Source organism: Aotus nancymaae, unplaced genomic scaffold, assembly GCF_030222135.1.
Source record: "Aotus nancymaae isolate 86718 unplaced genomic scaffold, 86718_ANA_hifiasm-v0.15.2.pri h1tg000059l, whole genome shotgun sequence".
Lineage (NCBI taxonomy): Eukaryota > Metazoa > Chordata > Mammalia > Primates > Aotidae > Aotus > Aotus nancymaae.
Window position 1 is genome coordinate 55,142,041 of NW_026988473.1, and position 121,896 is coordinate 55,263,936.

The 121,896-nt window shown below is 41.5% G+C and overlaps 5 protein-coding genes and 5 pseudogenes across 5 annotated transcripts; 1 reads left to right on the forward strand and 9 right to left on the reverse strand.

The window, feature by feature from the left end:
- Positions 1-152: 152 nt before the first annotated feature.
- Positions 153-802, reverse strand: LOC105720063 (methylcytosine dioxygenase TET1-like; annotated as a pseudogene).
- A 9,504-nt stretch (positions 803-10,306) lies between these two features.
- Positions 10,307-12,834, reverse strand: LOC135268128 (methylcytosine dioxygenase TET1-like; annotated as a pseudogene).
- Positions 12,835-14,674: 1,840 nt separating this feature from the next.
- LOC105720064 (methylcytosine dioxygenase TET1-like) lies at positions 14,675-16,265 on the reverse strand (annotated as a pseudogene).
- A 10,920-nt stretch (positions 16,266-27,185) lies between these two features.
- On the reverse strand, positions 27,186-31,645 carry LOC105720159 (methylcytosine dioxygenase TET1-like; annotated as a pseudogene).
- A 57-nt stretch (positions 31,646-31,702) lies between these two features.
- Positions 31,703-33,264, reverse strand: LOC105721735 (methylcytosine dioxygenase TET1-like; annotated as a pseudogene).
- Positions 33,265-43,334: 10,070 nt separating this feature from the next.
- On the reverse strand, positions 43,335-44,288 carry LOC105720160 (olfactory receptor 52M1). Its single transcript, XM_012456463.2, is given in 1 exon segment — positions 43,335-44,288. A coding segment is annotated over 1 exon segment (954 nt).
- A 22,887-nt stretch (positions 44,289-67,175) lies between these two features.
- Positions 67,176-68,126, forward strand: LOC105720066 (olfactory receptor 52M1-like). Its single transcript, XM_012456369.2, has one exon. It carries the CDS (start codon positions 67,176-67,178, stop codon positions 68,124-68,126), a length of 951 nt encoding a protein of 316 aa, XP_012311792.2.
- Positions 68,127-76,850: 8,724 nt separating this feature from the next.
- On the reverse strand, positions 76,851-85,412 carry LOC105720161 (olfactory receptor 52K1). Its single transcript, XM_012456464.2, has 2 exons — positions 85,400-85,412; positions 76,851-77,743 (listed from the first exon to the last, which is right to left on the reverse strand). The coding sequence occupies exons 1-2, from the start codon at positions 85,410-85,412 to the stop codon at positions 76,851-76,853; spliced, it is 906 nt and encodes a 301-aa protein (XP_012311887.2).
- Positions 85,413-92,005: 6,593 nt separating this feature from the next.
- On the reverse strand, positions 92,006-100,553 carry LOC105720357 (olfactory receptor 52K2-like). Its single transcript, XM_012456825.3, has 2 exons — positions 100,300-100,553; positions 92,006-95,346 (listed from the first exon to the last, which is right to left on the reverse strand). Exons 1-2 carry the CDS (start codon positions 100,318-100,320, stop codon positions 94,333-94,335), a joined length of 1,035 nt encoding a protein of 344 aa, XP_012312248.1. The 5' UTR covers positions 100,321-100,553; the 3' UTR covers positions 92,006-94,332.
- An 8,032-nt stretch (positions 100,554-108,585) lies between these two features.
- LOC105720162 (olfactory receptor 52K2) lies at positions 108,586-109,538 on the reverse strand. The gene is given in 1 exon segment (XM_012456466.3): positions 108,586-109,538. A coding segment is annotated over 1 exon segment (945 nt). The 5' UTR covers positions 109,531-109,538.
- Positions 109,539-121,896: the final 12,358 nt, after the last annotated feature.

Consider the following 121,896-nt stretch of genomic DNA (forward strand, 5'->3'; position numbering starts at 1 on the left):
TTTGAAGGAACAGGAAGGAAGACAGGCAAGTCTGGGACAACACCCCCACTAATACTAAGAGTTTCTTGTTGCTCTAAAGAGTACCGAAGACCCCTCCTCAGACTGAAACAGCACCAGGAATCTTGGGTGGATCTGGAGTCTCACCCAGGGCCTCAACGGGACCTGGGTCGCCCAGGAAGTTCCCTTTGAAGTGGGATGATAGCATCAAAGGCCTGTCCTAGGACAGAGGTGATACCAGAAACTTCCTGTTGATTAGCAGTAACCTCTTGGCTCTTACCTTTAATGAAAGAGGGATTTTTGTACACCACTTAGTCTCTAGATCAGGAAGAACGTGAGTGTCTTGTATTGGAACCGAATCATTTTCTGAGTGCTTTACTTCCAAATCAGGATCTTACAAACACAATCATGTTGCTTTTCTAAACCCTTAGAGAGTGGAACATTTTGGATTTGGCTATGACCAGTGGGGGTTGGGAGAGCTGTCTGCAAGAGGGACTTCATAGCGCCATTGTAAGCCCATTGCAGGTTAAGGACTCTGGGTTCTGACATCCTCAGTCCTATGAAAATTCATAAGTGCTGCTCCAGCTCTTGTCAGAAGGCTTCTGACTGGCATGGTTGGTTTGGATTCTGGTTTTTTTCTTAACATCTCTTCAATTATCTGCTTTAATTTTCCAGGACTTAAAATCTTGACCAATGCCACATTTTTGTTGGCTGCCTTGGTTGTCTTTCATAGTTGACTGTTCTGCTTTTTTGTTTACATCTTCCTGACTAATCTGGAATGACTTGCCTGGTGGGATCGAGACATAGGTATGGAGCAGGAAAAAATGAAAGGGCATAGAAAAGTCATTGGTCTTTGGAAAGTTTCACTTCTGAGGAGAATCTGGATGCACCGCTTTTGAGCCCAGTCACACAAGGTTTTCGTCGCTGGCCAGGTGACACTCCCAGGGCAGTGCATGGCTTCCAGCTCCAAGCCTGCACCAGCTCTCAGGCAAACTTTCCAACTCTCACTCATGCCAACAACTTTGGAGCCCAGGGCCCCACAGGGCTTGAGGGGCACAGGCAGATCATGAGGAAGCCTACTGGTTCCCAGCACAGTCAAGACCCAAGCCCCCAAACAGGCAGCTGCTTCGCAAAGGTCCAGAGTGGAGAGATGCAGAGAGGGCTGCATGTCTTGGGTGGGGCAAGAGGGTACTCCAGGGAGCAGACCTGGGAGTAGAGGAGCCAGTGGCTGCCTGCACAAAGTTGCACAGGAGCAGCCTGCAGGGTCATTCCCCTCCAAGCCACCAGAGCAGCAGTGTGTCCCCAGAACAGATCTCAGGGAGTCTCTTTATTCCTTAGCTTCTGTGACAGAAGTCTTTGAAAGGAGCTCTTAAAGGACACGACTCATAACAGGTATTAGTTCTTCCCAAAGACCAACTGCTGTGGGCATAAAGTTGAAGATTTCTCTGGGACTTAACAGAATTGTGTTAGAATGGGTTATCCAGGACAAATAAAGATGGAATTGGATATTTGAGGCTTATTGAAGGGGGCTGGAAGGGAAATGGCCATAAAGGAAGAGGGAGAGGAATCTCACGGAGGCTAGGAGCCATGAGTTCACAATACAAGTCCCATCTTTGGGAGGCTGGAAAATTAAAACAATTTCAAGGAGATGTTAAGGAAAAAAAAAGATGTCTGTGCATTTCCTAGAATGTTTTTGGAAAGGTTAATGGAGACCTTGAACAAGGGCACCTATGAGAAGTTCAGTATCTGACAAGACTAGGCTTATCTTAATGGCTCTGTACTCATTCATTGGTCAGAAACAAAGGAAGTGGAGGCTAGACAATGCCATGTATTTGCCGAGCACAGTGACTGAGACCATCAAATATGCTGTCTGCTTTCAAATCTGAAAGGCATCTTTTCGTGGCCACCACAGTCCATTCTTGCACCGCATGGAACTCCTAACAGATGATGGGAGCATCTCCTTCATAGCTTCAGTGGGCCCACTTTGCTGAAGGGGGAAACACAGAGGAAGCTCAGAACAAACTAATGTTCTTTTTTCTGAAGTTTTAGGCCACAGCTCTTCCCCTCATTCCTTGGCTACTCAATTCTCACCCTCAACGATCACCATTGCAAATCTTGGTGGCTTCCCTAGTAGGGTGACACCAATCCTTTATTCCTGAGGGACTCACACTTTAATCATAAGCCTATCTGGGGAATAATCCCACATGTATGCCCATAGTCACAATGGGCAAGGAAGCACCAGGAAATGTCCAAGTGGATCACCTGGCTTCACATATTTTACCCATCTCTTCCTTCATACATTGGATAAAGGCAAGATTCTCTTCCTGCTAATCACAATCAATTACTTTTGACAGTACGGCAACTCCTCATCACCTGATGATCCCTGGGTGTAGTAGACCAAGGTATCTGAATGACAGCCGTTAGTTGTAGTTTAATGGAACCTTGAGTCTTTTACCCAGAGTAAACCTGCTTTGGGACCAGAATCTCCAACCCTGAATAGCTAAGACTTCCAGAAAAGGGAAGTCTGTCTCCTAGTGGACTACTGGGAATATCTTATGTATAGTCATTTCTGTTTTTACCCCTTGGCTTCTGGTATATGATACTTCTCCTATTGGAGACCCAGCTCAATAGAGATCTCTAATTATTCTGAAGGCTGACACTCTGCTTCTGTGAAGTGTTTCTGAGATGCTGCTTTAGTTGTGTTCTTAGAGGTATTCTCAATATCCTAAGGAGAGCTGCTTCTGGTAGTTGAGATAATGTTATACTACTAATGAATCCCATGGCCATCAGCCCTATTCTATCCTGCACATGCTTTGCTGTGTAACATGCCTTCTCCATTGATCCTGTGCTGTGTCAGGTCTCTTGCCTGTAGATAAGGAATTTTGGAAGCCAACAAAATAGTCCTAATGGCCAAGGCTCTGTGGTCAGGACAGGCAAACCCATGCCCAAAATGAAAACATAACTGGAAGTAGAAACCACTGGCCCTCCCAGAATAAAGAGGCTTAATGTAGTTCTGAACTGCCACTAAGTTCTGAATTGCTCCTTGAGCAATACATCAGGGCTTCAGGAACCATACATAGGATCTTCCGTTGCCACTGATACCATTCTATAACCCCTCATTCTAGTTCTGAGCTGAACAATGAAAGCTAACTTCAACTGGCAGAATCACTTCATCTAATTGAATGTTCAGTACCTCTTTTGGTAGATGTCGTTTAACAATACAAGCATCTTCACAATTTGGGTATGACTCCCATATGCTCATATTTATACCACTCTCCCAGTCCCTCTTGCTTCTAATCATCTAGTCCCTTTCTAAGCCCCAGATCACACACAAGGCCATTGGCTACTGCCCAGGGATTTAGAGAAATTCTCACCTTGGGCTACTTTTTCTTCCATACAAAGTAGATAACCAGGTATAACAAGTTCACTAATTAAAGACTCCTTCTACACTCTTGAAACTGCCCCGGATATGGCTATAATGCACATGTCATGCATCTTAATTCATAGCTTGCCAACCCATCTGTAAACAGGCTCTAGCTTCAGTCATATGAACCTACTCCATAAGTCCACTGTTGGATGTGAGGAAGGAGGACGGGTGCAAATATTGTGGGTGCTCTGAGTCTGAGCTACCAGCACATGCAACTTATGCTCTCTGGTTCTTATGCTTGGTCCCAGAATAACCACTTCCACCTTATAAACCTGGACAGGTCCAGTGGGAAGGCTGTGGTATTGTAGGTCAGACAAACCCATTTCAAAATAGGCTATTTTGAATGCATGATCATTTTGTACCCCATGAACACAACCCAGTAAAATGCCAGGAGCTATTTCTCAAAAGATCTACAATTGCTTTGCTGTAGATGTGACTAATTTCAAAACACCAGGGATCTCTATAGTGATAATTCCATAAGCTTTATTCTGCATCTCTTCCTACCACTGGTAACTCCAACACTCGTCTGTCAGTTCCTAAGGCTTGAGTGGCAGTGATGCTTGGACCAAAGCCTAGACCTGCTGTAGCACTCATTCCTGCTCTGGGTCCTCTTAAAGTTGGAAGCCTTCTACTCTTCATATTGGCCAAGGCAGGATTCCTAGGTGACAAATGTTATCTCAAGAATTCAAAGAGGCCTACTATTCCTTGTGCCCTCCTCTTTGAGATAGAAGACACAAGATGAAGGCTTTTTCTTTATTCTGGAAATGTTCAATGTAACCTTGGACCTAATTAAATCTGACATGATGGGTCCTAAAATTCTTTGGATTTGTCTCTACCCTCTGGAGCACGTGTCTTACTAAGGCCTTTACAAAGTACCTCATGTTCTTTTGGCACAATCAACATGATATCATAGGATCACTGATTTTCTCTGGGATGTTCAGGCAGTCCTAGTTTGTAGGACTATAGTCAGTTGGCAGTTAATGTGCCTGAGGCAAACTGAGTCTTATTTTCTATCCCATATGAATATGAACTTTCTGATCATCTTATAACTGAAATAGAAAACAAGAAAACTGCCAAGTTCTCTATCATGCATTCAAAAAGCTTTCTATTTGGGTGGAGAGGGCAGGTTCAGAACAAAGTCCCCATATGATAGTTTTAAACAACCTGAAATAGTAATTTAAATGATGAGGAAAATAACCAGTGTGGGTCTCTGCATCCAGGATACATGGAGACTGTTTAAAGCAGGGACTCTATTCTAGATATTAGTCTTTGTAGTAAATAGAGGAACCATGACTATACTTCCAATTTCTGAATATCCATGATGACTCAAACTGTTCAGTAATCCTCAAAGTCTAGTTACTCCTTCCCCAACATACAGTTGCCTGAGTAAATTATCACAGGTGACTTGAGGAGGAACTGAGATAATCATGGTATATGATGGGGGCTTTTTCAGGGCTTTTCTACTTAAGGATTCAGGAACCTCTTCAAGGAGTTCTAGATACAGAAACTGACACGAGTTTGGGAATTGAACCTGACATTGACTTCACTAGTGATTATCTCAGCCTCCTGATCCTCCATTTTTGTCTTGCTCATAAGTGGTGAGCAGAGCCTTGCTGGCTGCAAATCTAATTTGGTCCTTGGGGGACAATACTTAACAATCTCCCCAACTCTCTGGGCAAGCCCCCTTAGTGTCCCCTCTGACCTTTCTGGCTCTTACAGAACTGCAGCCTTCTGACTTCTTGATGTTAAATGTTACCACCTGGCCTATAGCTTTTTATCCCCATAGGTATTGATCAGCCTATGTCTGTGACTACCTCTGCTGCCATGTGTTCTGGCCTGAAGAAAACCATCACTGCACTACTTAGTAGTGTTGGTGTTCATGTCATCAGATCATTTGATGGCCTTGGTGAATGTCTTCTGGCTTCTCCCATTGGACATAATCTTGATTTTCTCCCCTTCTGTCCATTATAATATGTTCCCTTCCCTCTTTTTCTGTCTTCCAGGGAAATCTAAGTTTTTTGCTTGCTGAGCAGTGGCCATCGCTATTTCTCAGGCTTACAAGAGCCACCCTAGTGAGAGTTCCCCTGCCCTCACCACAGGGCATGTGATAGGTGTGGCTCATCTGTTCAACTGTCATGCACACTTAAACACCTTACAGAAGGAGGGGAGCATGCAGATGGGTAGGGCGAGATCCTGTGCTCCAGCCCCACAGCGGCATGCAGGGCAGAAACCTGACTCCCGAAGCTCAAGTGGACTTGCTACAATGCATTATTTTACTCTTGCCATCTGCAGACATCTTAAGCATTAAACCGTTCAGTGGACCCTCTGCCTTTCTTGCAAGGGTAGAGGGCCAGCGTGACAGCTTGCCATATCCTGAACTCTTGTCCAGCATCCAGAAAATAGTTGCACACAAACTTGAAGGACGAATGGGAGGTTTGAGTGGTGGATGTGGCTCCCAGTGGTATGGCTAGGGAGCTGGAAAGGGGATGCATTGAGAAAATCTTCCCCTGGAATTTGGCCATCCAGTGGCCAATCTCTTCTGACTACCCCCACCAAAATCCTGAGTTCATATGCTCCTTTTCTCTTTGCTGCTGTTCTCGTCATCTCCATGTCTGCTCATCTGTTCATCTGCTCATCTTTTGTGGAGCCTGGTGTCTGGGGTTTATGTGAGTACAGGATAGGGAATTATGGCAGGCCAAAAGGCAACTTTGAGGCATGAAAATGGGAATACCTGTTCCCATTTAGGGACACTGACTTTCGGGCTGAAGAGAGTGGGGCCTTTGCTCAGGAATAGCCCTCTTATAGCCAGTATTTCCCTGTCTTTTGTCTGTATTCCCCTCTGAAGCACACGTAGCTGCTGTTAGAATATGGATAACAACCAATCTTAGCTACTTCCTGCTTGACAGGTGGTGGAATTTAAGGGAAAACAGTCACATTCCTCCCAGAGGTTTATTTAAGGGTCCTTGGCAATAGAAAGCCATTGTCTGAGATTCCAGTTGCCTAACCATCTGGAGTTTGGCCGCAAGGCAAGAGAAATTGTTTTATAAGGTTAAGTATGCAGGGGTTATACATGAGCATTATACAAGGAAAGAATCTAGTGCCAAAGATATGACAATAAGTGAAATATACTAACATTGTACCCTGAGCCATTCACCCTGATGAAAGAAATTAAACCTCAGACAGGAGTGGTTAAACTTTAGAAGAGGTAACTGTTCTTGCCTCATCTGCAGCAATTAATAAATACACCTTGAGAATTCTGGAGTTTGTGGGGTGGCATGGTGGTCATAAAAGCTGCTTCTGCTTTTTTGTGTCTCCCTATCTTTATTGTGAAAGACTGAGGTAGCCACTTTCCAGAGGTTCTTTAAAGTACTGTCTGGTCCCAGGGCCCATTTCTGCAATGTCTTCCTGATATCAGGGGCTGCCTGAGTAATAAATGTATCCTTCCTAATTCCTCAACTGAATCAGGAGATAGCTGTGCTTTCAAGGGCCCTTCTAGCCTTTCCAAAAAAAACAGATTTTTGTTAAATTCCTGGTCTATCATTGTCTATTTCATCAAATTCCTGGTCTATCTATAATTGAGGCTTGGTCCTAGTTCTACATAATGGAGAGCTTATGCACACCTGAAAAGGTCTCCTCTTCCAGTCTCCTCTAGTCATTGGAATCCCATACAGGGTTATTTGCTGTTGCCATTTTTCTTCCAGTTGGATAAAGTTTGCCCTCGTCCCTGATGCTATATATATGATACAAAGCTCATCCCCAAATTTTTCTCCCACTGGCAGAGCAGCTCGCTTCTCAGTGTCCATCAGGGTTTGATTTCAGAGTAGCATTTTTAAGAGGGCTTAAATATTTGGGTTACATTCTAAAAACCCTCTCTCTCTCTCTCTCTCTCTCCATATATAACAATCTATATAAAGACTCTCAGCGATATCTGAAAACTTGCTGAGATTCCCTTAATTTGCTTCAATTTCTGTGGAGAGAATAGGACCTGGACCTTACTGGAGCCAAATTCACCAGGCATCTGTTGGAGGGGCAAGAGTGATACTGGGGCTTGTCTATTGTGAGGATTTCTAGGAGGGGGGCAGAAGAGAGACTGAAGCTGGATAGGGAGGTTGACATGGACTTGGGGAAGCAGGGCTGGAGGGAGCTGGCTGCTCTGCTGGGGTGCCTCTGGAATTCATTTCTTTAGTTTTTTTGGGATTGCCCCTTGTGACCTTTCCTTAGATGGCAAATGGGAGGGCTGCATTAGCCCTACAATGCTCTAAATTGCCCTGCAAGGTATAGAAAGGCTGTACATATGGAGCCTCAGACAATCTGTCTTCATGCCTATATAAAAAAGTCCAACTGCCTAATAGTATTGAAATAAATGACTCCTGAGGCCCAGCCAATCCTTTTAATTTGGCCAAACCTTTGTGCAGAGGGCTATGAGGCATTTTGTTCTCCAGGTATTGAGGGTTAAAGCAGTCTCCATGGCTCAGGATACACTCCAGAGGAGTAAAAACTGGGGGTGGTAAAGAGAGCTGGTTGCCCATTCTGAAAGTAAAGGAAATAGAGGCATTCCTCATTTCCCTTTCACCAAAAGCTTGGGGTATAAGAAGGCATTCCTTCTTTTGTCCCCAAGTCCCAGTGACCCTAGACAGATGCCACCCATGCGTACCACTGCAACCTGCAACTGTGAAGCAGGGAGCACCTAGAGAATAGGAATTATCCACTGTTACCTGTGTCTGTATTTTCCCTACTGTCAGCAACCTTTGAGTTTCCTGGCCCTTATCTATGCCATGGAGCATGGCCTCCTTCCCTGAAGCAGGCGTTTAGTCAGCAGGCATTTGTTCTGCCTATTTACATGGTGCCTGTCACCTGGCTTTGAATTCCTCAGATCTGGTTTCCTTTCTAGGGCCTCAGCCTAAAGCCTGGAATTGAGTTTCAGACAAAATATTTCAGAGGCCTGCATGTATCTAAGTCTCAAATGAGGCCAGCCATATTTACAATTATTAGCCAGCAGGGGGCACTTCATTATTTCTATCATAAGCAGAGTGCTAGAACCTTCTCACCTAAGGAGTAGGAAAAAAAATTGGAAGGGAAAAAAACACAGCATAAGTGGTAAAAGAGGGGAGGTCTAGGGGAGGAACCTCCATGCAGGGCCCCAAGGCAGCTGCAGTTTTCTCCTGCCCTTTGTGGGCATTGTGCATGGCTTCTGCTTGCTGCTGGACACACAGGCACCTGAGCTGGGAGGGAAGGCATCATGTACCACGTGCACCTGCGACTGTTGTGATGGGGCTGGGGACTGCACCTCTAAGAGACCACATGGTTCTGAACTGTACCTTTTGGCCGAGTCAAATGCCATCATTTAATATCATTGCTGCAGTCTGTAGTAAAGCCATTAACATTATAAAAGAAATAGGAGCCATTTCAAACCCTGAAAGAAGAGATACCATAACAAAGTCTAGGGGTCTTGGCCAATGGGGTTCAGTCTTGGAGTCTTCCAGCAAAAGATGCCTTTGGCTGCCCCAGGGCTTTACTACAGTCCCATGTGACAGCTAGACCTCTGAAGGGAAATAAAGCCAACATTCCTTTAACTTACAAGAAAGAGTTGGCAGGGTATGGAAAAGAGACAGATCTGACAGTTCTGTGTTTTAACTTGCTAATTTTTGTGTAGCAGACAAGCTCTCAGAGGAAACAGTTCCCTGACCCTCATTGCGGGACATGTGACAAGGGTGTGGCTCTGTTTGGATGCTGTGTGTGCTCAAACCCGTTATGGGAGTGGAAGCACCCCTGGGCTCCAGCCCCATAGCAGTGTCCGAGGTGGGAGCCTACAAATCCCAAAGCCCAAGTGAGCATGCGTTAGTGTGCTCAGTAGGTTGGGTGGGAAGCTGGAAAGAGGACGGATCAGAATTGACTACTGGATGAGCTGAAGTTCTAATTTGCAGGCCAAAGTCACCAGGGAGTGACTTGCTGTGGTAAAGATGGAACCTTCAGAGGGTGAATGGTACCTTCCAGATGGCAGAAAGTGATTTTTGAAAAATAAAAGCTCACTAAATCTCAGTTTATGTGTATGTGGTGCCCAAAGGCAAAGACAGGAGCTGTTTCTATTCGGCCATCTTGGCCCCTCCCTCCTTTATTTCTTTTTTTAGAACACACATTCCAGTTATTAAGATGGAACTCTATACAAAAGGATAAATCATTTCTCCTTACGCAAATATGCACAAACCATAGACAATAGGATTCTTGTACTACATTCAAGTTGCCTTTAAAAACAGGAAGTGTTTTTAAAATGTTTACAATGATTTACACAGAAGAAATATTTTAAGAGGAAACATTTCATAAGTATTTCAAAAGAATATGCCAGTTTTCTAGCAGTGATTGGAAGATGTTGGAGCAATGGCAACATTAAATAATTCAGCTTATTTTTAACAGGTTGCATGTGTTTAAACATCAGAAGCTGTATAGTTAACAGTGTCTTGATTTTATATCATAGAAGATGAACCTGATCAAATCCTCTAAAAATGACTCTTGTTTCTTAGTAAACAGACTTAAAGCACCAGTGATCCTATCAAGGTTAATTTCTAACTGAAACACTTAATACTATAAAACTCTTATGTTTGCTTAAAATATGTATTGTCTAATCCTGAAAAGTTAGGAATACCCACCCTGTTTATGTATCAGACTTGAAATGGGTGAGATGAAGATATAGTAAACAACAACATGACTTTCTTTTAACAGCACCTTGGAAAAAAATGCACTGAACTTTAGGAATACCCACCCTGTTTATGTATCAGACTTGAAATGGGTGAGATGAAGATATAGTAAACAACAACATGACTTTCTTTTAACAGCACCTTGAAAAAAATGCACTGAACTAACAGGCATTAAGAGGGAGAAAGTCCTTCAGACCCAATAGTTACAGGGCCCCACAGCATGTGAGACCAGAAGGGGACATGGTGACAACACTGTCATGGGTTAATGTTAATGCTTTATGAGAAGAAATTTGGTTCAATTCATTCACTTCAGAGGGCAGTTCTGGACCTTCATTAGCTGCCTGGTGTTTCTGTTCTGAGACCTTCATTTTCTTATTCTTAGCTTCTTTAGCCTCAACCTTAATCTTATTTAGTTCCAAACAGTATTGGGGATTACTCAGGTTTTTGTGCCGGTAACAAGACAGGGGAGAGGCAGGTTGGATTACTATGGTTGAGATGCTCAATGGGAGTGGTAGAGTGCAGCTCTCCCCAGGCACATACAATCAAAACCAAGCCCTGAGCAAGTGCAATGGCCAATCCACCAGTATTTGCATCGAAAAAGATGTGCTCATTGTCTGAACAATACTAATCAATGTGGGGCAATTTCTCCTCAGCAGGTGACGGGGGGTCATCAGGAGCTCCCCTGATAGAGGCTCATCTGCTTCAGAATGCTGCTCATCTTCCACTGGGGAAGAGGCAAGGTCTTTAGCAGAGGTGAGGAAGAATGGCTGCTGGTTTGGCTGATGAGACATTAGTGGCTCAGTCACACCAGTGGGAGGCTCAGAATTAAGGGGCTCCACAGGAGCAGACAGGGCAGGGAGAGGAGCCACTTCCTCAAGCTGTGAAATGCCAGGGCCTTCTGCAGCAGCTGCATTGGCACCAGAGTCTTCCTGAAGGCATTGTGCAGTGGGGAGTGCTGCTTAAAACCCACACGAGGCTGTTGGATTATTCTTCAGTGGAGTTAGTGTGACTGAAGCAGTCTTCAGGGACCAGGAGAAGCCTGGAGATGGCTCTTTTATTGGGCAGGAAGAAGATGGCATCAGTGAATAGGTTTAGTGTTGACTGAACTTTTTCAGGTAAAATGGGGATCGGTTTTACTGCAGGTTGCATGGTCTGTTTTACTCCCTAAGGTTGGCAGTGGTAAAGCCTTACTGTTTGTTGAATTATTCTTCTGCTTGATTTGGGGAATAGCTTTCTTCTCCACTGCCCTTATGTTATGTGCAAAAACCTCCATTATTGTGGGCCTCTTCCCAAAACTGGTAACAGGCTGAGTGAAAGACGTTTTTTTTGTTTTTTTTTGTTTGTTTTGTTTTTTGCCATGGAGTGCCAGGACCTCGATGGCCCCAGATTTGCTCTTGGCTTCCATTCCTTCCTTGGAGCCAAACTCATCTGTGTCTGAAAGTTTATAAAGAGAGGTAGCACATGGAGCTGTTCATCTTGAAGAATAACATCCAAAGAGTGGTTATCTCCTTGAATGGAAACACTGTGGTTTGTACTTTAACTCGTGTTGTGACTGTCCCTGTGAGGGTGGGCACAGAAGTTCATGCAAGCGGTGACCCCAGAGAAGGGATAACCATTTTTGCCACCAAGCCAACATTCTTGGGCAACGTTTTCATACTCCACCTGGTTCTGGTAAGCTACTGGAGCATACTGCTTATAAATTGGAGCTAATCGTGTGGCCAAACTGTTATCTTCTAGGTTTTTTTCATGTAAGGAAGAGCTTGGATCAATTCTAAATCTTCTGGGGCTTGGGCTTCTACCAAACTTACAGCCATTAAAGTACATATTCCATGAACAGCCAAAAGAGAATGAAGCTCCACAAGTATCTGGATCAATTCCTTGACATGTACAGGTACAATTTTCATTGAGGGGTGCATCTTCCATCGGTAGGATGCCCCTTGTGTGATCATAGATTTTCTGTGAGCACTGTGTATAGCTGATCAGCTTTTGAAAGAGGGATGCCATCCCATGCCATGAGTACCACCATCACAGCAGTTGGACAGTGATGGCCTGTACACTGCTGGACAAAACAAAGAACTATTCATCACTTCGGCTTTTTAAAACCCACTTAGCAATTGACACCATAAGAGCTTGTCCCTTGTTTACCGATGTACATTACTATTTCTATCCTTACTGCATTTCCTTTTAGAGCAAATCCTATTCTCCATGATTTCCCTGAGAGCAGCAACACTTGGTCCTGCCCTAAAGCGTGTATAATATGGGCCTGTGTCTTTTTGTATAACTCAATCAAGACAGTTGCAGGTGGTCAGTTCAGAATCTTTATAGACATTAGGCTTTTTTATGATCAGTAAAGAAGCTCATGGCATAATCATTGAATTTTTTCTGTGTACTGTCCACTGTGGACAACTCTGATGTTCTAACACTGGATGAGCAGACTTCCTCTTCACTTCTGGTAGAAACCAATGTAATTCCACCCAAACACACTATGTTTACACTCCTGAGAGTTAGTGCCAACTCCAGTAAGAGTGTTTTATGAGAGATACCAGGCAATGTTGGCAGTCTGATGCATGAGTTGCTCCTTAACCTGCTGAAACTGTATCTGGTCACTGCCAGCTATCATGAGAGCTGGGTCAAAGGATGGGCTTTCTGATGGGCATTCACCGTTAAAGCTTATAATTCTCACGTATTATCAGTGAACATCTTCCCACTGGATTCCATTTTGAGATGAAATAAGCTGAGTGAAAGGTTAACCCCTCATCTTTTCCTCTGCTGACTCAGGGTATCTCTAATTTTATGAGTGGAGGAAATAGTTTGGGTTATACAGACCTCATTTGAGTCAGTGGTTTCCATAATTTGGTTGAGGAAGAAATTTTCTCAAATACAGTAGGAACATCATGTGGACAAAATTTTGAAATTTCAATGCGATCCAAATGTCACATTGTGCTGTACATATGTGACAGTGTTTCCCACTTCTGATCATTTTCTTAACTTACAACTGTGGGCTCCGTTTTCCACCTGATGTCTTGATGGGTTGGATTTTTATCTTTTTCAGGGATGTATTCTTTGCTTTGTTAATGATGAACCATGATACTACACTTGAAGGTAGTTTCTGCTATATTGAACAGCAAAAATACAGTTGGGAGTAGGGCACATTACATGCCACAAGGCTTGTGGGTGTACTTGCAACTTTTTGTCCTGTAGTTTCACATAACTGAACTTAGGCAAGCTGTCCCGACTGTGCTGCAACATCTTCAATTTGAGTATGGGCTGCATCCTGATATGAGAGATCAGCTAAGTCCAAAATGCTGCTGCTGTACAGTAACTAGTTACAATACCCTACTTCATTATTTCTTGGTGGCAACTGATAAAATTATTGGAACAACTGTCAAGAGTAATTATCCCTGGAGCAATACTTGGTTTGTCTTGGATGAGTTTGAGGTTGGTATAAAAATGAACTTGACTTTTGAATATTCACGTGACTTTGTGGATGCTTGGTTAGCTGAGCTGATATGTGAGTTGGAAAGCATAGTAGTTTGCCCATTGGAAAAAAGTTCATTTAACACGGTGCTTTCCTAAGATGGACACTGATGAAAATTTGGTGACTCTCCTTGTAAGATTGGGTCTTGCGGTCTTTTCTTACGCTACAGAGAATAGCTTTGCAGCTATTAAGCAAACTGGCTATTCTCTGCTGATTCTTCATCCTTCTCTGACTTTGAAGGGGAGGAATTCTCTGATGGGGCTTCTGAGAGTTGAGTCAGGGCCTCTATGGCTCCCACTTGCTCCAATGTTAATCTCCTATGTTTCATTAACGATAAGACGGTTGAACTGGAGATCAATCTTTTGGTTCTTTGTGTATTCTCAGGAGTTATAGGTTGGTCACCTTCGTTGTGTATACTAGCATGACAACTTACGATGGAGTGTGAAGAATGTGGGATGGATTTGCAGTTAAAGCCAGGCTAGTGGAACACTAAAACATGATTTCTGCCCTTTGAGATGATCACAACTCATATCAGTAGCAACGGAGCTCATAGCATTGTTACGGTTTTCAGCGTCTTTTAGGAGTTTATAAGAATTGTTCTTAATGTCTTGCCAAATCTTCAATATTGAATTTTTTTAATGACACATTTGTTTCAGTTGGTAAATAGTGTACACTTAATGCCATTTCTTACAGTTTGAACAATTTTGGAGGTTTGGTTCATTGCCAACTTCAGAGTTTTTCAATTTTTCAGCTTCTAGGACATTAGCACTGAAGTGTCCTTTGATGTGTAAGTTGAATGTGATTTCTTGTTTTATGTCCACTTCTCCATCTCGATGCCTGTCATGCTTTCTTCATTCTTAACATTATCAACAGGATGTGGGTTCAATTTCAATTTTTGGTCTTCCCCATGAGCACATCTGTAGTCCATGGATTCTGACTTGGGGCCATTTAAAGGCAATTTTGACAACAAACCATTAAACCTTTGGGCTGCTTTTCCTTCTGGGGCCTCTTAGTTTTCTTTATAGCCTCCAGATGCCTCTTGGCAGGCTCAAAACAACTGACCCTTGGTGCTAAACCAGATCAAGAGACCCTTGAAATCTGCAAGTCAACAGGAAGTTGGGCAACACCCAGTGAAGCATGGAAGAGTCCTCTCTCAGAACCTAATGGGAACCCTTGAGTATTAGGTGACAGGAAACTTATATGAACCTGCTTCTCATTTTCTGCATTGCTTATAGTCATTACTGGAAATAGTGAATTTTTCTGAGTTTGACTGAGAAGTGTGTCATGAGCCAAAAGGCTAGATACGTATACCACCTTGGACTGCAAGTTCATATGGGACAGTGCTTTGGGGCTTATTTGGAAGGAGCATTAAAGGTAGCAATTGGATTTGAAGGAACAGAAAGGAAGACAGGCAAGTCTGGGACAACACCCCCACTAATACCAGGAGTTTCTTGTTGGTCTAAGAGTACCAACGACCTCTCCTTGGACTGGAATAGCACCAGGAGTCTCGAGTGGGTCTGGGGCCTCACCCAGGACCTCACCATGACCTGGGCCATCCCCAGGAAGTTCCCATTGGAGTGGGATAGCACCAAAGGCCTGTCTTAGAATAGAGGTGGTAACAAACTTCCTGTTGACTTGCAGTAGTTTTGAAAGTCTCTTGGTCTGGTTTTAGCACCAAGGGTCACTAATTTTGAGCCTGCAAAAAAAAAAATTATGGTAGGAGGTGTAGACTCACCAAGAGCCAAGCAGTTTCTAAAGTTCCTTTCAGGTATAACCTTAAGACTGAAATGATTGCTACTCCACATCTATTTTTAACAGGATCTAGGTAAGAATCAGATAACTAAAGAGATTCTACTCGTGAACCCAACTCTTCTAACTGAATGCTGGGGTTTCCTTAAGAGGTAACTTTGGGGCTTGCTCTTTGAGACAAAGGACCACACACTGTCCTGAGCAAACATCTTGGGGAACCACTGGTATCATTCAATGTCTGTTCAGAGAATAGTTCTTCACCACTGCATGTCCCTTTCAGTGGCACAAGGATCCCATCTGCAGGGCCACTGTGATTAGGGATACTGATTTTTGGAATCTTCAACTCTTTGGGACCAAGACTGAGTTTTCTCTTGGCTCTTAGCTTTAAAGAGGGATTTTGTACACCAGTTCGTCTCTGGATCAGGAAGGACTTGGGTGTCTTTCACTGAACCGAGTCATTTTGAGTGCTTTACTCCCAAATCAGAGTATCTTATAATCGCAATCATGTTGCTTTTCTAAACTCTTCAAAAGTGGAAACTTTTGGTCTCCAATGTCTTGCAAAAGTCTAAGAATTTGGCTATTACCAATGGGGGTTGGGAGAGTAACCTGCTAAGAGGTGCTTCATAGCACCATTGTAAATCCATTGCAGTTTAAGGATTCCAGTTCTGAAAAAGAACCTCAGTCCTCTCCAAATTCATATGTGCTGCTCCAGCTCTTGTCAGAAGGCTTCTGACTGGCATGGGTGGTTTAGGTTTTTTTTAATGTCTTTCTTAAATTAATTGCTTTAATTTTCCAGGGCTTAGTCTTGACTGATGCCACGTTTTGGCTGTCTTGTTGGTCTTTAGCAGTTGGCCATTTTTCTTTGATTTACATCTTTATTCCTGACTAATTTGGAAGGTCTTGCATGGCGGGATCAGGACATAGTTACAGAGTAGGAAAAAATGAAAGGGCACAAGAAAGAGTCATTGGTCTTTTGGAAAGTCTCACTTCTGAAAAGAATCTGAGCTCTTGAGCTCAGTCACACAAGGTTTCATTCACTGGCCTGGACACACTCCCAGGGCAGTGCACTGCCCCCAGCTCCAAGCCTGCACGAGCCCTCAGGTGAATTTTCCAACTCATGCTCCTCCCCACAACTTTGGAGGCAGGGCCCCTTGAACACAAGGAAGCAAAGAACGTGGACAGGTGTGGGAGGATGCCTACCTGCTCCCAGCACAGTCAAGGACCGAGCCCCATACGTGGGGAGCCACTTCCCAAGGGTACACAGTGGAGGGAGGCAGATAAAGCTGTATGACTTAGTGAGAAGTGGGTGTGCCGAAGGGGCGGACCCAGGAGTAGGATTAGGGGCTGCTCATGCAAAACAGCACAGGAGCAGACTCTGTGGCCACTCCCCACCAGGTCAGCCCCGCAGAGCAGCACTGTCTTCCCCAGGACAGACCTCAGGAAGTCCCTTTGTTCTTTCTTAAATGTCTTTGACAGAAGTCTTTAAAAAGAGATCTCAATGAACTCTACTCATAAAAGGTATAAGTTCTTCTCGGGGACCAACTGTTGTGGGAATAAAGTTGAAGACTTTCCTGTGGGACTTGCCGTAATTGTGTTAGCATGGGTCTTCCCAAGAACAAAGATGGAACTAGATATCTCAGAGGCTTTATTGAAGGGGGATAGAGGGAAAATGGCCATAAAGATGGAGAGAGAGAGGGATCTCAAGATGCTAGGAGCCATGGGGTCACAATGCAAGCCTCATCTTTGGGAGGGTGGAAGGAAAATAAAGGTTTTATATTATGTCCGTGCATCTCTAAGAAAGTTTTGGAAAGGTTAATGGAGACCTCGAACAAGGGTGCCTACGAAGAGTCCAGTATCTCACAAGATTAGGCCTGTCTTAATAGTAATGTGCTGATTCATTGGTTAGAAACAACCAAAGGGAAATGGAGCCCAGACAAAGCCATGTATTTGTAGAGCACAGAGCACAGTGACTGAGGCCATTCAATATGCTGTCTGCATTGAAATCTGAAAAGCATATTTTCACGGCCACCACAGTCCATTCTTGCACTGCATGGATCTCCTTGAAACAGATGTGGGGAGCATCTCCTTCATAGCTCCAGTGGGCCTAAGGTTAGTAGAAAAAGCTACAGGCCATTTTATCTGAAGTTTTACGCCACAACTCTTCCCCTCATTCCTTTGCTACTCAATTCTTCTCACCTTCAACTATCACCATGGCAAATCTTGGTGGCTTCCCTAGTGGGGTGACCCCAATCCTTTATTCCTGAGGGGACCGACACTTTAATCAAGGAAGCACCAGAAAATGCCCAAGTGGATCACCTGGCTTCACATATTTTACATATCTCTTCTCTCATACATTGCAACCCTCTCTTCCTGCTGATCAAGCTCAATTCCTTTTTCTGATATGGAAACTTGTCCACAAGTGTTGACCCCTGGGCATAGTAATCCAAGGTATCCTGATAGCAGCTGTTAGTTATAGCTCAAGGGGACCTTGAGTCCCTTGCCCAGAATGAATCTGCTTTGGGAACCAGAATTTCTAACCCTGAAGAGCCAAGACTTCTTCCAGAGATGGGAAGTCAGCCTCCTAGCAGACTATTAGAAATAACTATATGTAAGATAGTGCTATTTTTACCCAGTGGCTTCTGGTATATGGTACTTCTATTGGAGACCCAGCACCATAATGATCTCTAAACACACATGTATTCCAAAGGCTGACATTCTGTTTCTGTTAAGTGTTTTCTAAGATGCTGCTTTAGTTGTATTCTTAGATGGTATCCTCAATATCCTGAGGAAAACTGCTTCTGGTAGTTGAGATGTCACACTACTAGTGAATCCCATGGTCATCAGCCCTATTCTGTCCCGCATATCCTTTGCTGTGAAACATGTCTACTCCTTTGATCATGTACCATGTTGGTTCTCTTACCTGTAGATAAGCAATTTTGGAAGCCATCAAAGTAGTACTAATGGCCAAGGCTCTGTAGATAAGAAAGGTTAAACCCATGGCCAAAACAAACATAATTATAAAAAGAAACTACTGGCCATCCCAGAATAAAGAGACTCAGTGTTGTTCTGAACTGCCACTAAGTGGCCTCCTTGAGGAGCAATACATCTGGGCTTTAGGAATCGTACATAAGATCATCTGTTGCCACTGATGTCATTCTATTACCCACTGTAACCCATAATTCCAGTTGTGAGCTGAACAATGAAGGCTAGCTAACTTCAGCTGGAAGAATCACTTCATCTATTTGATGGTTCAGTGCCTCTTCTGGTAGATATCTCTTAAAGATACAAGAATCTTCACAATTTTGGTCTGACTCCCATATACTCATATTTATGCCCCTCTCCCAGTCTTCTAATCATCTGGTCTTATCCCCTGACCACATGAAGGCCATTGGCCACTGCCCAGGGATTTAGAGAAATTGTCATCTTGGGCCACTTTTTCTTCCACAGAAACTAGATAACCAGGTATAAAAAGTCTCACTAATTGAAGACTACTTCTCCGTTCTCTTGAAATTGCTCCTGTATATGGCTATAATGCATGTGCCATGCATCTTAGACTGTAGCTTGCCAGTGCATCTGGAAACAGGCTGTGGCTTCAGTTGGTCATATGGCACTACTCCACAGAGCCATGACCGGTTGTGAGGAAGGAGGACTGGTGCAAATGTTGTGGGTTCCCTGAATCTGTACTACCTGTTCATGCAACTTATGCTCTCTGGTTCTGTCGGGATTGGTTCCAGATTAACCACTTCCACCTTATAGACCTGAACAGGTCCAGTGGTGGTCTATGGTGTGGTAGGTCAGACAAACCATTTCATGATAGGCTGTTTAGAATGGATGATCACTTCGTACCTCATGACCAGAGCCCAGTAAAATACCAGGAGCTACTTCTCAAAATACAATTGTTTTGCTGTAGACAAGACTAATTTCAAAATACAAGAGAGCTATAAGTCCATAAGCTGCGTCCTGCATCTCTTCCTACCATTGGCACCTGCAACACTTGTCTGTCAGTTCCTAAGGCTTACGTAGCAGTGACGCTTGCACCAAAGCCTGGACCTGCTGTAGTGTTCATTCCTGCTCTGGGCCCTCTTAAATTTGGAAGCCTTTTATGACTTTTCACACATGGACCAGGGCAGAATTCCTAGGTGACAAATGTTCTTTCCAGAATCCAAAGAGGCCTATTATTCATTGTGCCCTCCTCTTTGGGATAGCGGATACAAAATGAAGGCTGCTGCTTTACTCTGGAGATGTTCAGTGCAACCCTGGACCTAATTAAATACTTCTGACATGTTGCATCCTGAAAGTTTTTTGGATTTGTCTCTAACCTCTGGAACATGTGTCTCACTAAGGCCTTTAGAAAGCCCCTTGTGTTCTTTTGGCAAAATCCACATGATATACCATTGGATCACTGATGTTCTCTGGAATGTTCAGGCAGTCCGTGTCTTTTAGGACTATACTATGGCACATGACAGTGTTAATGTGCCAGAGGCAAACTGAGTCATTTTGTATCCCATATGAATATGAACTTTCTGATGATGTTATAACTGGAATAGAAAGCAGTATAACTGCAAAGTTCTCTATCATGCATTCAAAAAGCTTTCTATTTTGGTGGAGAGGGCAGTTTCAGAACAAAGGGTGTATAGTAGTTAAACAATGTAGAACAGTAACTTCAAAATAGTAACTTTAAGTGACTAGAAAAATAACCAGTGAGTGGGTCGGTCTGTGGATCCCAGATACATGGAGACTGTTTAAAGTGGGGGCTCTATACTAGATACTAGTCTATGTAGTAAATAGAGGAGCCATGACTATATTTCCAATTTCTGGATATCAGGGTTGACTCAAACTGTTCAGTAATCCTTAGTGTCCAGTTATTTCTCCAAAGTACAGTTGCCTGAATAATTATCACAGGTACCTGTGAGGAGGAACTAGGAGAATCATATATAATGGCATTTTCAGGGCCTTTCTACTTCAGGATTCAGGTACCTCTTCAATGAGTTACTGATCTAGAAACTGAGACAAGTTTGGGAATTGGACCTGACATTGGCTTCACTAGTGATTATCTTAGCCTTCTGATCCTCCATTTTTGACTTGTTCATAAGTGCTGGGTAGAGCCTTGCTGGCTGCAAATCTAATTTGGTCCTTGGGGGAAATATTTAATCTCCATACCTCTCTGGGTCAAGCCCCCTTAGCGTACCCTTGTGACCTTGCCAGCTCTTACTGAACTGTGGCCTTCTGACTTCCCAGGGTTAAATGTTACCACCTGGCCTCACTATCACCCTCTTATCACCATAGGTATTGATAAGCCTATCTGATTGCTGCCATGTGTTCTGATCTGAAGAAAGCCATCACTGCACTATTTAATAGTGTTAGTGTCCATGTCATCAGATCATTTGTGATGGCCTTGGTGAATACTGTCCTTGGGTTCTTCCATTGGACATAATCCTCTGGATCCTCTGCCCTTACATGTCTATTATATATTATGTTCCCGTGTCTCCTCTTTTTTCAGGGCAATCTACGTATTTTGCTTTGCTGAGCACTGGCCATCACCACTTCTCAGGCTTACAAGAGCCACCCTAGTGAAACAGTTCACCAGCCCCCATCACAGCACATGTGATAGGGGTGTGGCTCATCTTTTCAACTGTCATGCACACTTAAACACCTTACAGGAGGGAGGCATGCAGACGGGCAGGTGCAGGACCCAGCACTCCAGCCACACAGCAGCATGCAGGGCAGGAACCAGTGACTCCTGCAGCCCAAGTGGATGTGCTGAAAGTGGATGCAGTGAGAAGATAGTCTTCCCCTGGAGTTTGACCACCCAGTGGCCAATCTTCTATCTGACCACCCCCAGCAAAAGTCCTCAGTTCATATGCTCCTTTTCTCTTTGCCGTGCTGTTCTGTTCTTTTCTGTTCATCTTATCTGCTCATCTGCTAATTTGTTCATCTGCTTGTGGAGCCTGGGGTCTGGGGCTTATATGGGTACAGGATAGGGGGCCATAGCAGGCCAAAGGGCAACTTTGGGGCATGAAGATAGGAATGTCTGTTCCCATTATGGGGCCACAGGATTCCAGGCTTAAGAGTGGGGCCTTTGCTGAGGAATTGCCTCTTGTACCCATTATTTCCCTGTCTCTTGTCTCTCATTTCCCCTTCTGAAGAGGCACATCTGACATTAGAATATGGATAAAGACCAGTCTTAGCTACATCCTGCTGAGAAGTGATGTTAAAGGGAAAACAGTAGATTCCTCCCAGAGGTTTATTAAAGGGTTGCCAGCAAAAGGGAGTCATCGTCTGAGCCTCCAGTTACCTGACCATTTGGAGATTGGCCACCAGGCAAGAGAAATAGTTTTATAAGGTTAAATATGCATGGAATAAACATGCATATTATACAAGGAAAGAATCTAGTGCCCAAGATTATGGAAACAAAAAGTGAAATATACAAACAACATTGTACCCTGAGCTGTTTCACCCTGGTGAAAGAAATTAAACCTCACACAGCAGTGGTGAACTTTAGAAGAGGTAACTGTTCCCATGTCTGTAGCCATTAATAGGTGCACCTTAGCAATTCTGGGGTGTGTGGGCTTGCATGGTGGCCATAAAAGCCGCTTCTGTTTTTTTGTCTATCTTTATTGTAAAAGACTGAATGTAGCCACTGTCCAGAGGTTTTCTAAAGTACTGTCTGGTGTCAGAGCCCATTTCTGCAGTGTTCTCCTGATATTGGGGGCTGCTTGGATAATAAATTTTTCCTTCATAATTGTTTATCAACTGAATTAGGAGATAGAGGGGTGTGCTTTACCAAGAGCCCTTTAAGCCTTTTCTAGAGGGCAGTGATATTTTTATGAAATTCCTGGTCTATCTATAATTGAGGTGTGGTTCTAGCTCTACATAAGCCCTCCATTATGTACACCTGATAATGTCTCCTCTTCCAGTCTCCGATCTTGTCGTTGGGATCCCATCCAGGGTCATTTGCTGCTACCACTTTTCTTCCAGTTGGATAAAGTTGTGTCCCTCCCTGATGCTATATGTGATACAAAACTCATCCCCAAATTTTTCTGCCACTTGCAGAACAGCTTGCTTCTCAGTGTTCATCAGGGTTTGATTTCAAAGTGACATTTTTTTTCAGGAGTGCTTAAATACTTGGGTTAACTGCCAAAAAGCCTCTATATATGTCAGGGTTATCCAAAAATTTGCCAAGATCCCCTTAATTTGCTTTAATTTCTATAGAGAGAAGAGGACCTGGACCTTACTGGAGCCAAATTCACCAGGCATTTGTGGAGGGGCGAGAGTGAGACTGGGGCTTGTCTAATGTAAGGATTTGTAGGAGAGGACAGGAGAGAGACTGAAGCTGGATACACAGAGGTTGGCATGGACTCGGGGGAAAAGGGCTGGAGGGAGCTAGCTTCTCTGTTGGGGATGCCTCTGGAATTCATTTTAGTTTTTTGGGATTGCGTCTTGTGACCTTTCCTTAGATGACCGTATATATGGAGCCTCAGACCATCTGTCCTCATGCCTATATAAAAAGGTCCAACTGCGCATAGTATGGAAATGACTCCTGAGGCCAAGTCAGTCCTTTATAATTTGGCCAAACCTTTGTGCAGAGGGCTATGAGGCATTTTGTTCTCCAGATACTGAGGATTAAAGCAGTCTCCATGGTTCAGGATACACACCAGAGGGGAGTATAAGCTGGGGTGGTAAAGACAGCTGGTTGCTCATTCTGAAAGTAAGGGAAATAGAGGCATTCCTCATTTCCCTTCTTTCAGCAAAAAACTGGGGTGTGAGGAAGAAAGGCATTCTTCTTTGTCCCCAAGTCCCAGCAACCCTAGACAGATGCCACCCACAGGTGCCATTGCAACGGGCAGTCCTGAAGCAGGGAGCACCTAGAGAATAGGAATTCTCCACCCTTACCTGTGCATTTATTTTCCCTGCAGTCAGCAACCTATGAGTTTCCTGGGCCTTATCTATGCCATGGAGCACGGCCTTCTCCATGAAGCAGGGGTTTAGTCAGCAGGAATTTGTTCTGCTTATTTACATTGTGCCTGTCACCTGGCTTTGGATTCCTCAGATCTGATTTTCCTTTCTAGAGCCTCAGCCTGAAGCCTGGAATTGAGTTTCAGACAAAATATTTCAGGGGTCTGCGTGTCTGTCTCAAGCCCTGCCGCCTTTGCAATTAGCCAGCAGGGGTCACTCCATTTTTTTTTTTTTTTTTTAACCATGAGCAGAGCATTGGGGAAAGGAACCCTCTCTTAGAGAAGTGGGGGGAAGAAAATAGGGAAGGGAAATAGCTTAAGGGGCAAAAGCGGGGGAGGTCTAGGGGAAGAACCTCCATGCAGGGCCCCAGTGGCAGCTGCAGTTTTCTCCTGCCCTTTGTGGGCATTGGGCGTGGCTTGAGTGTGCTGCTGGACACAGAGGCACCTGAGCTGGGAGGGAAGGCACCGTGCACCACATGCACCTGTGACTATTAGGATGGCACCTGGTGTGGCACCTCTAAGAGACCACAGGGTTCTGGACTGCACCTTTCGACTGAGTCAAATGCCATCATTTAATATCATTGCTGTAGTCTGTAGCAAAACCATTAACATTATAATAGAAGAAATAGGAGCCATTTCAAATTGTGAAAGAAGTGATACAATAACGAAGTCTAGGGGTCTTGGCCAATGGAGTTCAGTCTTGGAGTCTTCCAGCAAAAGATGCCTTTGGTTGCCACAGGGCTTTACTCCAGTCCCACGTGACAGACCTCTGAAAAGAAACGAAGCGAATATTCCTTTTACTTACAGGAAAGAATTAGCAGGGTGATGGCAAACAGATCTGACACTTCTGTTCAACTTGCTCTTTTTTGTATAGCAGACATGCCCCCAGATAAAACACTTCCCTGACCCCCATATCGGGACATGTGACAAGGGTGTGGCTCTGTTTGGATGCTGTGTGTGCTCAAACCCCTTATGGGAGAGGGAGCACCCCTGGGCTCCAGCCCCACAGCAGTGTCCGAGGTGAGAGCCTGCAACTCCCGAAGCCCAAGTGAGCACGTGTTACAGTGTGCTCTGTGGGATAGGTAGGAAGTTGGAAATGGGACCAGAGTTGACTACTGGATGAGCTGAAGTGTCTAATTTGCAGGCCAAAGTCACAAGGCAGAGGCCTGGGGTGGAAAAAAATGGGACATCCAGAAGGTGGAAACAGTGATTTTTGAAAAATGAAAGCTGAATAAAGCTCAGTTTATGTGTATGAGATAAAGGCAAAGACTGGAGCTATTTCTGTTCAGCCGTCTTGGCCCCTCCCTCCTTTATTTTTCATTCAATTATTTCCTTGCTTTGTGAGAAAGAGTATTCCAAAAGCAGTGTCGCCAGCATACAATCACAATACTGCAGAACATTGAATAAGCTTTCGAAAAATCACAGGGCAAAGAATGAGAATGGAGTCTTTGCTAATTTTAACAATTTACCAATAAAGCAGGAATCCAATTTGGTTCCACAGTGGCATAATCGGTTTAAGTCCATGATAATTACAACAATGGAATGAAAATATTTCAGTTGATACTAGATACTTTCACATACTCGGTAAACTGCAACAAGCATCAGAAATCCCAATAGTCCCCAAAATTAAATGTACCAAGTTTAGATTAAGAAACCTATTGAGACAGGTCAATTTGAATTACTGTGTATGTTACCATGGATTATTCTGAAGATAATTTGCTATTTTGAAATATTTGAGTGTAGTTTTTATTCAAGTTTACTATGTCATAAGTGGTGATTCAAAGAACAAAAGTGACAGATTTTTCAGGCATTCAATAAGTGTAGCCTGGAAGAATGAATAGATGAGCAAATGCGTAAAGAGCCATAGAACTTTATCCATTAAATCTGGTGAAGCAATAATTTCTAGTGGGAGCTAAGGCCTAAAATCTAAAACATAATCTCGCAAGGGTATATTCCTGATAGTCGATAGTCAAATACTAGTAAATATCTTACTGAAGCAGCTGAAGCAGTAAAAAATAATTTACATACTTAAATGTGTAAGAAACCTTAGGCCCACAAAAATACACATGTTTTAAAACAGAAATCTAAGGCACACAAAATACTAAAGTCAATGAACTACCCTATTACACATTTTACAAGCAGTAATCTACTCGTACATGATGCTCTATCAATGGACATTTTATTTACAATCCCTTCATATTCCTTTACTTGGATGAGTCAAAAGCTCAAAACAGATACTTTGTACCATATATTAATAAGTTACAATGAGTGTTACTTTAGAGAGCCTGCTGGAACTGTTTGCTTTTGCACCAACATTTTAAGTGTTAGCAGTTGTGGGCTTTCTATGGCATTTCCAAGGGAGAAGCACCAGTAGGTTCTCCGTACTCCCCAGGAATCTGACACTTTGAATGTTACAGCACCTCTGCACCTTAACAGAATCAAGTATTTTACTCAAAGTTCTCCTTGTTCTAAACATGTTTGGGTAATCCTTTTTGTTTTGCAATACAATTAGTCAAAGTAATGGGGGAAACAATGGAATGACTAAAATAAACTTGACTTTTTTTCTGTTACTTAGAACATCGGCAATGATCGGAAGTTATTTTCCCAACTCTAATATGCTAAGATAAACAAATCAGTTAGCTCTTAAAGGACAAAGCCATGTTTATAGTACCATTCCTCTTGTTTGACTTGGGGTTGGGGAGGCATTTGATAGTAGGGAATTTGTTTTCAAAATATCTCGACAAAAACTTTCTAATTCTATATTAGAATTAGAAATGAATATGAATATCTACTTAATTTTTGTATTTTATCACCATGAGGCATTAGAAACATTGGACTCTTGTGAAACCTATCCTGTCCCATCATCTCCTTTTGAAAACACCTCATGGATTATACCGAGAAATGTGGGATGACACTAAATTAAGGTTGTTCAATAAGTCAGAAAAGACCACTCTTACCTAGTTCCAAAGAAAATGTTAATGTTGGTGATAGGCTTCCTAATTCCATAATTAACAACTTCTCATTAACTATATACTGCAAGTCGCTAATAGTTGAATGTGAAAGGACACAGTGAAAATACAAACCATACACATGATTAGAATATATACTGCACTTAAGATGGAACTCTGCAGAGCAAGGATAAATGATTTCTCTTGTATGCAAATAAGCACAAACAAGACAATAGGATTCTTACATTATTTCAAGATACTTGTAAAAATTGCTTATAAAATACATTTACAATTTATGAACAGCCTCCAACCATTACTAACAACGATTTATTTTACACAGGAGAAATATTTTAAGAGAAAACATTTCATAAGCTTATTTCAAAAGAATATGCCAATTTTCTAGCAATGATTGGAAGATGTTGAAACAACGGCACCATGAAATAATGATTCAGCTTATTTTTTAACTGTGGATGTGGTTAAGCACCAGAAGCTGTGTAGAGTTGACAGTGTCTTGATTTTACATCATAGAACATGAGCCTGTTAAATTCCCCTAAAAATTACTCTTGTTTCATAGTAAACAGAGCTGCACACCACCACTCTTGCTGAGCATCTCAGCCATCTCTCCCTTGTCTTGTTACCAGCACAAAAATCTGAATGAACCCCAACATAGTCGTGGTAACATAGTCTACCAAGGTTAATGCCTAAAGGAAACATTTATGTATTTAAAACTGTAAAACTTTTATTTTTGCTTAAAATGTGCATCTTCTACCAATTGTCAAAATAGTTAACACCCACCCCACTTGTTACTATTTTTTTTTTAACCTCAGACTTGAAATTGGTGAGATGAAGACATATTAAATGACAACATGACTTTCTTTTAACAGCACCTTGAGAAAATGCACTGCACTAGCAAAGGGATTAAGAGGGGGAGAAATGCATTCAGACCCAATGGTTATGGGGTCCTGCAATGTGTGTAAGAGCATAAGGGGAAATGGTGACAACATTGTCATGAGTTAATGTTAATTCTTTGAAGTGAATGAATTGAACCAAATTCTTTCTCATAGAAGACAGCTCTGGACCTTCATTATCTGCCTGGTCTTTCTGCTCTGAGGCCTTTATTTTCTTACTATTAGCTTCTTTAGCCTCAAACTTAATCTCGTTTAGTTAAAAAACGTGTTGGGGTTCAGGTTTTTGTGCTGATAACAAGACAAGGGAGATGGTTGGGATGCTCAACAAGAGTGGTAGAGCGCAGCTCTCACCGGTCACACTCAAAACCAAGCTGTGAGCAGGTGCGATGGCCACTCCACCAATATTTGCATCCAAAAAGATGTGTGCTCATTGTCTGACCAATACTTATCAGTGTGAAGCAATTTCTCCTCAGCAGGTGACAAGGGGTCATCAGATAGGGGCTCCTCTGATAGAGGTTCTTCTGTTTCAGAATGTTACTCATCGTGTTCCATCGGAGAAGAGGCAAGGTCTTGAGGGGAGGTGAGGAATGAGGGTTGCTGGTTTGGCTGATGAGACATTAGCAGCTCAGTTAGTCACACCAGGAGAAGGCTCAGAATAATGAAGGGCTCTGTCACAGGAGCAGACAGAGAAGAAGAGCAACTTCACCAAGCTGTGAAATGCCGGGGTCTTCAGCAGCTGCATTGGCACCACTGAGTCTTTCCAAATGCATCATGCAGTGGGGAGTGCTGCTGCTTTCCAAAAACCCACAAGAGACTGTTTAATCATTCTTCAATGGAGTTGGCGTGGCTGAAGCAGTCTTTGGGGACCAGGAGAAGCCTGGAGATGCCTCTATCACTGGGTGAGAAGCAGATGGCATCAGCGAATAGGTTTTAGTGTTGTCTGAACCTTTTAAGATAAAGTGGGGATCGGTTTCACTGTGTACTCCAGATTGCATGATCTGTTTGACTCCCTAAGGTAGCAGTGATAAAGCCTTACTGTTTGTTGTTATTCTTCTGCTTGATTCTGGGAATAGGTTTCTTCTCCACTGCCCTTATGTGCAACAACCTCTGTCATCTTTGCAGCCCTCTTCTTCCCAGAATGGGGAATAGGCTGAGTGAAACACATTCTTTTTTCTGGAGGGTATCAGGACCTCAATGGCCCCAGATTTAATCTTGGTTTCTATTCCTTCCTTGGAGCCAAACTCATCTGTGTCTGAAAGTTTATAAAGATGTAGCACATGGAGCTGCTCATCTTGAATAACACCCAAAGAGCAGTTATCTCCTCGAGTTAAAGTACAAACCACAGTGCTTCCATTATTCATGTTGTGAATGTCCCTGTGGAGGTGGGCACAGAAGTCCAGGCAAGCAGTGACCCCAGGGGAGGGACAACCTTCCTTGCTGCCAAGCTGACATTCTCAGGCAACATTTTTATATTCCACCTGATTTTAGTAAGCTACTGGAGCATACTGCTTATGAATTAGAGCTAATAGTGTATCAAAACTGTTACCTTCAAAGTTTTTTCTTTTGTTTAAGGGAGAGCTTAGATCAATTCTAAATCTTCTGGGGCTTGGGCTTCTACCAAACTTAGTCATTAAAGTACATACTCAACAAACAGCCCAAAGAGAAAGAAGCTCCACAAGTTACCTGTACATGTCAAGGAATCCGGAGACAATTTTCATTGAGGGTGCATCTTCCGTCAGTAGGATGACCATTGTATGACTTTAGATTCTCTGAGATCTGTATGGTTGGTCGGGATGCCATCCCATACCATGAGCACCATCATTAACAGTAGTTGGACAGTCATTACCTGTATGCTGCTGGACCAAAGAACTTTTTCTTCAACTGCTAAGTGAGTTTTAAGAAAAAGCAGTGATGGACACCCATAAGAGCTTTTCCCTTCTTTACTGATGTACACTATTTCTATCCTTACTGCATTTCCTTTTTGACCATACCTATTCTCCATGATTTCCCTGAGAGCAGCAACACTCAGTCCTGCCCCAAGGTGTGTATAATATGGGCCTGTGTCTTTTTGTATAACTCGATCAAGACAGTTGCAGGTGGGCAGTTCAGAATCTTTATGGACACTAAGTTTTTTTGTAGGGTTAGTAAAGAAGTTTATGGCATAATCATGGACATTTTTCTGTGCACTGTCTACTGTGAAAAATGCTGATGTTCCCACACTGGATAAACAGACTTCCTCTTCACTTTTGGTAGAAACCAATGTAATTCCACCTGAACATACTACATTTACATTCCAGAGTTAGTGCTGACTCAACTAAGGGTGTTTCATGAGAGATACCGGGCAATGTTGGCAGCCTCTGATGCATGAGTTGCTCCTCAACCTGCTGAAACCATATTTGGTCATTGCCAGCCGTCATGTTAGCACATTGATGAGGTGGAGAGGAGGGCTGGGTCAAAGGATGTGCTTTCTGATTGGCATTCACCTCTAATTGTACCTGAGAAGTATAAGCTTTATCGGTGAATGCTTTCCCATTGGATTCCATTTTAAGATGAAATAAGCTGAGTGAATCCAATGGTTTAACCTTCATCTTTTCCTCTCTTGATTCAGGATATCTCTAATTTTATCTGAGTGAGTGTAGGAAATACTGTTTTGGGTTGTATAATGGACCTCATTTGAGCCAGTGGTTTCCATAATTTGGTTGAGGAAGAAATTTTCCCAAATACATGAGGAAAATCATGTGGACAAAATATTGAAATTTCAATGCTATCCAAATGTCAAATTGTGCTGTATGTAAAGGACAACGTTTCCCACTTCTGATCTTTTTCTTGTTAACTTACAACTGTGGGCTGCTTTTTCTGCCAATCTCTTGATGGGGTGGATTTTCTTTTTCTGGGATGTGTTCTTTTGCTTTGTTAATGATGAAGCGTGATTATTTTGTAATTTGAAGGTGGTTTCTGTTGTACAGCAAGAACACAATTAATTTTGGATAAATGTGCCCTTGATGCATGTAATGCGCCTATTTTAGCCTTTGGGCTCATGATACACTCCTCAGTCATCAAACTCAGAAAAATTCATTACCTCCAATAATGGCTATAAGAAATATAGAAAGTGGGAAGGGCACATTACATGTGACAAGGCTTGTGGGTGTACTTCCAACTTTCTTCTCCTGTGGATTTATATAATTGAACTTAATTATTGAAGCAAGTTGTCCCAACCATGTTACAAGGTCGTCTTCAATTTGAGTATGAGCTGCATCCTGACATAGATCAGCTGAGTCCAAATTTTTGCTGCTGTCTAGTAATGGGTTGCAATACCATACTTCATTATTTCTTGGTGGCAACTGATGCAAATTCTTGAAACAACTGTCAAGAGTAATTATCCCTGGAGAAATACTTGTATTGGTGTCGGTCCTGCATGTGTTTGATTTTGGTATAAAAAGAAAATTCGTGATTTTTGAATATTCATGTGACTTTGTGGATGCTTGGTTAGTAGCTGAGCTGTTATGTGAGTTGGAAAGCATAGTTTGTCCATTGAAAACCACCGTGTTGCATGAACTTTGCTTTTCCAAAGATGGACAGTGATGGTTTGGTGACTCTCCTTGGAAGTTTGGGTCTTGGAGGTCTTTTTTTACAGTGTAGATGATAGCTTTGCAGCTATTAAGCAAACTTGCTGTTCTCTGCTGACTTTTCTTCCTTCTCTGACTTTGATAGAGAGGAATTCTCTGAGAGTTGAGTCAGGGCCTCAATGACTCCCACTTGCTCCAATGTTAATCTCCTATCTTTTATTAATAAGAGACTTAGTTAAGCTGGAGATTCATCTTTTGGTTCTTTACTTAGTATATTCTCCGGAGTTATTGGTTGATCACCTTCATTGTGTATACTAGCATGAGAACTTCCTTTGGAGTGTAAAGAACGAGGGATGGAATTTCAGTTAAAGCCAGGCTAGTGGAACACTAAAACACTACTTATCCCCTTGAGATGATCACAACTCATATCAGTAGCAAAGGAGCTCACAGCATTGTTACAGTTTGCAGTGTCTTTTAGGAATTTGTAGGAATTGTTTTCCAATGTTTTGCTGAATTCAATATTGAATTTTTTAAATGACACATTTGTTTCAGTGGGTGTAAATAGTGTACATGTTTAATGCCATTTCTTACAGTTTGTACAAACAATTTTGCAGATTTGGTTTATCTCACTTGAGTTTTTCAATTTTTCAGCTTCTGGGACATTAACACTGAAATTTCCTTTGACGTGATCAGTTAAATGTGATTTCTTTTGTGTTCATTTCTCCACCTTGATGCCTGTCATGCTTTCTTCATTCTTAGTTACATTTTTAACAGGACGTGGGTTCAATTCCAATTTTTCTTCCCCATAAACACATCTACTGTAGTCCATGGATTCTGACTTGGGGCTACTTACTGGCTTGTTAAAATCTACCTTTAAAACTTTGGGCTTCTTTTCCCTCTGGGACCTCTTGTTTTCCTTTATAACCTCCAGATTCCTCTTGGCAGGCTGAAAACAAGTAACCCTTGGTGCTAAACCAGATCATCAAGAGACCTTCAAAGCTTCTGCATCAACAGGAAGTTGGGCAACAGCCAGTGAAGCATGGAAGAGTCCTCTCTCGGGCTAATGGGAACCACTGAGTGTTAGCTGTCAGGAAGCTTATATGAATCTACTTCTCATTTTCTACATTGCTTGTAACTGAGGAGTGTGTCATGAGCCTAAAGGCAAAAATCTGTATAGCACCCTGGATTACAAATCCATATGAGACAGTGCTTTGGGGCTCGGGCCATTTGGAAGGAGCATTAAAGGTAGCAATTGGATTTAAAGGAACAGAAAGGAAGACAGGCAAGTCTGGGACAACACCCCCACTAATACCAAGAGTTTCTTTGTTGGTCTAAAAGAGTACCAAAGACCCATCCTTGGACTGAAATAGCACCAGGAATCTCGGGTGGATCTGGGATCTAACCCAGGGCCTCACCATGACCTGGGTCATCCCCAGGAAGTTCCCATTGAAGTGGGATAGCACCAAAGGCCTGTCTTAGAAGAGAGGTGGTATCAGAAATATCCTGTTGATTTGCAGTAGCTTTGAAGGTATCTTGATTTGGTTTAGCACCAACGGTCACTTGTTTTGAGCCTGCCAAGTGGAATTTTATTAGAGGTAGGAGACGTACACCCACCAAGAGCCAAGGAGTTAATAAGGTTATACCTGAATTGCACCTTTGGAGGTGAGGTAGCAATCATGTTCACTTTTAATGGGATCCAGGTAAGAATCGGGTAAGCTCAGGAGTAGAATCTCTTAAGTTAACTCTTCTAACTGAATGCAGGGGTTTCCTTGAGGTAACTTTGGGGGTTGCTCCTTGGGGCAAAGGGGAGCACACAGTGTGTCCTGAGCAAACAATTTTGGGGAACTACTGGTATTCCATGTCTCTTCAGAGAATAGTTCTTCACAGCATGTCCCTTCCAGTGGAGCAGGAAGGGTCTCAGCTGCAGGGCCCCTTTGGGTAGGGATACTGATTTTTGGAATCCTCACCTCTTTGTAACCAAGACTGCATTGTCTCTTGGCTCTTAACTTTTTATTAAAGAGGAATTTTGCCCACCAATTAGTCTATATCAGAAAGAACTTGGGTGTCTTGCATTGGAACCAAATCATTTTCTGAGTGCTTTACTCCCAAATCAGGGAGTATCTTATAATCGCAATCATGTTGCTTTTCTAAACCCTTAGAAAGTGGAACCTTTTTGGATTTGGCTATGACCAGTGGGGGTTGGGAGAGTCACCTGCTAAGAGGTGCTTCATAGCACCATTGTAAACCCATTGCAGGTTAAGGACACTCTGGGTTCTGACAAAGAACCTCAGTCCTATCCAAACTCATGCATGCTACTCCAGCTTTTGTTAGAAGGCTTCTGACTGGCATAGATGGTTTAGGTTCTGTTTTTTTAACATCTTTCTTGAATTAATTGCTTTAATTTTCCAGGGCTTACATTCTTGACCGATGCCACGTTTTTGTTGGCTGCCTTGGTCGTCTTTTGTAGTTGGCTGTTTTTCTTTTTCTTGTTTACATCTTTTTCCTGACTAATCTGTAAGGCCTTGCATGGCAGGATCGAGACATAGCTACAGAGTAAAAAACTGAAAGGGCACAGGAAACAGTCATTGGTCCTTTGGAAAGTCTCACCTCTGAGGAGAATCTGCATGCACTGCTCTTGGGCACAGTCACATAAGGTTTTGGTTGCTGGCCGGGTCACACTCCCAGGGCAGCGCAGGGCCCCCAGCTCCAAGCCTGCACCGGCCCTCAGGCAAACCTTCCAACTCACACTAGTTCCCACAACTTTGGAGCCCAGGGGCATGGGCAGGTCAAGGAGGATGACTTCTGACTCCCAGCTCAGTCAAGTCCTGAGCCCCTGAGGTGGGGAGCTGCTTCCCAAAAGTCCACAATGGAGAGAGGCAGGTAGAACTGCATATGTTGGGTGAGGCAGAGGGGTGTCCCAGGAGGCAGACCCGGGAGTAGAGGGGCCAGAGGCTGCCTGCACAAATCTGCACCAGAGCAGACTGCGCAGCCACTCCCTGCCAGGTCAGCCCCCAGGGCAGCACTGTCTCCCCAGGACAGACCTCAGGGAGTCCCTTTATTCCTCCTTAATTGGCTTTGAGAGAAGTCTTTGAAGAGAGATCTCAAAGGACTCTACTCATAAAAGGTATTCATTCTTCCCAAGGACCCACTGCTATGGAGGAAAAAAGACTTCTCTGTGGGACTTGCTGTAATTGTGTTAGCATGGGTCTTCCCAAGAACAAAGATGGAACTAGATATCTCAGAGGCTTATTGAAGGGGGCTGGAGGAAAATGGCCATAAAGGAAGATGGAGAGAGAGGGATCTAAAGAGAGGCTAGGAGCCACAAGGTCACAGTGCAAGTCTCCTTTTTGGGAGGGTGGAAGGAAAATAAGGAGGGTCTTAAATGTCTGTGCATCTCTAAGAATGTTTTGGAAAGGTTAATGGAGACCTTGAACAAGGGCACCTATGAGGAGTCCAGTATCTCATAAGATTAGGCCTGTTTTAATAGTTCTGTGCCCATTGATTGGTCAGAAACAACCAAAGGGAAGTGAAGCCTAGAAAATGCCATGTATTACTATAGCACAGTGACTAAGGCCATCCAATATGCTGTCTGCATTCAATCTTAAAAGCATGTTTTCATGGCCATCACAGTCCTTTCTTGCACTGCATGGATCTCCTTCAAACAGATGTGAGGAACATCTCCTTCATAGCTCCAGTGGGTCTTCCTTGCTGAAGGGGATACTCAGCGGAAGGTTAATAGAACAAACTACACCCCTTTTCTCTGAAGTAGTTTTAGGACACGACTCTTCCTCTCATTCCTTTGTTACTCAATTCTTCTCACCCTCAACTATTGCCATGGCAAATCTTGGTGGCTTACCTAGTGGGGTGACCCCAATCGTTTATTCCTGAGAGGACTGACTATTTAATCATACCTTCATCTGGGGAATGATCCACACGTATGCCCATAGTCACAATGGGTCAAGGAAGCACCAGAAAATGCAAGTGGATCACCTGACTTCACACATTTTATGTATCTATCTTCATATACATTGTATAAAGGCAACACTCTCTTCCTGCTAATCAAGATCAATTACTTTCGCCAGTATGGCAACTCCTCACCTTTTGGTCCCTGGGCATAGTAGTGCAAGGTATCCTGATGGCAGCTGTGAGTTGTAGTTCAATGGGACCTTGAGTCCCTTGCACACAGTGAACCTGCTTTGGGAACCAGAATCTCCAACACTGCAGAGCCAAGATTTCCAGAAATGGGAAGCCAATCTCCTAGTAGACTATCAGAAATGACTAAGATATTCCTGTGTTTACCCCTTGGGTTCTGGTTTATGGTACTTCTCCTATTGGAGATGCAGCACCATATAGATCTCTAATTAAGCACACATAATGTATTCTGAAGGCTGACATTCTGCTTCAGTGAGATGCTGCTTTAGTGTGTTCTTAGCGCAGGTATCCTTAATATCCTGAGGCCAGCTGCTTCTGTTAATGTTATACTACCAGTGAATCCCATGGTCATCAGCCCTATTCTATCTTGCATATCTTTGCTGTGAATCATGTCTATTCCTTTGATCCTGTGCCATGTGGGGTCTCTTGCCTGTACATAAGGGATTTGGAAGTCATCAAAGTAGTACTAATGGCCAAGGATCTGTGGACAAGACAGGCAAACCCACGCCCAAAACAAATACATAACTGAAAGTAGAAACCACTGGCACTCCCAGAATATAGAGGCTCAATGTAGATCTGAACTGCCACTAAGTGGCCTCCTTGAGGAGCAACACATCTGGGCTTCAGGAACCATAAATAGGATCTTCTGCTGCCACTGATGCCATTCTATAACCCGTCATTCCAGTTCTGAACTGAACAATGAAGGCTAGCTAACTTCAACTAGCAGAATCACTTCATCTACTTGAATGTTCAGTGCCTCATGGGGTAGATGTCTTTTAAAGATACAAGAATCTTCACAGTTTGGGCCTGATTCACACATACTCAAATTTATGCCTCTCTCCCAATCTTTCTTTTAATCATCTGGTCTCTTTCTAAGCCCCTGACCAGATAGAAGGCCGTTGACCACTACACAGAAATTTAAAGAGATTCTCATCCTGGGCCACTTTTTCTTCAATAAGTGATAATACTACTTGATACCTGGTTATCCACTTCCCGTGGAAGAAACTGATAATTGATAAGTTTATCAATTAGTGATAGCAAGTTTCACTAGTTGAAGACTGCTTCTCCACTCTCTTGTAACCGCCCCTGGGTATGGCTGTAATGCACATGCCGTGCACCTTACACCGTGGCTTGCCAACCCATCTGGAATCGGGCTCGAGCTTTTTTTGTCTAAAGCCTTTACAAAGCACCTCGTGTTCATTTGGCACAATCAACATGATTCCATCTGGAATCGGGCTCCAGCTTTTTTTGTCTAAGGCCTTTACTGTACGAAGCACCTCGTGTTCATTTGGCACAATCAACATACCGTTGGATCACTGAGATGTGCTCTGGGATGTCCAGGCAGTCCATGTCTTTTAGGACTATACTACGGCACATGACAGTAGAGTTAATGTGCCCAAGGCAAACTGAGTCCTATTTTCTATCCTGTATGAATATGAACTTTGATCATCATATAACTGGAATAGAAAGCAATAAACTACCAAGTTCTCTATCATGCATTCAAAAAGCTTTCTATTTTGGTGGGGACGGCAGTTTCAGAACAAAGTCTTGTATGGTTGTTATTTAAACAACTTGGTATAGTAATTTAAGTTTCAGTGTCTTAAAAACATAATCAGTGAATGGATCTGTGGAAGCAGGCTATATGGAGACTGTTTAAAGTAGGGGCTCTATTCTAGATATTAGTCTATGTAGTAAATAGAGTAACCATGACTGTACTTCCAATTTCTGGATATCAATGTCGACTCAAACTGTTCAATAATCATCAATGTCTAGTTCTTTCTCCAAAGTACAGTTGCCTGAGTAAATTATCACAGGTGCCTTTGAGGAAGAACTGAGATAATCATGGTACATAATGGGGGCTTTTTCAGGGCTTTTCTACTTAAGGATTCAGATACCTCTTCAATGAGTTCTGGATCTAGAAACTGACAAAAGCTTGCGAATTGGGCCTGACATTGACTTCACTAGTGATTATCTCAGCCTTCTGATCCTCCATTTTTGCAGTGTTCATAAGTTGTGAGAAAAGCCTGCTGACTGCATATCTATCTTGGTCCTTAGGGGAAAATACTTAATCTCCACTACTCTGTCTGGGTCAAGCCACATCTGTAGCAATTAATAGGTATGCCTTGGGAATTCCGGGGTTTGTGGGCTTGCATGTGGCCATAAAAGCTGCTGCTGCTTTTTTTGTCGCTCTATCTTTATTGTAAAAGACTGAGGTGTAGACACTTTGAAGAGGTCCTCTAAAGTACTATCTGGTTCCAGGGCCCATTGCTGCAATGTCCTCCTGATTTCAGGGGCTGCCTGAGTACTTTATCCTTCATAATTAGTTGTTCCTCCACTGAATCAGGAGATAGAGAGCTGTGCTTTACCAAGAACTTTCTAGCCTTTCCAAGAAGGCAGTGAGATTTTTATTAAACTCCTGGTCTGTCATGGTGTATCTACTTCATTAAATTCCTGGTCTATCTAAAATCAAGGCTTGGTCCTAATTCTACATAAGCCCACTGGTATGCACACTTGAAAATGTCTCCTCTTCCAGTCTCCCATCTCATCATTGGTATCCCATCCAGGGTCATTTGCTGGTACTTTTCTTCCAGTTGGATAAAGTTTGCCCCCCCGCCACACTCCCTGATGCTATATGATACAAAGCTCATCCCCAGTTTTTTCTGCCACTTGCAGAGCAGCTTGTTTCTCAGTGCCCACCACGGTTTGATTTCAAATTAACATTTTTTTCCAGGAGAGCTTAAATATTTGGGTTAAATTCTAAAAAGACTCTTTCATATATAATATGCATATATATAATATCAGGGTTATCTGAAAACTTGCCAAGATACCCTTAATTTGCTTTAAGTTCTATAGAGAGAAGAGAACCTGGACCTTACTGGGGCCAAATTCACCAGGCATCTGTTGGAGGGGCAAGAGTGAGACTGGGGCTTGTCTAATCTGATGATTTCTAGGAGGCGGCAGGAGAAACTAAAGCTGGATAGGGAGGTTGGCGTGAACCTGGAGAAGCAGGGCTGGAGGGAGCTGGCTTCTCTGCTAGGAGTGCCTCTGGAATTCATTTTTTCAGTTGCCTGGGATTGCCCCTTGCATCCTTTCCTGATACAGCAAACAGGAGGGCTGCATTAACCCTGCACTGTTAGCAAAGCTCTGGATTGCTCTGAAATGTATAGAAAGGATGCACATATGGGGCCTCAGACCACCTGTCCTCATGCCTATACAAAAAGGTCCAGGCCAGGCGCGGTGGCTCAAGCCTGTAATCCCAGCACTTTGGGAGGCCGAGGTGGGTGGATCACGAAGTCAAGAGATCGACTATCCTGGTCAACATGGTGAAACCCCGTCTCTACTAAAAATACAAAAAATTAGCTGGGCATAGTGGCACGTGCCTGTAATCCCAGCTACTCGGGAGGCTGAGGCAGAATTGCCTGAACCCAGGAGGCGGAGGTTGCGGTGAGCCAAGATCGCGCCATTGCACACCAGCCTGGGTAACAAGAGCGAAACTCTGTCTCAAAAAAAAAAAAAAAAAAAAAAAATAGTCCAACTGCCCTATAGTATTGAAATAAATGACTCCTGAGCCCAAGCCAGTCCTTTATAATTTGGCCAAACCTATGTGCAGAGGGCTATGAGGCATTTTTCCTTCAGATATTGAGGATTAAAGCAGTCCCAATGGTTCAGGATACACTCTAGAGGAGTATAAGCTAGGGGTGGTGAAGAGCTGGTTGCCCATTCAGAGAGAAAGGAAAATAGAGGCATTGCTCATTTCCCTCTTTCACCAAAAAATTGTGGTGTGAGGATGAAAGAAAGGCATTCCCTTTAATTTTTTTGTTGTTCCTGAGTCCCAGTGACCCTAGACGGATAGCTGCCATTGCAATTTCCACCCATGAAGCAGGGGCACCTGGAGAGTAGGAATTAGCCACCTTTACCTGTGCCTTTATTTTCCCTACTGTCGGCAACCTTTGAGTTTCCTGGGCCTTTATGCCATGGAGCACGGCCTCCTTCCCTGAAGCAGGGGTTTAGTCGGCAGGCATTTGTTCTGCCTATTTACATGGTGCCTGTCGCCTGGCTTTGGATTCCTCAGATCTGGTTTCCTTTCTAGGGTCTCAGCCTGAAGCCTGGAATTGAGTTTGGGACAAAAAAATTTCAGGATCTGCATTTATCTGTTGAAGTCTCAAATGGGCCTTGCGAAATTTGCAATTACTAGCCAGCAGGGGTCACTCCATTTTTTCTAGCATAAGCAGAGTGCTGGGGAAAGGAGCCCTCTCACTTAGAGAAGGGGGAAAAAAAGAAAATGGGGAAGGGAAAAAAACACAGCTTAGGGGCAAAAGGGGGAGGTCTGTGGGAAGAACCTCCACGCAGGGCCCCAGCAGCAGCTGCAGTTTTCTCCCACCCTTTGTGGGCATTGGACGTGGCTTGTGCATGCTGCAGGACACACGAAGGCACCTGAGCTGGGAGGGAAGGCACCTTGCACCACCTGCACCTGTGGCTGTTGGGATGGGGCTGGGGATGGCACTTCTAAGAATAGACCACGTAGTTCTGAACAACACCTTTGGCTGAGCCAAATGCCATCATTGCCGCAGTTGTAGCAAAACTGTTAACGTTATAAAAGAAGAAATCGGAGCCATTTCAAACTGAAAGAAGAGATATAACAAAGTCTTGGGGTCCTGGCCAATGGAGTTCAGTCTTGGAGTCTTCCAGCAAAAGATGTCTTTGGTTGCCCCAAGGGTTTACTCCAGTCCCATGTGACAGCTAGACCTCTGTGAAGGAAAACGGAGCCAGTATTCCTGTTGATTACAGGAAAGAGTTGGCAGGGTTATGGAAAAGACAGATCCGACAGTTCTGTGTTTTAACTTTTTTTTTTTTAATCCCAGACAAGCCTCCAGATGACAGTTCCCTGACCCCCATTTCAGGACATGTGACAAGGCTGTTGCTCATCTGTTTGGATGCTATGTGTGTTCAAACCCCTTATGGGAGAGAAAGCACACAGATGGACAGGAGTCGGGCAAGCACCTCTTGGCTCCAGCCCCACAGCAGTGTCCGAGGTGGGAGCCTGCGACTCCTGAAGCCCAAGTGAGCATGTGTTACAGTGTGCTCAGTGGGATGGGTGGGGAGCTAGAAAGGGGATGGAATGGAAACACGATCTTCCCCTGGAGTCTGGCCACCTAGTGACTGATCTCCTCTCTGACCACCTCCAGCCAAACTCCTCTTGGTGTTCAGATGTTTCTTTTCTCACTGCTGTGCTATTGTGCCATTCTTCTGCTCTTCTGTTCATCTCCTCACCTGCTTGTGGGGTCTGGGGTTTATAAGGGTACAGGATAGAGGGGGTACGGCAGGCCAAAAGGCAACTTTTGAGGCAAAAATAGGAACGCCTGTTCCTGCTTAGGGCTGTGGGTTTCCAGGCTTGAGGATGGGGCCTTTGCTAAGGAAGATTTGTTAGTTAACTCTAAAAACAATTCTATTGTACAGCTACTTCCTTCTTTATCCAGCCCTGCCTGTTCTCAGCAAGAATATGCTGTCTTTAACCCTATGTATTACCCTGGCAGTCAGAAGAGGTGAGAGCAGCTCCTGAGGGAATACCTGTTGCTGCACCAAAGTGTTACGTTTTACTAGAGAAAAGTGGGTCACCTCTGAAAGCCCAAAGCATTTAGGATATCTACAGTTTCAACATCTTCAAGGGCATCCCTTCCCACGCCGTGTTTCAGTGACTCAGGTTTTGCTAAATATGGCCCTGACTTTAGAATAACACTTTCCTGAGCTCTCAAACATTTCTGTGTGCTTGTAACAATTGTCTTCAGTCTGCTTCTCAGCTGTACATCATTGCAGGGGACTTTCTCTGGTTGCTTAGAAGGAGACCTTTAAGTTCTCACGCCTTATCCATTAATTGTTTAATAGCTCTCCACTTCATTATTCTGCAAGGGCACCAGTGTAACTTAGAAGAAACCAATAAACTCTACGATCTTAGGCCTAATCTCATCTTAGTATTTTTCTGAAGAATATGCTTGTGAAGGAGAATCGGGGAGGGAGCCGGAGGAGGTTGGGAGAACTAATGGTAAATGCCAGCCTGACTTCTGTAAAGGATTGAGGGAGGCTAAGGAATTATCGCTTAACTTGGCCTTGCTGAAACTTTTAGAAGTTCCATGTGAGAGTCTTGGAGTCATAGTTCCCTGTCAGAAGTGTGCAGTCCCAGGTGGGCCTATTCTAGGTCCCTATCATGCTGGATCACTGGGAACAGCTTCTGGGAAATGTGGCCTCTGTAGAAGCATGGCGATAGTTTAGATGGCAGCGGTTAAAGCTGTCAGTCAACTGCATTCACTGTAGAAGATATGGAAGATACACTTAAAGGTTGCCACAATAATTTTCATGGCTTCTTGTATGTTTCATAAGTTATTTCACTTTGTTTAGGTGACAAACAATGTCCTTTGGCTACATTTTAGATTTCACAACTTCTATATAACAATATACGAAAGCTAGAATTACAGGAACATGGTATTCTATAATCTGACACAGACTGCACAACTTTTGGAGAATGAAGACATGATTCATTCACATGATAGGCTGAAGTTCCTGAAGTTCCACAAATTGGGTTCCAACTTATGTCTACTTTCTTCCCATATACTTTCCTCCAGGAAAAAAAAAAAATGTGCTGTGGGAAAACAGCGAGTTTTCTATCTTAGTTTAACCTTACTAGATGACATTTTTAAATCGCATCAGAGGTCATTCTGGGTCACTGTGCTTTGCCCTTTCACCCCTGCTCCGTAGACAGCTTGTGAGCACATACTTTGCACTGATTCCAAAGTCTTCCTCTGGTTTCCAACCATGGTGGGATAGGTAAAGCAGAAGACGCATCTTATGATTGTTTCCCCAATCATAGGGAGAACACTCACTCTCTAAACTTGGATGAAAGTTTAGGGAAAGCTATTCATTATAGTCTGAGAGGATGGAAGTTAGAGACGCATGTAATTGGATCCCTAAATGATCACGCATTCCAGATACCTCAATAGTGGAGTGGTTTCCATTCTTTGGACTAGCCAAAGAGAAACTAGAAAGCAGTTTCTATGGTTTCATGCGGAACTCCTTCCTTTGCGCCTGATACTCCTTTCTGTCATGCCCAATTACATGATTTGGTGTATACCTAAAGCCTAGTGTATTCAAAATTTTCCTGACTGTATGGAGTTGTAAATCTAGGTCTGTTCACTAATTTTACATTTTGTTCTTCCTTTGGAAACAGCACCGTAAAGGAGACTTCTTTTGGATCTGGCTTTAGAAATGAGTGTAGCTAATGTCTGCTGTGTTGGGAACTTTAAGAGCATGACAACTCGGACCTCCAGGAAATTTTCAGTGTCTTTCCTCAGATAAGGAAAATGTAGATCAGAGGCTGGAAGCTTTTGAGCTTTAAAAACAAACTCGGCTGAATCCCTGGTTTCATTGTTGTTCACTGAGTGACCTTGGGCAATTATATCACTTCTGGGAACTCAATTGCTTCATTTGCAAAATGGAGTAATTCTTACCTTACAGTGTGGAAGTGAGGACTATGTCAATTCCGTCAATAGTAACTAAATACTTTATTCACATTAACTACATTCTAGTTATTGTGCTAACATTTAATCTGGAGGATGAAGTCAGTGTCTTCATAAATTGTATAACTCACAATTTATGCCGATTCATTTTAAGGATGTAGCACTGTCGGCAGGAATCCTACAGATGGATCAGGGTTTGGGGAGTGTTTCTGTGGGAAACGGAAGGCTTATTTCCACAGAGCCCTCATATGTCTCAAGCCTGCAGAGAATACAACAAAGGCAATGTTGAGACATGGTAATCTTGTCTCATTTTCCTTCATTGACCTGACAAATTTTGGGGGGCCACATTATCTTTCATAAGTATCCCCAAATCTTCTGGGCATACAAGTAAGTCTTCTAGAGCACATTATTACCAGCAGTTTAAACAGCATCTCAATCACTAGAGGCTAAACTTGGGAAGTATCTTGTATCTAAGGAAATGTCAATTAAATGATTTAGTTTTTAGAATTTACCTCTTAAAAGATATACAGGAAACCAAGAGTAGAAAGTATTAATACATAACAATGTTACAAACTCCAAAACATGGAGCAAGGCAGCTCAAGTAACTATGCAGTTCATAGAGTGAGGGTGTTCTGTCCTATTTCCTCATAAAATATAAACAATAATACTTCAGGATATTTCCAAGAGTTACATGACACAATGCTAAATGTTAGCAGTTTGTCGCTGTTACTGTTGGTTTACCTTCTTTGCAGCTCAAGTATCTTTTAGTCATAAGTTTTATATTTTCCACCTTTAGGACTTAGAGTTGTATACTTTCTTAGTATTCCTTTGAAACTACAAAAGTTGGAGACCACAGGGCCTAATATCTCAAACTGCTTGTAAAGTTCCCAACAGGACGCAGCCTACCATATTTAAACACCTCCTCCATGAGCTTAGTTGAGAAGAAAATAGCAATCAGCTAATCTTCTTTTCTATCCTCAGGATTTGGAGAAGCCTCTCTCGGATCTGCTTGGTGCGAACAGCATAGACAATGGGATTGAGGATTGGAGGAATGAGGAGATAGAAGTTGGCCAGCAGTGTGTGAACTGGTGGAGGCACACAGCGACCAAATCAATGAATCAGGGAAGAAACGGCAATGGGAACATAAAAGATCAGGATGGCACAGATGTGTGAACTGCACGTCCCCAGGGTTTTAAGCCTGGCCTCAGGAGTGGTTAGCCCCATCACGGCCCTGAAAATCATCACGTAGGAGGCAGCAATAGCCACTGAGTCCAGGATCAACACCAGAAAGCCAATGCTCAGCCCATAGATATTATTGACCCTGCTGTCGCCACACGTCAAGGCAACTACAGCCATGTGCTCACAGTAGGAGTGGGAGATAACGTGGGCTTTATAAAGGGGCAGCCGCAGGCGGATCATCAGAGGCAGAGGTCCAATGTAGAGAACCCCCCGGAGGACGGAAACCAACCCCAAACGACTCACCACTGCATGAGTGAGCACCATGCTATGACGTAGTGGGTTGCAGATGGCCACATAGCGATCAAAAGCCATGGCAAGGAAGATGCCCGACTCAGCAGTGGCAAAGCAGTGGATAAGGAACATTTGGCCCAAGCAGGCATCCAGGCCGATGTTACCAGCACCAAACCAGAAGATTCCCAGAAGTTTGGGCATAGTGGAAGTAGACAGAACCAGGTCAATGGCAGCCAACATGCACAGGAAAAAGTACATGGGCTGGTGCAGGCTACGCTCTACCCTTACCACAGCCAGGATGGTCACATTCGCCACCACAGCCACCAGGTACATGGAGCCAAAGGGGATGGAGAGCCAGATGTGCAGGGACTCCAGCTCTGGGATGCCAGTGAGCCGGAAGGAGCTGGGTACCGAGCACACATTATGAAAATTGAGCATGGCTATTTATATGTGAACCTTCTCACTTGTACCACTAAATGCAGCAGCGTGTTTTTCCTGGAAACAAAAGAAAATATTTTGCTCTAAGGCCTTACAATAAGGAATAGGATCACTGACTAGATGTTAAATAATAAGTCATCCTTAGAAGAAATTGTAGAATGTCAGTGTCACATCATACTAAAATATTCAGTCTTACCAAGCACAAGCCAAAACACTCATTTGAATGAAATATATCTCTTTGCAGTATGACCTTCAAGGTGTTGATATTCTTGCATCACTGAATGAATTGACCTAAAGCAAATATCTATTTGGTCATTTGCCACTGCATGTAGGCTGAGATGACTCTTGAGATAATATTGGAAGGCTTTAGAGTATAGAGTTCCTTGAAAAAGGAGATGCATTGAAGTGTCAGAGGGTCAAAGACTCCTGGAACTATCTAGGCTGTATGGTAAATGAAAGCTTAAGCCCGGGAACAGAATTGACTACTGGATGAGCTGAAGTGTCTAATTTGTAGGCCAGAATCACAAAGCAGCGACTTGGGATGGTAAAAATGGGACCTCCAGAGGGTGGAAGGGACCTTCCAGAGGGTGGAAACAAAGTGATTTCTGAAAGATAAAAGCTTATCAAAGCTCACTTTATGCATATTTGATGTCCAGAGGCAAAGCCTGGCAAGAGTCTCCTCCCTTTCTGAAGGCTGAATATGAAGATAAGACTCCAGAAACAGGGTTATCAGCAGGGAGGAAGAAGATACTCAGTGCAGAGTGGCATGAAGCCTGGGATACAAACATTTGGTAATGAAATGTCTTTACTTGGAATCCAGAGCAACTCACTAAAAAGATACCAATTTAAAGAAAATACATGAAAACAATTTATGTTATCTCTGATTTGGTTTTTTCCTTCTTTGTCTAAAAGATCATAACAGAATGAGTTCCTTATAGATCGGAGGAATGTGAAAGGAAGTGAGGAGCTTGTGAGAAGTTTAATACTCTACATCTTGAGCCTAGTTATGTTGACTACAGTAGAATAGTCAGTTGTCTGGGCTTAGGACCTTTCTAGATCTGTCTTCAAATCTTGGCATTGGGAGCTTAGGCGAACTGCTTTATCCCATTACTGAAATACGACTAACCTCAATTTGCAACAGACTTAAGGCTGTGGCCTAGAGAAGTCATCATGTCTAAATGAAAATGCAGGGTCTGACAGTAACACTAAGCATTAGCTCTTTATTCTGTTGAGACTAACATGCAAAGCCAAAAATGTTCAAACCTCAAAGGACTCTAGAATGTCTATCTCCAGGAAGCTGTAGTGCTCTGGAGGATGACTGCTCTAAGCCTGTTGATGTTATTCCATAAAACTTCTCTCCTTTAAGCTGGGCTTACCTTAAGATTCTCAAAGATTACAAGTGGACATAGTGTTTGCAGTAACTGTGAAGAGGGAAGATAAAAAAGCTGAGTCATTGGAGCTGGGAAGAAGAGTACACAGGAACTGGCCTGTGAGGCCATCAGCTAGAATAGGGTGATGGGTTTAGTTGGAAGGTGGCTGGCTTGGCTTCCTTAACCTATGTGCTGGTTGTTCACCATTTGCATAGATCCCTGTTCTATGCCCCAGAAATATACTCACGAGCTGTATCACCCAGATTCCCTTATCCTCTAGATTCCAGCGGGGCTCAGTCAATGTGAGGCACTAACGTTAGAAAAGAGGGTAAAACCAATGATCAGAGACCTACTGTCTAGTTCCCTTCCTGCCTGCCACTTCACTTTTGGCAGTGTCTTGGTCTTATGTCTCTGCATATAGTCCCTTCAAATGCCCTTTGACTATGCCACTTGTTCTTTTGTGAATATATCAGACCAGATCCGAACAGTATATAATCTTTACCCAGTATCGTCTCTTGATAAGAAGACCGCTTCCTCAGTAGGACACAGAATCTGAAAGTTGACAAGTCACAAAAATAATTCTAAAGGCGAAGGAGCTATAAACTCACGGGAATTGGGCTAGATACTCTTTCCTCTGATACTAAGATTTACAATAAAGGGGGACTTTTCTATTTTACTTCTATGTCGAATCAAATGGCTTTTATAGCTTGCATGTGTCCTAAGCAAAGCTGTAATATGAAAAAGTTTTGTTCTACTCCAGAAATGGAGAGTTCTTGAATGGTAAAATTACCAGGACTCTACCAAGTGGATTTTTCTTTTGCCATGATTCCTAAGTACAGCTATTACTCCTCCTATGTTGGTGAGAAAGCTGTTGCAGGGTTCATCTTTCCTCCTAATGCAATTTGAACCCCTTCGCTATTTCCCTGGTGAGTGGCTCCCTTCTAGGTTTGTGCAGAGATCATGTTGTAGGAGAATCTTAAAGGCGCAAATCACAGATGAGACCAAGTGTGTACCTGGTGAATTGTGGACATGAGAGGAAGTGACTTCTCATGAAATCCAATAGGCCTCTGGTGTCACAGACCTTGTTACAGCCATATCAGATGTCCTCTGGACTGACCTGAAACTCCGGAGAAGGTCAAACTTATCTTCTCTCACTTTCCTTTCTCATACCTGACAATATACAGGGCTGTTTTCTGATGGACACCTCCATTTCATCGCTTCCTATTCATTTCTGGGAGCACATCATGAAACTGAAGAGCATATCCTTGACTGGAGAGATGCACTTCAGCTGCTTACATGGGGAGGACCCACTCTTGGGATAGACTTTTGACCCCTGTCTTTTCCTCTAAGACCCTAACACTGAGACCTTTAATTCATACCTCCTTTGTCAGGAGCAGTTCTCATACCTTAAATACAGTAGTCTACTGCAGCTTCTGTGCAGGGATGGTGTGAGCATAATGATGTGTCCACACACATCCACTACACCTGTCATGGCTTTTACCATTCCTCAGCCTTCTTACTACCTCCTAATGAGAATGCATTTTTGTTTCCCAGCTGCAACATGTCCTTTTGCCTCTAAGAATAATTCATATTCTTTCCTGATACTGAAATGACGTTCTTCTTTCCTCCCTCACCTAGTGAATCCTTACATGTTCACCTTGCCATAGCTTAGATACACACTTCTTAGTGAACCTTGCCTTGATTCTGGGTTTGGCGCCCAATTTCTGTACTGCCTGAATAGTTCTCCGAATTGTCTTCTGATGTGTGTTTCCCCAAACAGAGTAGGTTTTAAAAGGCTGGTGATCTTGTCTGTCTTTTACTAGAAGTCATGTACTAGCACAGTACATGGCTCTGCTGAATAAGAAATTATTGCACCTATTTAAAGAACATGGCCATGTATTAAAGGGTCTTGTATTGGTATTAGTGAACTAGAGGCTTCATCAGACTCCTTGTATGTGGCTCTGTGTGGACTCCACCTTTTCTAAATCCCCTTCCCAGAGAATCCCTTTCCTGAGTCTTGCCTTAAACTTATAGGAACATGAGCTAAGTTGGCTCCCCAAGGTCTGTACATCCTTATAAGCTGGGGACTCTTCCCTATGACCCCTATTCTTTTTCTATATCATTCTTCATAAGATCCTCTTACCTGGGCTGTGTCATGTCAGTAAGAGCCTGGAGCTCTACAAATGCCTCAGAGACCTTGCACTTATGAGCACTCTGCTCAGGTGTCTAGGGAATTCCATCTGGGATCTGAGCCTCCCCACTTTCCTCAATATAGAAAGCTAATAGCAGGCTTTGTCCCAGAAGGATGAGCACAGAATCCAAACTTAAGCACAGCTGTTCCTGGCATGCCAGAGTTGGTCCAGAGGGAAGGAACAGACCCATTAACTGAGTCCTAATCCCTTGTGTCCAAGTCCTCTTGTTTCTTGCATCTAGCCTTCCTGGTATCTGAAGCTATTCTAAGATCACCAAGTAGAAATCAAAGACGTTCCTGGGGTAGGGATGCGTCCTCTAGGGCTCGGATGGAAATTGGAGTTCAGCCCACTTGTCTAAAGTCTAATCTCTTTACAGTCCTAGGAGGTGATGGTAGGGTCCTAAATTTTATTTAAGACAACTCAATAGCAACTCTTTAAAATTAGATACTGAACACATTTTCCCCCACTCTGGTTTATATTGTGGAAAGGACCCTAAACTTGTAGGTGGAATGGTAGATCTCCTTTATCTTTTTGAATCTAACCTTCTCTAACATCACTTTTCTCAAAGTGAAAAACTGAAGCAGTTTTTTCTTCAACTGTTCTAATAGGATGTTCACGGGTTGGAGCATCACACTTGAGGATGTGTGACAAGGCATGGCCTCTGAAGCTTCAAGGTTTGAGTTTGCATAGCCAGCTTGGTTACATAGTCACTATATGACCTGAAGCAAGTTACATCATTGCCAGTTCTTCAAGCGTAAATTGAATAATCTCTTTGGGTAGAAGTTATAACTTGGATACTGTATATAAAGAGCCTAGTAAGACAAACATGACAGATGCTTAAACAGCATTATCACCATTACTGCTGTCTGTGTCTTCAAAAAGGGGTTAGCTCTAAGCCTTAGAGACAAAACCTGACCTTCTCCTTCTAGCTAGGATCTAATATGGTCAGTGAAGGGGCCAATGCAGTAGAATTATGGAAAGGATTTCATTTTCACTTCCACTCCCTTTCAGATAATTCTACCTCTGTAGAACCTCAGGAGAAGCTGGGAACTTCTAGAAGCTTGCAACCTGCTCCCCAAACTTACATTTCACATTCTGTGCAAAATTGCTGGTAGTGGCCAAAATGTACAGGATTCTTCTATCCTGCATGTATGCTGTACCCTTAGCCAAGTAAAAAAGTAGGACTATCAGTCCATACAAATTCATATCCAGATTTTGAAATTCATATTGAGATTCATATCCGGTATTCACCACCTCCAATGGATAAACTCTGCTCTGATAAACTTCATTTAGGATCTTAGTCTGTTCTGTATCTGGATGCCTTGTATAATTAAAAACAAAATATTCAATAAACCAAAGTACTTGTTGAATTATCCTTGAGGTTATATCCCTTAATTAAGGAATTATCCCTTAATTTCATTCACAAACTTTCAAAACCTCATTCTTCCAACTTATGGGGGGATATGCATCAGATGTGCAGAAAAGTATCACCTTTTGCTATAGGAAAATATCAAGCCAATCAGATAAGAGATGTATTCTGCGTTGGAAACGGATCTCAAACAGAAGCAAACATTGTGAAGTTCTAACACTGTCCCCATTCTAACACTGTCCAGGAGAGGGCACTCTGGCCCAAAAATGACATTATGCCACTGGGCTCCACAACACACAAGCATCAAGCTTGGTATTGTTAAGTATCTTAGCCCTTCATTTGAATACAGCTACCCAGTTTTTTTCCATTCAGTCAATCTTATCTTACAGCTAGGCGTTACATGTGTAAGTCCATCAAAGATGAAAAGTGAGACCAACACAATACCAACAACCAAAGCAATTCTATTTCTATTTATAAATTGAATATTGGACCCTCAGCTTCTAACTTCATCAGTTCATTATTTCTCTGATGTAAGCATTGTTCACGTTCAATTCTAGAATAAAACTTTAGACTTGTTGGCCCAGATGCTTAATTGGCGTAGATCGAGATAAATACCAATTGAGGGACTTACGTACATCTCTGAAGTCTGAGAATTACCTCAAATGGGAATACTGATGCTATAATAGGGAAAGCATTTTTCTAAAAGCCACCTTCCTAACCTCACAAGGGGTACATCCAGGAATCAGGCTCCAAGATCAAACTTGAGCTCATTCTTGTCCATGACAGAAGTGGAATACCCCCATGTTTAAGAGTATAGACCACAGCCCAAGTGCCAATTCTGACACGAGATTTGTCCTTGACCCAAGTTATGCCTTAATCTTTAGACTTCCTTATTTCATCCTTGAACACATTCCTAAGTCTCATTTCTTTTTTTATTTCAATAGTTTTTGGGTAATAGGTAGGTTTTGGTTACATGGGTAAGTTTAGTTGTGATTTCTGAGACTTGGTGCACCTGTCACCTGAGCAGTATACGCTGGACCTCCTGGGCTCAAGCCAATCCTCCCAAGCAGCTGGGACCACAGGAATATGCCACCACACCCAGCTAATTTTTTAGTGAGATGTGAACTTCTTTAATCTCCGCTTTTCATATCAGAGACATGAAGTACAGACCGTCCAAGCAATTTGCCTAAGATTTCCACAGTGGCTAAAAGCAAAAGTTTTGGCTTCTTGCACCCTAGGTTCAAATTCTACATGTTCCTTGCACTGAGTGTACTGTGTTCTCAACTTTCTGGAACTCTTTCATAAATACTCTAAGTGTCAAATATTCAAAAGCTACAACCATGGGAGAAGAGGGAACTTTTTAATCAAGCATACTACTTACCCTTAGCCCTCAATGGTGGCCAATCACTTTGTCACACACACCTCAACACAAAACAAAGAAGTTTAGGGTTACTTATTACTGTTTCCAGAAGTTTTGTTCCATCTTTTGTCAAAAGCTCATGATCATATGGCATAAGCTGCAAATATGTCACCCTTTTATTGTTCCTCCTTACTTAAGGACATGTTAAACTTAAGAAAATAAGAGGATTTTTTTTTTTTTTTTTACCTGGATAAGTTATCTACTTCATCCCAGTTTATGGCATCCATGGAGGAGGATCTGACTCTGCAGACAAGCCATTCAACTCCATAGCTGTCTGAATTCTGAACCTCCTCAGTCCCACTTTCATTTTCATTCTGGTTTAGTGACCCCGACCATATTTAGAGTAAATACAAAATTTCACCATCTGAACATGAATTTTTTACCCGTATTTTAAGTTATAAATCATGTTTTGATATACATAATGAAAGTATTGCAGCCAAATCAACAATATATCATCTCACAGAATTACCTGTCCTTATGGCAAGGAAGCCGGAAATCTGCTCTTAGAAAATTTATACTTCATTATGCAGATACAGTCCTCATGTTATACACAAACTCTCTAGGCTTATTCACCCTTTACAGTTGCAAGTTTGTACCCTTGACCTACATCTCCCCATTTCCTCTCCTTTGCTGCCCTGGGTAACCAGTTACACACTTCATTTCCGTCTTTTGACATTTTCTGAATTTCATATATCTTTGTGTCTGACTTATCTAACTTAGATGAACTTGAGAACATCATGCAATCGTCACAAATGGCAGTATTCAATAATGCCACAACTTCTCTACCCATTCATCTGTCAATTGACACATAAGCTGATTCCATATCTTGGCTATTACGAATAGTTTAATGAACATGTAAGTGTGCTTATCTCTGCAAGGTGCTGATTTCATGCCCTATGAGTAAATACCAAGTAGAAAGATTCCTGGGTCTTAGGTTCTGTTAGCCATATGGAGGTTCCTCAAGAGGTTTTCTATTATGGCTTATATGGTTTGGATTTGCTCAAATCTCATGTCAAATTGGAGGAGGGGCCTGCTGAGAGGTGACTGCATCATAGGGGCAGATTTCCCTCTCTGTTCTTATGATAGTTCTCATGGGATTTGATGGTTTAAAGGTGTGTGGCACTTTTCCCTTCAGTCTCTCCTGCTGCCGTGTGAAGAAAGTCCTTGTTTTCCCTTTGCCTTCCGCCATGATTGTAACTTTCCTAAGGCCTCCCAGTCAGGTTTCCTTTTAAGCCTGAGGGACTGTGAGTCAAACCTCTTCTTCATAAATTACCCAATCTCAGATAGCACTTCATAGCGGTGTAAGAACAGACTAATACAATGGTCATACCACTTTGCATTTCACCAATACCATGCAAGTGTTTTCTTCTTTTCTTGGCCTGCATAAAGACTTAGACAACTTTTGTTGTCTTAGAGAGGCTGTGAATGGGATAGGTTAAGAGTCAGGGAAAGCTTGTGTGTGGTATAAGTGAGTGAGGGATAAAGATCAATCTAATGCTACTGGTGGGGTGTTGAAATATCCCACATATGAAACAGATCATCGAGGCAGAGACTAACAAACTCTGGACTTAACACTCAGTCAACTGGACCTGATAGACATCTACAGAATATCCCATAACCATGGAATATGTTCGTATCTGCACACAGACCATATTCTGAGATTAGCCACATGCTTGATCATGAAGCAAGTCTCAAATTTAAAAAAAAAAAAAAAATACCAAGCCCACCCTTAGATCACAGGTCAATAAAAATGGAAATCAATATCAAGAATATCTCTCAACTACACAAAACAAGGAAACTAAACAGCTTACTCCTGAATGACTCCTCAGCAAACATCTAAATTAAGGCAGAAACTTAAAATTCTTTGAAGTTAACGGAGACAAGGATAGAACTTACCAAAATCTCTAAGATGCAGCCAAAGCAGTGTTAAAAGTTTATAGCCCTAAATAACTTCATCAAGAAGTTGCAAAGGGCTCAAATTAACAATCTAACTTTGTACTTGAAAGGAACTAGAAAAAAAAGTCCCAGTGCTAGCAGAAGAAAAACATTAGAGAAGAACCTAATGAAATTAAGATACAAAAAATCCAAACAAAAGATCAATAAACCCAATAATTCTTTGGAGGTTAAAAAAAAAAAAACTGATGGACCCTTAGCTAGATTAAGAGATCCAAATAAGCATAATCAAATAAAAAAGATAATATTACAACTGATCCCACAGAAATACAGAAGATCCCCAGAGACTACTGTGAATGTCTTTAGGCACACAAATTAGAAAATTCATAGTGAATCAAGAGATTGAAACCCTGAATAGACCAGTATCAAACTTCAGAAATTGAATCAGTAGTGATTAAGTTGTTAATGTCCATGGTATGATTTATGGCCTAAAGTGTGGTCTACTTGGTGAATATTCTATTTGAGCTTGAAAAATGAGTATTCTACTGTTTAAATATATTGTGTGCATTTCAATTGAATACAGTTGGTTAAAACATGTTCAGTATTAACTATGGCTTTTCTATTTTTTCCCCACCCTCCTTATCCGCTGGATTCATTACTGATGGAGAAGGGTGTATTAATCTCAACCTATAATAATGGATTTACCTGTTTCTTTTGATTCAGTTTTTTGCCTCACATATCTTGATCTGTTGTGGGTACATACACATTAAAAATGTCTTCATAGAACTCATTATCATACATTCCTTTTTATGCCTGATAATATTTCTTCTGGAATTTGCTTTTGTAGGGAGCCAGCCCTACATCACCCATGGGTACCCCAAGTTTGGTGGGACAAAGGAATGAGAAAAAGACAGATTAAGAGAGGAAGTGGGAGCAGGGGGCCATCACTTATTACTTTGGAGGAGACAGTGAAAGCCCTGAGCTCTGGTCATCCACACTATTTGATTACAATCACTTGATCTATAGGGTAGGGATGGAGTAATTGTGGGGAGAGGGTGATGTGATGGTGGAGTGAATCACTGAGCAGGAACTGGTGTGTCATTCCAAGGATTGATAAGAGTGGTGGTTTGGGAGTTTTACAAAAACAAGAACATGTGGTTATCTTTAGCCTATTATCTATGTGCAGCTGATGGAACACAGGCCTTACAAGGAGCCCACAAGTCTGGCTACGTTATAGTGCTACAAAGGGGTTTTATATTCTTGAGCACAATGTTTATGGTAACAGAGCTTAGGTCACCCTGCACCAGAACATGAGATATGGAGCGGCCTTCCTCCCTGAGGCCTTCTGTGGCCTTCCACAGTTTGTTCCTGATTTCTTTTATACATATAACAAGTTTATGTAGGTACACTGTAAGTCCTTTCTCCTTTGCTGCTTCCCTCAACAGCTTTGACTGGAGTTAATATAGCTATTCCAGGTTGATTCTTTTAATTTTTTAATTTTTAATTTTTGTGGGTACACAGAAGGTACAGATTTTAATGAGGTAAATAAGATATTTTGATACAGACATGCAAAACATAATACATCATGGAGAATGGGGTAGCCAATCCCTCAAGCATTTACCCTTTGTGTTAATCCAATTACACTTACTTTAAAATGTACTATTAAGTTATTGTTGACTACTCACTCTGTTGTGTTATTAAATAGATTTTACTCATTCTATTTTTTTGCCCATTAACCATCCCCACCTTCATCCCACCCCTCCTGTAACCTTCCCAATCCCACAAATAGTTAAGAACATGCAATATTTGTCTTTCTGTGTCTGGCCTATTTCACTTAACATAATTTTCATTTCCAGCTATGCTGTTGCAACTGACAGGATCTCATTCCTTATACACAATGGAGCACTATTTATTTACATGTACATTTTCTTTATCCGTTCACCTGTTGATGGACAGTTAGGTTGCTTCCAAATCTTAGTTATTGTAAACAGTGCTTCAAGTAATATGGGAACAAAAGGATTTCTTCAATATGCTGATGTGCTTTCTTTTGGGTATTGTATTAGTCTGTTTTCACGCTGCTATAAAGAATACCCAAGACTGGGTAATTTACAAAGGAAAGAGGTTTATTGATTTCAAAGTTCTGCATGGCTGGGGAGGTCTCAGGAAAATTATGGCAGAAAGCAAAGGGGAAGCAGGCACTTTTCTCACAAGGCAGCAGAAGATAGAGCAAGCGGGGGGAACTGCCAAACACTTTTAAACCATCAGATTTTATGAGAACTCCCTCACTATCATGAGAACAGCATGTGGGAAACTCGCCCTTATGATCCAGTTGCCTCCCACTAGCTCCCTTCCTCGACATGTGGGGATTACAATTCAAGATGAGATTTTGGTGGGGACACAGCAAAATTACATCAGCTATATACCCAGCAGTGGATTGCTGAACCATAAGGTAGCTCTATTTTTAGTTTTTTGAAGAAAAACTGTTGTCTAGAGTGGTTGTACTAATTTGCATTCCCACCAACACTGAATGAGCATTCCCTATTCTCCACATCCTTGCCGGTATTTATTGCCTGTCTTTTTTATATAAGACATTTTAACTGGAGTGAGATGACATCTCATTATAGTTTTGATTTTTGTTTCTCTGATCAATGTTTAGTACCTTTTCAGGCCTGTTTGTCATTTGTATGTCATCTTTTGAGAAATGGCTATTCAAATCTTTTGCTCTTTTTCGGTTCAGATTATTAGATATTTTTCTCCTATAGAATTTGAGCTGCTTATCTATTCTGGCTGTTAATCAGATGCGTCATTAGATTTTTAAAGTTTTTCCTCTTTTTTGATGTATGCAGTTACAGCTATAAACTTCCCTCCTAGAACTGCTTTCACTGTATCCTGTGAATTGTGCTATGATTCTATTTGTTTCAAGAAATATTTCAATTTAATTTTTTCATTGACTCTGATCATTGAGGAGCATATTGTTTAATTCCCATGTAGCTGTAGTTTCCAAAATTCCTCTTATTAACTTCTAGTTTTAGTTCACTGTGGTCAGAGAAGATTCTTGACATTTCTATTAGTCAGGGTTCTCTAGAGAGACAGAACTAATAAGATAAATGTCTGTATAAAGGGGAGATTATTAAGGAGTATTGACTCGCATCATCACAAGGTGAATTCCCACAGTAGACTGCAAACTGAGGAGCAAGGTAAACAGTCCAAGCCCCAAAACCTCAAAAGCAGGAAAGCTGACAGTGCAGCTTTCAGTCTGCGGCTGACGGTCCCTGGTAAATCACTCGTGTAAGTCCAAGATTCCAAAAGCTGAAGAACTGGAAGTCTCTTTGAGGGCAGGAAGCATCCAGCACAGGAGAAAGATGATGGCTGGAAGACTTAGCAAGTCTGTTTTATTCTAGCCACACTGGCAGTTGATTAGATGGTGCCCACTCACATTGAGAGAGTCTGCCTCTCCAAGTCCACGGAATTAAATGTTAATCTCCTTTAGCAACACCCTCACAGACACACTCAGGAATGATACTTTACATCCTTCAATCCAGTCAAGTTGATATTAACTATGGCAACATTATTTCAACTTTTTTGAATATCTCAGCACCTATTTTGTAACCTACCATATGGTCTATCCTTGAGAATCCATGTGCTGAGGAAAAGAATGTGTATTTTGTAGCCATGTCACAAAATGTTATCTAAATGTTCTCTGTTAGGTCCATTTGGTCTACAGTGCAGATCTGAGTTGCGTTTCTTTTTCTGTCTGGAGGATCTGTCCAATGCTGAAAGTGGGATGTTGAAGTCTCCAGTTATGGTACTGGGGCCTATCTCTTTAGCTGTAATATTTGCTTTGGGTACCTGGGTCCTCCAGTGTTGGGAGCATATATATTTAAAATTGTTATAACCTCTTGCACAACTGACCTCTTTATCATTATATAGCAACCTTTGCCTCTTAGAGTTTGTGTCTTAATCTACTTTGTCTGATATAACTATTCCTATTCTTTTTGGTATCATCGGCATGGAGTATTTCTCATCTCTTTATTTTCAGTCTATGTCTTTATAAATGAAGTGTTTCTTCTAGGCAAAAGATCAATGGGTCTTTTTTTTTCATCCATTCAGCCACACTTTCGATCGGACAGTTTAGTTCATTTATGTTTAATGCTCTTAATAAGTAAGGACTTACTCCTACCATTTTGCTGTTTTCTTCTTGTACAATCTTCTTTTCCTCCTTTCCTTCCTGTCTCCCTTTACTGAAGGTAACATTTTTTTTTAGGTGGAGTCTCACTCTACTGCCCAGGCTGGAGTGCAGTGGTGTGATCTCAGCTCACTGCAACCTCTGCCTCCCAGGTTTAAGTGATTCTCCCACCTCAGCCTCCCAAGTAGCTGGGATTACAGGTGCCTACCCTGACACCTGGCTAATTTTTGTATTTTCAGTAGAGACGGGATTTCATCATGTTAGCCAAACTGGTCTTGAACTCCTGACCTCAAGTGATCTGCCCTCCTTGGCCTCCCAAAGTGCTGGGGTTAGAGGCATGAGCTACCATTCCCTGCTGGTAATTTTTTTCTCTGCTAATATGATTCAGTTTATTGCTTTTTGTGTATCTATTGTAGGATTTTTGGTTTGAGGTTACCATGAGGGTTGCAGATACTATCTTTACAACCCATTTTTTATGCCAGTGATAACTTAATCCTGTTCATATAAATAAGCAAAACAAAATAAAAACCTCAAACTCTATGCCTTAACATTGTCCCTGTATTAGTCTGTTCTCACACTGTTAATAATCACATAGCTGAGACTGGGTAACTTATAAAGAAAAAAGATTTAATGGACTGACAGTTCCACATGGTTGTGCAAGTCTTACAGTCACGGCAGAAGGCAAAGAAAGAGCAAAGGCATATCTTACATGGCAGCAGGCAAGAGAGCATGTGCAAGAGAACTGCCCTTTATAAAACCATCAGATTTCATGGGGCATGCACTGTCACAAGAACAGCACGGGAAACCCCACCCCATGATTCAATTACCTCCCACAACACATGGGGATTATGGGAGCTACAATTCAAGATGAGATTTGGGTGGGGGCACAGACCATATCATTTCTTCTTAATTTTTTATTTCTATCTTATTGTACTATCCATGTCTTAAAGTTGTAAGTTATTTTTTATCTTTTAGTCCTCCTACTTAGGATAAGAGTAGTCTCCACACCAGTTAGTGTTACAATATTCTGTGTTTTTCCGTGTACTTTTACCAAAGAGTTTTGTACCTTCAGATGATTTCTTCTTGCTCATTAACATCCTTTCCTTTCTGAGTGAAGTACTCTTCTAGAACTTCTTGTAAGACAAGTCTGATGTTGATTAAATCCCTCAGCTTTTGTTTGGGAAAGTTATCTCTTCTTAACATTTGAAGGATACTTTTGCCAGATATATTATGCTGGAATAAGTCTCTTTTCCTTCTGCACTTTAAATATGTCATGCCACTCTCTTAGCATATATGGTTTCCACTGAGAATCTGCTTCCAGGTGTATGAAAGCTTTGTTGTATACTTTCTCTTCTGCTTTCAGAATCCTTGTTCTATCCCTGATGTTTATCAAGGATAACAAACTTCCAATAGTGGGATTTTGATCATTAAATGCCTGAGGGAAGTTTTCTTTGGGTTAAATCTGCTTGGTGTTCTTTAACCTTGTACTTGGATGTTGATATCTTACTCTAGATTTGAATAGTTATGTTTCTGTTTTTTGAGGCTATTTTTTAGATCCTGTAGGCATGTTTTGTTTTGTATTTTTTTCTGACTGTATGTCAAACAGCCTTTTTTCAAGCTCACTAATTCTTCTGCTTGATCCATTCTGCTATTAAGACGGCATTCAGTAGGCCAATTGCATTTTTCATCTCTAGAATTTATGCTTGATTCTTCAATCTTTTTAATTTATCGAATTCTGAATTTTTTGGTGTCACTTTGAGTTTCTTCACAGCTATTTTGAATTGTCTGAAAGGTCACATGTGTTTCTCCAGGCTTTGTCTCTGGTGCCTTATGTAGTTCATTTGGTGAAGTCAAGTTTTCCTGGATATTTGTGCTAGTATCTATTATTTGATGTGTGGGCATTGAAGAGTTAGGTATTTATTGTAGTCTTCACTGTCTGGGCTTGTTTGTGCCCATACTTCTTGGGAAGATTTTCTAGATATTCAGGGGTCATTCCAAGCCCAGTATGGCTGTGGTTCTTAAAACTAATAGAGGTAACACCTTGATGGCTTTGGAAAAGATCCAGGAGAATTCTCTGGATTACCAGGTAGACTGTCATTCTCTTCTTTCTCTAAAATAGTCTGTTGTTGTTGTTTTTTTAGACAGTCTCGCTCTGTCACCCAGGCTGGAGTGAAGTGATATGATCTCGGCTCACTGCAACCTCTGCCTTTTTTGAGCCACATAAGGCTTGGGGTTGAGTGACACAAGCACTCCTGTGTCTACCACAACTATGATGAGACCTGAAGCTAGCACAGCACTGGGTCTTGCCCAAGGCCTGCTATAACTACTCCCTGGCTACTGCCTATGTTTATTCAAGTTCCTGGCCCTCTACAGTCAGTTGGTAAAACAAGACAGACTTGTGTCCTTCCCTTCTGGGAGGCAAGACACCCCAGGTGGGTCCACAGGTGCCATCCAAGAGTAAGGGACTAGAGTCAAAAACCCTAGTCTAACCAGTATTCTAATTGTACTGCAACTGAGCTGGCACCTGAAACAGAAGATGCAGTCCTTCCCACCTTTCCCTCCCCTTTCCAAAGGCAAATGAGCCTCACCTCATGGCTACCACCACCTTAGGCCCATGGAAAGTGCTGTCAGACTACTAACAATGTTCCCTTTAGGACCCAAGGCTGTTAAGTTAGCTTGTGGTGAAAGCTGCCTGGCCTGGGCCTTGCCCTTCAGGGAGCTGGGATCCCCTCTGTCCCAGGACAGGTCCAGAAATGTCATCTCAGAGACAAGTCCTGAAACTGGGGACCCCAAAAGCCTACTTGGTACTCTACTAAATCCCACCATGGCTGAGCTGGCACCTGTGTAAGTTCCAAGACAGTCTACTTTACCTCTGCTTTTCTCAAGCAGGAGTTTTGCCCCATAGCTACCACAGCTGGTAATGGGCTGAGTCTTACCTGAAGCCAGCATGTCTCGGAGGCTCAAAGTCCTTTGACACAGTACCTCGGTATTGTTGTTTATTCAGGGACCAAGGGCTTTTCAGTTCACAGGTAATAAATGCTATCAGTACTGGTTCCTTTCCTTTAAGGTAGCAAGTTCCCAGGGTGTATTTAAAAATGTCCTCCAGGAGCTAAGGCCCTACGACTCTGACCAGTACCCTATTATATGGCTGAGCCTGGTATCCAAAATGCAAAACAGTCCCCCCTCTTTTTTTTTTCTTTCCTCTCCAAGCAGAAGAGTCTCTTGTCGCTGTGAGCTGTGCAGCCTGGGAGAGAAGAGTGAGGCAAGCACTATTAACAACGCTGGCTTGTGTCTCAGTAGATCATGGGCTTCCCCATCTGCTGTCTCTAGGCCCAGTTCCACACTAGGACTCGGCTAACAGTTGCAGTTCTCATGGCCTCAACTGCCTTTCAAGTTTAGAGCCCCAGAGCACTTTAGCTCTTAGTAGCGAGGTTTGCATGAACTCATGTTCTGACTGCTGGGATTGCTGATTCCCCTCTGTCTAGGGATGGTTTAAATGTTTCCTCCGTAGAGTCTGGGCTGATTGTCCTGTTTGCTCTAATGGGACACCACTGAGTTCATTGCCTTACAATTGCTGTGTTCTCCCTCCCCCAGCACCTAGAGATGCCCACCACACTGCCACTGCCAGGCGACGTGGAGATGGCATCAGCACTTCAATACTTTTTTTCTACCTTTTCAGTCCCTCTTTCAGTGATACAAAGTTAAAACCAGGAACTATGAGTGCTCACCTGATTTTCTGGTTATTATGAAGGTGCTTTATCTGTGTAGATGTTAAACTGGTTTCCTGTGGTGGGGACTATCGGTCATGCCTTCTATTCCATTTTGCTCTGCCTCCTGGAAAGAACTCCCAGTTTGCTTTTCATTATTGGTAAAAGGATGAAAAAGAGATACTATGACTTTAATCTGTGTCTTTATATTTAAAGTAGACTTCTTGTAGAAAACATGCTTGGGTCTTATTTTTTGTTCTTTAATCTGTTCCAAACTTATTTTTTAAAAATCAAAACTTGAATACAAACGACATGGCTACAGATCACATGCCCTTAAAGATAGGGACAAGACTGGTTAAACATTATCTTTATCCTAGCCTGACTCAGCTGACCTATTACTGCCCAGGTCCTAAGGCTGGAGAGGTATCCTGGAATGTCTAATTCCTCTGAATTCTGAAACTTCTTTCCCATTTATATTGATTTAGTCATCTTTGTACCCATCTTGCATTGGAAAATTGGAATACATTAGAATTCTGGGGATTACTCTGCAAACACAGGGATAAGTGACAACAGGAAAGCACAGTTTCCAAGTTTGGGCTCAGGAATTCAGTATCACACAGAAAAGCAACCTATAAAGTGTCAGTAACCCTGACCCCAGTGAACCTCGAAGCAGGCATTGTGACTAAAAACATCTCTCAATACCCTTGCATCCCCTAAAATTCCAGATTGCAAGTAAATCTTGGGGGTGCTCTTTCATCCTTGCTCCATAACTCAACTGTTGGCTTCACCCCAAGGCTCACATTGTAGCGTGAACATAGTGTATTGGGGAAAGAGAACAACTTTTCCACACACAGGGTACCTAATGCCATTTGTTCTCTCATATTACAACTTGAGGCAAATGTTAATTTCAGAGAAGATAAGATGATGCCAGCTATCTCAATTGGGTCAAATCTTAACTTTGGAATTCTCAATTGATGTAACTTCTCTAGGATATTTAACATGGAAGTACAAAAGCAATTAATGACAAATCATACTACTTAAAAAGTCTGACATAGCTATTTAAACCTCACAAAAGTTAGTGAAATTGATTCTATCAGCAATGTTAAATAACTGAAGTTCATCGTACTAGTCAGGGTTCTGCAAAGAAACAGAACCAACAGGATGAGTATATATAAAAAGATGTATTATGAAGAACTGGCTCACATAATTATGGAGGCTGACAAATCCTAAGTTCCACAGGATGAGTTGCCAAACTCAAGACCTAAGACGGTCAATGACTTAGATCTAGTCTGAAGACCAACAGGCCTGAGACCCAGGAATAGTCAGTATTTCAGTCTGAGTCCCAAGGAAGGAAAGAAACTGGTGTTCCAGTTCAAAGGATGCCAGTAATAAGGGTTCTCTGAACAGGGAGGGTCAGCCCTTTTGTGTAGTTGGGCCTTCAGCTTATTGGATGAGGTCTACCCACATTAGAGAGCAATCTGCTTTAGTCTTTTTGCCAACACAAATGTTAGTTTATTTTTAAAACATGCCACAGAAACACAAAAAAAGATAGTCTATATAAAGAAAATGTGGTACATGTACACCATGGAATACTATGCAGCCATAAAAGGAATGAGATCATGTCCTTGCAGGGACATGGATGAAGCTAGAAGCCATCATCCTCAGCAAACTAACATAAGAACAGAAAAACAAGCACCACATGTTCTCATAAGTGGGAGTTGAACAGTGAGAACACAGACAGGACCAGGAGGGGAACAACATACACTGGGTCAGTTGGAGGGTGGGAGGGGCAGAGGGGGAGGGGAGAGAGAGCATTAGGACAAACAGCTAATGCATGCAGGGCTTAAAACCTAGATGACAGGTGGATAGGGTGCAGCAAACCACCATGGCACATATATACCTATGTAACAATCCTACACATTTTACACTTGTATCCTGAAACTTAAAATTTTTAAAAGCAGTCAAAGACATGAATAAACAGTTTTAAAGTCAAACAATAAATGCCGGCCAGGCTGTGGAGGAATAGGAATGCTTTTACATTGTTAGTGGGAATGTAAATTAGTTCAACCATTGTGGAAGGCAGTGTGTCAATTCCTCAAGGTTCTAGAACCAGAAATACCATTTGACCCAGCAATCCTATTACTGAGTATATACCCAAAGGAATGTAAATAATTCTATCTGCAGCACTATTTAAAATAGCAAAGACATGGAACCAACCCAAATGCCCATCAATGATAGACTAGGAAGTATAGGTTAAATAATCACAGGAATGGACATCAACTATTTCAACTTGTGATTACAAATGTTTTTAAGAAAAAACAACTTGGAAAAAAGTAGAATGCAAATTGACAATGTTAATATTTTTATTTCAGTAAATTTCTTCTTTGTATAGCCTAGATTTTTGTATTAAGATTTCTTGATAATAGTTATGATTAACCAAAGAAAAATGTTCATATTGGTTATGCCAATACCGAAGGGTTTTTCCCACCTTTTTTTTTTTTTGTGAATTCTCTCAATATCCCTCTTGGCATCCTTGAGTGCTTTTGGCCCAGGAGAGGATCGTCAGAGACCTGGGGCCAGCTGAGAGCCCAGAAGTGGGGAAGTGGGAATAAAAGTCTGTGTTCCAGTCCTTGGAGGTAGAATGTGATGTGGGGAGTGGAGACTGCTCCCAAGGGGGTAACTAAATGTCCATATGGAAGTATGCAGGCTTTTCTGTGCAACTCTTGGGAAGTAACTATTTTCAGAACCTAAAAAGCACAGAAGAAATAGAAGAGATCAGTGGCATGGCCTCCCATTGACAGTCAAATTTGTTCCAGCATTCAGATGACCACTTTAACAAACAGCCCAGAGCTCTATGGATAGTACCCCAGTGGGTAAGTACATTCCAGAGAAGGGGCCAAAGTTACTGGAAGCAATCTCGAAGTTTCAGAAACTATTTGCTTTTTGGTCCATCTATGTCCTTCCTCACAGATCTAATCAAAAGTAGAGAAAATACGTTGAGTATAACCTGTCTAAGATTGAATCAAAGAAGAGAAACCCCAGGGTGGAAGGCTTGTACTTCTTTAGGAGAGAAAAGTACTTCTTTAGGAGAGAAAAGATTGGACTATTCCAGCCTCAACAGTCAACTGGTCTTCTGCTCCACAGTCAGGCAACCTTCTCTCCTGATCTCATTCTTGCACCATTGCCAGGTCTCTTCAATTGATTGTATCCACAGTAAAGAGGCTAATTGTACCATAGGAAAAATAGTCAAAAGTCATATGAAATAGCACTCTGTGTCCTGTGGAAGGAGTCAAAGAACAGGGAGGAAGAGCAGGTAAAGAGAACACAGTGCCTATTCAGAGGTCAGGCATCCTAACCCTTGACCTTCGGTGTATATATATACATACACACACATCTACAAACAACTCATTTAATACGTGAAGCAACTCCAAGCTAGCTATTGCTCCCCTGCATTATACAGACCAGAAAACAAACACTTTGTTGCTTAAAGTCAGAGTTTAGCATTTGAACTTAATCTAATCTGTGCTTGTCACCATAACAATCTTCCAAAACCCTTGGACTCATGGTCAAAATGCCTCTCCCAGGGTCTAAGGGCATATCACCAATGTCCAGATAAGGATGCCTTCAAGTAGGCTGACATAGAAAATATTTCTCTGGAATGCTCTAGGTTCCACAACCTAGTTAAGACCACCATTTAAGATGCCAATAGTCAACATACATATTTGTGTGTGTGTGTGTGTGTGTGTGTGTACATACACTCACACACATACACACAATAGCAATATGTTCAATTTTCGCTTGTCCCAGCTTCCTCTGGACACTTTTTGTGATGAGCAACCACTGTGTTGACTTACCCTCACATTGAATAATTGGGTTTCTTTCTGCTTTAACATGATGGTCCATCACAATTTTAGACATAAATGTTAGGTATTCTCCTTTTGTATATAAAATTGTACATTGACTAATGTTCATCTTGGATCCCTGTTCCAGCCATATAATTCCTAAATATTTGCAACATCTTCTAAATCTAAGATGTCCGATGTAACAAACACAAAGAAATCACTTCAATATGTAAAAGATAAATTGTGGTCCAATCCCATATTAAACAGCAAGAATTCAGAGAAGGGCAGCTGCTGTCATATGCCAAGAGCTTCACACCCATCTCATTTGTTCTATATGCTTATCCTTTGCAATATTCTCCCCATTTCACATATAAATAAAAGGGAGGCTTCAAGAGGTTAAGCAATTTGCCCAGAGTAAGATGAAGGTCTGGAAGGAAAATGTGGCTTGTTAGTGACAAGTTGGTCCCCTGAACAGCTGTGTGGGGCTGCCCTCCAAGACCTCCTTTTCTTTTCCCATCTTATCCAATGAATCCAGAGCAATCTTACTTTTGAACCCAGAGGAAATGACTTTATATGCATTATATAACTGATACGCATATTGAAGAATTACAAATCACTAAAACAGTTAACATGGAAAACTCATAAACCATTGTTAAGTTCACAAAATTTTCATATTTCTATTTAGCACTCAGTCAATGCCTGACCAAAAAGTAAACTCATAAAAACATAAACTGAATGTTGGAGCCTGAATTAAGGAGCCATGAGTTACCACAGGAACGTTTCTTGTGCTCATCTGCTTCAGAAGTGTAATTGCTATTTAACATTGTAGATAAATTGAAATGTGCATGGGCTTGTTTGAGAAAATTTAGGGGAATGTAGCGACTATGGTGTCTCTTTTCCCTTACCCACCCACTCTGGTATAGACTAGAGATACCAAAGAAGGGTTATCTGCCATGAGGACTTTGAAGGATATAAAATCTCCCTAGGTAAAAACCAAGGAGGTAGTAAAACTTAACAAAAGTGTGTGGTGTCATGAGACTTGCTAACTAATGGTAAGAATGGTCAGGAGGGCAGACCTGAGGCAGAGGGCATGTCAGACCCCCTGCCCGCTGATTCTGAACCTGAGGATGTGAACAACAGGATTCCTTGCTAGATTTTTAGAAGCATGTGAAGGACAGATGGCAAAAAGTAGACAATGGTTTTTATAAATTGATCTTCCTGCCACCTCACAAGGAGGCCAAGAAGGATGTGATTGGGCAGAAGGGTCTTGCTGGCTGTTTTATCAGTCTACTCTTTTTTAATTCCTATTAGATGGACAAAATAGTAAAATTTGCTCAAAGATGTATTCTATTATCTCAAATTATAGGTGATATCCAGATTCTTGCCAGGAAAAATTAGTAGACCCTGTCCTTAGAGTAAACATTTCTTTACAAATCATATCTGTTTTTATTTTGTTTAACCATCAAGTCTGGTCAACTTTTAAATGAAAGCTTTTTCTTTGGAAAAGTGGGTCCTGTGCTAAATATCTTTGATCAACTAGATTTGACAGTCTGAACAAACCAATATTAAACCCATTCAGAGAAAAGGTAATGTGCTTCCTTAATACATTTACCATGGCAAATTTTCTCCTTACATTTTTAGCAGGATTTGATATTTTATAACCTTATTTATAAAGCTCTTGATCATATTTAAAGGCATAATATAAAACACAAATCTCATCCACCCAAAATCAACAGAGAAAAGCTAGGTACAAATCTTCCTAGACCCTTTTCTATTGAAGGGTGTGTATTTCTCTCTCCCCATCTCCCTCTCTTTAATACAATTATAGATTAATCTGCCTCCTGCTCTTCCCTGACTTATACTATGATGTGAACCTTATACCAGGAAATATTTATCTCTAAAAATATCAACATAATCTAATTCATTGAGTAGATGAATTTAATGCTTTGTGAACCCATTAGTCCAACTTTTTGTTAGTAAAAAATTAGTTGCAAACATCTAATCTATGTTATTGGTTAGTGTTGCTATTGTCAGAAGACTTCCACAAATCCCAAATCACCTGTTAGTCTTTACACTCCAACATTCTTTAACATTTCCCAGAGGCAACTCAAGCCATGATAAACCTTGCATTTTAGCAATTCAACCTGATGCATTTCCTTTTTGTTTTCCTTTGCAAGAGGTCCAACATTTTTACTCCCGTGCTTTTCATATCTGTTAGTGTCAATATTGTTTGCCAGACACAAAGTAAATGGCAGAAAGAGTGGCCAAAGCTGAATGAACAACACTTGTTGCAGAATATACTCAACACTGGATAAAATGGAAGAGCAATCTGGCTGAGGCATTTAGAGCTTTGGCTGAGATTTTCAATAGAATGTGCTTTGCCAAGTTCTCATTGGCTGGAAACTCAAGGCATAGAGAAAATACAAATGCATGTTTTTTGACATAGACATACTGTCTGTTGTAAAGGATTGTGATACACACACATCATGTTGCTATTGATCAGTGATAAGAGAAGCATATGCAGGCACTGGCTAAATACATTGGCTTACATTTAACTATTACATGCAGAACTCTTTTGTATTTGTTTCCTTCAGAAAAAGTTTCTTAAAGTAAAATTACTAGTTAAAGGGGATGCATAATTTTGGAGATTTTACAGTGTGGTAGGGCAATTTAGTAAAAATCATGAGCATGCCATTTCTACACTTAACAGTAGGTATCATTACAAATAATTTATAAAACATGTAACTGATTTTTTTAAGTTGGCATTCAGAATTCTTTATTACAGGCACCACCAGTCATCCTAGATGGAAATGAGAATCTAGTCTACAGTTCCCAGAAGCATCTCTCACAAGAGTAAAAAATCTAAAACTAAGAGCTCCTATCTCCTGGATACTCCAGATCCCTGAATATGTTAACCCCTAATAATGCCTGCTCCGTGCCTACCTCTTTCCAGCTCACTGGCATCCCTGGGCTGGAGTCCCTGCACATCTGGCTCTCCATCCCCTTTGGCTCCATGTACCTGGTAGCTGTGCTAGGGAACATGATCATCCTGGCTGTGGTAAGGATGGAGCACAGCCTGCACCAGCCCATGTACTTCTTCCTGTGCATGTTGGCTGTCATTGACCTGGTCCTGTCAACCTCTACCATCCCCAAACTACTGGCCATCTTCTGGTTTGGTGCCCACAACATTGGTGTGAATGCCTGTTTGGCCCAGATGTTCTTCATTCACTGCTTTGCCACTGTTGAGTCAGGCATCTTCCTTGCCATGGCTTTTGATCGCTATGTGGCCATCTGTGACCCACTGCACCATACCTCGTTGCTCACCCATGCTGTGGTGGGTCGTTTGGGGCTGGCAGCCCTCCTCCGGGGAGTAATCTACATTGGACCTCTGCCCCTAATGATTTGCCTGAGGTTGCCCCTTTACCAGAACCAAATCATTGCCCACTCCTACTGTGAGCACATGGCTGTGGTCACCTTGGCATGTGGTGACACAAAGGTCAACAACTTGTATGGAATGGGGATTGGTTTCCTGGTACTAATCCTGGATTCACTGGCCATCACTGCCTCCTATGTGATGATTTTCAGGGCTGTAATGGGGTTGGCCACCTCTGAAGCCAGGCTTAAAACCTTAGGGACATGTGGCTCTCACATCTGTGCCATCCTCGTCTTCTACATCCCCATTGCTGTTTCCTCTCTCACATACCGCTTTGGCCATCGTGTGCCTCCCCATATCCATATCCTTTTGGCCAACCTTTACCTCCTCATCCCACCTGTCCTCAACCCAATTGTCTATGCTGTCCGCACCAAGCAGATCCTAGAGACTCTTCTCCATATGAAGGCAAGGACTCAACCCAGGTGACTGTTCTACGTCTTTTTATTTTAGGTTCAGGGGTACATGTAAAGGTTTGTTGCATGGGTAAACTCATGTCACAGGGATATGTTATACAGATTATTACTAGGCATTAAGCCCAATACCCAATAGTCACCTTTTCTTACGGGGCATATAAATACTTAGTCATGACAGGACAAGGCTCTGACTGTAGAAGCCAGTGAAATTTCTGGGTCCTACCTGAACTTTGAGGATGAGAGTCTAAGAGTAATCCTAAAATCTATTCTGTTTGATCATGGATTTTCTGTGCAGTATAGACCCAACATCTGAAAGTGAAGAAAATCAGGGTGTGAGTCTTTGTACTACAATTCCCTGTTTAACTATAAAATTTCATACAGGCCACAGAAAGTAAGATAATTTCTGTTTACTTTTTTTAGTATAAAACTTCATTCCTCTTTGTAGAATGTTATAAAGCAGAATTTCTAGAAGGCGGAATTATGTTCTAACATCTGGGACAGTTTAAAATTGTTAGTAAAGGTCTAGAAAATCTCAACTATGTTGACAAGCTTTTCCAACCTTTTGGCTTGCCCCAGAAAAGGCCTTCAGTTAAGAATGGAAATAAGTATGAGAAATCTTAATCTAATAGGACTTGGAATGAGACCTTACCATGCACAAGAATTAAAATCCTCAAACCAAGTCCTGCCCCATTTAAACAGATGAGTTTGCAATATTCTGTATCTCCTAATAATAGGGTTAGCTGAGAGCAGGGAAGAGTAGACAGGGAAGGACATTAGAAGATCCCATTTCAGAGGCCCTGAGATTGGTGTATCTGGTAGACAGGAGCCACACCAAAATAACGAAATGGCCTAGACGGAAGAAGGTAATGGGATTGTGAAGGGGGGTGGGGTAACTGAAAGCCAAAGGTGATGAGAATAGATGGAGGCCCTGTGGAGCATAAAAACTTTGAAAGGCTTCCAGATCTCACTGGAGAATTCTTGTTGCTACTTCTAACTTATGATTTGACCACTTTCATTATTCACTGATCACAAAGGTTCTGTAATGAGAGGACTACTTCAGGCCAGAAACCTGCAGGCATTTTGTGGCAATGCATGACAAGTAGAATGAAGCAGTCACTCCCAATCCTAGTGATCCAAAATTAGGATTATATGTACATTTTAGTTCTCAAATGTTTCCAATTTTAAATTATTTAACTACGTTTACAAACAATAACATGTTAAGAAGGCGAAAGTGATGACCTTAGGTTAAAAATAAGTTGCTTTAGCATTTTTAAAGACAAAAATCTAAAGAAGCCAGTGATCAAATCAGAGCTAGCATATAAACTGCTTATCAATCCCACGACCTCCATCCCCCGCCCCCACCCCCACCAAAAATGTAGGAAACTGTAATTGCACGAGCTCTTTTCTAAAGTTTAGCCTAAACCCCTGAACCCCTGACTAGTTGTAAATTTCTATGTCCTCAATCTATGCCTAACTCCAAGATCAAGTTGAGTCACATTTTATTTCCTCTATTGTCTTGACATGAGAGATTGTCATTCCTCCATCTTTATCAAGGTCTCTGCAGTCCAATGTCTGAAGCTACTGAGAGAAGATAGGCTTCTATGAGCATAATTTTAGTGCCAAATGTAATCTATAGATTAGTATTTTTTTCTCAACTCCAAATAAGTCTGAGCCAGAAACGTACTTTACAGATGATCTCCTAATCATAAGCCTAGGCATTGGAGAAGATGACATTCAAGTCCAACAGCAGCACCAGTGCTGAGGAAAGTGACCAGGAACTTTTGTCAGAGGATATCTCTTTGGCATAATGTCTAAAATCTTTTTATACCATGTAAAGCAGACTGTGCATATAGAGTGGGGCTCTTAAAACTTGACCTTAATTAAAACTAGAAAGATTAATATTACACTAAGAACTTCCTGAAAGAATAACCTTAGAAAACCCATATCAAAGTATTTTTCCCTGGATGATCTGCTGGGTCTGTCATAGACCAAGACCAAATACCAGTCATCTCTAGTGTCTTCACATGGTGTTGAATGATTGCAGGCAAAGAGAATATCACTTATATGGATGCTACTATTCCATCCAGGGACAACCACTCATGACAAGTTCTATCATACTTGGGGTGTGAGTTTATGTTACAGCATTTGGTCCCACTGTCAGCAGTAGTCATAGGCAGCCCTCTTCATGGTGAAGGGGTTATCTCTGAACAGAATGAAAGGGAATATACATTGGAGAATGCATATTATGAAGATGGGACAAATAAGTCCAACAATTGAATCTCTCATTCAAAGACAGTGTCATGTTTCCCTGTCACACAAGTGCTGCTTTTCCATCACCAACACAAAGTGGGAGTAAAATACACTAGCATCAGACCCTTTTGAGTCTGCAGGTCTTCACAGAAAAAGCAAAGATGGGGAGGCAGTTGCGAGAGGAGGCATTATTGTGGTTTTATGTTCTTAACAGGTGGCTAAGAACCTGGGCTCTGAAATCAAAGAACGGAGATGAACCTGAAACAGTATTTGTCAGACCAGATGTGTTGTATAATGCAAGCCTCAGTTTTCTCTTGAAAATGAAACTAATGGCAGCCCCTTAAGGTTTTTTTATAAGAATGTGATAACGTAAAATGCTTCTATATTGCCTGGAACATAAAAAATAAAAACATGCCTCTTAATACTTACCATACACTACAAGGCTCTGGGGGTAGGTGATAATCTGAGAAAAGTAACTGAAACAAGTTTCAGGAAAGGCCATGGAGAATGTGCTCATCATGACTTACAAATGTACCAGCCCTGGCTTTAGAAAGCTCCCTCCATTTGCTACTCTGCAGAAAGTTGTATAAACAGAGCCAGCTTTTCTGCTCCCCTTGGCTGCCTGGACCCCACTCATGTCCATGTGAGGCTTTTCAACTAGTTTACACCCACCTAATTAGCTCTGTGTTGGTAAAAACAATACCTTTATGCTTGTGTAACAGGCATAAAACTTATAGTCACAGACCCAGTTATGTAAAAACATAATTGCCTTCAGGTTTTTTTTCTACATCAGCCAGAATGGGTCTTTGAATAAACTTAAAATTGAGTCATGGATGACAGCTACATCCTACCAAATCCAATTAACAATGATCTTAGTCAATTCCAGTTGATAATTCAATCTGATAAAATTTTCAAAACTACCCCAGGAGTTTTTCTATTACCTTCCTGTGTTAGATTGAAAACTGCAGTAGAGGATAAAGTGGGTTTTTACAAAATTGTCACGATAGAAATCACAAAGAGGAATGCCTTCCGCTTGCTGTTCCTTGTCTGGCGTCTGACCCAGATGTGTCTTGCGCTGTGATGCGTGGTGCCCCCTCACATCCTGACCTGTGGGCACTAACCGCCTGGATTCTCTGGCATTGTTGATCCACTGAAACCAGTCATATCCCCATAGGATCCTGGAAGAGACCAGCTGATCCACATCTGTCTGGAACCCATCCTTCATTCTGACCGTAGGACTCTGCAAACTGGACAGTATAATTCCTCTTGCTCTCAGCCAAGCTCCTCATCTCACCATATCCCAGGAGCACTCAGAAATCACCCCACAGCACTGGGAGTCTTGAGAGCTGCATCTTGAGGGGGTTGGGGATGGTGCTGATCCCAACAAATCAGTCTCCTCTACTTCCAGGCACAGAGGGTCTTTGTGCTTAATGTAACCTGAAGCCAGGAAGAAAACCCTATTCTACCACTTCGGATCCTTATAGAACTATTTTCTGTATTTTGTGATCAAGACTTGTGAACTGAAAAGATAAGAATTGGATGTATTTGTTCTCTGGCCTGATTTGACATCTCTCTAAGGTAAATGGTGAGTTCAGAATTTGCAGACAGAGTAGAAGTGGTCAGAGAGGAAATGAAAAAGAATTCCCCTAGAGAATTATTTGGGATGCTTGTCTTTGTCTCCATAGCTTAATGTGACCATCCTTTATAAATTATGCACTGTCCTGCCATTCTTGAATACTTGGTCGGTCAGAATGGAGGCTTTTGGAGAACAATTTTTTCTTTTTTATCCTCATTGGCAAGCCTCAAAGTTATATTCATGGCATCATAGCCCGTGTCCTGCTAGAGAGGCTTAGTAAGAGGCCCTGGCTGTCAGGGCTTCTCTGGCTGTGTTCTTAGAAGTTCAAGTATTGGCCTTGAGAAATGCCTCTGCAGAAGATCTGAGAATAAAAGTCTAAGATCTGAAGGATATGACCTCCTGGAAATACTGCCTGAACAACACAAACCAGTATTATGTCTTTACTTCAGTATTTTAAAATAAACGAATCTCCTTTTTAGGAAATATGGTTGACTACTTTTGTTTGCAGCAACTAGAGAAAGTAAGTCCACAAGGAACAAATCAGCACTAGCCCAAGTGTCAAATTACATTACTAGCAATGATGAGTTGGAATGAGCATTTTTCTACAAGAATATTACTTCCCGTCTCAGTCCTGATTGGCGAAACAAGTTGAATAATGATGTGTGTGATTAATAGATACATAGTTCAAGGGATACAACTATGAGGGAAAGGGAATAAATTTCACCCCTCAGAATAGCTAAATTAGAAAGGTAACTAGATGTATGATAGAGAAAATAGGTAGGTGGGAGGATAGACTTTTACTTGGAGGAGACAGTTACTCTCCGTTTAGCTTAGCTAAGACTTTCTCAAACGCGTTTAATGCATGGGGGCTTTGTACTGTGTCATTTTGACCAAGCTGGAACCACGTTACCCAGACTTCCCTTTCCCCTGTGGTTCTTCACTAGGCTGGCCACAAAAGATAGTTTTGTGATACCAGAAGGCAGAAATGAAGCAGCAACCATTCTCTGAAGGTCAGCATAGAGCATCTGGTGCTGCTGCAGCTCATGCTCTTTATTGATTGCAAGTTCACCTCATTGGCTTAGGGCATCATCTCCTGTTTAAATCCCTCCCTTCTGTTTCTCCAAGTCCAAGACTAGGTACATTGTGCATCTCTATGGTAAACAGCACCAGTTCCTTTTGAAAATCGCCTGCATTACTGGGTATATTCCCAAAGAATTATAAATTGTTCTATTACAAAGACACATGCACACATATGTTCATTGCGGCACTGTTTACAATAGCAAAGACTGGAATCAACCCAAACGTCCATCAACGATAGACTGGATAAAGAAAATATGGCACATATACACCATGGAATACTACACAGCCATAAAAAGTGATGAGTTTGTGTCCTTCATAGGGACATGGATGAATCTGGAAACCATCATTCTCAGCAAACTGACACAAGAACAGAAAACCAAACACCACATGTTCTCACTCATAGGTGGGTGATAATTAGAACACGTGGACACAGGGCGGGGAGGATCACACACTGCGGTCAGTTGGTGGGGGGCTAGGGGAGGGACAGCAGGGGGTGGAGAGGGATAACATGGGGAGAAATACCAGATATAGGTGATGGGGGGATGAAGGCAGCAAACCACCTTGCCATGTATGTACCTATGCAACAATCCTGCATGATCTGCACATGTCCCCCAGAACCTAAAGTACAATTTAAAAACCAAAAAAATATCGCCTGCATTGTCAAGGTTTGAGGTAATGAAAGACAGAAATAGACTCTAGGCTGTCCTTGTGCATTCCAGTCCATCCTGGCTTCTGTTTAATTCTTTCCATCTTTACACATCCAGGTTTTCTTCCTGGCTGTTAGCCCCGGTGACCTAAGGTCTCAAACCTATAATAAACCTTTCATTTCATATCATTCACAGTATTTGTCTCCTTGATCAGTCCTAAGAAGTTTGATGCTCTGTACATCCCCACCCCTACCAATCAAAGGCTAAAAGGAAAATCTATCGTCAGCAGCACTGTTCTATATACCTTTTTAGTGGAGGCATAAATTTACTTTTCTCTCTTAAATGATTCCTTGTGTTATCTTGCCCAATCATTCTGGCAGTAAGAATGACATGTATCCACAGTGCTAGGATAGCTTGCTTCTAAAGGCTGCTTTCTCCTCTCAGATTCAGTGTTCCATAGAAATGGGATTATTTATAAATTTTGTTATGATTATTCTTGTGAAGAGCTGAAGAACCAGAGAAATTGCCTTATCGTTGAGCTACCACTTGAGAATGAACCATTTTTAGATAGCCTCGTTATAGACTATATATTTCCCTCATCTTTTTACACTGGAGCCTCTGCTGCACATAAGCCTCCTCACTCCTAATTTGACTTATCTCCAGATGCTTAGATGTATTCAAGCATGGCAACCTCCACTGTCTCTAAAGCATAATTGCATGGGCAGATGTTGCAGACTGAGGCTGCTGCTTCCCTTTTTCACTCTTATGAACCTAAATACTTTGGTGATCAGCCAAATTAGAGTCAATCATGCTCTTTATTTAGGTGACCTTAGCCTTGAACAATGGTGAGGAGTGAGAAGCAGAAACAAGCTTATGTCAAGATGCCAACTTTCCATGACAAAGCAAACAAGGAGAGTATTTTCAGGAACAATAGCTAAATACTCTCATGCATGGTATTCTTTCATGGCCAGAGGAGGTGGAGAGAGGGGTAAGACACCATAAACCCTAAAACAAAGGTGATCTTCTCATCTGTTTTAAGTTGATATTTCTACAGGAAAAACTGGATCAATAATTCTATCCTATTTAAAGGGAAGTAGGAGGCTATTTTTTTTTTAACTTTTAAGTTCATGGGTACGTGTGCAGGCTGTGCAGGTTTGTTACATAAGTAAACGTGCGTCATGGGGCTTTGTTGTACAGACTATTTCATCACCCAGGTATTCAGCCTAGTATCCATTATTTTTCCTGATACTCTCCTTCCTCCTACCCTCTGGTAGGCCCCAGTATGTGGTGTTCTCCTCTATGTGTCCATGTGTTCTCATCATTTAGCTACCACTTATAAGTGAGAATATGCATTCTTTGGTTTTCTGTACCTGCATTAATTTGCTAAGGATAATAGCCTCCAGCTCTTTCCATTGTCCCTGTAAGGTACATGACTCTGTTCTTTTTTATGGCTGCATAGTATTCCATGGTGTATAGATACCACATTTTCTTCATCCAGTCTATCATTGATGGGAATTTGGGTTGATTCCGTGTCTTTGCTATAGTGAATAATGCTGCAGTGAATGTATGCATACAGGTGTCTTTATAATAGAATGATTTATATTCCTTTGGGTCTATACTCAGTAATGGGATTGCTTGGTCAAATGGTATTTCTGTTTCTAGGTCTTTGAGGAATCGCCACACTGTCTTCCACAATGGTTGCACTAATTTACACTCCCATCAACAGTGTAAAAGTGTTCCTATTTTTCCACATCCTCTCCAGCATCTGTTATCTCCAGATTTTTTAATGATCACCATTCTAACTGGCAGGAGATGGCGTCTCAGTGTGGTTCTGATTTGCATTTCTCTAATGACCAGTGATGGTGAGCATTTTTTCATATGTTGGCTATTTGGGCTCTTATTTGATTCCATATAAATTTTAAAATATTAGGTTGGAGCAGAAGTAATCATGGTTTTTGCTATTGAAAGTAATTGCAAAAACTGCAATTACTTTTGCACCAACCTAATAGCTTTTTCTACTTCTATGAAGAATGTCAATGGTAGTTAAAATGGGAATAGCATTGAACATATAAATCACTTTGGGTAGCATGGCCATTTTCACAATATTGATTCTATCCATAAGTATGGAACATTTTTCCATTTGTGTCATCTGATTAAGCAGTGGTTTGGAATTCCCCTTGAAAACTGGCACAAGACAAGGATGCCCTCTTTCACTATGCCTATTCAAAATAGTATTAGATGTTCTGGTCAGAACAATCAGGCAAGAAAAAGGGCATACAAATAGGAAAATAGAAAGTCAAACTATCCCTGTTTGCAGATGACATGATTCTATATCTAGAAATTCCATTGTCTCAATCCCAAACCTTAAGCTGATAAGCAGCTTCAAGGTCTCGGGATACAAAATAAATGTGCAAAAATCACTAGCACTTCTACACGTTGGTCAAGCCTGGAGCCAAATCATGAACTCACTCCCATTCACAATTGCCACAATGAGGACAAAATGCCTAGGAATATGGCTAAGAAGGGAAGTGCATGTGAAAAGCTAGATACATGATAATATAAATGGATAAAAAGGAACATCAGAGGACTCCTTTGATAAGTGTTCAGTAAAGGAATTGGCCATGACTATCAGGAAGGAAGTAAAGGAACTGATGGAAGAAATATATCTACTTATAAATGAAGCTGTCTAACTGTATAAATGAAACTGGGAAATAGTAGGCTATAAAAGAGTGGCAAAGGCTGGAGGGTACTTGTCAGAAAAGACATGGAGGTAATTTCAGTACTAAAAGGAGTAATGGCTTTTGGGCCACAAAATTTGTGGTTCATTTCCTAACCATACCTGAATAAAGAAGTCACCAAAATCTCAGCTGTTTGGGCCAATCTCAGCCAATATTCCTACTGTCTTTCATCTATCACAATATCACTTTGAGAGGATATTTTTGTCTTCCTTAGCCATGCGATGAGTCTATGACAATGAGAAGGTCAAACCTCTACTATCAGGCCAGGTTATAGGTGCACTCCTGATGTGACCTGACTCGTAGATCTGTGAGGAATGGGGCTTCATTTTCCTTGTCATACTAGAGAATTGCCAAAGACACTCTGCAATTTTCCTACTTAGATTTTTCCTCTCAACCCCAATCCAGCATTCTCATTACTGGGAAAGTGGGTTAACAGAATTATCCATCTACATGTTCTTTCTCTGGAATAGACTGAGCACATGATCACGAATCTGCTTGGTCTTGACTCCATAGATGATAGGATTGACCATGGGTGGAAAAAGGAGATAGAAAATAGCAAGGAGGATGTGGACATGAGGGGCAGCACGGCGGGCTACACGGTGCATGACTGAGGAGATGACTACTGGAGTGTAGGTGGACAGGAGGGCACCTATGTGAGACACGCATGTCCCAAATGCCTTGTAGCGGGCCTCCTGAGAGGCGAGCTGGAGAACTGCCCGAAGGATGAAAACATAAGACAGGATAACAAAGAGCAGGTCCAACACCACAATAAACATGGCCACAGCAATGCCATAGATATTGTTGAAGCGAGTGTCCCCACACGCCAGCCTCACCACAGCCATGTGTTCACAGTAGCAGTGGGCAATCACTGGGCCTCGGCAGTAGTGGAAGCCTCTCAGCAGGAAGGGGAGTGGAGTCATCAGGGTCACAGCCCGGGCCACAGCAGCCATGACAATTTTGGTGATGAGGGACCCAGTCAGGACCGTGGTGTAGTGCAGTGGCTTGCAGATGGCCACATAGCGGTCAAAGGCCATGGCCAGCAGCACTGCTGACTCCATGATGGAGAAGGAGTGAAGGAAGAACATCTGGACCAGGCAGGCAAAGAAGTTGATCTCCCGATCCCTGAACCAGAATATGGCAAGCATTTTAGGCAGCGTCGCAGAAGAAAGAACTAGGTCAATTGTTGCCAACATGGCCAGAAAGAGGAACATGGGCTCATGGAGGGCTGCGTCAGCCCGGATAATAAAGAGAAGGGTACAGTTTCCAAGTAGAGCCAAAGTATAGGCAAAGCAAAAGGGGATGGAGATCCAGATGTGCAGGTGCTCCAAACCAGGAATTCCTACCAACAAAAATGCAGCTGGATGTGTTGAGGTGATATTAGAGGGAAGCATGGCTCCTAAAAATTCTCCTTGTCAGTTTTTACAGGGCTTCTTCACCTTCTACATATAACTTTCTACAGTACATATGATTAGAGTTCAACCTGTGATATCCCACTTACAAAGATGAGCACTTGTTTCCATTGCTAGACTTTAAACAAAATAACCAAGCAGCCTACATAGACATAGAGAAGCACAATACATATTTTCTACCCTCAAAGAAATTTGAATTTCATTGAGTACATAGAGTATTAAATATCCATAGAATTGATATCACAAAACAACTTTCATAAAGGAATGGAATATATGTAGTGTTTTCTGTGTTCTTGGTGATGTCATGAATACCTTGAAAAAAGAAATGAAAATGTTTAAATCAATTGATTTCTTTAGCACATACATTGGTACCATTCTACCTTTCAGTTAAGCTAAATTCCCAAATGGAAGAGCCAGTTTTCTCTCCTGAAATTTTAGAATTGGGTCCATGTATAAGTCAAATAAACCCTTCAGTTTCTAATGCCCAAATTAATCACATAATCTGAATATTTTCCCTAAAACTACTGTATTTGATAAGGTTGCTACTAGCCATATATTACTATGTAAACAAATTTATATTTAATAAAATCACATTCATGCAAAACACTTCTCAAGTGCTCAATAGCCACATATGACTAGTGACTACCAAGAATATTTCCATCATTGCAGAAAGTTCTGTTTAAGACCACTGCTCTACAGTATATCTTTCACATCGTCTAAATATCCATAGGTTTCTGTACATACAGCCATGCTGGAAACATACTGAGAAAATGAAAGGTCCTTATTTGGTTCTCCATTGAAACCCATGGTTTTTGTTGTTTTTTTAATATTTTAAGTTCTGGGGTACATGTGCAGAATGTGCAGGTTCATTGCATAGTTATACCTGTGCCATGGTGGCTTGCTGCACCCGTCAACCTGTGATCTACATTATGTATTTCTCCTAATGCTATCCCTCCCCTAGCACCCCACCCCCTGACAGGACCTGGTGTGTGATGCTCCCCTCCCTGTGTCCGTGTTCTCATTGTTCAACTCCTATTTATGAATGAGAACATGTGGTTGGTTTTCTGTTCTTGTTAGTTTACTGAGAATGATGGTTTCCAGCTTCATCCATGTCCCTGCAAAGGACGTGAACTCATCCTTTTTATGGCTGCATAGTATTCCATGGTGTCTATGTGCCACACTTGCTTTATCCAGCCTATCACTTATGGGTATTTGGGTTCGTTTCAAGTCTTTGCTATTGTGAACAGTGCCATAATAAACATACATGTGCATGTATCTTTATAGTAGAATGATTTATAATCCTTTGGGTATTTACCCAGTAATGGGATTGCTGGTCAAATGGTATTTCTAGTTCTAGATTCTTGAGGAATCACCGCACTGTCTTCCACAATGGTTGAACGAATTTACACTCCCACCAACAGTATAAAAGCTTTCCTATTTCTCCATATCCTCTCTAGCATCTGTTTACTGATTTGTTAGTGATCGCCATTCTCACTGGCATGAAATGGTATCTCATTGTGGTTTTGATTTGCATTTCTGTAATGACGAGTGATGAGTTTTTTTTCATATATCTGTTGGCTGCATAAATGTCATCTTTTGAGAGGTGTCTGTATCCTTCACCCACTTGTTGATGGGCATATAAGTCAAATAAACCTTTGTGCATGTGACTCTCCCTCCACCTGTCTTCCAGTTCCTTCTTTTTGTCACAGGAGAATTCTTATTTTTAGCAAGACTGACTTCTGACTCCCATGACAAATATCCTTCTTGTTAATAATTTTTCACCTTTTTATCTTATCCTGATCATTTTCCTTTTTTTCAGATCCTTAAACACTAGAGTTACCCAGTTTTTACCAAGAATGTTATAAAATATATGTGTGCCAGGCACAGTGGCTCACGCCTGTAATCCCAGCACTTTGGGAGGCCGAGGCGGGTGGATCACGAGGTCAAGAGATCGAGACCATCCTGGTGAACATGGTGAAACCCTGTCTCTACTTAAAAAAAAAAAAAAAATTAGCTGGGCATGGTGGTGCATGCCTGTAATCCCAGCTCTCAGGAGGCTGAGGCAGGAGAATTGCCTAAACCTAGGAGGCGGAGGTTGCAGTGAGCCGAGATCGTGCCATTGCACTCCAGCCTGGGTAACAAGAGAGAAACTCCGTCTCAAAAAATAAATAAAAATAAATAAAAATAAATAAAAATAATATATGTGTATAAAATATGTAAGTAAAATATATATATAAAATATAGGACCCACTTAATGAGGTTCTTATGAGGATTAAATGAAGTAATATACTTTAAACACTAGTCACAGGACACTAAATACTGAAAATTAAAACTTGGTCTCTTTTTCAAAAAAAAAATTTAGAAATGTAATTGCTCTAAGATATCATAGCTAATAGTATCAGCCATATTTGAGTCCTCCTTTCTACCAATTCCAATGTCCTAAATAACTAGGCTTATTGTTCCCATCTAGATGCCCTATATGCAACATGCATCCAACATAACTGGAAGATCAGTCAGGATGGTTGGAAAGATTGTAAAATTATAGAATATAATCACAAACCTCTTGGAAGGCCGAGAGATTTGCATAGTTTCAGTAGTAGTTTTGGCTGAAGGCAACCTAATCATCACCTTTACCTTTAGTTGATAAAAGCAAACAAGTAGGGAATGTCGGGGAGTTTAAATAACTTCTTTACTGATGTGGTCCTAAAACTAACCTTTAATCTTTTCAGGCCAGACGGCTCTCTGAGGGAGGGCAACCAGATTTGTCACCCCCAGGTGATGTTTGCTTTGGGCTTCGGAACTGGCCTTTAATCATTATCCATAAATGTGTTGACTCAGAGCCTCTGTTACCAAATCTATACTGAATAAATGCCTAGAGTACCAGCTGGTGAGGGCTGTGACTGCTGTCTCTCTCAGGAGTGTCTGAGTGTCCATGGACCCTCAGCCCACTCTTTCACTGGAAATTTGTGTTTGAGTGAATTTGTTCATCTGTTGCTGGGTCAGACCCCAACATGTAACCAAACTGAAAACTAATTTCCTTCCATAAGACTTGGGAAACGTTTAGAATCTAAAGTTATTGGCTGAAATCATGACTGCCACATATTCTAGTGGTGGACTTCGCACAAATAATTTATGTACTAGTTTCCTTCTCTGTTAATGGGAAATAGCACCAAACTATTTTTTTTTGAGATGGAGTTTTGCTCTTGTTGCCCAGGCTTGAATGCAATGGTGCAATCTTGGCTCACTGCAACCTCCACCTCTCAGATCCAAGCAATTCTCCTGCCTCAGCCGCCCCAGTAGCTGGGATTACAGGCATGTGCCAGTGTACCCAGCTAATTTTGTATTTTTAGTAGAAACAGGGTTTCTCCATGTTGGTCAGCAGGTCTCCAACTCCCAATCTCAGGTGATCTGCCCACCTCAGCCTCCCAAAGTGCTGGGATTAGAGGCATGAGCCACCTTGACCAACCCGAACTACCTTTATCTGAGGAATATAGGGAAGTTAAGTGTGATTATGCATAAAATCATTTTGTATAATTTCTTAGTGCACAGAACTTTGTCATTTATATTTCTCTTCTGTAGAACTATTACTGTTTTAAAAATTTGTTGATTAATCTACCATGACATTAAATCCTCCTCCCTTCATTCAAACCTCTGCTTTTCTTTATAGGGAAACATGTACAACCTCAACTCTATCAAGGATAATTGGCTTTGAAACAAATGAATCTGGATTTTATTCCCATCACAAATCAAAAATTCCTTTTATTGTGACAATCAATGACCTCCATGATGGTGGTGCCCTTGTCGCTTACCTGCCTTCATGCAACTGAACCCCTGAGCAACTTTTATCTGAATTGACAATGCTCCTGCTTAAAACTCACTTTTCTCTTGTGTGCCATGATATTCACATTTCCAAGCTCCATTATGTCTCACTTCCTTCTCCTGCCTCTGCCCTACCTGTATTACATTTCTACAGTTCTGAAGCATGATCTTTTCAAATTTTATATCCAGGTCATTTGGAAAATATAGTAACTAAATAAAATGAGAACTATTTAAATATTTTAACTGAATGGGTTAAGGAAAAAAATCCATGAACAAAACAGATGGCTCCCTTAGTAGAATAAGTTTGCTAAAGATTGGAGAAGGATAATAAAAGGACATCATGATTAAGTTACATATTATACAAAGTTTCATTGTTGTGATTTAAAAACCAAGGAATAGGGCAATGATAAGCATTTTATGATGGGGAGCAGGGGAAGTTGAAATTTGAAATAAAAAGTTTGTTACAGACCTCATTAGACAATCAATTTGAGAAAAATTGAATGAGGTGAGGAAATAGCTTCACTTCTTTAAATAGCAGAAACTAAAATTTCATGCCAGTGGCATATACAGAAAAATTATACAATGAAAAAAAATAGGAAGAAGGAATGGAACAGGAAAGAGAATATGGATCCAAAGCTGCCTTACTGAGATGGATAACGCGGTCATCACTGTATCCAGTTCCACATGAAGAACCATAGAGAAGGAACCAAAGAATTGTCTACTCTAGACACAGAAGAGGGGAACTTTTATTCACTGGCTTCCACACCCATATGTCAAGGATGACCCAAGGAGTGTGGATTTCCTTGCATTTTCAGGTCCATACATGCCCCAGAATAACTGAATGAGATCCCTGAAGTGCCCATGCAATAAAGCAGACAAACTCTGGGGTGGGATGCAGCTGAATAAGGTACTATCAATCAAACCTGCACTCAAATCCTTCTCACAGCAATGGCTACAACAAAAAGGAGAGATGACAGGATGTGAGATGACCATAAGAGATGTAGAATATAGGAGTCACCAAGGGGAAAGGAACACTCTAAGAAAATGGAACAGCCAGAGAAAATGCCCTAAGATATAACACCTGGTATTCAAATATCAGGCAGCCGGCACAGCTAGGATGAAGCGAAAGAGCAGGAGAATCGGGTCAGAGCAGTCGGGCTAGATCACACAGGGACTCGCAGGCCGTTGTCAGACTTTGCACATGTTCCTCACTTCTCTCAGAGTCGGACCATTGTTTTCAGCAGAGAGGAGGTATATTTGACATACACTTTCAAAGTTTTCCCTGGCATTGATGATGGAGAATAGCACAAAGAGAGAAGGGAAGAATTGGAGAAAAGTGGAGACTTGCAGGAATCCAGGAAAGAAGAATGTTGGCTCAGGATCAAGGTAGCAGTGTCTGTAGTGGGAATTAATAGGAGTAGGGATACATTTCTTAAATGTGTCAATAGTATTTTTTGACAGGTTAGATAGAGGAAATGTGACAACAGTGAGTCAAAGATGACACCCTGATTTTTGGCATAAACAACTGATAGGAGCTGCTCCCAACTGAGTTGGGGAAGTGTGAGAAGAGGAGCTCAACGCTACAATTTTGAACATAGTTTGAGATCAGAAATCAAGTGGATATGGTAAGAGGTATAGAAAATAGATCCCAAAGCCATGTAACTGATGAGATCACCCAGCTAGCAAATGTTCATAGAGAAAAGAGAACCTAGAACTGAATCCCAACATGAAGAACAGATGGGAGAGGAGTTGGAGCATGTTGAGACATTCGCAAGGGACACTGACGGTGGAAAACTATTAAGATACAAACATTCCCAAATAATGTACTATCTTAGTACATAGAATATAATTTGTTAATGAGGGGATTATTACCATGTAAAATGCTACTGATAAAGAATTTGGAAACAGAATTGACCTTATGTTTAGAATTACAGAAAATTGCATACCTTGATAAAAGCAATTTTGCAAGAATAAAGAAAGGCAAAGCCTGACTTGACTAAGTTAGATAAAAGGGGAATTGAAGTCTGTTAACATGGCTATGTTTTTGAGGAATTTGGAAGCAAAGGGCAGCAAGTAAATAGGGCACTGGCTAAAATGGAAAGCAAAGTCAAGTGTGTGTGTTTAGAACAGAAGCATTGTTCTTTAGCTGAAGAAAGTTATCGAGTAGTAGGGGAAAACTTGAAATACAGAAGAAGAAAATATACTGCTCCTGAAAAGACCTTGAACATTGCATCTTTCTAGGTTGTCTACTTGTTAACAATTGAGAATGTAAACTATCCTGAAACAAACACAAATTTACATACTGTACATTCCCTGCAAGCTCCAGACTAGAATATCCAACTCCATACTTGATATCCCTACATATCTGCCTCACAGATATGTCAAACCTATCATGCCTGAGGCAGAAATCATGACTACTTCTCTTCCCATATCTCAGAACATAACATCCTGCCCAACTGGTTGCTCAACCTAGAATCAAGTCATCCTGGATTCCTCCCTTTTCTTCCTGCATCATATTTAATCATCAGCAAGTACCACTGGATCATCCTACATAGTAAATCTCCATGTTGCCCATTGTATTTCCAACACTGTGCCACCCTTCCAACACCATCACCCTTGTTCTCAAGCCACAGCATCTCTCAGCAACTACTGCTACAAAAGAATCCTAACAGGTACACAAAGTCCACTTTGTTCTCCAATATTTATCCTTCAACAATTACCCACCACACCATGAGGTGAAGGGACTGGAGTTAAGAAACTCTGCCTATTTCCTTCTGTAAACCCAGCCTCTCACATACAAGGTGTTGAATATTTCACTAAATAAAACATACAACTAGACTACTGGAAGACATCTTTCTCAGAATACTACTCCCCTCGTGTGATTTAAGCTCAGAATGTTTGGTTATCTTCTTATTTAAAATGCATCCAGGATGGAAGTTCTAAGCATCCCAATTACAATACTGTTACCTGCACCAGAATAAAATTCTCTTCTTAATGGAAAATACTATTTTAAATATTCAAAATGTCTGTGCGTTTTTGTCAGGAACAAAACCTTATGACAACGGACATTTTTATTGTCAACTACATATCAGTACCTAGAAACATGCCTGGTATCTAAGAAACTCATCTAAAATGCTATGAAATAATCCCACACACCTGCTGCACATTTACGTATCTCAATATGTATTTTCCACAAAACCCACGTTTTCCTTTATCTGAGTCTCCATGTATGTCCCCCTGAATTCCTCCATTCAACTTTTGAACATCACTAATCACCCTGTGACCTGCCTACCCATCTTCACACAAGAAAAAAAGGCATCTATTCTGATTTCTTCCTGAAAAGACCGGGTGTCCAACAGTTTGTAAATCTTACTTCCTTTGAAGTTCCTCTGAAATCAACTCCTCTAAGAATGAAGGACTGGAGTAAGAGCATGAATGGAGCCAGTCTTCTCCTGATATCCAGGATCTAAGACCTGCTATGTAGTGCAAGTTTTGTCCTGACTGTTCATCGTTTTCAGAACTAAGATGTCCATGCTAAAAGGATTCATCCTCTATTTCTTTCTCTCCCAAAACTCCTTAAAAGGGGCCTCCATCACTGAATCAACTCAGTTAATACTGATACCTATTTGGCTGCCTACACCTTTATCTTAACAGGATATCAGAATGATAGATCTGAAAAATTAACCAGGCAAGGAAGGATAATCACATAATCAAAGTGCTTCAAGACCGCTTCTGGTTGAAGAACCTCAAAGATATGTATTTCTTACCTTTCCCTGACATCTTTCTAGTTGAGGCCCCATTTTCTTCCTCTTGACTAATGCAGAAGCTCTTTAATTTGGATGGGGGCACTTCCAGGGGTTAGAAAAAGCAATGACAGGAGGTAAGAAGGGACAGGACTCATGCTGGAATAATCAGGTAAGACTTCTCGGAAATGGGCCACAGTGTTTGGCATGGGAAGGAAGCAGACATCCTCTGTGATGGGGAAAGTATCTGGAGTTTGTTGGGTGGGACTATTAAGACTTCTGTTCCCTCTATTGAAGGGCCAGAGTAGAAGCAATAAAGGGGTTAGAGAGCTGATGCCTAAGATCAGGACTGACTGTGGGAAGTAATTGAGAGTGCCCCCACCTTCCTGCTCACTCCCACCTTCCTGCTCACCCCAACTCAGTCACCTGTTTCCTATTTCCCCGAGTTGCAGCTCTATCCACAGTCCTCAGTCCAACTTACAGTCCTGGGCCCTTTTCATTAGCTTCATGCAGCACCAGTGCCGCCTTCCTCTTTCAGCCTGAGGAGTCTTAGAAGGAAACAGCTGGGATGGGAGCAGCTGGCTTGACTCTCACCAACCCCTGCCCTTCTCCCAAAAGGCTGAGGAAGCAGAAATTGCTGCACTTGAGCAGAGTCCTCAGAGACATCTCTGGACTCCTCTCTCTCGGGGTTGATGCAAGGGGACTCCTCTGATCCAAGGACTGTATCCTTGTTTCTTACAGCCCATGCCGCCTCCGCAGCTAGTGGCACTGAGTTGTGTCTACCAGGGGTCCTGCCCTACTTGCCAGAGGCTGTGAGCATTTCAGGTGGAGCCGGTTTGTGTCTTGGTATTTGCTGTGCCTCTCTTCACCCTTTACCATCATCCTTACAGTGTTTCCTAAGAAAGCCAGCCTCATCAGAACATGTACACTGCAGGCAACTCCTGTCAGAATTGACTTGAAAGGGCAGGGAGTCCCGCCTAACCAGGCCAAAGTCATCCATTAGGTATTTTATTTTGCTTTCATATTTCATATTGGCCTGAAATATGCATTAATAACTAGCTTCTGACCTTGATGTGGCACTTTTCTGATCCCTGATCTATTTTTCTTATCTCTAAGGCAGAGATAACTTTTACAATATTTTCTAACTCGCAAGGATAGGAAGATCTAAGTAGATAAACAAGAGGCTACTATGACTGATTCCTTATTAATAATTAGGAAATTACCAATCATCTATAAATGATAAAGGGTGATCTTTCTACCTACAACTGACTTAATGTGTGCTATTTTTCAAGGACCTGGGAAGAAAGATGCTTCTCACTAGGGTTCTCCATGGATTTTGTCTACTCTAATGCCCCATAATTTTTTAGAGCAATCTCAAACACTGTAACTCAGTCATACCCATTCTCTTCCCACAGAGGTACCCTGGAACTAACTTCCTTTTCTGTAACTCTTGGCCCTCAGGGGTGTAGACTTATTATGGCCCTTCTCCATGATAAGTTTGATCTTTTGGGATGCTGGGATAAAGTGGAATTCCTGCATAGTACATTTAAAGTTGCAGCCTAGACAAGTCCAAGCTGCAACTGGTAGGGACTGGCGGCTGCCAGCCATCTGAGTTTTATTAAAACTGCTCACTGCAAAGCCAGTCTGCAGCCAAAATGTCCAGCAGAAACAACAACGAGCTGCCCAGCACCCTGCCACAGTTACAGAATCTTGATCAAGCAAGACCCGCCAGCCTACATCGAAGAGTTTCTCCAACAGTATAATCACTAAAAGTCCAATGCGGAGATTTTCAAATTGCAACCAAATAAACCCAGCAAAGAACTGGCAGAGCTGGTGATGTTTATGGCATAGAACATCCTAAATGTATGCATCTGAATTATAGGAGAGAAAGAGACAGAAGAGCCTTTGCTTTGTTACAGATTAGTCACTGCTCCCCAGAGTATCTAAGTAATTTTCCTCAAGAGGTGAAAGATCTTCTCTCCTGCAATCATACCATGTTGGATCCAGATCTTTGAATGACACTTTGCAAAGCTTTGATCTTGCTGAGAAATAAGAATCTCATTAATCCATCAAGCCTACTGGACCTCTTCTTTGAACTTCTACCTTGCCATAAGCTTCTGCGAAAGATGAAAAGGCTTATATAAGACTAGAAGCTGAAGATTTATGAAAGAAATTTAAGATGGAAAAATTTGGCTGCACACTGTGGCTCACACCTGTAATACCAGCATTTTGGGAGGCTGAGGTTGGAGGATCACTTGAGGCCAGGAGTTTGAGACCAGCCTGGGCAACATAGCAAGATCCCTTCTTTATTTCAAGAAAAAAAGGAAAGAAAAACTTAGGTTTACTTTCATTAATTTTAAAAAAAGTTTAAAGTATTAAGAGACTACCACTGTTTGATTTTAGCAATTATACTTCTTGGTCTAACTTGTGGAATAAAAGTGATCCACGGGAGTATGGTGTGGGCACCAGTGGTATTTGCATTCCCAGTATTTTCCTGCAGGAAGTTAGGTGCTTGGTAAATGGAGTAACTTTTTTTAAATAACATGTTTTTGAGATACAATTTATGTACAATTCATCCACTTAAAGTGTACAATTCAGCGGTTTTTCGTGTATTGACAAAGTGGTACAACCATCACTGCACTCAATTTTTAAACATTTTGTCACCCCCTAAAGAAACTCCATTCCAATCAGCAGTTAATCCTGTTCCTCATCCCTTTTAGCTCTAGGTAATCACCAGTCTACTTTGGGTCACTATAGATTTGCATGTTTTGGAAATTTTATATAAGTGGAGTCATACAATATGTGGTGTTTAGTAACTAGATTCTTTCACTTAGCATGTTTTCAAGATTCATGTTGTAACATTATCAGTTCTTCATTCCTTTTTGTTGCCAAATAATCCATTGTATGGATATACCACATTTTGTCTATCCATTCATCAGTTAATGGAAATTTAAGTTATTTCCACTTTTTGGCCACTACAAATAAAGCTGCTACAAATGTTTGTATGAACACTGATCTTTTCATTTTCTTGGATGTATACCTAGGAAAATTGTGCCATATTAAACTCCATGTTTAATCTCACCATATTACATTAAACTCCATGTTTAACCTCTTGAGGACAAAAAAATAAAGTTGCAGCCTAAGTTACCATATACAGCCAGACCAAAGGGACACAGCCTATATGAAAAGCACCTCGCCAAAACCTAATATGGCAAAGCCAGATAAAAGCCACATAGAGCAGACAGGGTTTTTGTGAACAAAGCACCTTTCTTTTCCCCCAATTCTCTTCTGAGTGAACGGGTAATCCTGACAGCATACGAGAAGGATAAGAAGCACATGGAGTACGGGAGTGGGCAGTGACCATGGCTCAAACTGTGCTGGAGATAACCACTGGAACGTTGGAACACTTTGGCTGTGTTTAATTCATTTACACCCGCCCCACCCTGTCTTCCCTTTTCTTTTGTAAAATGTAGATTCTTTTATATTTATATGAATATTTGCTTTGGTGTTCCTCATTCCCTCCAACTTTTTCATGTTTTCATCTGGATCATATTTTTTTCTGCCTGAATTACTTTTATTTTTACTTTTATTACAGGCTTTATAGTGACACATTCCATCAACTTTTGCTCATTTCTAAATTTCTTTTCATCGTCTTTGTGAAAGATGATTCACCTCCTGGGCCTGTGTCTAAAATTCTGTTTCAATTTGAATACACTTTTAAATGGGCGATGATTCTTTCATCCATTTTAGTGTATTAATTGTATTCTGCCTTCACTTTTTTTTTTGAAGTCAAGTATCTATTAATATCGGTCTAATTGTCGATACTGTAAATATAATGTAGTCCCCTACCTCTATCTGGGTGCTACTACCATTTTTTTTATTTCAGTTAGCTGTGATGTGATCATACAGAACATGGTAAGCCATTGTATCAGTCCAATCTCACACTGCTATGAAGAACTACCTGAGACTGGGTAATTTATGAAGAAAAGAGATTTGATTCGCACTTCTGCAGGCTGTACAGAAACATGGCTGGGAGGCCTCAGGAAACATAATTGTGGTGAAAGGTGAAGGGGAAGCAAGCAGGTCTTACCATAGTGGAGCAGAAAAAAGTGGACGGTGCCACACACTTCTAAACAGAACATCAAGAGGGAAATCTTCCCCCATGATCCAATCACCTCTCACCAGGCTCTTCCTCTGACACGTGGGGATCACAATTAGATGAGATTTGGGTGGGGACACAGAGCCGAAGCATATCAGCCATGTAAGGATTTCACTTTGCAAAAGTTCATAGTTCCTCTCAGAATAGAAGCCACAGTTGAGCAGTGAATTGAGATTATTTGATATGTTTCCAAAAGCTTGCTTCTGACTTCTTAGTGGGAACAGCACAAGATGATGAGGGAGGATGAAAGCGGAGAAAAGATCAAGAATGCTATGGTAGGAATCCAGAGAGAAGATGGTGTTTTCAAATCAATGTGTTAATCATAAATATGGAGAGAAATCAGATATACCAGATTTTATATTTATTTAAGTGCCAGTGGTAATTCCTGAAAAATTAGCTATAGGGTGTGTGAGAAAAAGAAGGATAACACCAAGACTTCTTGGCCTGAGAAACACGTAGGTGGGAAGGTATTGAGTGTTGCTAGGCAGAAGAGATCCTATACTCAAGCATTGACCACTTTAAGGATGACATGTAGCTCTGGGTCCTCACTTGGGGTGTTGGGATGACCTAGTTTTTGAGTGATTAGAAGTATTGCATCTAGGCCCAGATGACTGCATCAAGTTTCCTGTATCCTAACCTTGCATTCTGTGTATGGAATAAAATCATATGTGCCTGTAAGCTACTCATATTTCTTATTCATGTTTTGACTGTGTGCTAAACCCAAATGAGCTAATACAGAAGGTAATTTTCCTTTTACTATTTGTGACTAAGCCTGTTGTGTTAATGTTATATTAATACCTGTCTATGGGATCCTTATACTACTGGACTTGTGCTGGAAACAAAATTATTTCTTCACTAGGAATAGATATGACCTGAAGAATGATTTTATTTCTTGTGTAGGTCAAGAGGAGAATAAGATTTCTCTTGTTGGAAATAACTTCTTTAATTCATGCTATTTTCTATGTTTGTTTATATGTGGTTACGACTTAGTGTTATTTTTTAATTTCCCGTCTGCCCCAACTATTCTCAGAAGAAATAATTAAGAGGTGCTGACTACATAGGGAACTTGTCTTTGTGTCAGAGGGATTTATAGAAGCAGAGATAGAATATAAGGTGAAGCAAGAGTGTAGGTTCTTGCTATACCCTTGTCTCCTGCACAGCTTCCAACCTTCTATGACACACCTGACGAATGCTTGGAGATTCTGTTTCAAAGATAAATAATATAGACAGAGAGAAAGATAGAGATACTTCCTAATCAATAATCTCTGAAGTACAAGAATGCATTTGTGGAAGATGATGTATGAAAATAAACTCATTTTCTAGGCTGTAATAACAAAGTAGCAAAGACTGGTTTCAATACAGAAACTTACTTTCTCAATTCTAGAAGCTACATGTTCAAGTTAAGGTGTGGCATGGTTAATTTCTTTTAAGGCCACTCTCCTTGGCTTGGACATTATCATCATCTCCTTGTGTCTTTTCTTGTATGGACACCTGTTGTATTAGATTGGGTCCCATCCGAATAATTTCATTTTAACTTAACCTCTTTGAATACCTTATCTCCAAATGCAGTCATATTATTCTGAGATACTAGGGGTTAGGACTTCAATATATGAGTTTCCAGGAGGGGGACACAATTCAGCTCATAACACCCTGCCTTCTGGCTCCCTAAAGTCTCATCCTTCTTATGTGCAAAATATAAGCATCCCCGAAGTGTTAACCCTATTCCAGGGGTTAACTGTAAATCCAAAATCTCATCTAAAGGTAATATCTAAATCATTTATATGTGACACTCAGGTATGAATCCATCCTGAGGCAAAATTTCCCTCCAGCTATAAACCTGTGAAACCAGACAAGCTACCTGCAACCAAAATATAATGGTAGAACAGGCACGGGGTAGACATTCCCATTACAAAGTGGAGAAATCAGAATAAAGGTGTCATGAATCACAAGTATAATTTTGCCCTGCTAGGTTTTAGACTTGATTTAAGGCTCAGAATAATCCTCTTTGACTCAATGGGCAGCATCCCCAAATCCTCAGTCCTGGATTAGAGGAACCCTGGCCTTCTGAAACCAATGGGCTTGGCCCTTCCCTCTGAAACCAAGGAAGAGGCAACCTAACCTCCTGGGTCTGTATTTTGGGCATGAGGTGGCAGTGGTAGTCCTGCCAACCTCTGAACTACCTCAGGGTATTTTTTCCCTTTTCTTGAAGGATAATACATGTTTGCAGATAAATAGCTCTATTGGCCCGTCCTCTAGAATCCCAGAAGTCCAACTGCATTCTTTCTTGTTATCCTATCTGTTCATTTCTGCTGCTAATAAAGTTCTCAAACATGTTGGTCTCTGATACAATTCATGGAGTTCAAACTGTCAGATAAAAGGGATTCCCAGGAGTCTTTCCTGCATAGCCCCATCTCTATTCTTGGCTTCTGAGATGGCTGATTGGATCAATAAACACATGCCTAATCCTTTTTTAAAAAAATTTAATTGGCACATATTGTAAAAGTTTAGGGGGTACATGCAATATTTCCATACCTGTATACAACTGGTAATGATCAAATCAGGGTAATCAATTTGAGATAATTTATCACCGCAAATATTTATCATTTCATTGTGTTGAACATTCAAAATCCAATCTTCTGGCTAGTTTGAAATCTATAATAAATTATTAACTATAGTCATTCTAGTATGCTTTAGAATACTAGAACTTACTCCTCCTACCTAAGTGCAATTTTGTCCCCATTAACCAACTCCTCCCTATACTCTCCTCCCTGCTACTCTTTCCAGCCTCTAGTAACCACTATTCTAGTCTCTACTTCTATAAGATCAACTTTTTTAGCTCCCATATATGAGTGGGGCCATGAAATATTTGTCATTCTGTGCTGGTTTATTTCATTTAATATATCTGTTTAGAAAATGATTGTTCAGCCACACCCTTGATAGTCTTTCCAAATTACACTTATTTATTGTACCATGGATTTGCTGAGAATTTTTCAAATCTTTAATTCCTGATTCGTTTTTACTTAAATTCTTCTCCAACTTCTCTCTCTCCTCTCTCATCTTCATATAAGCAACAAGAACATACCAGGCCACAATTTCAGTTTCAGCATTTTGCTCAGAAATTTCCTCAGCTAAATATCCAAGTTCATTACTTAAAAGTTCTGCTCTTCACAAAGCACTAGAACACAATTTGTCCAATTCTTTTTCATTTGATAACACAGATCATGTTTCTTCCATCTATTCCTTCCTGAGACCTCACTAGAAGCATCTTTAATATTCATATTTCTACCTATAATTTCTTCAAAGAAATCTTAGCCTTTTTTAACATGCACCTCAAAATTTTTTCAGCTTCAACCCATTACTCAGTTTCCAAACAACTTTCACATTTTTAGATGTTAGTTACAGTAGCACCCTACTTGCTGGTGCCAAAAGTAGTTTTCTAGGGCTTCTGTAAGAGGTAATACAAAGTGGGTGGCCTAACAAATTTATTTCTTCACAGTTCTGGAAGATAGAAGTCCAAGTATAACCAAGCGGATTTGGTTGCTACTGAGTCCTCTCTTCTTGGCTTGTGCACAGCCATCTTCCTGTATCTTCACATGGTCTTCACTCTGCCTGTGTCTGTGTACAAATTTTCTCTTACAAAGACACCAGTCATATTGGATTAAGGCCCATTATCTCATTTTAATCACCTCATTTTAACTACCACTTTAAAGATTTTATCCCCAAATACAGTCACATTCTGAAGTGTGGGTGATAGAATTTCAACATATAAATTGGAAAAGGGAACAAAATTCAACTCATAAGATATAGGGTATGAGGGAGCATCAGAGGTGCAGTTCTCCGGATTAATATTAAGGGAATTCTTGAGTACCTAAGTTTGCATGAAACGGAACAAACCTAAGTCAATATGCCCACATCTCATCTTTGCCTTCTCATATTTCTTCTATGCTGGGCCTTGGACGGTGAGTTTAGAGAACACAAACCATTGGAATTATTCCATCCTCTGTCTGAGGATATAAACATAAGTCCAGCATCTATTTCTTAACAGTCTGTGTCCCGAGATTATTAAATAAGTGAGCAATTCACATTCTTGTCAAAAACATAAGATAGATCTGTGCACTAAGAAAGAGTTGTGTGATATAAAATGTCAGAGGATATGGTTTTTTTTCCAAAGTATTTAATGAGATGGATTGGCCATGAGGATGAGGAGGTAAAAAGAAGTCAAAGAATACAGACTGGCTTAGTTGAAGAAATAACTTTCTAACAAGCAGAGTTGTCTCACTTGGAATAAACAGACCTGGAGGATGCAAGTGCACCAGCACTTAGTGTTTAGGCAGAGTCTGGGCATCAACTGTTAGTAAAGGGGAATTCCTGCATTGGATGGAGTAGGGGTACTCACTCGGGAATCTGAGTGGATAGTTCGTCAAATTTCCAATGAGTCACATAGAAATTCAGATTTTCACAGCCTTCTCTTAAGCAAATGAACATGGAAGCATCTTTGTGTCCTCCAGTGAAGTCCCCAGGAGGCCAGAGGGTCAAGACTCTGTCAAGTTACTGACAGGAGTCGGGCTCTGTGAGGAGACAGCACAGTTACCAGGTTCAACCCAGAGGCTATCAGAGCAAAAAGACCCACAAATTCTAAACAGACTTGGCTCTGAGTTTCAGGACAACATTTATATTTTTCATAATACAAGGAAAGAACTAAACATGGAGTCTAGCAGCCACCTACTTCTCATCACAGCCCTGGCCCGCTACAGCATTCACTGTGCCCCACTCTTTCTCCACTTACCCCTCGCTCTATTCATACATCCTTTCTCAGAAATACTCCTAAGACTCTCTCACGGATCTGCTTGGTCTTAACGCCATAGATGATGGGATTGATCATGGGTGGGAAGAGAAGATAGAGATTGGCGAGGAGGATGTGGACATGAGGGGCAGCATGGTGGGCCATACGGTGCATGAATGAAGAAATGACTGCAGGTGTGTAGAAGGCTAAGATGGCACCTATGTGAGACACACATGTCCCAAATGCCTTGTAGCGGGCCTCCTGAGAGGAGAGTTGTAGAACTGTCTGAAGGATAAAGATGTAAGATAGGATGATAAAGAATAGATCCAACACTCCAATCAACATGGCCACAGCAATGCCATAGATACTGTTGAAGCGAGTGTCCCCACACGCCAGCCTCACCACAGCCATGTGTTCACAGTAGCAGTGGGCAATCACTGGGCCTCGGCAGTAGTGGAAGCCTCTCAGCAGGAAGGGGAGTGGAGTCATCAGGGTCACAGCCCGGGCCACAGCAGCCATGCCAATTTTGGTGATGAGGGACCCAGTCAGGACCGTGGTGTAGTGCAGTGGCTTGCAGATGGCCACATAGCGGTCAAAGGCCATGGCCAGCAGCACTGCTGACTCCATGATGGAGAAGGAGTGAAGGAAGAACATCTGGACCAGGCAGGCAAAGAAGTTGATCTCCCGATCCCTGAACCAGAATATGGCAAGCATTTTAGGCAGCGTCGTAGAAGAAAGAACTAGGTCAATTGTTGCCAACATGGCTAGAAAGAGGTACATGGGCTCATGGAGGGCTGCGTCAACCTGGATGATGAGAAGGAGGGTGCAGTTTCCAAGCAGGGCCAGTGTATATGCTGAGCAGAAAGGGATGGAGATCCAGATGTGCAGGTGCTCCAGGCCTGGAATCCCCATCAACAAGAAGGCAGCTGGATGTGTTGAGGTGGTATTGGAGGTTGACATGGCTCCTGGGAATTTTTCTTGTTGATCTTCACAGGCTCCTTCACCTTTCTGGAAGCATATCTGGAGTACCTAGGATTAGAGTCCAATCACCTGCTATGATAAGCTCCTGCTACCATTCCTAGTCCTTAAAAAAGTGCACCAGAAGTTGTCATAGACATGCAGAAGCATAATCTATGGTTCCTGCCCACATTCAGTAACAGGTATCTCACTGTTACTGATACCTAAATATTTATATATCAATAGACCCGATACCCCTAAACAGTTATCATAAAGGAATGGAGAAGTGGTATCGTTTTCTGTGTTCTTGGTGACAGGATTATCTTGATCAAAGAAGTAAACTATGTTTAAATCAATTCATTTAGGTCATACATTGTTACCATTCTACATTCCAATCAAACAAAACTCCCAATCATATGAGTAAATTTTCTGTTGAACTTTCTGGCTTAAGTGCCTATACAAGTCAAATGAACATGAACCCTGCAATTCTGGTCCCCCAGTTATTCATATAATCTGTTTAACTTTTCTGGAAGTATACTATCTGATAGCATTGCCACTTGCCCAAATGTGGCTATTTCTATTAATCAAAAATAAACAACATTAAAAATGCATGCCTCAATCACAAAAAAAGTTAATTGTTCATGGCTTCTGAATTTAAGTGCTCAATAGCCTCATGTGACTAGTGGCTACTATAATGGACGATTTACGTAAAGACAATTTCTGTCCTTGCAGAAAGCTCCATTAAAGGGCACTGCTCTATAATATATCTTCCAGGTGTTCTTTTAACACAAACTCTGAAAATACAGCTATGCCTCCAGCTTACTGAAGAGATGAAGAGCCTTCTCTTTTGGTTTTCCTTCATCTAAACCCATGTTAACTTTCCTATTCATGTGGCTCTCCCTCTGCCCATCTCCCATTTCCTTCATTTTCATCACAGAACTCTTTCATCTTTACAAAGACTAGCATCTGGCTTCCACACACACAGAAAAAACCTTTGTGCTTAACAACTTTTAATATCTAGCTGCTCTTGCTCATTTTTTTTCTTCTGTCAAAAGCCTTAAACAATGAAATTGCCCAATTTTTACCCAGGCACTCTTCTTGTTAGGATTTATTTAGTGAAGTTCTTATGAGAATTAGATAATGCATATTGACAGCACAGTCAGTAAGCAAAGTAACCAAAAGTTATTGATCTTTTTTTAATATGAGAAAATTGAGTGTTGGGAAAATATTTCTAAGATACCACAGTTAATAGTGTCGATCAGCCAGGTTTGAGTTCTAGCATTATCCAAATTTAATGTTCTAAAAAATCATGTATTTTTGCTTCTACCTAAATGCCCAAAGGGAACACAACATGTTTTATATATCAAAATTTAAAATTCATTTTTTTCATAAAGTATGGGAAAAATTTATAATCTGAAGCCTTGGCCAAAATCATGATTGTGCAAGGTCACATAGCTAGAAGATGTGACAAATGGCTTATTTCAAGCCCCTGGTTCTTCTCTGTTAATGGGTAATAACATTGCCCTACCTTTGTCTCAGGGTTGTAGGGAAAGGACTAGAATTATACACAAAACGTCTTTTGTTTATAACTCCTTGTCATCTAGCTCTCTCCCTCCACAGAAAATGGATGCTTGAGGGAAAAAAGTTTTTATGTCGATTAACACTTTATAATCCTGTCCTCCATGATCTTATATCCTCTCTATTAAAATTTTAGCTCTTCCTTGCATTAAAATACCTAGGTATATTTATATTCAGATTCAACTCCCACAAATTTCCTGTAGTATTAGCACATTTTAACCTACCTGAAAAAGCTCTAATTTCAGCCAGAAATGACTTCCATATGATGAGGCCATGGTCACATACTTGCCTTCATTCATGTTGATCTTTCAGCAGCTTTTTTCTGAATTGACCTCCCTTCTTAAACTCCTTCTCTCCTCTTGGCTCCCATAATATTTATATTACCCATCAAATGAGCTGCTCCTTTCAGTCTGCTGCTTCAGCCCTACCTCAAGATGCTGAATTACTTCATGTCGCAAGATTTAATTCTGTTCAATGCATGTTCACAATAAAATTCAGTAAATGTATTTTGCAAATTTAGTAAAATAAAAATGTAAATATTTTTGCTGAATGAGTTAAGAAAAAAATTATGAACAAAACAGATCCCTTAGAATAATTTTGCTAAAGGTTGGAGAAAAATAATAAAAGGATATCATGAGTAAATTATATCATAATATACAAAGGTTCACTGTTGTGATTTAAAAAAAAAAAAAAAGATCAAGGGTAACGAGGATAGGAATTCCATGACAGGGAGCAGGAGAGGTTGAAATCTGAAATAGATCATTGCAGGCCTCATTGGAAAAGGAATTCTAAAATATTAAATGAGGTGACGAAATACTTAGTTTCTATAAAAAGCGGGACCTGTAATTCCAGGCAAGTGGTATATATAGAAAAATTAGACAATGAACAAGAATAGGATGAAGGAGTGAAACAGGAAAGAAGAGAATGTGGATCCAAAGGTGCCTTGCTGAGATGGATAATATCATCACTATATCCAATTCCACATGAAGAACCATAGAGAATGATCAAAAGAATTGTCCACTCTAGACACAGAGAAGGGAAACCTTTATCCACTGGCTTCCATATCCGATAGGTCAAGGATGACCCAAGGAGTGTTGATTTCCTTGCATTTTCAGGTCCATACATGCCCCAGAATAACTGAATGAGATCCCTGAAGTGCACATGCAATAAAGCAGAGAAATTCTAGGGTGGGATGCAGCTGAGTAAGGTGCTATCAATCTACACCTGCACTGAAATGGTTCCCACAGCAATGGCTACAACAAAAAGAGGAGATGACAGGATAGGAGATGGCCATAATAGATGTAGGATATAGGAGCCACCCAGGGGACAGGAACACTAAGAAAATGGAACAGTCAGATAAAATGCCCTAAGACATAAAAACACCTGGTATTCAAAGATCAGCAGGCAACCAACTAAGATGAAGCAAATGAGCAGGAGGATCAGAGGTTACAGCAGTGGGGCCAGATCACACAGGGCCTCACAGGCCTTTGTGGGACTTTGCAAAGGTTCCTTATTTCTCTCAGAATCAAAGACATTGCTTTTAGCAGAGAGGAAGAGACTTATACTTTTAAAGTTTTCTCTGGCATCCATGATGGAGAGCAGCACAAAGAGGGAAGGGTAGAATTGGGGAAAAGTGTCGAGACTATTGCAGGAATCCAGGGAAGGGAGAACGTTGGCTCATGATCAAGGTAGCAGTGTATGTGGTGGGAAGTAATAGGATTGGGAACATATTTCAAAAATAATGTCAGTGGTATCTTTTCCAGGTTAGATACAGGATGTGAGACAACAGGGAGTCAAAGATGACACCCTGATTTTTGTCATAAACCTCTAATAGAAAGGAGTTGCTTCCAACTATGATGGGGAAGGTGTGGAGGGTGGAGGTCAAGACTTCAATTTTGAACAAGGTAAGTGTGACATCTCTATCAGAAATTCAGATGAAGATGGTGATATATATGTAGAAAATAGATTAACGTCACCCAGATAGTAAGTGTTCATAGAGAAAAGAACCTAGAACTGAATCTCAACATTAGGAATGGGGTAGGAGAGGAGTTGGGGCCCTTGGAGAAGTCAGCAAATAACTCTGATAGTGAACAAGTATTAACAGGAAGATTTTTAAGGTGATGTGCTATCTTGATAGTCTATTGAATATACTTTGTTAATGAGATTGTCACTAATTTATTAAGATTATACTAAGTGCTATTGATGAGTCGAAGAATTTGGAAACCAAATTGGCCTTGTTATTGGAATCACAGGATCAAATGCCTTGATAAAAACAATTTTTACTAGAATAGAGGAAGGCAAAGTGTTACTTGACTGACTTAGAATAGATGAATGAGGAATTGAATTCTGTTAACATGGTTCATTCCTTTGAAGAGGTTGGATGTAAAGGCCAGTAAGTAAATAGGACACTGACACTGGCTAAAGGGAATAGTAGAGTCAAGAGCTTGTGTTTGTCTGTCTGTGTGTTTGTATGTATATGTTTCTAAGAAGGGAGAAATAACATGTTTTTTTCTGTTGAAAAATTAGTAGTAGTAGAAAACTTGAAATAGGAAAAGGGAATACTGCTCCTGAAAAGAGCTTGAACACTGCATCTTTATTCTTGTTAACCATTGAGACTGTAAAGAGATCCTGAAATGTCAAATATAATTTATATACTTTACATTCCCGTAAACTCCAGACTAGACTATCCCCACATATCGGCCTCACAGATATGTCAAATCTGTCATGTCTGAGGCAGAAATTATAACTGCTTCTCTCCTTGTGCCACCCATATCTCAGAACATAACATCGTGTCCAAGCAGTTGCTCAACCTAGAATCAAGCCATCCTGGATTCTTCCCTCTTCTTCCTGCACCATATTTAATCATCACAAAGTACCACTGGATCATCCTGCAGATAAATCTCCAAGTTGCCTGTTACCTTTCCATCATCACTACTCTTGTTCAAACCACCAGCATCTAACATCAGCTATCTCTACAAAAGAATCTTAACAGGTATACAAAGTTCTTATTTTATTCTCTAATATCTGTTCTTCCATAAATACCCACCATATCACAAAGTGAAGGGACTGAAGTTAAGGGACTGTGCCTATTCCCTTCTGTAACCCCAGCCTCTAACATACATGGTAAGTGTAGAACATTTCACCAAATGAAGCATGATGACTAGACAGCTGAAAGACACCTCTCTGACTCTCAGAGTACTACTCCCCTCATATAATCCAAGCTCAGAATGTTTGGATATCTTCTAATTTAAAATGCATCTGGGATAGAAGTTCTAAGCATCCCAACAAACCTCTGTTACCTGCATCAGACTAAGATTTTCCTCATGGAAAATACTATTTTAAGTACTAATAATTGTGCATTTCTTCCAGGAACAAAATTTGATTTGGTAGCAAAAAAGTACTATGACAACAAGAACATTTTTTCTTCAACCAGCATATCTTCAGTACCATGAACAGTGGTTGGTACATAACCTGTGGGATTAAAAAAAAAAAACAGCTATTGTACACCTCCCCTTGTAAACGTGCATTTTCCACAATCCAAGCATGTTCTACTTTGTCTTCATATCCCCCTCGAATTGCTCTGTGCAGCTTCTGAACATCACTGATGATCTTCTGACCTGATCACCCATCCTCACACAAAGAAAATGGCATCTCTTAAATTTTTCTGGAAAAGACAGGATGTCCAAGGCCATAAATCTTATTTCCTTTGAAGCTCATCCAAAATCAACTCCTCTGAGAATGAAGGACTCAGAGGAGGAGCGTGAATGGAGCCAGTCGTCTTCTGCTAATATCCAGAATCTAAGACCTGCTCTGTAGTGCAAGTTTTGTCCAGACTGTTCATTGTTTTCAGAACTAAGATGTTCATGCTCAAAGGACTTGTCTGTTTATCTCTCCCAAAACTCCTTTAAAAAGGCCTCCATACATTGAATGAACTCAGTTATTACTGATACCTATTCAGTAGCCTATACCTTTATCTTAAAAAGGATATCAGAATTATACATTTGAAAAATTAAGAACCAGACAAGGAAGGATAGTCACATAATCAAGGTGCTTCAAGATTGCTTCTGGTAGAACCTCAAAAACACGTATTTACCTTTCCCTGCCATCTGTCTAGTTCAGGCCACATTATCTTCCTCTTGACTAATGTAGAAGCCCTTTAAGTGGGATGGGGACACTTGTAGGGTTAGGAAAAGCAGTGACTGGATTCAAACTGAATAATCAGCTAAGAGTTCTTGGAGATGGCCCACAGTGTTTGCATAGAAAGGAGGCAGGCATCCTCTGTGGTGGGGAAAGTGTCTGGGGTTCATACACAAAACAGGTGGGTGGGACTATCAAGACTTCTCTCTACTGGAGGGCAAAGATGGAGGAAATATGGGATTGGGGCAGAGGGCAAGAAGCTGATACCCAAGATCAGGCCTGGCTGTGGGAAGTAACTGAGAGTTCCCCTACCCATCTTCCCACTCACGCCAACTATGTTACCTCTTTCCTGTTTTTTTGCCCAGTTGCAGCTCTGTTCACACTTCTCAGTCTGACTTAAAATTCTGAGCTCTTTCCTTTAGCGTTCTGTAGCCCCAGTGCCGCCTTCCTTTTCTAGTCTAAGGAGTTTGGGAAGGAGGAACCTGTGAAGACAGCAGCTGGCTTTATCCTCACCAACCTCTGCCCTTCTCCCATAAGGCTATGGAAGCAGAAATTGCTGCACTTGAGGAAAATCCTCAGCGATTACAAACGGCTCTGGCCTTCTCTCTCGGGGCCTTTATAAGGGGACTCCCCTGACCCAGACTCACATCCCAAGGGTTTCCTGCCCCATTTAATGGCACTGAGTCATCATGCCTCCCAGGGGTCATGCCCTACTTTCCAGAAGCTGTGAGCATTTCAGGAGGAGCTGGCTTGTGCCTTGGACTTTGCTGTGCTTCTCCTTACCTTTACCATCATCCTTGCAGTGTCTCCTAAAAAAAAAAAAAAAAAAAAAAAAGACAACTCATTAGAATATGTACATTACAGGCAACTCCTATCCCAGAGCGACGTGAAAGGGTGCCGATTCTAGTCCGACCAGGCTAAGGTCATTCATTAGGTGTTCTGTTTTGCACGTGTATTCCATATTAGCCTGAGCTCTACATTAATAGCCTGCTTGAGTCCTTGGTTTGGCATTTTCTGATCCTTAATCTGCTTTCTCATCTCTCAAGTAGAGATAACATTCACAATTTTTCATAACTTACAGAATGGATGGGAAATTTATGTATATAATTGAGAGGCCAGTATAAATGTGTATGTGTATGAACAATTACCATTCCTCTATAAATAACAAAGGGTGACCTTTCTACCTACAACTGACTTTAATGTCTATTTTTCAAAGACCTGAGAAGAAAGCTGCTTTTTATGAGGTTTCCTGTCTTAATTTTCTTTGGCTTATAACAGAATATCATTGAATTGGGTAACTTATAAAGAAAAGGAATTGATTTCTTGCATTCACTGAGGCTGAGAAGCCCAAGGTCATGGATCCTAGGGCATGCTTGCTGGTGAGGACTCCCCACAGTCTCGGCGGGCACAGGACATCCCACAGCAAGGAACTGAACATGGCAATGTGCTAGCTCAGTTCTCTCTTCCCCTTCTCATAAAGCCACCATTCCCACCACCATGATAACAAGCTGGTCTGTTAACCCATTAATCTATTCATGAATGGATTAGTCCATACATGAGTGCAGAGCCCATGTGATCCAGTCACTGCTTAAAGGCCCCTGCTCTCAATACTGCCATACTGGAGATTTTCATGGAAGGGACAAATATTCAAACCATAATATTCTGTCCTGTCCCCCTCAGAACTCATGTTCTGACATACAAATACATTCATTCTATCTCTATAGCCCCAGCGTTTTAACTCATTCCAGCACCAATTCAATAAGCCCAAAGTGCAGACACTCACCTATGAGCCTGTGAAATCAAAACAGGTTATCTACTTCCAAGATACATTGGTGCTATAGACATAAGACAGACATTCTCGTTCCAGAAGGGGAAAAGCAAAAAGAAAGGTATAATGTGTCCCAAGCAAGTCCAAAACCCAGCAGGACAGACATTAAATCTTAAAGCTGGAGAATAGTTCTTCATTAAATGTGCAGCCTCCTGTACACAGCCTCAGACAGCCCCACCCCTATGGCTTTGCTGTGTACTCCACACAATGCTGCCCCTGTAGGTTTCGGAGGCTTTCCCAGGTAGGTGTTGCCTGCTGCTGGTGACACCACAGTTCTAGGGTCCTGGCGGTGGTCCTGCTTCCATGACTCCACTAGGCATCACCCTGGTAGGAACTCCCTGTGGCAGCTCCAACTCCGCATTTTTACTCAGCACAGCTCTAGTGGGGGCTCTTAGCAGGGGTGCAGTGGCTCTGCCCCCACAAGTTTCTGCCTCTGCTCCCAGGTTTTAATCAACTTCATATGAAATCTGCATGGAGACTGCCAAGTCTTCATAGCCCTTACCTTCTGCAAGCCCACAGATTAGCACCACAGGGACACTGCCAAGGCTTGCGGCTTGTATCCTCTTAAAGGGCAAGTTGATCGGCACCTGGGTTTGCTTGAGCCACAGCTGGATCACCTGAGAAGCACTGAGCCAGAATAAGTTAGGGAGCAGAATCCCAAGACAGACCTGGGTAGCAAGCCTTTGGAGGGTGCCTCGGGCCCCTCCCTGGAAGCTGTTTTTTCCTTCTAGGCCTCTCAACCTATATGATAGGAGGGACAGCCTCAACTGTCTTTGAAATGCCTTTAGGGTCTTTTTCTATCCTGCAAAAGAACACCATGATGGCTAAATAGTAGAAAGAAGAATTTTATTGGCATTAGTTGCAAACCAGGAAAAGATAGTCTCTAACTTGTACCAAAGGTCCTCTGTTTGAAGAGGGAAAGGGCAGGTTGGTTTTTATTCCTCGCAAGGTGTATATTGCATGATAGTCATACCTACTCAGCAGGTTTGGGGAAAAAGCTACACATATTTATGAGGGTAATTGAGCATATGCGTAATGGGTAAACATATGGAACATACATCTCATGTTCATTTTGCAGTGGGGTTTTAGCATGAAAATGGGGTAGAACTTGGCTCTTTATTTTGCCTGTTGTCAAAAGACAAACTATAGGACACAAGGACTGTTCGTGCAGTCTCTATGAGCTTGCTGAGACTGGCCTGAGGTCTGCCGTTGTTTATCAGGAAAGAATGTAAGGCAAGTCCTCTGTCTAATCAGAATTGTAGTGGCCTGGGTTGTAAATCAGGAAAGGTTTGACAATCTACCTGAGAGCTCCTGTTGTTAGGGAGATTAGCAAGAGTGTGGTTCTTCTTGTAGCCATAAGGAATTTAGGAAGTTGCTGTGCCAGCCAAGCCCTGAATCCTCAACCAGCAGGTAACTTTTGTTTCCTTAATCTTATCATATCAGTTGATAAAGGGGTATCTATTTTGGTATTTCAAATTATACTTCCATTGTCTTGAGGAATGCACCTGGTTCCTTTCAATCCATGTTAACCTCTTTAGCAAATTATGGCTGGGCTACATTCTTGGTTTCCTCTCCTGAATACACTTTTTTTACTCTTTACATGGAGGGGCTGAGAGTTTTCCAAATCTTTCCACTTTACTTCCCTTATAACCATAAATTGTTTTTAAATTAGTCCTTTGCTCCTGAATCTCAGTATAAGGGGTCAAAATTAACCCCATACAGAACCTTCTATATTTTGTTTAGAAACTTCTTCAGCCAAGTACCCTAGTTCATCACTGTCAGGTTTGGACCTTCATGAAGCCCTTGGGCATGAACACAGTTCAGCTGAGTCCTTGCCAATTTATGACAGGGATGGTCTTTACTCCTATTTTCAATAATATTCCTTCAATTCCATCTGAAACCTCAGCAAAATGGCCTTTACTCTTCATATTTTTACCAGCATTCTGGCCACAACCACTTAATCTCTAAAGTTTCAAATTTCTCTAATCTTTTTGTCCTCTGAGCCCTCATCAGAAGCTAGGCTTTTAAGATACTCCTCCAGATTTTTCCAGCCTCTTCCCAATATCTAGTTCCAAATCTGCTTCTGTTATAGGTATATAAGGTATCCAAGTTATCAGCAGTGAATCTGTACAGGTCTGCAGCAACCTCAATTCTTGCCGCCTCAGAAAAAAGAATTTGAGGGGCATAACACAGAAAAAGAGACCAAGGCAAGTCTCAGAGCAGGAGTGGAAGTTTATTTAAAAACTTTAGAGGAAGAAAAAAAGAAAAATGCACTTGGAAGAGACCCAAGCAGGTGACTTGAAGGACAAGTGCCCCATTTAATCTTGATCCTAGGACTTTATAAGCTGGCCCACTTCCAGGGTCTTGCACCCCTTTGCCATGATTCTTCCCTTAGGGTGCACTGCCTGCATGCACGGTGCCCTCCTCACCCTTGGGAAGTGAGCATGTGCAGTGTGTTTAAGAAATTGTAAGTGAGTTCGCGTTCTTTGTAGGGACATGGATGAACCTGGAAACCATCATTCTCAGCAAACTGACACAAGAACACAAAATCAAACACCGTATGTTCTCACTCATAGGCGGGTGTTGAACAATGAGAACACATGGACACAGGGAGGGGAGCACTACACACTGGGGTCTGTTGGGGAAAATAGGGGAGGGACAGCAGGGGGTGGGGAGTTGGGGAGAGATAGCATGGGGAGAAACGCCACATATAGGTGAAGGGGAGGAAGGCAGCAAATTACACTGCCACGTATGCACCTATGCAACAATCTTGCATGTTCTTCACATGTACCCCAAAACCTAAAATGCAATTAAAAAAAAAAAAGAAAAAAATTGTATGCATGCCCATCAGAGGCTTTCTTCAGTTTTCTGGCAGAATACTTCTGGAAAGTCATACTTTGCCATTTTGTCTTTTAATGAACATACCCAGGCTCACCCGTGATATTATTGGAAGCTGATTACCAATCTCAAGTGTGTTCATCTGTTTGGGAAGTTGCTTCTCTTAAGCACCTGCGTTCAACTAAAACTTTAGTGTGGCAGCTGTGGACCATCAGGAGATTGTCTCTCCCTGGCGCTGGCTGCCAAGTTATTTTTAGAGGGGCAGTGTGGTAACTGCTCAACCGTCATCTGATTAGCATCAGACATTCCTGGTTGGTAGGTGGTAGGGTCCCCTCCTGTCCCACTTATGTATGTCTAACTCCCTGTAACATTTCCTCCCTCAAGACCCCAAATCTTTGGGAGAAAATGAATAAAGATCTGTTTTCTATAACTGCTTCCTGCTGACAGAGGGATGGTGGTGGTTCCGTGGGTCTTGGCCTCTTGCTATGAGGGCAAGAGGGTGACTCAGTGGGTTGGTGAAAGTGGTATCCAGCCAGGCCCAAGGGAGACAAAGGTAGAATTTTGCCTCCTGTCCACTGATGAGCAGTCTAGTGGTTCCCTGTAGAAGGGTACCTCTTGAATATTGAGAGGACAATATCCCTCGCTGAGGATCATCTGGAGCGTGATGGCCTGAGGTTGAGAGGAGACAAATTGGGTTTAGATTTAAAAGACGTGGACCAAAAAGGTGCAAAACTAGGAGAACCATTTCTAAGCTCCTTCCCAATCTAACCAACTCTGAGAGGCAAGTTCCCATAAACAGAGGCTTGATTTCAGAGTTCTATGATATTGTCCTGTACTTTTCCCAGTTGGTTTAGCCAAAAGCAATACTTTTCATCTAAGGCTAAACAAAGTCCTCCCTGTGCCACCATTAGCATATCTAGTCCTCAGCAATTTTGAAGGGAATGCAAATTAATATAGCCCCTATAAAAAACAGTATGGAAGTTCCTCAAAAAACTAAAACTATAACTACCATGAGATCTAGTAATCCCACTAAGTATTTATTCAAAAGAAAGGAAATAAATATATCAAAGAGATATCTGTATTCCCATATTTAGCACTAGACACAAAAACCAAAATATGGAATCAATGTGCTATTAATATATGAAAGAATAAAGAAAATATGATACATCTACTCATGGAATATTATTCAGCCATAAGAAAGAATGAAATCCTGTCGCTTGCAGCAACACAAATGAAACTATAGGTCATTAAGTAAAATAAGCCAGGCACAGAAAAACAATTACTGTATTTCTCTCATGTGAATGGCTAAGAAAGTAGAACTCACAAAAATAGCAGATTGGTGGTTACTGGGGGCGGGGAAGGGAGGTGGGGAGGAAGAGAGATTGAGTACAAAAATACAGCTAGATATAAGAAATAAGACATGGTGTTCAAAAAATCAGTAGGGAAACTATAGAAAACAATCTGTATATTTCAAAGTAGCTAGAAGATAATAATTTGAATGTTCCTACCATAAAGAAAAACACTTAAAGTCATGGATATTCCAGTTATCCTGACTTGATCATTATTTGTTATATGAATATATCAGAATATCACATGTACTCCAAAAATATATATATCTAGCATGTAGCAAATTTTATGTAATACATTATTTCTCTGGGGTATTTGTTTTTGTGTCAAAGGGAATTATGACAGCAGAGGTGGAATATAAGTGGAAGTAAAACTCCAGGTTCTTGCTCTACTCTTCCCTCCTGGACAGCTTCCAACCTTCTACGCCCCACCTGACGTAGGCTTGGAAATTATCTTTCAAGGCTAAATAATAGAGATAGATAAATAGAAAGACAGAGTAATAGTGATAGAGATATATAACTCCTAAACAATAGTTTCTGAGGAAACAAGGGGGTCACAAGATAACAGCAGAACAATGCCTTTGTACAGGGCTTGTGTGAAAAGCTTAGTTGTGTTGTCATGATCAGTAGAGAATTATCTAGGTAAGTTCACATGAGATAGGAAAAGAGAAACAAATCGATATTCTTGGCTACTATCTGCTTGGTCTTGCTCTTCTTTTACTATGCTGGGCCTTGGGATGAGAATTTCAGAGAAAAGAATCTATCATAATTATCATTTCCTTTTCAGTCTTAGGAAAAAAACACAAGTCTGGCATCCCTAACTTAGTATATAAATCCCCATCCTCTATCACAGATTTGGTGGCGTTAGTAAATAAATGAGCAATTCTCATTCTTAAAAACATAAGATACATCTATGTGCAAAGAAACAGTTGCATGATACATAGCCAGAGAACATGTCTTATTCAAAGTACTTGATGAGATGAATTGGACATGAGGATGGATTGGTAAATATAAGTCAAAGAATACGCAGACTGGCTTAAGTGAAAAAATGATTTTCTAGCAAACATAGGTTTCTTACTCAGAACCTGCAGCCCTAGAATGTTGCAAACTTCCTAACACCAAGAGAATTTCATCAGAAGCTGGCATCACTAGTCAGAATGAATGAAGGATTCCAATATCGGATGTACTGTTGGTCCTTACCCAGGTCCTGAGTGGATAGTTCACTAAATTCTCAATGACAAAGAATAGAAACTCAGATTTTCAAAGCCTTGTCTTAAGCAAATGAAGTTGGAAGCATCTTCGTGTCTTTCAGTGAAGTCACTGGGAGACCCATGGGTCAAGACTGTCAAGTTACTGATAGGAGTGAGGGCACTGTAAGGAGACAGCACAGTCAGCACGTTCAATCCAGAGGCTACCGGAGGAAAAAGATCCACGAGTCCTAAACAGATCAGTGGCTCTGAGTTTCAGGATTTTTTTTTTTAAAGGAAAAAACTAAACATTAAGATCCTGGCAGCCCTGCACATCCTACCACAGCCTGTCTCCAGATCCAGCACGCAAGCCAACTCACTCTTTCTCCACCTCACACTATACGTCCTTTCTTAGGAATACTCCCAAGACTCTCTCACGAATCTGCTTGGTCTTGACGCCATAGATCATGGGATTGACCATGGGCGGGAAGAGCAGATAGAAATTGGCGAGGAGGATGTGAACATGAGGGGCAGCATGGCGGGCCACACGGTGCATGACTGAAGAGATGACCACAGGTGTATAAAAGGCTAAGATGGCACCTATGTGAGACACACATGTCCCAAATGCCTTGTAGCGGGCCTCCTGAGAGGCGAGCTGGAGAACTGCCCGAAGGATGAAGACATAAGACAGGATAACAAAGAGCAGGTCCAACACCACAATAAACATGGCCACAGCAATGCCATAGATATTGTTGAAGTGAGTGTCCCCACACGCCAGCCTCACCACAGCCATGTGTTCACAGTAGCAGTGGGCAATCACTGGGCCTCGGCAGTAGTGGAAGCCTCTCAGCAGGAAGGGGAGTGGAGTCATCAGGGTCACAGCCCGGGCCACAGCAGCCATGCCAATTTTGGTGATGAGGGACCCAGTCAGGACCGTGGTGTAGTGCAGTGGCTTGCAGATGGCCACATAGCGGTCAAAGGCCATGGCCAGCAGCACTGCTGACTCCATGATGGAGAAGGAGTGAAGGAAGAACATCTGGACCAGGCAGGCAAAGAAGTTGATCTCCCGATCCCTGAACCAGAAGATGGCAAGCATTTTGGGCAGTGTTGAGGAGGAAAGGACCAGGTCAATGGCTGCCAACATGGCCAGAAAGAGGTACGTGGGCTCATGGAGGGCTGCGTCAACCTAGATGATGAGAAGGAGGGTGCAGTTTCCAAGCAGGGCCAGTGTATATGCTGAGCAGAAGGGGATGGAGATCCAGATGTGCAGGTGCTCCAGGCCTGGAATCCCCATCAACAAGAAGGCAGCTGGATGTGTTGAGGTGGTATTGGAGGCTGACATGGCTCCTGGGAATTCTCTTCCTCCTTATCTGCTTCCACAGTGCCCTTCCAGAGAATATTCAATATCAGAATTGCAATGCTCACAACTCTGGTCATTCTTGTGGGAAGATTAGCTCTTATTCTCATTTTTAGACATTAAAAGAAATTAGAAAATCATATGTTTTATCAAATATTATGCATGGTCCTTGCCTTTTAGGTGCTTTTAAAATCACTGGGTGTTCAGAACATTTAATTCCAATAAAGCTAGTATTACAAAGCAGGCTTATTGAGAAATCAAGTGGAGGAAGAGCCTTTTGTGGTCTGCTTATGGCCAAAAGCAACTTTGTAAAGAATACAAATTGCTGCTTAATTCAAATCCTACCCATAAACAGTTACTGTCACTGTCTTCCTATTGCCTCCCAACTCAAACTACACTCCCAGTTATGAAAGAGTTTCTGCCCTGAAATATCAATCTTGATCATATGAAAAATTAATATAGTTAGCACTTTGTAATAATTCACTTCCCTACAAGTTCTTTAGATTATTTTTTTCTAGCAGGGTTCCGTAAGTCCTTATTTGACACTCAGAAATCCCTCCAACTAAAGCCCTACCTCCAGGTAACCTGAGCACATGAGAAGCCCTTTTGCTGTTCTTTCACCTAAGTGCAGTTTAACTTTCATCTCTACATACTTCTTCCTTCACTCGCCTTCCTTCCTGGCCTTCACGACATTCAGAAGAAGAGATGCCCCACACCCACCTTTCTGCAAGACTGATCGATTCCCTTCACACTAGTATTTTTCCATCTGTGATCCTTATTGTTCTATCTTTTTCCACCTTTTGACATTTCCTTTGAAAACCTTTAAACATTTTCTTCCATAATATTTGACCTGCACCACCTCTTGCCACTTTTTTTTCAGTTCCTGCCTAAAAACTCTCTTTTGAGGATTTTGAGATCTTTTAAAACACTTAGCACAAATCTAAAACATAGTGCTCGGTAAATGTAGACACTTTCATGACTCGAGAAAACAAAAGATTAAGTCATTAACAATCAGAGTTGGAAAACATCAAAGATGAAACTTGAGCTTTGAGAACTCTGGTTTCCTGCCTCCAAATCCAATGTCTTAAATCACACTCTTCTGCTTCTACCTCATTGCTCCCTAAGGAGTATAAATCCAGCATATTCAAATTAACAGAAATATAACTCAAGCTCACTACCATGATATAGGAAAAAAAATTAGAACTTAAAGATTTGGGTTTAAGTAATGACTGTGCCGTCAGACTACCAATGGAAACTAGTATTAATCACTGAAATTTTTAAATATTTAGGTTCCTCACCTATAGATGAAGGCATAACCATATCTTCCATGACAGTTTTACAGTTTAATCATGAGGAAAGATAAAATCATAATGAGAAGAGTCCCTGTAAACTGTAAAGCAGTGTAAAACTGCTATTTGTCATTACAATAGTCTCCCTCCCCACACAGATCTGCCCCTTTTCTAAAATGCTTTTCTTGACATCAGCACAATCCTGCATCCCTTGGCCTTATATCTCTCTCCGTCTAACACACCTCAATTCTGTTTCCCTTCACAGCAACATTTGTTGAAAAAGCTAATTCATTCTCTACTTCATCTCTTAATTTTAAATCCCCTCCAATCTAGATTCTATCTCCACTTCTCCCCTTACATGATTTGCTTATTTATTCCCCTCTCTCTCTTCGTCTCCTCTTTTGTTCCCCTTTTATTCTCATACTTCTCTAGGTGCTCTCTTAGGTGGCAAAAATGCCAAAAGAAATCAATATTCAGGGAAGGTTCAAATGTATAGCTTCTACTCTGAGCGCATCCTACTTCCCACTGGGTAGTTCCACTTAGAGGTCTCACAGGCATCTCAAACAAAATAGGGCCAAAACAGAAATCTCTCTCCACAAACTCTTTCCTCTTCATGACTAGCTTATCTCAGTATGCATTACTACCATCCATCCCATAGCTAGGTCAGAAACCCTTGATTCAGTCCCTTTCCTCTTCCCCTCTTCCTTTCTATCCAATTTCAAAAGGCAAGTGTGATCAACCTGCAAAATGTTCTAGTCCCTACTCTTGTGTGTGTGTGCCTTGTCAAGCACTCCTATTTAAGTCACCATCATCTTTCATCTAGACTACAAAAGTCTCCTAACTCTTCTCAGTGGTATGGAATCTTGTACCCTCTGTAATATTTCATTCTCTGTACTGCAGCCAAAAAGGACATTTAAGATAGCAAATTCTATCATGCTTAGGTCTTCACTAAAGCCTTCATGGGTTACCACTGTACTTAGGATGGAATGCACATTCTAACTCTAGTTTACAAGATCCTGCATGGTCTTGTCACTATCACTTTTCGGCCTCATCTCTTCCACTTCTCCCTTCATTATTCTCCATCCATACGGCCTTCCACAGATGCTGGAGCTCATGGAGCTCTTCCTCGGTCAGTGACGGTGGCCCTTGATCCTGCCCCTGAATTTTCTCATACTGTTGTTCTTTCTCTGCCCTGTGCCTTCCGTAATTCACACCTCATCATCTCTTTCCTCTGTCGGTATAAAGACCTCCTTAGTTTTCTGCCCCTGTTCACCTCATCCACTACAGTGTGACAGACCACATATTCTATTAGGTTGGTGCAAGTAATTGCAGTTTTTACCATTACTTCTCATGCAAAAACTACAATTGCTTTTGGGCCAACCTAACATTTCCCTGCTGAAAACCACTTAATAGCGTTTCACTGCTACAAGGAAAACAAAAATCACTAAACGTGTGAAAACCTATTCCTGCCTAAATTGTGGGCCTCACTCCTTTTAGCCGCCTCTATATTCATCTTAGGTTCAACCACACTGGGTTATCTGCCGTTTCCTGAAAGAGTAATGTTTGTAGCTCACACTATTTATCTGGAATTCTTTCCCCTGCCCACTTTCATACCTAGTCAAGATCCTGCCACCTTCTTGATGAAGTTTTTTCAGACTCCTCCAGGAAGATGTTCTCAGTCATTTCAATGAAGATTCACTAATGCATTGGATCACATAGGACAATGAGGGTACCATCTGTGTTACCTTTGCATGTATCTATCCATTCATCAGGCTGTACATTCTTTGAGTACAAAGGCTGTGACTTTATTCATTTCTGTGTTCAGACTTTACTGAATGTGGTTGATACTCAGTAAGTGCCTTTTTATTTTTAACTTTTTTTAACCTTTTAGGTTCAGGGGTACACGTGTAGGTTTGTTATATAGGTAAATGTGTGTCATGGGGGTTTGTTGTACAGATTATTCCATCACTCAGGTACTAAACCTAATACCCAATAGTTATTTTTTCTGCTCCTCTCGCTCCTCTCACCCAGGATAGGCCCCAGTGTCTGTTGTTCCCCCTTTTGTGGCCATAAAGAACAGCACTAGGAACAGGAAAGTGCTTTTTTTTTTTTTTCCTCTTTTTCTTTTGAGACGGAGTTTCTCTTTTGTTACCCAGGCTGGAGTGCAATGGCACGATCTCGGCTCACCGCAACCTCCGCCTCCTGGGTTCAGGCAATTCTCCTGCCTCAGCCTCCTGAGTAGCTGGGATTACAGGCACATGCCACCGTGCCCAGCTAATTTTTTGTATTTTTAGTAGAGACGGGGTTTCACCATGTTGACCGGGATGGTCTTGATCTGTTGACCTCGTGATCCACCCACCTCGGCCTCCCAAAGTGCTGGGATTACAGGCGTGAGCCACCTCGCCCGGCCCAGTGCTTTTTTAAATGAATGCATGAATGACTCCCTTCCTGGAGAAACTTACTCCTCCCTTGCCACTGCATAATATACCACCCTCTGATCCAAACTGAGACTCACCTCCACAGATGGAAATTCTATGAAATTTCCTATCACTGTTTTTTTAACTAGGTCAGAACAAAAGCCTCTCATTAGAAACTTTGCCTCAAAGTCTAACATATCTGTGCATTTTCTCCAGGACTCAGCTTTGGGATGGACAGCATGGAAGCCCCATGATGAGAGGGCTCTTTTGTATCTTTACCACAACTAGATCCCACAGAGGCACTTGCTAACTATTTCTTGAATAAATAAAAGAATGTCCTCTTATACATGTTGTCACCCTTATCCTAAGCAAATATATTTCAATTCCAAACAGGGCTCCCTGCTCCCTGAGTGGCCTCATATCCCTTACTCCTGGTGTGCTCCTGCTGCCCACACCTGGCCTCCCATTTATTTGTCCTCAGTCCCACAGCTTCCCTATTCTGTTTTAAAATGCCTAACAATCTGTCAACCATCCCTCTTTCCAGTGTCCATTCAAATGTACCTCTAATTCCACTCACCATCTGACTCTGCTTATCTGGTCTTCTGGCCCAACACCCTTGAACCTGCTTGGCATGAGTGCTTTGTCCAGTCCTTACATGTCATCGTCTTACGTTTGTTTCCTGCCTTCACAGTCAAGAGGTCAACAAACAACAAAAAGAAGACTTTGTCTCCCCCAAGAGTACATGGGGCTCCATACTTACAGAATATTCAGTCAGTGCTGTTATCTACATGGCAGGCCACACCTGTATCCTGAGAGGACCTTAGAATGATGAGTTTGGGAAACTGAGTCTCCAAATGGCCATGGAGGAAGTAAGCAGTAGATCTAGGACTAAATTTCACATCTCCTGACTCCTACTACAGGCATTAGACTCTCATAAGGAGTGGTACAGCCTAGATCCCTCACATGTGCAGTTCAGAGCAGGGTTTGTGCTCCTATGAGAATCTAATGCTCTGGCTGATCTGACAGAAGGCAGAGCTCAGGCAATAATGCTCTCTCGGCTACTGTTCACTTCCTGCTGTGCATCCCAGTTCCTAACAGGTCATGGACAGGTACCAGTCTGTGGCCAGGGGTTGGGGACCCCTGGTCTATAGGACCACTATAAGACCATGCTGCAAAGATGTAACGAGTTGTTGCTGAAAACTTCAATAAGTAAATGTACCCGACCTGTCCTTCCCACCTCCTTATTTCAACCTTCTTTTTATCCTGGACTATTCGAGCAGCTACGACTTACAGTGGGTCAGAATGTGCAGTAGGAAGGAAGTGACTAACATGGTCTGGGTCTTAGCTAAATGCTGAGGTTTTCTGGAGGAGGTCCCTATTGCACAACACGAAAAGGAGTGGATGCCTGAGAGGCAGGAAAGTGTTTCCTCTGATAATGATGACATGGAGGATCTGAAGCTTACAGAAGCAGTATTTTGAGAAGGATTGAGAGCTCTCCTGTTAGAGATATACACGAATGAGAAGAGAATCAGGAGGTAAGGTAATGCCTGAGATGAAGATGGGTTGTCTGAGCATAAGAGGTCTGCAAGAGCTGGATTCTGCTCTGTGCACTCCACAGCTCAACTTCCGGACCTAGCCTATTCCCCTCAAATATTAAACACTCTTCTCCCACCAGGTCTCTGCTCTGCCTTTGGATATTCCCTCTAGTGATTACTGTTTTGTCTGATTTCTGCCATTATCCTGGTGGTTCCTGTTTTCGCTGCTCCCCCATCTCATACGCCCTTGACTTGACCCGCGCACACGAGTACCTAGTTCCAGCCCCAGGAGCCAGGTGATTCCAGCATACACACCCCTCCCTGGTCGTCTTGTCCCTGGTCCCATCTGTGTCAGCTGTCTCACAGTCCCCTCTATCTGCCAGGTCTTCCCCTTACACCATTGCCCCAGTTTGTGCTCACCCCTCAGCAAGAAGCTCAATTCATTTTCCTCGGGCTTCAGGAAAAACTGGTGGTTTTCCTCTCTTAGAGAACAGCTGGGAAAGAGAATAGGAAAGGGAGGGTCTGGCTATATCCTCATAATTGTTTACTCTTTTCCCAAAAGAAAAACAAAACAGGTCCTGTCCCTGAGGAACACCCTGAAAGGGCTTCATGGTGAGTCTGATCTTTTCTCTGGGGCCAACTCTAGGAGCCTTCTCTGCTTCAGGCTCTAGTCTTCTGGGATTCCTGCCTCTGGCTTCCTACAGGCCCTACTCCCTCACCATTCTGGGGTGTTTGATCATGCCTCTCCCTCAAGGCAGTATGGAATGTAATTTCAGTAATCAGTGTGCCCTTCTCCACCCTCCTCTTCCTCCCCTGCAGTATAGAGCCTCCTAAGAATACAGAAGCAGCTCCCTTATGGGTACGCTTTCCGATTGTGACCCAGAAAAGTGGAGTTCAGGCATAACTTGGTCAAGGTTATCTATTACTTCTTTGTTTTGTTTGGAGTTTGGATGTTTTAGTTTGGCAGACAGAGCTGTGAGTTAAGGTAATAGGTGACAGATCAAGGTTTGTCTCAGCTTGTGACCTCGACAAGGCACTTAACCTCTCTGTTCTTAGGATTGTTTCTTGTTGTAGGGACAATAATCCCAGTCCTTCCCACCTTACTGGGTGGGAAGTAAGGGTGGGGGTGGGGTGATCTAATGATCATTGAGGAATAATTATCAATGTTGTTGTTCAATTATGAACCATTACTAAGACCAATATATTAATAAGTCCTCTTATCACTGGTCTTAGAGCTTGCTATTTTGCCATGGTCCTGAGAAAGGAAGTTGGTTTTCAGAATAGCCTCTAAGTCCTTTAACCTGAAATAACTCTACATGAGAACCCAACAGCTTCTACTGACACTGTATTCTGGTCACATTCCATTTCTTCCCCCAAAGACACACAGATCTTCCATCAGTTATCCTAACTCTTGTCCCTCAGAAATAAGGACTTGTCTTTCACACCTTGAGTCTCCAGAACACATTGGGTTGAGGTGGACTTCTACTCAGAGCTTGCATTGTGAAAGTTTGAATTAAGTTTAGCAGATACAAACTATATAGAGATGGTAATCTGGACTTGAAGTTCACAAGCTTATATTAGGACAGTCACTGTGGAACATACCAGGCTGTGTTAGGGAAAGATTGAAGTAACTCTATATTTAATTATTTTGAGAATCCACCATATACCATTTTTCACAGTTGCTACACTATTTTGCATTCCCACCAGCAGTATGCATGGTTCCAACCTTACCACTTCCTCATTAATGCTATTTTCTGGATTTTGATCATAGCCATCCTACTGGGTGTGAAATAATATCTCAATGTGTTTCAATTTGTATTTCCCTAACGATTACTGATGTTGGACCTCTTTTTTATTGGTCATTTGTACATCTTCAGAAAATGTTTGTTATTTGCCCATTTTTGAATTGGATTATTGGGTATTGTTGAGTTGTAGGAGTTCTTTATTCTGGATAGTAAAACCTTATTAGATGTATGCTTTGCAAACACTCTCCTAGTCTGTAGGTTGCCATATTAGTTTTTATGAAGTCCAATTTATTTTTCTTTTGATGTCTATACTTTTTGTGTCATAACCAAGAAAATATTGCCAAATCCAAAGTCCTGAAACTTTCCCTTATGTTTTCTTGTATGAGTTTTACAATTTTAGATCTTGTGGTCCGTCTTTGATCCATTTGATTTAATTTTTGTATATGGTGAGGGTCTAACTTCAGTCTTTTGCATGTGGATATCCATTTTTCCCAGCACCATTTGTTTGAAAACACAAATAATTGTTTGGTTTTTTTTTTCCATAAGTTACTGAGGTACAGGTGGTATTTGTTTACATGAGTAAGTTCTTTGGTGGAGATTTTTGATAACCTGGTACACCCATCACTCGAGCAGTATACACTGCACCATATTTGTTGTCTTTCATCCCTCACACCCTCCCACTCTACCCCCCAAGTCCCCAAAGTCCATAGTATCATTCTTCTTTTTTTATTATACTTTAAGTTCTGGGGTACATGTGCAGAACATGCAGGTTTGTTGCATAGGTATGCATGGTGGTTTGCTGCATCCATCACCCTGTCATCTACATTAGGTATTTCTCTAATGCTATCCCTCCCCTATTCCCCTACCTCCTGGTATCCCTCCCCTAGCTCCCCAACCACTGACAGGCTCCAGTGTGTGATGTTCCTCTCCCTGTGCCAATGTGTTGTCATTGTTCAACTCCCACTTATGAGTAAGAACATGCAGTGTTTGGTTTTCTGTTCTTGTGTCAGTTTGCTGAGAATGATGGTCTCCAGCTTTATCCATGTCCCTGCAAAGGACATGAACTCATCCCTTTTTAAGGCTACATAGTATTCCATGGTGTATATGTGCCACATTTTCTTTATCCAGTGTTTCATTGATGGGCATTTAGGTTGGTTCCAAGTCTTTGCTATTGTGAATAGTGCCACAATAAACATACATGTACATATGTCTTTATAACAGAATGATTTATTATCCTTTGGGTATATACCTAGTAATGGGATTGCTGGATTAAATGGTATTTCTAGTTCTAGATCCTTGAGGAATCACCACACATTGTATTATTCTTATGCCTTTGCATCCTCATTTTGTCCAACCCCATTTTACCCAATAGCATTTGGCGGTTGAGCACTTCCCAGTTCCTGGTTTCCTGAACAATATTATCTTGTAGGTTTTCTTTCTTTCATTAGTATTGTCTTCTGCTGGCTAGTTCTTTTCTTCCTCTCCTCTGAGTCTCTTCTCTTTGCATACTGATTTGTAGGTATTTTCATCATTTTTCATGGCTTTAATTATCTATTTTAATAACTCCCAACTCTATATCTTCAACTCATATATCTCCCCTGAACTTCAAATTGGTAAATTATTTTCTTTGCTAACATCTATTTTTATCTAATATACAGGACCAACCTTACATGTCCGAAACGGAACTGATTCCTCTCTCCCTCCGCCCCTTTAATCCTACCTTTCTCTTTGTGTTTCCCATTGCACTGAAGCCCTTCCCTTTACTCAGCTCCTCAGATTGGAGCCTTCCTTGAAGCCCGTCGCATTCTCAGAACCCCACACTGAATCAATCTACCAACAAATCCTATCAGCTGGACCTTCAAAGCATATCCCAAGTGTAATCACTTCTCATTGCCTCCCTGCTGCCACTGTGGTCTAAGGCACAATCATTTCCTGCATTGGCCATAACAACAACTTTTGTAACAATAACAACTCTTCTATCCTTGTCTCTTACATCGAACCCAGAGTAGGTATTTTAAAGTTTAAGTCACAGTACAACAGAACCCTGTTCAAAATCTTTTAATAGTTTTCCACCACGGATCAAACAAAATTCAGTCTTCACCATGGCTTACAAATACCCTTTGGTCTCTGGACCTTCGCTACCTCTCCTACCATCTCCTCTTAATTACTCCACTCCAGCAGCTGGCCCGATACTTTCCCTCCAATTCACCAAACACATTCCAGACATCAAGGCCTGTACATCTGTTCCTTTTGCCCAGAGCACTGATCTCCACAAAGCTGTACACTTTGTTCACTTGTTTCATCAAGATTTCTACAAAATGTCACCTCAGAAAGGCCTGACTACCCTGTCTAAAACTATGCTCCATGTCATTTTCTGTCTTATCCTGTTTTTTCCCACAGCACTTTTAAAATTTATTTTTCATTAAAATTGTATATGTTTATCATGTACAACATGGAGTTTTTAAATGTCTATACATTGTGGAATGGCTAAATCAAGCTAATAAACATATATTACCTCACATACTTTTCCATTTTTGTGGTGAGAACAGTTAAAATCTCTCTTCATAAGTTTCAAGAATATAATACATTGTCGTTAACTGTAGTTCCCATTTTATACAATAGGTCTCTTACACTTTTTTTCTTTTAACTGAAATTTTATCTCCTCTGATCAACATTTCCCCAGCCCCAACACCCCTACACCTGGGAACTACCATTCTACTTTCTCTACTTCTGTGTTCAACTTTTTTAGATTCCGCATCTAAGATCATGCAATAGTTGTCTTTTTGTGCCTGGCTTATTTCACTTCACATAATAAACTCCAGATTTACATATGTTCTCAAGTGACAGAATTTCCTCCTTTCTAAAACTGAATAGTATTCCACTGTGTGTGTGTGTGTGTGTGTGTGTGTGTGTGTGTGTGTACACACACAAGCCACATTTTCTTCATCCATCGATGGACACTAAGACTGATTCCATATCTTGGCTATTATGCACACTGCTGCAGTGGACATCAGAGTATAGATATCTCTTCAACATATTCCTTCAGATATATACCCAGTACTAGGATTGCTAGATCATATGGTAGTTCTATTTTTAATTTTTTGAGGAACCTTCATACCATTTCCCATAATGACTATACTTATTTACATTTCTACCAACCATGTACAATTTCTCTATACCATCTTCGATGCTTTTTATCTTACATCATTTAATAGCCATTCTAACTTCATAGCACTTTAATGCTGCGATGAACATCGGAGTGTAGCTATCTCTTTGGACATATACCCAGTTCCATTTCCCATAAAGGCTGTACTACTTTACATTCCTACCAACCATGTGCAAGGATTCTCTTTTCTTCGCATCCTCTCCAACACTTATCTTTCATCTTTTTGGTAACAGTCATTCTAACTTCATAGAACTTTCAATATCCATTTGTTATGTATTGATTTTTTAATAAAAATCTCTCCTAGCATAGGTGTTCCATGAAACAAGAACTTTGTCTTCCTTGTTCAGTATGGCATTCCTAGTAGTACTTAGAGAAATACTGACACATAATAGGTGCTCAATAATATTGTATAGAATAGTTGTTGGCTGAATAAAATGTGCACCATAATATCCCAAGTTAATGCCAAACATCTATGACTGTCCCTGAGGCCTATCAAGATAATGGAGAGCTGAGGCTTGGCTCTGATCATTGTGAGGCTGGCAGAAAACTTTAATCATTTCATTGATCTGTTTTGCCACTTTACAATCAGTTGAGTCCCTGAAGAACCAAATGGGAGAACGACGAAAACCCAGGATCCCCAAAACGTTTCATATTTGAAGTGTCATTTCTCTGTGAGCTCCCAGAGAACCTAAATGTTTGGAGAATAAAGCTTGCACCTTCCTCTTGATCATCGGGGCCATGTCATCCCCACTAGGTCTTTCCTTCATCAGCTGCATTTAAAGCTCCTTAAAAGCAGGAATATTTCCAATTTTTATATCTCCAGGACAGTAGCAGATACATAAGCCATCAATGTGTATTTGTTGACTTATTGTCCAAAATCAAGTTTCATGTCTGCCAAGACTACATTTGATTAGAATCCAGTCTGCTGTTTTGACAGCCTTCCCCCAGTACCTAACATCACGATCTTCTTTTAAATGCCAACAGAGAGAGAGAAATTCATCCTGGTCTTTGCCTTCACAAAGTCCATTGTGTAGGAATCTACTGATGACTTACCAGGTTCCAGGCCCTTAACTAAAAATCGTATATGTGCTATCTCATGTCAACCTTCCCCATTTTTGAAAATGGGGAACAAGAGGCTAAAAGCTGTTTCTTAACTTACCTAAGATCATGCCAACAGTATTTAGAGTGAACTTTATCACCCAAATGGCATTTGATGAGATGCTGTGTGGGCAATAGAGAGAAAGGACACACACCCTGTGTATTTCCCAGGGTACCAGGAAAGAGTCATGAAAACATTGGCTTTGAACTAGGGCTCAGTGTCCCCAGAAAATGCCCAATGTCCCTTGCCTTACAGGTTTTGCACATGCTGTTTCCTCTTCCTGGTGTATTCCTCTGTTCAAGCCCACTTTATCCTTCTAAACTCTAAATCCTTGACTAATTCTTAATAGTAAATCCCTCGCCTGCCAAAAGAGACTCTGTCTTCTTTTTATGTCTGCATATGTCCCATTGAATTTTAATTGATTTTAATGTCTGCCCATCCTCCAATCCAGACTATGACCTCCTTGAGAAAGGGGGCATGATCCTTCAACTCTGCCTTAAAATCTAGCATAATCCTTCACATATAATAGATGCTCAATAAGTGATTGACACATTGGATAAGATAAATACTATTTATTGAGAGCTTAGCAGAGACCAGGCAAAATGATAAGTGTTTTGCATATATCATTTAATTTTCACTGCTTCCCTACTTTACAGATAAAGAACTAATGTTCAAAAAATAGTTTTTCCTAAATACCAAGAAGCAGATATTTTATCAGGGCTATCCAATATTTTGGCTGGGCCACACTGGAAGTTGTCTTAGGCCACACATAAAATACACACTAACGATAGCTGATGAACTAAAAAAAAAACCACAAAAACATTTCATCACGTTTGAAGAAAGTTTACAAATTTGCATTGGTCTGCAGGTTGGACAAGCTTGTTTTACATGGAGGAAAGGGGCCAGGAGAAAAAAACAAAATTAGTATAACATTCTAAAATATGTTTCTATGCCAAAAACATTTAAGACTATGCTCAAAGACCTTTCCACCTACCCCCTTACCCACACTCAGGATAGATCTTCTCTGCTATCCTACCCTTTCCTCCCATCAGGGCCTATATTTCCAGCTTTCGATTTGCTGTCTCTTTCCAGCATCCCAG

Excerpts from the sequence above, each read along its gene's own strand:
- LOC105720066 (XM_012456369.2), top strand. The coding sequence starts at position 67,176 with ATGTTAACCCCTAATAATGCCTGCTCCGTGCCTACCTCTTTCCAGCTC.
- LOC105720357 (XM_012456825.3), bottom strand. The coding sequence starts at position 100,320 with ATGTACCAACCACTGTTCATG. Across the intron at positions 95,347-100,299 it reads TGTACCAACCACTGTTCATG|GTACTCCAGATATGCTTCCA; the intron begins GTACTGAAGATA and ends CTCTAATCCTAG.